This window comes from Myxine glutinosa, chromosome 7 (genome assembly GCF_964187855.1).
Source record: "Myxine glutinosa chromosome 7, kmMyxGlut1.1, whole genome shotgun sequence".
In the NCBI taxonomy this organism is placed as follows: Eukaryota; Metazoa; Chordata; class Myxini; order Myxiniformes; family Myxinidae; genus Myxine; species Myxine glutinosa.
The window spans coordinates 189130614-189274792 of record NC_136267.1 but is presented as its reverse complement, the minus strand read 5'-3'; the positions used below and the strand labels follow the sequence as shown (position 1 = coordinate 189274792).

The window sequence follows — 144179 nt, the reverse complement described above, 5'->3', positions numbered from 1 at the left end:
GACACCAATGACTTCCAGGACAGAAGTTGGTATTTCAAAAAAGTGGAATTGGGGTGAAATTAGCGGGGGTAGAAAAGATCAAGGTTTTGGATGGGGGAAGATAAGAGATGGTGGTGAACAGCTGTTTTAAAGACCTGGAGGGTGGAGTGGGATTGAAGAGAGTGAGGGAGTTTGTTCCAGAGGCGGGAGAAAAGAGGAATGAAGGAGTGAAGGTGAGCAGAGAGTCTTGATTTTGGCAGTTTGACCATAAGATGGTTGCAGGCAGATCTTGTGCGACCTGTAGGAATATTTGCGGGACAGAGCCCAGAGAGAGCTGGGGGGGCAAGGCCAGAGAGGAGTCGGTAGAAGATGGAAAGACCACCAACCTGCCTGCGGTGAGTGAGTGAGAGGCCCTTGGAGTTAGCTTCATCGCGGGAGATTCCAATGATTCTGAATGCTTTGGTTTCAACAGCGTGAAGACGAGCTAGATGTGAGGCAGGAGCACCAGCCCAGAGGGGAGAGCAGTATTCCATTGAGCTGCGGATGAAAGCCTTGTATGTGGTGAGGAGCTCAGGTGTGCCAAGGAAGGACTTCGCACGACGGAGGATGCCCAGTCGGCGACTGGCTTTGGAGGCCAGCTTGGAAATGTGGTTTTCCCAGGGAAGATCATGGCAGATAGTGAGACCCAAAAGCTTGAGTGACAGAACTTCTTGGAGAGGATTATTCAGAAAGTGGATGGGAGGGTTGTCCAGTCGGTCTTTTCGGAGAGACATCGTAAGAGTGTGAGATTTGTCAGGATTGAAAGACAAGTTCCACTTGTTTGCCCAGTCTGTGATTTTGTCCAGGTCTGCAGAGAGTGAGGAGGCAGCAGACTGCCGATCTGAGGGATGAAGAATGGAGCGACAGAGAGTAGAGTCATCAGCAAAGAGATACAGAGGATTTTCAAGAGAGTCAGAGAGATCATTGATGAAGACCAGAAAAAGGACAGGGCCTAGAACACTGCCTTGTGGAACTCCAGCCTGAACAGGAAGAGGAGATGAGAGAAACCCATTTAGGGCCACACGTTGACTACGACTAGAGAGGAATTCCGCCAGCCATGCGTGGAGATTTCCATGGATACCAAAAGAGGAGAGTTTGGTGAGCAGAGCGGGGTGCCAGACCGTATCGAAGGCACGTGATATGTCAAGGGAGACTGCTCTAATTTCCTGTTTGGCATTGAGGACCTCCATCCATTGTTGAGAAAGCAGAAGCAGCATGTCCAGAGTAGAGTGTCCAGGTCTGAAACCAAATTGATGATCAGAGATCAAGCCATTGGAGAAGAGGAAAGATTTCATATCTGAAGCAATGATGGATTCCATGACTTTGCTGATAATTGGGAGAAGGCTGATTGGTCTGTAGTTGCTGGGATCTGTTTTTGCACCTTGTTTGTGCAAAGCGGTGATGTTGGCAGATTTCCAAGCAGATGGAAGATGACCTTGGGCAAAAGAGAGGGTGAAGAGAACAGAGAGAGGGAGTGAAAGAGCGGAAGAACAGGATTTTAGGACCCGTGGGCTGATGCCGTCAGGTCCAGTTGCAGAATCCGAGTCGAGTCGAGGGTTTTAAAGGTGCGGATGGGACTTTCTGATTAGGTTTTCCCACCAGCTGGCAAGGGTGGCAAGATTTGCAGAACTCTGCCACATCACGTCGCAATCCTGGCCAGAAAAAATGTACTAATATTCTGTCACATGTCTTGTTCACTCCAAGGTGCCCAGCCAAAGGTGTCTCATGCGCCAAACTCAATATCTCCTTCCGGTACGGCGGTGGCACCACAATTTGGTAATGAACTTTCCACTCATCATTTGCTGGCACCTCCGGTGGTCTCCATTTTCTCATGAGTATTTCCCCTTTCATGAAGTAACCAACAGGTATCTTCATAGCCTCTTCTTCTGTAACGGCTTTATCAATCAAACTCCGGATCTCCGAATCTCCATGTTGTTCTTCAACAAGTCTCTTTCGGACCAGCGCCGTTTGTTCAGCCTCATTCCCAGATGTCTCCGACGGACATTCCTTTTCCTCTTTTGGTCCAGATGCCACCTTTTCCTGAGGTTCCTTGATGTCACTCCCTTTCCTATTATCTCTTCCAGACTTTTCCTCCAATACCTCTAAGGAACACAAATCCACATCACCTTCCTTCTCCTTCTCTTCAGAGCGCTTCCTACCCATAGCACGAGTCACTGCACAGGATGGAAAGATACCCGGAATCTCCTGCTCTAACTGTGCTGTGTTATTTTCCATACTGGGCTTTTCAACCAACATCGGATTACCAGAGACTCGACCACCGGCGAAATCATTCCCGATAATAAAAGAGATTCCCTCTACAGGAAGAGTGGGTTGTAAACCTATGGTGACTGGTCCTGACACCAAATCAGACTTCAAATGGATGACATGAAGAGGAGCTTTAACATAGCCACCAACCCCCTGTAAAAGAACACTAACACCAGTTGCCATCTTCTCTGACAATGGCAAAATGCCCTCAAGCATTAAAGATTGATGTGCTCCTGTGTCCCTCAATACCCTAACAGGTCTCTGGTTCGTTAAGTCTCCATCCAGTGACACAAACCCCTCTGAAATAAAAGGTTTGTAACCATCTAGGACAAGGTCGTTCTGTGATGCTGTAACTTTGGCATGGGAACCTTCACAAGGCACTGTCCTCCGAGGACGATTTCTCGCATTGGCCAATGCATTCGGAGTTGCACTAGCCTGACTCCGCTCCTGATTTGTCCTTTTCAGGGCATAACATTGGGACATTAAATGCCCAGGTTTCTTGCAAAAAGCGCAAGTAGGCCCGGAGGAAAAACTCGTGGTCTGCCTCGGGTCCCCCGGAAGATAAGTCTGTCTTGGAACTGTAGTCTTCTGATCCCTAAAAGTCACGGTATCATATTTGTCCCCATAGGCCACTCTAGGCCGCCTCCATGAAAATCTGTTCTCCGAACCTGATTTACCATAACTCCCCTGGCTAACTCTAGGCGAGAAGTTAGGTTTGTGGAACCCCATCCGGTGTGTCAAGGCATAGTCATCTGCCACTGTTGCTGCCTCATAAAACTCTGGTACTTTCTTCTCATCCAGATGTACTTTAATGTTCACGTGGACACACTGTTTGAATTCCTCCACCAAAATCAATTGTCGTAACAGTTTGAAGTCTTTACCAATCTCCTTCGAGTCACACCACCTATCAAACATGGTTTCCTTCATTCTGGCAAACTCCACATGGGTCTCACTCTCCCTCTTCCTGGCATTCCTGAATTTTTGCCGGTAAGCTTCAGGGAGCAATTCTTCGGCTTTGAGAATGGCTTTCTTCACTATCTCATAATCTGCACATTGGTCAATCGGTAAAGCCGAATATATATCTTGAGCTATACCCACCAGAACACTTTGCACTAACATAGTCCAGGACCCCACAGGCCATTTTAGCGTTTGAGCCACTTTCTCAAAATGTAAAAAAAACTTGGATACCTCCTTTTCATTGAAGGGTGGAACCAGCCTCACATGCCTACCAACATCCCAAGTGTTCTGACTAGTTGTCGAACTAGCCGGCATGGATACTACTTCTCTCCGTTCTCCCAGTAATTCCAGCTCCTTGAGTTTAAGTTCCTTCTGATACTCGATGTCCCGTTCCTTTAACTCCCTTTCGGCTCTCCTTTCTTCTGCTCTTTCCTCTGCTCTTCTTTCTTCTTCAGCTCTCCTTTCCTCTGCTCATCTCTCCTCGCGTTCCTTTTCAGCTCTCCTTTCCTCTGCTCTTTCCTCTGCTCTTCTTTCTTCTTCAGCTCTCCTTTCCTCTGATCTTCTCTCCTCGAGTTCCTTTTCAGCTCTCCTTTCTTCTGCTCTTTCCTCTGCTCTTCTTTCTTCTTCAGCTCTCCTTTCCTCTGATCTTCTCTCCTCGAGTTCCTTTTCAGCTCTCCTTTCCTCTGCTCTTTCCTCTGCTCTTCTTTCCTCGAGTTCTCATTCTGGTTCTGCTCTTTCCTTTGCTCTTCTTTCCTCGGCTTTCATTTCCAACTCTTTTAACCTTTCCTGGCTCTGCAGTTGCATCTCCATTTTCCAGAGCTCCACATTTCCTTTCTCCTCGGGTAACCAATCCAAGGCTACGTCTTCCCATGTTCCTTATCCCACTAGAGACTCCACTACCAATGTCTGAATCTCAGCTTTCTTCATACTAACTCATTAAAATATTTGGCCAATATCATGAGTTCCGATCTTTTTAATGCCTGGAACTGTGCCTCATTAGGGGACGCCACAAACTTTTCTGTGTCAAACACCATGGTGACTATCAGTTAGCACCTGTTAACCTTCACACAAAAAAATTCCAATTTTTTGAAAAATTGGGGAATGTTAGAAAATTCCAAATTTGGGAATTTTGGGAATGTTAGGGAATTCTATCCCAGACGAGGCCCCCAATTTCTGTTACGTGCTCCTCCCCAAACCCCGGTCATGGTGTACCTCCGAGCCCCGAGAGGAGTCACGGCAGAAAGATGTGTTATTCTGTATGTCAAAGATCAATGGTGAAACCACACCAATTGTTACCAACAAACAAGTATTGTATTAAGGTCACACAAGAATAACAGCACAATAACAATATTAATCAATTATTTGATCAAGTTTTGTATCAAGCAATTAAGTATTTGATCAATCAAGTACAACCAATATATCATTCCTATGATGGTACCATCAGTTTCGTACAATATAACTCACTGTGCTCCAAGTGAGCGAAAATAACATTCCCAATGTCTCTGTCCTGGCTTCAAGCCAAAGTTGGTTCTGGCTTCAAGCCAAAGTCGATCCACTCCAGTGATCGTCAGAACGATGTTGTATCGAGTACAGAATCCCGTTAGGTTGACAGTCACACTGCCAAAGATAGGCAAAAGTGTCCTCAAGAGGCAGCTGGGAAATCACACCTTCGGGTATGGATGTTCAACGGCTCCCAATCGGCAAACCGCAAATTCACACTCAAAATCCACGTTACACACACACACCAGGATCTGCATGCGGTGAAATGGTTGAAGCGAGGTGAAAAACCTGGAGTGATGTGAAAATCCAGCGTGAGACAAAATGGCCAACGGTCCGTTCTCGAGACGTAACGGCACTTCAAAGATTCTTTCCGGAATCGACCGCAAAACCTGCCACGCAGGTTTATCTGTCACAGCGATAACAACTCTGTCGCAGGAATCCCTTTCCCAGGAAACCCCAAAGTTTGCTGGTGACACCCGTTCGCCAGCGTTTGCTCCAGACCTCCAAGTAGCTCGGCTCCTTCTCCGACCTTACTCGCTCCACCTCCTCTTCCTCTTTTCTTCCTCCTCTTCGTCCGGTTCCCGATCCGGTTTCCGGTTTCTTTTAAGACACTAACTTTTTTTACCTTTTGAAAACAGTAATCTCTATTTCACTTAAATGATAACAATGATAGTACATGCAACCAAAAATGTTTACAGTGGATGAGAACCACAACAATGGAAGTGACGAATCCGTAACAGTTGTTATGCAAAATAGAATGGCATGAGACATATTGCTTGCTGAAAAAGGCGGAACATGCGCAGTTATTGGTTCCGAGTGCTGTATCGAAATTCCTGATAACTCTAAACATTTTTCTGACTTGACTAAGAAAATCAAAGACGGAGAAAAGTTCCATAATTACTTCAAAGATGAATTGGGAATATCATCATGGTTGGCCAGCATTTTTGGAGGCTGGGGTGCTGCCATTTTGAAATTTATTTGCACTGTCCTCCTGAAAATACTAATTGTGTTGTGCCTTATCAAATGTATTCTGGCACTATTTACCAAATGCTTCACGAAAAGTAGTCCCACAGTGATGGTACAACGTAAGGAGACTTTCCGAGAATTGTGCAGGATTGATATGCATTGAACTAATTCGATTTCCACTTTCCCCACAATTTAAAAAGGTGTGTCTACCTGCAATCTAATAATGTGGACATGCTGCTGTTGTGAATAAAGGGAGTTGTCAGGTGTGGACTTATGCCAGGTGTGGACGATTTGTGGAAACAATTTTTAATTGAAGAAACGTAATTGTTCAAACAGGAGTTTAATTGATTTTGAGTTGTTCTGGTTTTGAGTTGTTCTGGTTTTGAGTTGTTTTGGTTTTGAGTTGTTTTGGTTTTGAATTGTTCTGGTTTTGAGTTGTTTTGGTTTTGAGTTGTTTTGGTGTTGAATTGTTCTGGTTTTGAGTTGTTCTGGTTTTGAGTTGTTCTGGTTTTAAGTTGTTGGAAAATGCCACAGGAGGTTACATTTTAAAAAGCCACTTGCCTTGCTCGGAGCAGGAAATGCCAAGCAGCCTAAAGCCTTCTGTATTAAATCTCTGTATTAAACTCGATGATTTAAACTCTGTATTAAATCATATGAAGATAATTAAGTACGTATAACCATTATAATTCAGGACTTATATTCTTTATAAGCTTAGGTTACATGTGTAGGCTAAAGGTAACAGTATGAAATGAAATAATGAAGAAGAGACAGAGTCTGGGAGTAGAGACAAAATAATGATGTTTGATCTTGGAACAAGAACACTCCTACACTAAGCTAGCCGCCATGTGTGTTGACACGCGTTTAATAGACCTTCACCCTAGTGGATGATTTGTGCAGGAATTCAAGAGAAAGACAAAATAAATCAAGGTTGGCCATGATTTCTGACAAGTAACTCATGCCCTACATCCCCCCTTCCTTGCACCTGCATTTCCGCATCCCTTCCCATTGTGTTGGAATCCTATAAAATCTGAAACTAAAGTGTAATACTTCGGACATTTTGAAATTGATCTGTTGTGTTGGTTATTGTATTCTTGTGTTTCTCTTATAATTGCTGCTGGTTTCCTTGTAATTGCTTTGATTTCTGAGTCTCCCCAATTAAACACATCGACTCAACCCAGGAGTGGACATTGATTTTGTCCGCTATACGTCACTACTTTTTGTCCGCTATACGTCACAAATTTTAGTCAGAAGGTTGGCGATAACTCGCTTACTCTTGACAAATAATACGGTACCAGATGAGATCTAACCATCAGCTGGGAGTCTTGACAAAGACTTCCACATCACCACCACCTCTTATCTTCCCCGATCCAAAACCTTTGATATTTTTCGGCGCATCCAGGTCACTTCGTTTCTGCTTGGAAACCATCAGATGAACACTCGTCATGACGTCATGACGTATCTCGTGTGAACAAATCAAAATCTTTCTTTTCAAAATGAAACAAGTGGTGTTATTAACTGATGTTTACTAACACAAGAACCATAGGGATAGGTCCGGACTGAAGCAAAGTGGTTCTAAAAAGCAATTGATTTTATTAAACGGTGTCTACTGTACTAGTATTATAGTGGGTGGGGGTAATATGGACCCCAGGGGAATATGGACCCCACTGAATTTCCCATGATGCACTGAATTTCCCATGGCCGACCAGCAAGTGAACAACTGCAGTTGATTCAAACTCTTTAATGACGGTAAGTGCAAACTTCCAAAAGTTTTCATCTCAAATTTTACAATTCATAAGCATGCAGTACTGTGTATGTACATGTAGTCACTAGCTTGTTTGATGAGTGGTGTCCCTGGCTGAGTACACGTGAGAGCTGTCGACAGCACCACTGTGTGTAGAAAACTCCATCCCAGCCCATATGTACTGGGCATGCTGACATGATCGAGAGGCATGGTGTGGGGAATATGGACCCTTTGGTCGTGTCTAATATGGACCCATGTCCATATTCCCCGTGGTCGATGTCCATATTCCCCACACAGGAAGCTAATAGAATAAGTCCACAAAACAGCATGTTCACTGTCAAAATTTGAATCAAATCAATTTTTCTGCACCGAAATATGTGACTAAGAAAAACTAGGCATGGTCCAAGTAGTCGTCAAGTATCGGCTGTTCGTTAACAGCCGATAACATGTACACTTGATTCTGTATAGAAATCCGACGGTGCAACTCGCCCTGAAAAAGTGTAATCCACACAATTTCAACGTAATTCCACTATAAACAAATCTGACCTTTATTGTTTAATATGCCTAATTCTTTTGAATAAAATTTGTAATTGGTCACTGTATGGGGCAGGTAGAAGCAAGTAAAGGCTGTGTTTTTCTGTGTACGTGAAGGTGTGTGATATCGGCTGTTGACAAACACCTGATACTTGACGGCGAGGTCCAAGGTGTTTTTGTGGTCTGACAAGACTAAGAAGATGTGTTGTGATTTGGCTTTCAGATGGTGCGAACATACAAAAAGAAAGGTGTACGTGGTTTGTGGGCAGAGGATATGCAGCGGGCAGTCGATGCAGTCAGACAAGGTCAACCTCTGAAGACTGTCGCATGAGAATATCATGTTCCACGTAATACGCCACGACGTCGTGCAGGAAAAGATGCACCAGTGATGGTGACTAAGAGACTCGGTAGAAAGCCAGTTTTGGGTGAGGCACTATAGTCCATTCTTCATGATATAATTCTGGACTTCGAGAAATCACTGTACGGGTTGACCCGCTCTGACGTACAGGATTTGGTATTTCAATTTTGCTGCAGAAATAGTATACCAAACCCTTTTCAAGGCATGGGAAAAGCTGGCCGTGAATGGTTTAATGGTTTTCTACAAAGACACCCTGACATCAGCGTTAGAAAACCTGAAAATGTCTCGATTGGTCGTGCCTATGGTTTTTCCTGTCACAGAGTCCACGACTTTTTCGCAAAATATCTTAAGGTCATCGATGACGAGAACGGGAACCGTGTCATCCCAAACAGCAACATATAGTATAACGCTGACGAATCTGGATTCACTATAGTGCACCGCCCAGAAAAGTACTCGGCTAAAGAGGAAAGCGCACCATCGGTATTCTGACCAGTGCAGAGAAGGGAAAAACCATCACATTCCTTCCAGCTGTGAGTGGAATTGGACATTACGTCGCTCCTCTCTTTGTGTCCCAAGGAAACGAATGAAGTTGGAACTGCTAGAAAACGCTCCTCGTGGTTCCATTGGTGCTGCTAATCCCACAGGATGGATCAACACTGAAATATTTGAGCAATGGTTCCACCATTTCCTCAATGTAGTGCAGCCGAAGACACGACCTCAGCCTACGCTGCTGATATTTGATGGGCAAAAGGCTCACACGAAAAACATCAGCCTAATTGATGAAGCCAGGACCAACAAGCATTACGCCTAGGGCCCCCGTCGGTGAAGTGATGCGAGTTGACAAAGTGGAGGACGCAAGGCGGCCATCTTGGATTTTGACGTGGCGACCCAATTTTCAATAGCGTTCTCCCTTATGCATAGATACACCCATAAACACCAGATTAGAAGTTGGTACTTCGCTTATTAGTCCCCTACCGGTGTACACCGGAGGGGACTATAGGTTTGCACGCCGTCCCTCCGTCTGTCAGTCCGTCAGTCCGTCACGCAAAGAACAGTTTTCCACACTTTTTTTCTAAACGCTTAATGCTAATGATTTCAGACTTGGCACATCGTTTCCTCATGATAAGTTACAGGTAAAGTTCCAACTTCACGACGTTTCGATCATTTTTAACAAAGTTATGGCACTTTGAAGTTTGGTAATTCTGATAATTCTGATGATCCTTAACTCAGTGCCATTTTAAGTTTAAATTTCCTTTAAAAACCAATTTCTCTGCAATAATAAGACCGATTGAGATCAAATTTTCACCATATGATGGATTCGGTCTGCAGAATATTTTAATCATAATTATGACGTCATATGCACGTGGTTCAGCCGCCATATTGTTTTTCGTGAAAACACGAAAATCCCTTTTTCTCTGCAACGGTTGAACAGATCGAGGCCAAACTTTGCAGGCAGAATCGCATACCCATGACGAACAAAAAAGTCAGCGAGCATGATGTCATCCATCACATGGTTTCAGAGTTATAACGTTTTTAAGCATGAACCTTTAAAACCGAGCTCCTCCCTAATTTTTGATCCAATCGAGGGGAAACTTCACAGATCTGTTCAGCACTAAAATGTCCTTTTGGAATTTGTGATAGGGCACGTGGTTTGGCAGATATCGTTAATTAAACGAATTTTTTTTTTTTAATGGATATCTCTTGTTTATTCTCGAGTTCTCCTCAAGCCGCACAGCGCGTCCTCAGCCTCGTCTCGCGAATGTCAACAGCGCGAAACAGCGCGTGCTTTCCGGAGGGGCACGATGTCATCAAGGGACATTGTCATCAATGTTATCAAGGGACCTACAGGTAGCTCTTGCCATTGTTGATGTCAAAGTGCACGAGTCTACCATTAGAAAGAGGCTGCACAAATTTGATCTACCTAGGAGGTGTGCCGCCAAGCCGAGCAACATATATACAGTCACGTGAAAAAGTAAGTACACCCCATGTAAAGTTTTGACTTTTTCAACATATTTCAACATACAGTTATTTGATCTTCATTTCAACAATATTGATAGATAAAGGTGATATAATATAACAAATATCATTAAACATTTACATTTTGTAGTCCATTGTATAATTTAAATAAACATAAATGCAAATTTCGCATGTGAAAAACGTAAGTACACCCCTACATTTATCACTACTTCAAATACCTAAAATTAGAATCAGGTGCACCAGCTCAGGTGAAAATGATTAGAACATCGTTAGAGAGGATCTTGGAGGAACCTGTCTTATTTAAACCTCAGATATTTAGTTTGGTTTGCTCTTTGTTGTTGAAGTGTGTGGCGTCACCATACCGAGATCAAAAGAGCTCTCTGAGGCCTTCAGAAAGAAGGTTATAGATGCCTATGAGTCTGGGAAGGGATTTAAAAAGACCTCCAAACAATTTTAAATCAATCATTCGACTGTCCAGAAGATCATCTACAAGTGGAGAAGATTCCAAACAACTGCCAACTTGTTCAGGCCAGGCCGCCCAGCAAGTTCAGCCCGAGAGCAGACCGCAAGATGCTGAAAGAAGTCTCTAAGAACCCCAGAATGTCATCAAGGGACCTACAGGTAGCTCTTGCCACTGTTGATGTCAAAGTGCACGAGTCTACCATTAGAAAGAGGCTGCACAAATTTGATCTACATGGGAGGTGTGCCAGGAGGAAACCTTTGCTGTCCAGAAAGAACATCAGGGCAAGACTAAAGTTTGCCAATGAACACCAAGGCAAAGACCAACACTTCTGGAACAATGTGCTCTGGACAGATGAGTCAAAGGTAGAGCTATTTGGCCACAGTACCAGAAGACATGTTTGGCGAAAACCAAAGACAGCATTTGACCACAAGAACCTGACACCAATTGTAAAGCATGGTGGTGGAAATATTATGGTTTGGTGCAGCTTTGCTGCATCAGGGCCTGGGCAGGTCACCATCATAGAATTCACTATGAATTCTTCATTTTACCAGAGGGTGCTTGAGGATAATGTGAGGCCATCTGTCGGAAAGTTGAATCTCAACCAAAGGTGTACCTTCCAACATGACAATGACCCTAAACATAACAGTAAATCCACCAAGGAATGGCTGAAAAGAAAGAAATGGAGGGTTCTGGAATGGCCAAGTCAAAGCCCGGATCTAAATCCCATCGAGATGTTGTGGGGGGATTTGAAACGAGCTGCACATGCAAGAAACCCCTCAAACATCGCACAGCTGAAAGAATTCTGCATAGAGTGGGCAAAAATTTCTCCCAGTCGATGTCAGAGACTAGTAGACAGTTATAAGAAACGCCTACTTGAGGTTGTTTCTGCCAATCGGGCAATACCACCGATTTGAGCCAAAGGTGTACTTACTTTTTCCACATGCGCAATTTGCATTTATGTTTATTTAAATTATACAATGGACTACAAAATGTAAATGTTTCATGATATTTGTTATATTATATCACCTTTATCTATCAATATTGTTGAAATAAAGATCAAATAGCTGTATGTTGAAATATGTTGAAAAAGTCAAAACTTTACATGGGGTGTACTTACTTTTTCACATGACTGTATACACATCGATCATTGATCGTGACCCGGAAAATATAATAAATTACTGATGGTTTCAGAGTTATGACGTTTTTAAGCATGAACCTTTAAAACCGAGCCCCTCCCTCATTTTTGATCCAATCGAGGGGAAACTTCACAGATCTGTTCAGCACTAAAATGTCCTTTTAAAATTTGCGATAGGGCACGTGGTTTGGCAGATATCGTTAATTAAACGAAAATATTTTTTAAAATGCATATCTCTTGTTTATTCTCGAGTTCTCCTCAAGCCGCACCGCGCATCCTCAGCTTCGTCTCGCGAACGTCAACAGCGCGACACAGCGCGCGCTTTCGGGAGGGGCGGAGCCAAGCCGAGCAACATATATATACACATCGATCATTTATCGGAACCGAAAAATATAATAAATTACTGATGGTTTCAGAGTTATGACGTTTTTAAGCATGAACCTTTAAAACCGAGCCACTCCCTCATTTTTGATCCAATCGAGTGGAAACTTCACAAATCTGTTCAGCATGTCAGTGTACTAAAATGTCCTTTTGGGATTTGCGATAGGGCACGTGGTTTGGCAGATATCGTTAATTAAACGAAAATATGTTTTAAAAATAGATATCTCTTGAATCGCTAGTACCTCAGACCGTGAGTTGGTAATAATTTATATAATTCACACAGTGCAATACGTGCAGGCCACTCCACGGAGCGACCTTGCGGGCTTATCAATGAGGCGAGGCGTGACACACATGTGTCTCAGCATACCTCAGATCAAGTGTGAAACCAGCATCAACCGTGCATAAATTTGCATATTCGATCATTTTTGACAAAGTTATGGCACTTTGAACTTTGGTAGCGGACATGTATTGGTTCGGTTGCGAGAGGACGCTGGCGTTGCATATTCGCCGCTTCTCCGACTGGATGGATGTACAGGGTCTGCTTCTACCTTTCTGACCTGACATCTCACACCTGTCCTGCCTTTTCACACCCGCACGTGCCGCGTGTTCTCCGGCTGGATAACGGAATCTGCTTTTGATGGTACGGAATACGGAATTCGAAAGGCCCGCTCCCGTTGATTGTGGCCGTGGCCTTGTTTGCCGGTGGCCTTGTGGCCTTGTTTGCCGCTGTGGTCTTGATTAGCGGCTGCAGTCGTTTGCCGCTGCGTTTGCCGCTGCGTTTGCCGCTTTGCCTCCTCGACCTTGGCCTCGTACTCGTCCCTTCGCTCCTGCCTGGCATGTCTCTGAAGTACTCCGCCGCAAGGCTTCTTCTGCTCAATACCCGCTCCACCCCATCATGCATCTCTGCCATCAAATCAAATGGACTCCTCCGACGACCCAGGTACATTCACCGTGGCTCCGGTCGCAAGTTTGTTTATTTGCAATCAGGTCACTCCATCCCCGTCCTCTGGTCGGCTCAGCGCACTCTCACTCTTCGTCCCAGCGCACCTGGTCACAGCAACCCACACGATCGCACCTCTTGCCTACGAACCCTGGCTAAATCACCTGAATTCATCCCTGCTGTTCAAAACAACATCAAGCTCACCCTGTTCAACACCCGGTCCCTCAACAATAAATGCCTCATCCTGAACGAATACATCCTGGATAACAAACTGGACTTTCTCTGTCTCACCGAAACCTGGCAACAACCTCTGGACTACTACACACTCAACCTCACCACACCCAATGGATATTCCTACGTCAATAAACCACGCTCGGAGGGCCGAGGTGGTGGAATTGCCGTTATCCACCGTCAAGACATCAAGACCAACCTCATCTCCATCTCATCTGCTCCATCATTTGAACACCTGGCTTTAAAACTCTCTGGTCACACGCAGTCAGTCATGGCTGTCGTCTACCGCCCTCCCAAACCACACCCATCATTCCTGTCTGACTTCTCCTACTTTCTGACCCAGCTATGTTCCCTCTCCCCCTCAATCCTCCTCCTTGGTGATTTCAATATCCACATGGACTCCACTGACTCCACAATAACCACTGACTTCACTGATTTACTCACCTGCTTTAACCTCACTCAACATGTCGACTTTCCTACCCATATCCGTGGTCACATTTTGGACCTTGTCTGCTCCACTGGATTAAATTTGCACCATCTCTATGGCTCCGACCTCACCCTCTCTGACCACTTAGCCATCACTCTGACCATCAACATCCCCGCCCCAACACCAAGGCATTATCGCACAATCAACTTCCGTAAGCTAAACGCTCTTTCACCTACCTCATTCTCATCCACCCTCTCTGAAAAAATGTCCACTTCTAGACTAGGCTAAATTTCTGATTTTTTTTTGGCAGAGGCATTTCTGAGTAAAAGTTGGTATCCGGGCGTTTTAGGTGGATATGAGGGTGCTGATCACGAAAAAAACGGATACCAAGCTGAAATGTGCATATTTAGGGCCTAAATCAGCAAAAAACAAAATGGCCGCCAAAAAAGTTTATGCGATATTTGTTTTTTTTCTTCAGAAAAGTGGAATGTCGTAGTAATACTTGGTATCCATGCTTATTAGCTGTATATGAGGGTGCTGATCACGATAAAAAATAATACCAAGCTGAATATTACATATTTAGGGCTTAAATCAGCCAAAAAACAAAATGGCCGTCAAAAAAAGTATACGCGATATTGACATTTCTAATTTTCTTTTTAAAATAGGAATGTCATAGTAGCACTTGGTATCTATGCTTATTAGCTGTATGTGAGCGTGCTGACCACGAAAAGATAGGATACCAAGCTGAATTGCAGGCTTTCAATGGAAGATGTTTCATACACCATATTGGCTTTTATTGCCGTTTTACCTTGATTGGCATTACATTGCTTTCAGATCACTGTCAACTGTATTTTCTAGTTAAGGTTGTTATCATGTCTAGTTAAGGACGGTTTATTTACCGGGACGGTGACATGCAACCTCTCTTTCTTTTATTTTCAGACTAAATCAAGATGGATCCTGTTGCTACTCTGAAACGACCATCATCGATTGACTTCGCCTTATGCATTTTATGCCAAACAGATGGGGATTTGCGATCTGGCCAGCAATCAAGGTCTAGCCACACTCGCTAAGGCTTACGAAACCAGAAAGAAATTACGCGACCCAAAAAACCGCAATATAATTGAGCGTCTGGATCTGGCGTTGGGTTCGAATACCACCTCAATCGTATGGCACAAAAACTGTTATGTCCAATTCACCGATAAAAATAAACTTCTTCGCCTAGAAAGACTGGAAGATCATCATCAGGACCGAGAAAATGTACCAACATGCAGCTCAGTTGTTGGGTCTACCCAAGGAGGACCATCCGCAGACGTGAAGTGGGACAGCATGGTTCTTTCTAAAGACCGAATGCTGCATGTCCCAGAGGTCATGGACACCTTAAATGCTGCAACTATGCCTGCCGTCAGGGCCGAACCATCTTTCAGTGGCCAAGTGGAAAAAACTTGGTATCATCAACCGTCCAAGGACACTGATTGTGCAGCAAGGGCCCAATCGGTGGATTTAGCGTTCAATTTCATGCGACTCAACTCAACAACGGAAACCAGTTGGACAGTATTCAATGAGTCCCTGACACAAAATGATCCTCCACAAACTACAGTTGGCTATATGCCCATAATCCTGGCACCAGCGCACGAGTTTGATACACTCAAAACAGTCGTGGAGCGATGTTTGGAAGTTTCATCTCGCTTCAGACAAGAATACACGGTACTGAGTGTGGATCAAGCACTTTATTGCAAGCTCATGGAGTTGAAGTGGTGCAATCCGGAGTACAAAAAGAGACTCATTCCACGTCTAGGAGGGCTACACATTTCAATGAACTTTTTAAAAGTTATTGGAGAACACATGCACGGATCTGGATTGGCAGAGGCCTGGGTTGAAGCTGGTCTAATGGGACAGAACACCATTGAAGCAGCATTGGCTGGCAAAAAGTTCAACAAAGCCATGCGAGCACACAAAATTACATGCCAGGCCCTATGGCGACTATTAGGACCCAATCTACTAGACTATGTGAAAGAAGCCGACGAGCAACTGCATATTCAAATATCCAAGGCTGCATCCGACCTGGCAGCTGTTGAGATCCTTGTCACCTTGCTGACAAACCCAACGTTTTCATCATTGATGTCAGATTTCCTGGAACGCAGAAAGGAGGACAATGTCAACTTCTCTTTCTGGTGGGGATACCTGGAAATGGTAGCAATTCTACTTATGTTCACAAGAGCCCAACGAGATGGACTTTGGGACCTTCACATCCATTCATTCACCTGCATGCTACCTTTCTTTCTCAGGTATGACCATGTAAACTATGGACGCTGGGGTCCTGTCTACTTGGCTGAAATGAGAAACCTACCAGAGTCAGTTCTCGAAGAATTCAAAAAAGGAAATTTTGTGGTCAAACGGTCGGCGCGTAAGTTCAATCAGGTTGATCCCGACCAGGCACAAGAGTGGTTGAATGGAACTGGTAAAAGGGCCGGAGGAATCGTTGGTATCACCAAAACCAATACAGCCTTGAACAGATGGGCATTGTCTTATAACCTGAGAGCACATATTGCAGCAGATACGCGTGAAATGTTGCAGATATATCCAAAAGACTTGCTCAGCCATAACGAATCGAAACCAGCAAGACAACAACGTGACAATGCAGACGAGAACATTCTGCTCAGCATATTGGAACGCTTCCATGTGTTTGCACCTGATACGCATCACGCTGCGCTGCAAAACATTGCAACAAAAGACGTTGCTAGCGAAGAAATCCAAACATCGCTACTGAACGCACGAGTCATGGGTCAGAAACAACTGGATGAATTTGTGGAGGATAGACTTGTTGGAGACGCAGAAACCTCAGTGCCTCAGCACTCATTGTATGACACCATCAAGAAGAACAATGCTCCAACATTCGACGATCTTTATAAGGTAGTACAACACAGTGCCGAAAAGAACAAACGCACTGTTCTGAAAGCTGATCAAAACTTCCTCCAACGTTTGGTAACGGCATATGCATCTGGCCGCACGATCAACTTGGACAACGTGTTGAACCACGAACTTCTTCGAGTACCAGTCTCGCTGGCAGAGCTCAATGGCAATTTAAGGACAGGAAACAAATCGTTGCTGGCTGATATGTTGACAGCAGATGTTCCATGTCCTGCTACGCTCGATCTGCACGGGAAATCAGCTTGTCTTGTTATAGATGGACAGGCTCGAGTCGTGGCCATTGGGAAACCGGTTGCTGCCAAGACATTTGGAGACTTGGCAGACGTTTTCACAAGATCAATCTTCCAGTCAGGAATGCAATATCTTCGCATAGACGTTGTATTTGACAGATACCGAGATGAGTCGATCAAAGCAGGAACAAGAACCAAACGAACAAAGACAAGTCGTCCAATACGTCGTATTGTAGAAGGACGGGAGGTGCCACTGCCTAACTCCTGGATAAACTTCATTGCCCTTCCAGAAAACAAGGCAGCCCTTGCTCGCTTCCTCTCGGAAGAACTTCTGGCACATGCTCCTGGTGATACAGAGATTGTGGTTGCAGGGGGGTTTGACGATGAGCGTGAAATCAGGTCATCACGTGGCAATACTGACCTCACTCCACTAAAAGCAACACACGAAGAAGCGGACACACGCATAATTCTACATGTCATAGATAGTCGGCTGGACACTGTAGTTGTATGTGCGAGAGACACTGATGTCATGCTGTTGTTGGTGGCACATTTTCCGCGTGTCAGTTGCAGAAATCTATGGATGATGGCTGGTACTGCCCAGAAGAGAAAGTACATACCCATAGGTCCATTATATCACAACTTGCCATCAAATTCAGTCCAATCACTTCTGCCATTTCACGCTCTTACGGGATCGGACACGACATCGCACATCTGTGGACACACGAAACGTTCAGCATGGAAAGTCTTCCTTGAGTATCACCACCTTCTTGTGGGTTTGGGAGTAGGGAATTTGACCCCTGAAGTGTCAAAATCGACAGAAATATTTGTCTGCAAAATCTACGGGATGAACAATCTGGAGACAACAGATAGCGTTCGTCGGGTCATGTTTGAGAAGGCCTGCAAACCAGAAGCGATGCCACCCACGAGCGATGCTCTCAAATTCCACATCCAGCGTGTGCATTACCAATCTCTGATATGGAAGGAGGCACACTGCCCACTTCCGAACCTGCCGAATGTCACGGAGTTGGGATGGAAAAGGGTCGCTACCAATTTGCAACCAGTGCTGATGACACTCCATCCAATTCCTGAGTCGTGTCTTGAACTTGTTTCTTGCAGTTGCAGGTCACGGTGTCGTACCATGCGCTGTAGCTGCCGTAAAGCAAAACTTGGCTGCACAGCTGCATGTGTATGTCGGCAAGAAACTGACCAGGACGGTTGCTTTAATGACAATGTGTAATGTGTTAACGACATTATTCAACTTACCGTCGAGCCTGCATATCGTAAAAGACGTCATGACTGTGCTACCTGTATATAGTTAAACGTTCATATGTGATTGTTCACTGCATGTAATCGTATTAATCAATGAAGATCAAAAGTAAAGTTGTATTGCCTTGTAATCGTGTTGTTTATTATATGAGCTGTGTGGCACAAGGGTCCATGTGTAAGTGTCTGTAGATATCATTTTAGCTGCAGTTAGCCGATATTTAGAGCTATTTTGTGAGCAACCACCTTGAATGTGTCCTGTTTCAGTATATAGCTTTGGTCCAACACTAATAATAGTGCGCTCATATGCTTCCTTGACCTCGATAACCTGGGGCTAGACATCAAAATAATGATTCTATGTTCACTAGAACTGGAGATATCGTCAATATAAGATTTGATGGCGGCCATCTTGGAAAATGGCCGAAACATCGATTTCTGCTAAAATAGTATATACAAATTTGATTGCCCGGAAATATTCATCTTGTTTCACGTAAAGTGTACTTGTTGAAATGTCTTCCTGTGTGATTCTGAGTTCAGCGGCTAAAAGTTAAATATTTTGGCGGCCATTTAGTTTTTTCCAGATTTGAGCATCAAATACCAAAAATTCAGCTTGGTATCCTATTTTTTCATGATCAGCACCCCCAAAATAGGTTAAAAACACTTGTTACCAACTTTTACTCAGAAATGCCCCTATAACTTGTATTAGATGCATTTCTGGAAATTTAGCCTAGTCTATTCTCCCTTCATTGACCTCCACACCCCTTCCGACCTCACTGACTACTACAACCACACTCTCTCCTCCTGCCTTGACCAGCTTGCGCCTGTAAAAACCAAAACAGTTTCTTTCACCCATTCTGCTCCCTGGTTTACCCCTGAACTCCACCTGATGAAAACTCGTGCTCGCCAACTTGAAAGACTCCGCAATAAAACGGGTCTCACAGTTCACTCCCAAGCCTACAAGGACCACATACAACACTACAAAGATGCCCTCTCCCGCGCCCGCTCTGCCTACTACTCTCAAATTATCCACTCTGGCTCCGGAAACCCAAAAGCACTCTTCTCGACAATAAACAAACTCCTCCGCCCCCTGAACACCACCACCCAGTCATTCACAGTAGACAACTGCATCTCCTTCCTCTCTTTCTTCCAACGCAAAATTGACAACATCTACAACAGCTTGACCACCGCCGCACCCGCTCCCCCTCCAACCACCTGCCCCCCCTTGTCCTGCCATCCCCTGTCTCGGTTCTCCCCAATCTCTCCTACTGACCTCTCTGAACTCCTCATAGGAATGAAAACTGCCACCTGCACTCTTGACCCCATCCCCTCCAGCTTTGTCAAAGCCTCCCTCCCTGCTCTCTCTCCACTTATCATTGCAACAATAAACTCCTCCCTGTCTACAGGCATCGTCCCACCTTCCCTCAAAATTGCTGCTGTTACCCCCATTCTAAAAAAACCTGGTCTAAACCCTGACACCCTAAACAACTTCAGACCCATCTCCAACCTACCCTTTCTGTCAAAAGTTTTGGAACGCGCTGTAGCCACTCAACTCAAACATCATCTCTCTGCCAATAACTTGTATGAAACATTCCAATCCGGATTCCGCTCCAACCACAGTACTGAAACTGCTCTCCTCAAAATCACCAACGACCTTCTCCTCTCCTCTGACGCTGGCAACCTCAACATTCTCGTCCTCCTCGACCTCAGCGCTGCCTTTGACACCATCGATCACACTATCCTCCTCACCCGACTTGAATCCACCTTTAACGTCACCGGCACTGCCCTCTCTTGGATTAAATCATACCTCTCTGACAGATGCCAGTTCATCTCCATCAATAACTGCAAATCCCCCACTGCTCCCCTCCCCCAAGGTGTCCCCCAAGGTTCAGTTCTTGGCCCCCTCCTCTTCATCCTTTACCTGTCCCCGCTCGGTCACTTAATCCGCCGTCATGGTCTCCAATTCCACTGCTTCGCCGATGACATCCAGCTTTTCATCTCCACCAAGTCCGTCTCCACCGACACCCACTCTATCCTGACAAACTGCATCACTGAAATAAAATCCTGGCTTCAAATCAACTTCCTCAAGCTTAACTGTGATAAATCTGAAATAATCATCATTGGCCCAAAAACGCTCACAAAATCCACCCATAACTTTGCCCTCAACATCGACGGTATCCCAGTATCCACCTCCCCTCACATCCGGAATCTTGGCGTCATCTTTGACCAAACCCTTTCCTTCGACAAATACACTAAACAGATCACAAAGTCAGCCTTCTTTCACCTGAAAAACATTGCCCGTCTCCGCTCATCCCTCTCCTCCACGGCTGCAGAAACCCTCATCCACGCCTTCATCACCTCCCGTCTGGACTACTGCAATAGCCTCCTCTATGGTTCACCCTCAAAAATCACCAATAAACTCCAATACATTCAGAACTCCGCTGCCCGTCTACTCACTCATTCCCGGACCCGTGACCACATCACCCCCGTCCTTTACAAGCTTCACTGGCTCCCCATCCCCCAGAGAATCCAGTACAAAATCCTCCTCTTGACATACAAAGCCCTCCATAACCTGGCCCCATCCTACCTGGCTGACCTCCTCTCCAGACACACTCCCACCCGCAACCTCCGCTCTGCTGGTACCAACCTCCTGACCCCCTCCATCCGGACCAAATTCAGATCCTGGGGGGACAGGGCCTTCTCCATCGCTGCTCCCACCCTCTGGAACTCACTACCTCACACCATCAGAGACTCCTCCTCACTCACCACATTCAAAACATCACTAAAGACCCACCTGTTCAACGCTGCATTCAACATTCAACCCACAGCATTTAACCCCTGACTATCTCTTCTCCTTCTCCCTCCTTTTGCTTTAAATATTTCCCTATTGATTCTTGTCTTGTCTTTTTGATTCTTGTCTTATATATATGCCGTATATCGCTGCTGTTTGTTTTCTTGATTCTTGTCTTTTTGCAATTGTTGTTTTCATGTATTGTTATGCATTATGTTTTCCACTCTGTCAAAGCGCCTTTGGGCTTCTGGAAAAGCGCTATACAAAATAAATGAATTATTATTATTATTATTATTATTGCAGCACAATACTCAGAATGCTTGTTTTTCAAGATATTCCACTCACAAGGTTCAGACATACATGGCGGTGGCCATCTTGGATTTTGACGTGGCGACCCAATTTTCAATAGCGTTCTTCCTTATGCGTAGATACACCCACATACCAGATTAGACGTTAGTAGTTCGTTTATTTTTCAAGATATTTCACTCACAAGGTTCAGACATACATGGCGGCGGCCATTTGGATTTTGACATGGCGACCCAATTTTCAATAGCGTTCTTCCTTATGCGTAGATACACCCACACACCAGATTAGACGTTGGTACTTCGCTTATTTTTCAAGATATTCCGCTCACAAGGTTCAGACATACATGGCGGGGGCCATTTGGATTTTGACATGGCGACCCAATTTTCAATAGCGTTCTTCCTTATGCGTAGATACACCCACACACCAGATTAGACGTTAGTAGTTCGTTTATTTTTCAAGATATTTCACTCACAAGGTTCAGACATACATGGCGGTGGCCATCTTGGATTTTGACGTGGCGACCCCATTTTTCAATAGCGTTCTTCCTTATGCGTAGATACACCCACATACCAGATTAGACGTTAGTAGTTCGCTTATTTTTCAAGATATTCATCTCACAAGGTTCAGACATACATGGCGGCGGCCATCTTGGATTTTGACATGGCGACCCAATTTTCAATAGCGTTCTTCCTTATGCCTAGATACAACCACACACCAGATTAGAAGTTGGTACTCCGCTTATTTTTCAAGATATTCCGCTCACAAGGTTCAGACATACATGGCGGCGGCCATTTGGAATTGACGTGGCGACCCAATTTTCAATAGCGTTCTCCCTTATGCCGAGATACACCCACACACCAGATTAGAAGTTGGTACTTCGCTTATTTTTCAAGATATTCCGCTCACAATGTTCAGACATACATGGCGGCGGCCATCTTGGATTTTGACGTGGGTTACACCCACACACCAAATTCGAATGCGGTCCTTCACTTATGCATGCACGCACGTTCGCACGCACGCACGCCCGTACGCACGGACGGACGGACACACGGACGGAGGGGAAAACAATAGTCTGAAGCACGCGGTACTACGCGCGTGACTTGCTACTGCCGGGGAAGTGGTGTGAGACTCAAGACTCCAATGATGTCACAGGTTTACGAAAGATCACACCTTTATTAACTGGTAGTTCACTTCATTCCAATACCAAATAATACCGTTTAACTCAATGGACCAGGTAACTCTATCCGCATAGTCCCTCTTTCGTGGCTGCAGCGCCGTACTCCTGGTACGCGTTCATTCCGTCGGGCAGGGCTTCTGAGGATGAGTGCTGCCCTGACTCAAAGTCTCTTCTGTTTATATGGGCAAACTTCAGTTAATCCTCTGTGCGCTGAAATCGTAATCCCTTCTCCGCTGCTTCTAATCCGTTCTCCGCAAACGTTACTCGGTCACCTCACTGGCACCAGCTCGCTCCCCTCCTGCTGCGAGTTCCATTTACCAAACAATAGGGGGGTGCTCCAGCCTAGGGCTGTGACCAGGTGGACAAGAGATTACCATGTTCGTGCACATTCCTGACATTCATTTACGAAATCGTCTATCTGCTTCGTTACCAGTCCCAATCAATGAGTTACCAGTCCCAATCAATGAGTTACATTTCCACAATTCCCTCATCTTTTTGTTTTTGTTTATATTAACCATTAATCTAAACATTAGTATAAGTAAATAATCAATCACTGCAAGTAAACATCATTACAAGTATAAGTAAATAATCAATATCTACAAGTAAATATCAATACAAGTATTCAAACCATAACTTTGGTAATCAAATTCCCTTAGGCATACACCGTCATCCTGCAAGAATCACAAAACATTTCGTTGGTCATTGACTCCTTCCATATTGTTCAATCTATTGCATTTGCATCACAAATATCTTTTCAAAACAACACTTCACCATCACCAAGATACAACAATTTCACTTCATTTTCAAGTTTTGTAAAGCATCTGCACCATCTGGCAAAAACGTTTGCCTCCACACAAATGTTGACTTTGTTTGAAAGGAAGGGCTGATCACTTGTGTTTGAATCCAGGTATGAAACATTTTCTCCTAATGTCTTCATAGCACCTGCACTACTTTGTGTAGGATTTCGCTGTTGTGGTAACATTGCGGAGTCATAGACTGACCCTGCTCTCCATGTAGCATTCTTGCCACTTTTGCTGTAAACCATAGTAATTCCTGAACAAGGCCTTCACCCAGTTGTAGTCGACTTGCCTCCTCCCTCATTGTGAGTGGGCAGCAAGTATTGGTGTGACGTTGATTGGCCAGCAAGATGTGGAACAGGGATGCCGGATGCATCCACAATGATGTTGGGACCATGGTGTTCAGGTCATCCATGGTCCATACCAGGAGTGGCCCGCAGAATCGTGCACAGCTGTTGTGAAAAGGCACAGCCATTGGTTTGCAGCTCCATGCTGGCTCCCCGGAAGTTGGTGAAGTAATAACATATGTCCCCGCATTTCACAGAGGTTGCAGGTAAGGTGTCGTTGTCCTGCAACTTCTGATGTGATGAATGTTCCAAGCCTTCGAACAAGAGTAAGTGATCGCCTTTCTTTCATATGTTGCAGTGTGATCCAGGTAAATGGTCACATAAATTTCCTTGGTGAAGGTAAGCATCCATCTCCAAGTTACACGGGAGAATGTCTTCATCATTCTTTGAGAAAGAGGGTGTATGCCACGATTAACTTCATTTTTTTAGCCACAAATTTTCTTTCTCGAACTTCTTCCCAATTCCGTTAGCAATCCCTCCAAAATGTGATCTCGTCTTATCTTTATGCTCAGTCACATCTGAATCTGCTTTCCGCACACACTGGATCAGCTAGGGTGCATCTTACCATGAAATCAGCATAATCATGTATATCTTCCGACAGTTTCACATTCAACAATTTGTTGTTTTTTCTTAACACAAAAAGTTATATTCATTTATATGCGTCACACAAATAATATTCAATCTGGTATGTATTTCACTACTAAACTAAGAATAGCATCCACAATTGCTTTCAGGTTAATATAGTTCAAAAATTAACTCATGCAGGTATTTTAGCACTACTCTAAGAAAATAAATTGTATATGATTACAATCACAAACGGGAATATCTAATTCCCAACAACAATTTTCCCAAACCAACAAATTAAGCATAATGTATTGTTACGGACACGGCTTAAGATGTTGCTTGACCGAGCAGAATGGCCACCGTGTTCGCACAGTTTACCCGATTACCCCCAACTCACCCGATTCCACTCGAACGTTGGCCAAATCGCGCTACGCTAAATCAATGATGGAAAGGACACAACGACTGGGATAAATGAAACGACGCAAGGGGTACAGTTCTCAAGACCTCCGGAGGAGGATATAATTAGTGGTGGAGAAAAGGGGTAGATTACAAGGTAATGAGGTAAAGACACAGAAGAGATAGGCACTTAGACACAATCTTATCTATCCCAGACAGACCACAGACAAACGGAACAAGACTGACTTACACAGGGATTGATGGCAGGGAAGGACAGGCAGTCGATAGCACAAGGTGCACCTTGGCTCAGGGACAGGATAAAGCACGGTCCAGTCCAGAGATGCGGGGAGGTGTCACAGCGCTCGGAGGTGGCGTCCTTCTCTCTCCAAGCTCAGCGCGCATCTGACGTCACCTCCCTCTTTCTGCGCATGCTCAGCGGGGAGTCACACGCCCTCGGCTCGTTGGCTCCGCCCCAGATGGGACCGGTCCGCCGCTTCTATTGGGTGCGGGGGTTACCGGGCTCCGCCCTTGACGAGGAGCTGACAGCGAGCCCCTACTTGGTAACCCCGTCGAGCACATGCTCGATGGCGGCTCGTTGGAAAGGCCTGGTGCACTCCCAACACCCCCCCACCAACCAAGCCGGAGTGAGGACGCGCACTCCCCGCGCCGCCGCCGTTGTTGTTGTTGTTGTTGTTGCCGAACCGTGAGGAAGAGCTGCGGGGAGGTATTGGGAGGTCCTAAACTTCCTAACGGTGCCATACAATCACATTCTGGTGCAACGAAGAGTCAGAATCAATGGAAACGAGTCCTTAACTGACATAGACTAAGAATAACTAGCAAGATGTCCTATAGTTGTCTACGTGAGATGCGGTGGACCTGGATGCGACATTTAATGGGGGAAATAGGGGGAGGTCGGGTCTACGGAGTGTTGTTTACAGAAAATGGGACTAGGGAATGGGGGATTGGGGATAGTTGGGAAGTATGGAGGAAATAGGGGAATATTTACAAGCGGATATGGATGGATGTAAATCCCATATCCGCAACATTGCACCCTTCTCTACCTCGGGGCGTCCCGACCCGATAAATTTTTACCTACTTTAGTGTGGCACTCAGATGTAGTTCCCTCTACTATTAACTCAACCCTGAGTGCGACAGTTTTACAGATGTTCACAAATGAGTAAATATGTCCCCCTGCGACATTGCACCCTTCTCCTAACAGAAACACACCCACAGGATAACCGAATCGCGGAAAGCATCCTCAAACTAAACATACAGCCGGTAGGGAGCATTATTTACACAAGACTGATATTTACACTATGATCCAGGACCTGTTCTTTGAGGAACACATGCAGATGTTATGCATAGAGAGAGCACGCATGCCAGCATCGATACACCAACCCACGAGTGCCCTGTGGCCCTACGGCCTTTAATAATGTGCAGAGCACCCCATCCAAGCACCAAAAGCACCACCCCATACGCACAGTCAGCACCATCCGGTGCACCAATAAAGTGTTCATAAAAATGCACAATTAAGTGTCCATGGTCACCGGTGGTGTCGCAGCCGGCCGATGTTCTGCCGCTGGTCTTGCCTTCATGGAGTGCACTTGGCCTTCTGGCTTCTTTAAAAATAAAGAAAGGCGCCAACCGCATCCATTTCTAAATTGTGGCCGTCAGGGGGCCAACTAAAAGTGGTTCACCTGTATGGCATAGGTGCCACGTTGACCCAGAGGTCCATCAACGGGTGGTGCTTGCCCGCAAAAGAACTGCGGTCCATTGTGGGCAGCCACAAAAACTGCGGTCCATATGGTGTATCGATCCAGGCAGCAAGCAGCGAAAGTACAGGCCCACAACTGCGGAGCCAGCACCTCTCTCTCCTCTCTCTCTGCCCCAAAGCCAGATCCTCGGAGGTGGGAGACAAAATAAGACAAGTGAGCAAGGTGGTAAGGGCGCAAAAGTGCACGCAATACAAGGTAATGCACACTGGGGGCACATGGGAACCAGGTGAGACAGGTACGTTCCTACCGTACGCCCCCCCCCCCCCAACCAGGTAACCTACATTGCCCCTCCCTTACCCCTTACTGTATCCACAAAACACAACACTACCCATAAACATCTACTTTACACATCAACAAACGTCCCTACTGTCTTCCCCGTTCCTCCCATAAACCAAATTCGTCTTCTCTCCCTCCTAACCAATCAAATTTGCCATTTCCAACTCTCATCAAAATTTGCCATCTCCAACTCAACATCAAAATTTGCCATCACCAATTCATCATCAGTCCCTCCTCAGGAGGGAGAGATGGAATCACCCCAATGTCTCATCCACGTCGTGATGCGTCTCACAAATCCACACAGCAATTCTCCTTTCCTGCAACACAGAACAAAGGAACACAGGTGTGGAGTCATCATCATCACCTCAGGTAAGTGGCTGCGTATGGTGCAACAGGTTCATCAATCCTAACTATCTATCTATAATTCCAGTAATCTCTGTGTGTATGTTTGTATGTTTGTATGTTTGTATGTTTGTATGTTTGTATGTTTGTATGTCTGTGACCGCTGTTTCTCGACAACCACGGGTCCGATATACTTTAAACTTGCCAGGTATATTGCTGGGGACCCGAGGATGTGCCTTTTCAAGGTTTCATATTAATCGGACAAGTAGTTACCGAGCTATGTCCAAAAAACGATTCAACCAATCAGAGAGCAGCGAGCTATCACGTGTGCCGAACGTGGCGAACAGACTCTGCCTCGGACGGCACATTTGAGAGCGTATTCATTTATTTCACGTTGGAAAACTATGTTGCCGTTAAACTATGTTTTAAAACTAATTAAAACTACTATCTATAATTCCACGGGTCCGATAAAAAACACCGTACTCGCAAGCCGTTCGCTTTGGACCAAACCATTTCATGTAAATAGAGGGGGGGGATATAATTTTAGATATATATATAGTACGGGCATGCCCTAGTTTCCTAAATGACTTTAACAACTTTACATTACCCGGGGTCTTTCCCTGCCAATCCATTGGCCAACTTACACTATGGGTTCTAAAAACCAATTCCCATTGACCAAATGGTGCTTCTCAAGTTGGGGTCTCACTCCCCCGATTCATCACTCGGTGCCCCCGCACAATTTCGGTGGCTGGGTCGTGTGATGCTCCCAGCTGGTCCGCCCACCTGCACACCTCCACCACTGTTGTTGCCTACCGAGCTCACCTGCTCCTCACCCTAACCTAACTAACTGGGGAAGGCCCTCTCGCACTCTCACCCCCTCAGTGCCCTATCTGGCACGGCCTGCCCGATCCACACCCGGGATCCTCAGGCACCCACTGACACTAACGGCTCCCAGAGCCCACCTGCGGCCTCACCTGGCCGACATCTAACAGTGGCGGAGTGCCCAACCATTCACACTCATACTAACAGGCCACACGACCAGCCAATTTCACCACACCAATGCACCCATCCACAATACCATTCTGCATCCGCACCACAAATGCCAATATCCAACCACAATTTACCTATACCTTCTAACTATTCTTTAAACTACCCTCCCCGGGTACTCGTGAAAAGGGGTCCACTCTTCCCCCATCCACACCTTCGCACCATGCACACCACTCCGTACCACTTACTCCATCTCTCTCCACACCACTCATTCCAATACTCCATGTATTCCACACACCTGTACTTGCACACCTGTGCTCTCATACTTGGTGCCGCCTGCACCCTTCTCTCCCCCAAGCGCATTCGCGCTGATCCACAACACTCACTACTCATACACTGCTCCACACACCTGTCCAGTTCTCACACAGCATCATCTCATCTAACTACTCCCCTCCGAAACTTGCGCTTCCCAGTCGTCCCTTTAAACTATTGCGCTCCCTCGTCATTATCATCCACTCTAATCTACCTGCGTCCCCACTACAGGTATCAGTCACTATCTAAACCTTAACGTTACCTGATGTCATCTTCGCTAGATCCCTACACACAATATCCTAACCCACCCGGGCTAGTTTTCACTGCCATACACCCCCTAATCTATTGCGCATTTGCCTCACTTTTTTGTGAGGGATGACAGAGTTGCCATCCCACTACATCGGGCATCTCCCACTACCAATTTTGCACATCAAATTTCAACAAATCAAAAATTTGCCAATCACTACCCATCATCTGCCAATCATTACTGCCAATCCTTTGCCAATCATCAAATTTTGTTTTTCTAATTTCGGGGCCAAAACACTATCCTCGTCATTACAGTCTACTTACTAATGCCTCTCGGTGCGCCAATTTACTTCTAAAGCTCGGCTTCGTAAAGCCAAGCAATGAATGCGGGTTGTTTTGTGCCAGCGGCTGGATACGTCCCGCATTCGGGGCAGGGAAGGAGGTTTACCCGGGCCAAGGTCCCACGCACCATCTCGGCACGGAGCCATCCCATGGCCCGATCTCGACCTGCCGGAATGCCTCAACAACAAGTGGTCGCCATGACGACCCTTCTATCGGGCTGCCCGCTCCGCCTAGTGGAGCACGGACGCGGCCGCTCAAAGCGAGGCCCAGCGTGGATCGCGTACGGCGGTCCTTTCGAACCCGCCGTGGCTCGGATCCCCGCTGGTTCTCGCGGCACGCGAAGCCCGGCACGCACCGAGGGCCCGATTCGGCTAAAAGTCGCTCTAACCGCTAACCCGGTTGCCGTCGATGCCTCACCTGCATGCTTACACGCATACGCTACCCCTTTCTTGCTCATACCTCCAGCTGTTCCCATGCTCCTCGTACCTTTCCTTACACACCTCGGTACACTCATTCCACTCACAGCCTTGGTCACACACCTGACCACCGAACACTTTGGCACACATTCGTTGGTCGCACACCTCACCAACACACCTCTTCGCGCCCCTTCCTCGGTCACCTCCTCTGTGACAATCACAGGTGTGCGTTCACTCGCACACCCAACCACGTGCCTCACGACCAACTCAAGTGTGCATTCCCACACACGCTCTACCATTCCAGGTGTGCATCCTTCCATTCCAGGTGTACATCCTCGCTCACCTGTCACAACCAACTCACGCTCCGTGTCACTCTTACTACTCTCACCTCCACTCTTGACAGCGCACTCACCCTTACTCTCGACAGCGCACTCTTTCCTCATGCACCCGTCCGTTACACACCTTTCTCGCGCACACTCTCCCGTTACACCCTCTGTAACACTCACCACAGGTGTACACTCTTCCTTACTTTTGACAGCGCACTCTTTCCCCATGCACCTGTCCGTCACACATCTTTCTCGCACACCCTCTCCCGTTACATCCTCTGTAATACTCACCACAGGCGTGCATTTTCCCTTTACACCCTCCGTAACACTCCTCACTATGCGCTTCCATGTGCTCCCTCGCACACGCGCTACGACCGACTCACTCTCGACAGCACCCTCACTCCTTGGCACGCACTTTTTCATCACACACCCCAGAGTCGGACTTTCTCGCACACCTCCTTTTTCGCACACCAGACCTGTCGCACACTTCACCAACGGCCTCTCACGAACACCCAGGTCCATCTCGACCCCCAAGCTTCTTAAATCACCTGGCGCATCATACGCACGACCATATTGGTCACCACTTACACCGAGTCCTCTTCCTCTTCGCTTCTCCTCCATCACCTGCGAATCCCTCATCCGGTTAATGAGCACATCATCACGATCCGAACACAGACTTTGGACCAATTCTTTTACTTCCTCCTTTATCTCTTTCTTATCCCCTCTCCGTCCCTTCTTAATTTCGCTCACCCCTTCTTCCACTTCTTCTAATTTCTGCTTCACCTCTTTTATTTCCCGGTGCGTCTCCTCAAGTTCGTCCTCTAAGGCTATCTTGACCGTTTCCATGTGCATCCTCACCTGCCGGTCCTTCGTCTCCATTACCTCTGTCACCTCGTCCAACCTCGTTGTCAGTCCCTCACGTACCATCTGACATTGCCTCTGTGTCGCTATCAAGTCATTTTTTATGTCGTTTTGTGTCGCTTTTAACCCTCCTAGTACCGCAGTGTTCCTTTGAACCTGCTCCGTTAGTTCTTTTTGTCCCTCCGTCAGCTGTTCCACTTCCAGCGTCAACTCCTCTATACCACCTTGCAATTTTACAGTCCCCTTTCTCACCTCCTTCTCCATGCGCTCCTTACAGTGCCTCACCTCCTCGCGCACTCCTCCGACCTCCTCACTCACACCTCTTCTGATCTCCTCTCCCATCACTTGCATCTCCTGCCCAGATGCCACCCTCATCTGCTCCATTTCCTCCCTGTGAGCATCCAATTTAGTTTCTACCCCCATTCTGACCCCCTCTATCTGCTGCCCCATTTGTTTAACTTCCCTTTCCGCTTGGTTCCTCATGTCCCTCAATTTGCCTTCCATACTGTTTTCTAACCCCTCTAACCCCTTTTGCATCCCTTCCATTTGATTCTCTTGAGCGGCCATTCTGTTTTCTACCCCCATTAACCCATGTTTCACCCCTTCTATCCCATTGTCTAACCCCTCTAATTTCTTGTCTAATCCCTCACCGGTACCCCTCGCTTCGTCCCTCATTACCCGCAATTGCTCACTCTGAGCCCTCATCTCGTCCTTCTGCAGGTTGAGGGACGCCTGCATTTGTACCATAAATTGCTCCATGAGGGCCTGCATTTGGGCCATCCCTCCCACTTGTGCAGCGGGTGCAGCCGCCGTAGCCATGTGCGAGGCGCCATTTTGCGCGCCCGCAACCTCGTGCGCGAGGACGCCATTTTGCAAACCTGCCGCCCTCACTGCTTCGCTCTCCTCTTGTCCCTCAATTTGGTCCTGGATCGACCCTGCCTCACTCTCCTCTACTGGAACCCAGCCGTCTTGATCTGCCATAGCGCGACTTTCAAAATTCGGGTTTTTATTTTAAAACAAAACAAATATCACCGTTAATAATTTCGAGTGCGTGAAGCGCGCTTCGGGTCCAATCCCACTTCCCGACACCAATTGTTACGGCCACGGCTTAAGATGTTGCTTGACCGAGCGGAATGGCCGCCGTGTTCGCACAGTTTACCCGATTACCCCCAACTCACCCGATTCCACTCGAACGTTGGCCAAATCGCGCTACGCTAAATCAATGATGGAAAGGACACAACGACTGGGATAAATGAAATGACGCAAGGGGTACAGTTCTCAAGACCTCCGGAGGAGGATATAATTAGTGGTGGAGAAAAGGGGTAGATTACAAGGTAATGAGGTAAAGACACAGAAGAGATAGGCACTTAGACACAATCTTATCTATCCCAGACAGACCACAGACAAACGGAACAAGACTGACTTACACAGGGATTGATGGCAGGGAAGGACAGGCAGTCGATAGCACAAGGTGCACCTTGGCTCAGGGACAGGATAAAGCACGGTCCAGTCCAGAGATGCGGGGAGGTGTCACAGCGCTCGGAGGTGGCGTCCTTCTCTCTCCAAGCTCAGCGCGCATCTGACGTCACCTCCCTCTTTCTGCGCATGCTCAGCGGGGAGTCACACGCCCTCGGCTCGTTGGCTCCGCCCCAGATGGGACCGGTCCGCCGCTTCTATTGGGTGCGGGGGTTACCGGGCTCCGCCCTTGACGAGGAGCTGACAGCGAGCCCCTACTTGGTAACCCCGTCGAGCACATGCTCGATGGCGGCTCGTTGGAAAGGCCTGGTGCACTCCCAACACCCCCCACCAACCAAGCCGGAGTGAGGACGCGCACTCCCCGCGCCGCCGCCGTTGTTGTTGTTGTTGTTGTTGCTGAACCGTGAGGAAGAGCTGCGGGGAGGTATTGGGAGGTCCTAAACTTCCTAATGGTGCCATACAATCACATTCTGGTGCAACGAAGAGTCAGAATCAATGGAAACGAGTCCTTAACTGACATAGACTAAGAATAACTAGCAAGATGTCCTATAGTTGTCTACGTGAGATGCGGTGGACCTGGATGCGACATTTAATGGGGGAAATAGGGGGAGGTCGGGTCTACAGAGTGTTGTTTACAGAAAATGGGACTAGGGAATGGGGGATTGGGGATAGTTGGGAAGTATGGAGGAAATAGGGGTATATTTACAAGCGGATATGGATGGATGTAAATCCCATATCCGCAACAGTATTATTACCATAATTCCTCTCCACTTTTTCTTTTCCCTTTTTTTTTTTTTCCCTAACAGTGTGTCACTCGTGGTGATATGAGTTCACTGATATTGTAATTGACACAACTCATAACATTGTCGTTATGCCATTATCTTAATTCTACTGTATTCATTTGCAACATCACTTGATTTAATCTTTTAATCTCAGTATTTATGTCGCCATAAAAGTCTTCCTTTTCTGGTTCCACATTTCTTTCCTCATTTGTCACTTCATGCGTTATCATCGTGTTGTTGGTTACCTTATTCAAACACACCGTCACTAAGGCTTTCAAGCAAGCCACCACTAAAACAATTGCCAATATAACTACTAAACCAACAAACAAATATTGGAGTATCTTAGCTACCACCCCTCCAAATGTGTTTCCCAACCATGCAAAGGCACCCCCTTTTATATAATCGTGGTATCTTGCTCCCTCTTGTCCCACCTGTAGCCATCTGTAAAACATGTGAGCTACCCCTTGTATATGTTCATACCTATAACATAATTATATGTCAATGACATTCAACATTGTATACCAAACTAACAAGCTTCCTAAAAGGTAAATAAAGAAAATCCCTTAATATGTAACATAAATCAGATTATTTGTCTTACCCTGATCCCCCTATCTCCCGGGGTCGAACTAAATCCCCTAATCATGAGTGTAGTTGTGATACATTATCCCTCATGTTGCGCTAATATCAGTAGATAATGGTATGTCATGTAGGCAAATAAATGTCACTATCCCAAGTAGGAATATCACATGTTGAAAATGTAATGTTTATCAATGCAAGGGGTGTTAAAATGTAATTCAAATGAATGTATATCACGACTATCATTTATCCGCCACTGAATGTTCTGCTGGGCTGCTAGGTGCAGCCTCATTTTCTGTGGGATCGTCCACCTTAGCCCCATGTGCTTGCTTGCAATGAGAGGCATGAATCCAACTTTCTATTTTGGGTCCATATTTGTTTCTATTCTTATCAATCTCCTATGGTTTATCAATTCGTTCCAAGATACCGCAACCAAAGGTTTTAACCAAAGCTCTACCAAACTATTTCCAATGTGAACAAAAATGCCAGTGAAACAATGATTCGAGGAATTAACTTCAAGGGGTCAATAAATTTATTCTATAACCAGATCTAATTTTCCCATCCAATAGTTTGCCTTGCCACATGTCATATTATAACACTTTAATAAACCTTCGAAAAATGTTTCCCATCTCAACAAATTTCCTTTTTTACAAATAGCCATGTGTAACTTACGTATTTAACTACAATTTCCTCTCAATTTGTTTGGCCTAACTGGCCGCAAAAGTGGCTGCCAGCATGCAGTACCGTTTTTTATCTACCAAGGAAGTGCTCGTCCACACAAGACCTCTACCAAAATGTTGTTTGTAAAAACAAATCTGGGATTTCTGATTACATGGATGCACACTCTCAGGACATTTTCAGGCTGCTGTTAACAATCCACTACGATAAATTAATTCCTTTACCCACAATCAAATAATTAGTACAAGTTGAGGATATTATCCCTATCACATTCTTTTATAGATTCATTATGTTGGATCTAATTTTTCCCAATAATTTTCCACTGCTGTAAGGAAGAACAATAGCTCTCATAAGTCTTAGTAATATCGTACTTAATTTGCCCAGCATCGAATAATTTATTTACTATCCTTTCTCATCTGTTAACCAGTGACTTTGTTTGAACTCCAGAACTGAAAACCCACAATAGTTCAAACCAGCAAAATTTCTTTACTATTTTCCCATATCATCTATGCCTAAAACACATCCATACATACAGCACAATTTATATGCTGATAAAATTCAAGTTTATATATATAAAAATCCATGAGCAGAGTACTCTGGGAAGTCAGTGTAAGACCTCTCCAAAATTTGGCTAATTTTGTACTCCCACATTTTTATGAAGCTCATATCCATAAATAGCTTTGATTCTCATATAAATTCGATCACAATGGAATCCCAAGATTACTCCCAATTTTTACTATTAATGAATAGCTGCTCATAACTCAGCAAATCAAATCTTTATTCTCCATCTCCCTTGACAAAAGTGATAATTTTCATAATCAAATTATATTTCTATTTTTTTTATTTTACGAATTCTCTCGATATGCGATCCCATCCCCATGGAACTATCTATTTTCCAGACAAGGCACACTGTCGGTGTCAACAATCTTGTAAGATTGATACACAAAAACACTAACATTGACACACAAAATACCCACACACACATGCATTATGCGTATTTGTTTGCGTTGGAACCCTGATTTACAGATCCGGATGGGTGTCAACTTTATTTCAATTTCTCAAAATTTGTCCTTCAATTTTATAAGCGCTAATACACAAATGGACCAAAAAGTTTATTCTTAGAAAACCCCTATGACGTCACATTGACATTACCCTTTCAGTTCCCACAATAATTTATCCAAATTTGACTACCCACCCATTTGTATGTCAGTCGACCACTGACCTATCAATCGTGTGGAACAATAGTCCGAAATTCCCACCTGATCATGATGTGACTCTTGTCACTTGGTTTGCCAAAAAAATTGCAAAGCAATTTTTTTTTTTTTTTTTTTTTTTTTTTTTTTTTGTATACAAGGTCGAGGCTCGTGAAAGAGCGAACATTAATCACACAGAAAGACAAACCGACACATAAAACATATAACATAGGGAGCGGTAGACAAGATGGGGAGAGAGGGGGAAGGACACAAACACAACATTTGAGAGCAGGGACCGAGAGACATGGAGACATCGAGAGATCTGAGAGAGGGCGAGGGCTTTGGGGGGGGGCGTGGGAAGAGGGCGGTGGGAGAGGTATAAAACATATGGACACTGCCAGGACTTCCAGGAAAGAAGTTGGAATTTCAAACAAGGTGGATCTGGGGTGAATTAGCGGGGGTAGAAAAGATCAAGGTTTTGGATGGGGGAAGATAAGAGATGGTGGTGAACAGCTGTTTTAAAGACCTGGAGGGAGGAGTGGGATTGAAGGGAGTGAGGGAGTTTGTTCCAGAGGCGGGAGAAAAGAGGAATGAAAGAGTGAAGGTGAGCAGAGAGCCGAGATTTCGGCAGTTTAACCATCAGAGGGTTGCTGGCAGATCTTGTGCGACCTGTAGGAATATTTGGGGGACAGAGCACAGAGAGAGCTGGGGGTGCAAGGCCGGAGAGGAGTCGGTAGAAGACAGAAAGACCACCTACCTGCCTGCGGTGAGTGAGTGAAAGGCCCTCAGAGATAGCTTCATCGCGGGAGATTCCAATAAGTCTGAAAGCTTTGGTTTCAACAGCGTGAAGCCGAGCTAGGTGTGAGGCAGGAGCACCGGCCCATAGGGGAGAACAGTATTCCATTGAGCTGCGGATGAAAGCCTTGTATGTGGTGAGGAGCTCAGGTGTGCTCAATTGTTCCAAACTTTGTAAATTTAAAATTTTGTGCCCAACATAAAAGATCCAATTTCGGCATTTGATCAATTAATTATCAATTTGCTTATAAGCAAAAGAAAAATGAATAATTCTTGCTCCGAAAACTTTTCAGACCCAAGAATCATCGACAGTTATTCATGTTTGTCCAGTAATCTAATTTGTTGAGGCAAATCGTCATTTGGGATTTGTCGCAATGAAGGCCTAATCATTGTCTGAGGTATCGGTCAGCACTGGTACCCTTGATCTTGGTTTACCCTATGAACTTGTCTTCCTTTTGGTATACGGACATCCTCTTTTCCAATGTCCCATCCGTCCACACTTGAAACACCGGTTTCTGTCGTTGCCTGGTCTGTGCACCTGTGCACTTGTATTGCTGGGCTGCATCTCTACATCCCTGAGTTGCCACTGCAATCTCTCGTTATCTCCTGAAACACGAAAAAATTCTCTGTACCGTCCTTTTTGGGGAGACAACTGGAAATCAGATGGGACAACTGTCACTTTCATTCCTAATTTCGAGGGCAGTTGTGCATTTGTCTCCTCCACTGTATCCTGTATCCTTTTTATTTTGAGTTCTAGATCCGTTATCCGTTCTTGCTGTTCCCGTTGTCTGGATTCACCATCCCAAAGATGGAATGCAAGCCAGTCTACCGTTGGATTCTGTCTCTTCCTGGCTTTCAATCTTTGTTCCAATCTTTCCAATCGACTTCGCTCAAATGTACCATCTCTTGGAAACTCCTCATCATGTCCCTTTGTCCACAAATACCAATTCTCGACCTGCCTTATAGCTTCGGCACCATAACGGTCGTACATATGATGTGTACAAGTACCTTTTTGTGGAATCTCTGGTTGTCCTTGTGTATTCTTGCAGGCTCCATTTCCCATTTTGCCTTTTATCAAAGTAGCGTTGGATGTGTTGTAGTTTGTTCCTCTAAAGCTTCTCTCGTACCTCCAGGAAGGATCTCTCCACCTGTTCAAACGGTGATTTCCAGAGAATCTCTCTCACCTGTGGCTTTTGCACAATCCAATCTCACAGATCAGTATTTGCAGATGAGCCAGAGGGTCAGTATGAAATGGGTGAATCCTCAGGTGTCCGCTCTGTTGAAGGGGAAATCACACAATGGTAACCGCACATATATATCTATATATAACTCACCACCTTGCTCAATTTTCCAAGGTTGCCTTCACATTGATAATATCTCACAAAGATATCAAAGCTTCTTTCTTGAGACCGCATTTTCATCAATCAAACAATCAATATATTCAATTCAATTTATTCAGTTCAATTTATTCAGTTAAATTTATTCAATTAAATTCAATTATTCAATTTCAATTAATTTATCAATATTCATCAATAAATCAAATTAATCATTTTGGATGACTCCTTGCATAAGCCCTTTCCCCAATGATGTCAGGACAGGTCCATCCATTGACTGAGATCGAAGCTCATCGGTCGTCACCTCTGGTTCATACCTCATGTCAATTGATGAATCACCGTTCTGTCCTAGGGTCATATCTGACATATTTCCCCATTTTGCCTGGTCTCCACAAATTTTATTTGCAACCACCAAAGGCAACTCATCCTTCATTCGTGAGACCGCCAAAATGGATGGCAGATATTAAAGTTCTTTGGGAAAAATATCTCATCATTTTTCTTTAATAGTACCCAAATCTCTTGGCAATATAAATTTCGTAAAACTCCTGAAATAAGACTGTAAAATTCCTTCAATCATGCTAAATTTTGAAACTCCATCGCTTGTAACACCCAATTTATCCCATAGGGCTTGAAAGTTCTTTCCCAAGTTCATGCAATCATTCTGCATTTGAACCCTATGATATCATTCATAATAATCATCATGATTTTATAGTCATGGTCCTATCATAATCATCTATTTAAAACGAACATTTCCTTTATCACCACAGCTATGTGGTATAATCAACAATAGAATAAAACTGTACATAGCAACAGGCTACCTCATGGCCACTTAGTATACCTATTGACAATAAGTCATAACAATATCGAATAATCATTGAGCAATTAAAAAATCGCTTCCACTGCTCCAGCCGCAGCATTCGTCATTTTGTCTGCTCATCCGCGTGACCAAAACGAAATAAAGGGAGCTCAACCATTACACAGCGCTTTTAATGGCGCATGCCATAGGAACTCAACGCAATTTCGACTCGGCCAGAAAACGAGCAAATTTTGCAGGATGTTAACTGGAATTAGTCGTGAAAATATATCCAAAATACACAAAAATACACACCCACAAAAATAAACAACAAAACCCAAACAAACCCAAGGTCGACCATATTACACAATTAAATTACACATTAAATTACTCATTAAATTACTCATTAAATTACTCATTAAATTACTCATTAAATTACTCATTAAATTACTCCATTTCAGCATCGTATTGATTGCTGAACTGTTCATGGGTTTAAACACACCTTAAAAGAGGTATGCTTTGTGGTGTTGCCCACCTACCACGTTTAATTAAATTACATCATTTCAGCATCGTATTGATTGCTGAAATATTCATGGGTTTAAACACACCTTAAAAGAGGTATGCTTTGTGGTGTTGCCCACCTACCACGTTTAATTAAATTACATCATTTCAGCATCGTATTGATTGCTGAAATGTTCATGGGTTTAAACACACCTTAAAAGAGGTATGCTTTGTGGTGTTGCCCACCTACCACGTTGAATTAAATTACATCATTTCAATTAAAAAAAACATCGCTTCTACTGCTCCAGCCGCAGCATTCGTCACTTTGTCTGCTCATCCGCATGACCAAAACGAAATAAAGGGAGCTCAACCATTACACAGCGCTTTTAATGGCGCATGCCATAGGAACTCAACGCAATTTCGACTCGGCCAGAAAACGAGCAAATTTTGCAGGATGTTAACTGGAATTAGTCGTGAAAATATATCCAAAATACACAAAAATACACACCCACACAAATAAACAACATTTATTCCGTTCAACAGAACAAACATTTCCTATATCATGACATGCATGTCTTCAAAATTATATGACCAAGAGAAAAAGTAAAACTAATTAAAACTGCGGGCAGTGATGATCCGGGGACCATACCGCTCCATCCTGATTGGACGGGTGCATGCTAGAGTCGTTAACAACGACAGTCCAGATCCGATTGTTCAAAATTTCAACTCAATCGATCGAAAAATGAACGCAGGGATGCATTTTAAAGGTGCAGTGGCACTAACTGAGTTGCCACGAATATGGCCACGAAATTGCCAATATGGCCATCACAAAATATTTTCCTTAATCAATTGGCTCATAGCATAACCAATCTGCAAGTATCTCATCCGAAGATGTATCTCTGAGGAATTTTAATTAAATAAGTCATTTATAAATCAACGAGTTAATTTATTAAATGATTAATCAATAAATCAAAATTTTCCTTGACAGCCACATCACTTGGTCAGTGTCATGTCCAAATATCAGCTTCCTTACTCAAAAGGTGCCTGAGTTTATGTAATGTAATTACTGTAATAAGATTACTGCAATTACTGTAATGATTACTGTAATTACTGTAATTACCGGAACTGTAATTACTGTAATTACCTCAGGTAATTACTGTAATGTAATTACTGTAATGTAATAAGAAATGTAATTAATTAAATAAGTACTTCATTAATCGCTAATAATTAAATAACTCGTGAATTCTTATCCGATTTACTTAACATTTGAGTGTCCCCAAAACGTTGGAGCAAAACGTTGCAACAACGAAAGTGAAACGTTGTAGCGACGTTGTGGAAACGTCAGCAAAACCCAACATTTGAATGTTCCCAAAACGTTGGAACAAAACGTTGCAACAACGAAAGTGAAACGTTGTAGCGACGTTGTGGAAACGTCAGCAAAACCCAACATTTGAATGTTCCCAAAACGTTGGAGCAAAACGTTGCAACAACGAAAGTGAAACGTTGTAGCGACATTGTGGAAACGTTTTACAACAACATTATTTCAATGTTGCAGGAAAGTAATGTGAAAAAACGTTGAAACAACGTTGTGGAAACGTCAGCAAAACCCAACATTTGAATGTTCCCAAAACGTTCCCAAAATGTTCTCTCTCTGTCTGTCTATCTTTCTGTCTGTCTATGTCTCTCTCTGTCTGTCTCTCTCTCTGTCTATCTCTCTCTCTTTCTGTCTGTCTCTCGCTCTGTCTGTCTCTCTCTGTCTGTCTCTCTCTCACTTTCTGTCTCTCTCTGTCTATCTATCTCTCTCTCCCTCTGTCTGTCTGTGGTTCTCTCTGTCTGTCTCTCTTTCTGTTTGTCTATGTCTCTCTCTGTCTGTCTCTCTCTGTCTATCTCTCTCTGTCTGTCTCTCTCTCACTTTCTGTCTCTCTCTGTCTATCTCTCTCTGTCTGTCTCTCTCTCACTTTCTGTCTCTCTCTGTCTATCTCTCTCTGTCTGTCTGTTTGTCTCTCTCTGTCTGTCTCTCTCTCTGTCTGTCTCTCTCTGTCTGTCTATCTCTCTCTCTGTCTGGTTGTCTCTCTCTGTCTCTCTGTCTGTCTCTCTCTCACTTTCTGTCTCTCTCTGTCTATCTCTCTCTGTCTGTCTGTCTGTCTCTCTCTATCTGTCTGAATATTATCTTTATCTCTGTCTGTCTCTATGTCTCTCTCTATCTGTCTCTCTCTCTGTCTGTCTCTCTCTGTCTGTCTATCTATCTCTCTCTCTCTGTCTGTGGTTCTCTCTGTCTGTCTCTCTTTCTGTCTGTCTATGTCTCTCTCTGTCTGTCTCTCTCTCTCTATCTCTCTCTGTCTGTCTCTCTCTCACTTTCTGTCTCTCTCTGTCTATCTCTCTCTGTCTGTCTGTCTGTCTGTCCCTCTCTATCTGTCTGAATATCATCTTTATCTCTGTCTGTCTCTATGTCTCTCTCTCTTTCTTTCTGTCTCTCTCTCTGTCTCTCTGTCTGTTCGTCTCTCTCTGTCTATCTCTCTCTGTCTGTCTCTCTCTCACTTTCTGTCTCTCTCTGTCTATCTCTCTCTGTCTGTCTGTTTGTCTCTCTCTGTCTGTCTCTCTCTCTGTCTGTCTCTCTCTGTCTGTCTATCTCTCTCTCTGTCTGGTTGTCTCTCTCTGTCTCTCTGTCTGTCTCTCTCTCACTTTCTGTCTCTCTCTGTCTATCTCTCTCTGTCTGTCTGTTTGTCTCTCTCTGTCTGTCTCTCTCTCTGTCTGTCTCTCTCTGTCTGTCCATCTCTCTCTGTCTGGTTGTCTCTCTCTGTCTCTCTGTCTGTCTCTCTCTCACTTTCTGTCTCTCTGTGTCTATCTCTCTCTGTCTGTCTGTTTGTCTCTCTCTGTCTGTCTCTCTCTCTGTCTGTCTCTCTCTGTCTGTCTGTCTGTCTCTCTCTATCTGTCTGAATATCTTTATCTCTGTCTGTCTCTATGTCTCTCTCTCTCTCTCTGTCTCTCTCTCTGTCTGTCTCTCTCTGTCTGTCTATCTCTCTCTCTCTGTCTGTGGTTCTCTCTGTCTGTCTCTCTTTCTGTCTGTCTATGTCTCTCTCTGTCTGTCTCTCTCTGTCTCTCTCTGTCTATCTCTCTCTGTCTGTCTCTCTCTCACTTTCTGTCTCTCTCTGTCTATCTCTCTCTGTCTGTCTGTTTGTCTCTCTCTGTCTGTCTCTCTCTCTGTCTGTCTCTCTCTGTCTGTCTATCTCTCTCTCTCTGTCTGGTTGTCTCTCTCTGTCTCTCTGTCTGTCTCTCTCTCACTTTCTGTCTCTCTCTGTCTATCTCTCTCTGTCTGTCTGGTTGTCTCTCTCTGTCTCTCTGTCTTAATTTGTTCAACACTGCAAGTTACATGCATTCTCAAATCCATGATCGTGCTGAAAATATCGTGTACGACATTGGGTGGTTTACCATTGCCTTCCCCAAAGCGCTTAATTATTGTCTTTCATTTAACCATTAGATCCATTTCACATATCTGTTCATGAAATTTCACCAATGATCACAAGTAGTTATCACATTGCAATAATCTCTAAACATTCCTAAACCATTCCACTTGTTTAAAGGACGTTCATTTCGCAAGAAGGAGTGGGGGCAAGAGACAGGTAGCCGAAATGGAAATGAGGGACAATGAGGGACAGTGAGGGAGTGTCGGTATGCAATTTTCATCCAATCGCCATCTTTCACAATAATTCTGGACCGGCATGAGATGGCGTTGTCTGTCATTAATATATCCGTTGAATCAAACGAGTTTTAGACATGGCGGGAAAACTGAAAAAAATTATTTATTTATTAATTTAAAACGGGTGTACACGATTGTACACGTGTACGGACCTTACCGAACCGGCAAACAAATCGCCTCATGGTGCACTTCATGAGCCGATTTGCCTGCAGACCAGAGTAAGGCTCTTAACACCCAGCGTATAACGTACGTATCCTCGCAAGCACACAAATAATAGAATCATTTAAAACGTTCCATCCGTGACTTTTACCTTGGACGGTCATGACAAAAATACGTTTACACTCCTTGGATTACCTATATCGCGGCAAGCCCCTGTGGAAGTGTAACTCAGTGTAACTTATTAATTGGCACTGGTAACTTATTAATTAACCTGGTAACAAAGCAGATACATTTTACATGCAAACTCTGTGAAAGACGAGTTTGTAAATGAGTCAGGAATGCGCCCGAACATGATAATCTCTTGTCCACCTGGTCACAGCCCCTGGCTGAAGCACCCCCCTATCGTTTGGTAAACGGAACTCACAACAGGAGGGGAGCGAGCTGATACCAGGACTTGGTACATGCATGACCTCGGGGCATTAGCGGAGAGGGGATTAAGTCCAGTTTGTCCATATAAACGAGAGCAAACGTGGAGTCGACAGAAGCTGCTACCAGAAGCTCTGACCAATGGGAGTGGCAGAGGAACATCAGCCGAACGAGAAGGACCATGCGAAAAGAGTTAACCTGATCCATTATATTATGCGGTATTATTTGGTAAATGGAATGAAGTGAATAACCAGTTAATAAACCAGACCTTTTGTAAACCTGTGTCCGGTCATTGGAGTCCTGTGAGTCTCTCAGCTACAAATTCTCCAACAATCTGGAGGCACCGCTGGAATTTCGAGTGGACGTCGTCAAGGGTCAAGGTGAGCATGACCTCTTGGAGATCTGTCCATTATGAAATATGAATTCTGAAGATGGAGGATTTGGTGTGTGGGACTGGCGATTGTCCATAGGAAATACAAGGATGAAACGTGTTAAACGACTGTAGCAATTTATTCGTGTTTTTTTTTCTCTAAATGATTTCTGTAAATACGTATTTTTGCGCTGGTCATTAAGGGTCTTACTGTGACCTGGGAGCAAACGGAGCAAGCGTGCACCTTGCGACCATTTGCTTCCAGGACGTGTAAGGCCGGTACACTCGTTTACCCACCCGTACACGTATAAAGTACTTCTTTTTTTTTGCACTTGTTCAAAGCACTCGACTTGCTCGACGAGCGAGTGACTTGCTCGGCGCTCGGCGAGCGACAGGGAACCGGGAAAGGGAATTATATTTATATATATATATATTTTTACCTCATTCCAATTTATGGTATTGCGACAAAAAGGCTTATATCTTTGGAAACGACTGGTCGGATTTAGACAAATTAAAACTCGTTCGATCAACAAATAAATTCATGACAGACAATCCCACCTCATGCCGGTCCAGAATTACTGTGAAAGATGGCGATTGGATAAAAATTGCATACCAACACTCCCTCACTGTCCCTCATTGTCCCTCATGTCCATTCCGGCACCCTGTCTCTTCCTCCCGCTCCTTTTCCCTCCCTTTACTTCCCATTGGCGGACGTTTTGCGAGAAGCAAAGCGTTTTGCAGGACGCTTCCAGGAAATAAAACCAGTGCTGTTGTTTTTTTTGACGAAATTTGCCAGATAAATAGCATGGGTGACACGACGAAATGATCGAATGTAAAGTGAATCGAATGAAAATGAAGGATTTTTCAAATTGTTGTGGACTTTGGCCTATGTTGAATAAAATGTAGTGATTGAATAAAATAGTTGACGGATATATAAATCCCATTCGAATGTAAAGTGAATCGAATGAAAATTAAGGATTTTTCAAATTGTTGTGGACTTTGGCCTATGTTGAATAAAATGTAGTGATTGAATAAAATAGTTGACGGATATATAAATCCCATTCGAATGTAAAGTGAATCGAATGAAAATTAAGGATTTTTCAAATTGTTGTGGACTTTGGCCTATGTTGAATAAAATGTAGTGATTGAATAAAATAGTTGACGGATATATAAATCCCATTCGAATGTAAAGCGAATCGAATGAAAATGAAGGATTTTTCAAATTGTTGTGGACTTTGGCCTATGTTGAATAAAATGTAGTGATTGAATAAAATAGTTGACGGATATATAAATCCCATTCGAATGTAAAGTGAATCGAATGAAAATTAAGGATTTTTCAAATTGTTGTGGACTTTGGCCTATGTTGAATAAAATGTAGTGATTGAATAAAATAGTTGACGGATATATAAATCCCATTCGAATGTAAAGTGAATCGAATGAAAATGAAGGATTTTTCAAATTGTTGTGGACTTTGGCCTATGTTGAATAAAATGTAGTGATTGAATAAAATAGTTGACGGATATATAAATCCCATTCGAATGTAAAGTGAATCGAATGAAAATGAAGGATTTTTCAAATTGTTGTGGACTTTGGCCTATGTTGAATAAAATGTAGTGATTGAATAAAATAGTTGACGGATATATAAATCCCATTTGAATGTAAAGTGAATCGAATGAAAATTAAGGATTTTTCAAATTGTTGTGGACTTTGGCCTATGTTGAATAAAATGTAGTGATTGAATAAAATAGTTGACGGATATATAAATCCCATTTGAATGTAAAGTGAATCGAATGAAAATTAAGGATTTTTCAAATTGTTGTGGACTTTGGCCTATGTTGAATAAAATGTAGTGATTGAATAAAATAGTTGACGGATATATAAATCCCATTCGAATGTAAAGTGAATCGAATGAAAATGAAGGATTTTTCAAATTGTTGTGGACTTTGGCCTATGTTGAATAAAATGTAGTGATTGAATAAAATAGTTGACGGATATATAAATCCCATTCGAATGTAAAGTGAATCGAATGAAAATGAAGGATTTTTCAAATTGTTGTGGACTTTGGCCTATGTTGAATAAAATGTAGTGATTGAATAAAATAGTTGACGGATATATAAATCCCATTCGAATGTAAAGTGAATCGAATGAAAATTAAGGATTTTTCAAATTGTTGTGGACTTTGGCCTATGTTGAATAAAATGTAGTGATTGAATAAAATAGTTGACGGATATATAAATCCCATTCGAATGTAAAGTGAATCGAATGAAAATTAAGGATTTTTCAAATTGTTGTGGACTTTGGCCTATGTTGAATAAAATGTAGTGATTGAATAAAATAGTTGACGGATATATAAATCCCATTCGAATGTAAAGTGAATCGAATGAAAATGAAGGATTTTTCAAATTGTTGTGGACTTTGGCCTATGTTGAATAAAATGTAGTGATTGAATAAAATAGTTGACGGATATATAAATCCCATTCGAATGTAAAGTGAATCGAATGAAAATTAAGGATTTTTCAAATTGTTGTGGACTTTGGCCTATGTTGAATAAAATGTAGTGATTGAATAAAATAGTTGACGGATATATAAATCCCATTCGAATGTCAAGTGAATCGAATGAAAATTAAGGAATTATTTCATTATGAGCGATTAATGAAGTACTCATTTAATTAATTACATTTCTTATTAAATTACAGTAATTACATTACAGTAATTACCTGAGGTAATTACAGTAATTACAGTTCCGGTAATTACAGTAATTACAGTAATCATTACAGTAATTGCAGTAATCTTATTACAGTAATTACATTACATTAACTCAGGCACCTTTTGAGTAAGGAAGCTGATATTTGGACATGACACTGACCAAGTGATGTGGCTGTCAAGGAAAATATTGATTTATTGATTAATCATTTAATAAATTAACTCGTTGATTTATAAATGACTTATTTAATTAAAAGTCCTCAGAGATACATCTTCGGATGAAATACTTACAGATTGGTTATGCTATGAGCCAATTGATTAAGGAAAATATTTTGTCATATTGGCCATATTGGCAATTTCGTGGCCATATTCGTGGCAACTCAGTTAGTGCCACTGCACCTTTAAAATGCATCCCTGCGTTCATTTTTCGATCGATTGAGTTGAAATTTTGAACAATCGGATCTGGACTGTCGTTGTTAACGACTCTAGCACGCACTCGTCCAATCAGGATGGAGCGGTATGGTCCCCGGATCATCACTGCCCGCAGTTTTTAAATAATTTTACTTTTCTCTTGGTCATATAATTTTGAAGACATGCATGTCATGATAGAGGAAATGTTTGTTCTGTTGAACGGAATAAATGTTGTTTATTTGTGTGGGTGTGTATTTTTGTGTATTTTTGATATATTTTCACGACTAATTCCAGTTAACATCCTGCAAAATTTGCTCGTTTGCTGGCCGAGTCGAAATTGCGTTGAGCTTCTATGGCATGCGCCATTAAAAGCGCTGTGTAATGGTTGAGCTCCCTTTATTTCGTTTTGGTCATGCGGATGAGCAAACAAAGTGACAAATGCTGCGGCTGGAGCAGTAGAAGCGATGTTTTTTTAAATGGAAACGTTGTAATGAGTAATTAAAAGTGGGAGGGGGCAACACCACGCATACCTCTTTTAAGGTGTGTATAAACCCTGGAATAAACGTGGGAGGGGGCAACACCACGCATACCTCTTTTAAGGTGTGTATAAACCCTGGAATATTTCAGCAATCAATACAATGCTGAAACTATGTAAGTTAAGTTAATGAGTAATTTAATGAGTAATTTAATGAGTAATTTAATGAGTAACTTAATGAGTAATTTAATGAGTAATTTAATGAGTAATTTAATGAGTAACTTAATGAGTAATTTCATGAGTAACTTAATGAGCAATTTAATAAGTAACTTAATGAGCAATTTAATAAGTAACTTAATGAGCAATTTAATAAGTAATTTAATGAGTAATTTAATGAGTAATTTAATAAGGAATTTAATGAGGAATTTAATGAGGAATTAAAAGTGGGAGGGGGCAACACCACGCATACCTCTTTTAAGGTGTGTATAAACCCTGGAATATGTCAGCAATCAATACGATGCTGAAATGATGTAATTTACTGTGTAAGATGGTCGACCTTAGGTTTTGTTTGGGTTTTGTTGTTTATTTTTGTGGGTGTGTATTTTTGTGTATTTTTGATATATTTTCACGACTAATTCCAGTTAACATCCTGCAAATTTGCTCGTTTTCTGGCCGAGTCGAAATTGCGTTGAGGTCCTATGGCATGCGCCATTAAAAGCGCTGTGTAATGGTTGAGCTCCCTTTATTTCGTTTTGGTCATGCGGACGAGCAGACAAAATGACGAATGCTGCGGCTGGAGCAGTGAAAGCGATTTTTGAATTGTTCAATGATTATTCGATATTGTTATGACTTATTGTCAATAGGTATACTAAGTGGCCATGAGGTAGCCTGTTGCTATGTACAGTTTTATTCTATTGTTGATTATACCACATAGCTGTGGTGATAAAGGAAATGTTCGTTTTAAATAGATGATTATGATAGGACCATGACTATAAAATCATGATGATTATTATGAATGATATCATAGGGTTCAAATGCAGAATGATTGCATGAACTTGGGAAAGAACTTTCAAGCCCTATGGGATAAATTGGGTGGTACAAGCGATGGAGTTTCAAAATTTAGCATGATTGAAGGAATTTTACAGTCTTATTTCAGGAGTTTTACGAAATTTATATTGCCAAGAGATTTTGGATACTATTAAAAGAAAAAATGATGAGATATTTTTCCCAATGAACTTTAATATCTGCCATCCATTTTGGCTGTCTCACGAATGAAGGATGAGTTGCCTTTAGTGGTTGCAAAGAAAATTTGTGGAGACCAGGCAAAATGGGGAAATATGTCAGATATGACCCTAGGACAGGACGGTGATTCATCAATTGACATGAGGTACGAACCCGAGGTGACGACCGATGAAATTCGATCTCAGTCAATGGATGGACCTGTCCTGACATCATTGGGGAAAGGGCTTATGCAAGGAGACATCCAAAATGATTAATTTGATTTATTGATGAATATTGATGAATTAATTGAAATTGAATAATTGATTGAATTGTTGATTGATTGAATCTAATTGATTGAATTTAATTGAATAAATTTAACTGAATAAATTGAACTGAAAAAATTGAATTGAATATATTGATTGTTTGATTGATGAAAATGCGGTCTCAAGAAAGAAGCTTTGATATCTTTGCGAGATATTATCAATGTGGAGACAACCTGGGAAAATTGAGCAAGGTGGTGAGTTTATATACAGATATATATGTGCGGTTACCATTGTGTGATTTCCCCGTCAACAGAGCGGACACCTGAGGATTCACCCATTTCACACTGACCCTCCGGCTCATCTGCAAATACTGATCTGTGAGATTGGATTGTGCAAAAGCCACAGCTGAGGGAGATTCTCTGGAAATCACCGTGTGAACAGGTGGAGAGATCCTTCCTGGAGGTACGAGTGAAGCTTTAGAGGAACCTGGAACAAGCTACAACACATCCAACGCTACTTTGATAAAAGGCAGAATGGGAAATGGAGCCTGCAAGAATACACAGGGACAACCAGAAATTCCACAAAAAGGTACTTGTACACATCATATGTACGACCGTTATGGTGCCGAAGCTATAAGGCAGGTCGAGAATTGGTATTTGTGGACAAAGGGACATGATGAGGAGTTTCCAAGAGATGGTACATTTGAGCGAAGTCGATTGGAAAGATTGGAACAAAGATTGAAAGCCAGGAAGAGACAGAATCTAACGGTAGACTGGCTTGCATTCCATCTTTGGGATGGTGAATCCAGACAACGGGAACAGCAAGAACGGATAACGGATCTAGAACTTAAAATAAAAAGGATACAGGATACAGTGGAGGAGACAAATGCACAACTGCCCTCGAAATTAGGAATGAAAGGGACAGTTGTCCCATCTGATTTCCAGTTGTCTCCCCAAAAAGGACGATACAGAGAATTTTTTCGTGTTTCGGGAGATAACGAGAGATTGCAGTGGCAACTCAGGGATGTAGAGATGCAGCCCAGCAATACAAGTGCACAGGTGCGCAGACCAGGCAACGACAGAAACCGGTGTTTCAAGTGTGGACGGATGGGACATTGGAAAAGAGGATGTCCGTATACCAAAAGGAAGACAAGTTCATAGGGTAAACTAAGATCAAGGGTACCAGTGCTGACCGATACCTCAGACAATGATTAGGCCTTCATTGCGACAAATCCCAAATGACGATTGGCCTCAACAAATTAGATTACTGGACAAACATGAATAACTGTCGATGATTCTTGGGTCTGAAAAGTTTTCGGAGCAAGAATTATTCATTTTTTCTTTTGCTTGTAAGCAAATTAGTAATTAATTGATCACATGCCGAAATTGGATCTTTTATGTTGGGCACACAATTTTAAATTTACAAAGTTGGAACAATTGCTTTGCAAATTTTTGAAACTAAGTGACAAGGGTCACATGATGATCAGGTGAGAATTTCGGACTAGTGTTCCGCATGATTGATAAGTCAGTGGTCGACTGACATGTAAATGGGTGTGTAGTCAAATTTGGATAAATTATTGTGGGAACTGAAAGGGTAATTTCAATGTGACATCATAGGGGTTTTCTAAGAATAAACTTTTTGGTCCATTTGTGTATTAGCATTTCTAAAAAATTGAAGGACAAATTTTATGAAATTGAAATAAAATTGACACCCATCTTGATCTGTAAATAATAGTTCCAACGCAAACAAATACGCATAATGCATGTGTGTGTATTTTTTGTGTGTCAATGTTAGTGTTTTTATTGTTTTGTGTATCAATCTTACAAGATTGTTGACACCGACAGTGTGCCTGTCTGGAAATGGATAGTTTTATGTGGATGGGATTGAATATGCAGAGAATCCGTAAAATAAAATAGAAATAAAATTTGATTATGAACATTATCTCTTTTGTCAAGGGAGATGGAATATAAAGATATGATGTGCTGGGTTATGAGCAGCCATTAATTAAATAGTAAAATTGTGAGTAACTTGGGGATTCCATTTTTGATAGAATTTATATGAGAATAACAGCTATTTATGGATATGAGCTTCATAAAAAGAAATGAGGGAGTACAAAATTATCCAAATTTGGGAGAGGTCTTACACTGACTTCCCAGAATACTCTGCTCATGGATTTATATATATATATATAAACTTTTTTTTAAAGTTTTAAAACGGAATGCATTGTGCATCTTAAACCAAGGGGCAGCCATGAACGCGCTGTTACGTTATTTATACTCAGAACGCGCTGTTACGTGTACCTGCAACATATTTGTTAATCTCGCACACCTATATTGGCATACTGGTGTCAGTAGTACTCACTGGGTGCATAGAAATGGATGAGCAACAGTTAAGGGGGTGTAAAAAAAAAACACTTACTTGGATATTTTCTACAAAAGTAGGGGTTTCAATAAGTGGTACCATACACATGGGATTCATCAAATTAAGTTTTGGAGTTCAAACAAAGTCACTGGTTAACAGATGGGAATGGATAGTAAATAAATTCTTCGATGCTGGGTAAATGAAGTGAGATATTACAAAGACTTATTAGAGCTATTGTTCTTCCTTGCAGCAGTGGGAGAAAATTTAGATCCAACATAATGAATCTATAAATGAATGTGATAGGGATAATATCCTCAATTTGTACTAATTATTTGATTGTGGGTAAAGGAATTAATTAATCATAGCGGATTGTTAACAAGCAGCCTGAAATGTCCTGAGAGTGTGCATCCATGTAATCAGAAATCCCAGATTTGTTTTTACAAACAACATTTTGGTAGAGATCTTATGTGGACGAATACTTGCTTGGTAGATAAAACGGTACTGCATGTTGGCAGCCACTTCAGTGGCCATTTAGGCCGAACAAATAGGGAAAAACTGTAATTGAATATGTAATTTACAGATGAGTATTTGGGAAGTAAAAAGGGAATTTATTGATTTGGGAGACATTTTTCGAAGGTTTATTAAAGTGTTGCAATATGACATTTGGCAAGGAAAATCATTGGATGGGAAAATTAGATCTGTTTATAAAATGAGTTTGTTGACCCATTGAAGTTAATTCTTTGAATTGTTGTTTAATTAGCATTTTGAGTTCAAATTGGAAATAGTTTGGTAGAGCTTTGGTTAAAACCTTTGGTTGCAGTGTTTTGGAACAAATTGATAAACCGTAGGAGGTTGATAAGAATATAAACAAATATGGACCTAAAATAGAAAGATTGTTATGATGATATGAATAAATACTGAGATTAAAAGATTAAATCAAGTGATGTTGCAAATGAAACAGTAGAATTAAGATAATGGCATAACGACAATGTTATGAGTTGTGTCAATTACAATATCAGTGAACTCATATCACCACGAGTGACACACTGTTAGGAAAAAAAGGGAAAAGAAAAAGTGGAGAGGAATTATGGTAATAATACATTATGTTTAATTTGTTGGTTTGGGAAAATTGTTGTTGGGAATTAGGTATTCCCGTTTGTGATTGTAATCATATACAATGCTATTCTTAGTTTAGTAATAAAATACATACCTGATTGAATATTATTTGTGTGACGCATATAAATGAATATAACTTTTGTGTTAAGGAAAAACAACAAATTGTTGAATGTGAAACTGTCGGAAGATATACATGATTATGCTGATTTCATGGTAAGATGTACCCTATCTGATCCAGTGTGTGCGGAAAGCAGATTCAGATGTGACTGAGCATAAGGATAAGACGAGATCACATTTTGGAGGGATTGCTAACGGAATTGGGAAGAAGTTCGAGAAAGAAAATTTGTGGCTAAAAAAATGAAGTTAATCGTGGCATACACCCTCTTTCTCAAAGAATGATGAAGACATTCTCCCGTGTAACTTGGAGATGAATGCTTACCTTCACCAAGGAAATTTATGTGACCATTTGCCTGGATCACACTGCAACATATGAAAGAAAGGCGATCACTTACTCTTGTTCGAAGGCTTGGAACATTCATCACATCAGAAGTTGCAGGACAACGACACCTTACCTGCAACCTCTGTGAAATGCGGGGACATATGTTATTACTTCACCAACTTCCGGGGAGCCAGCATGGAGCTGCAAACCAATGGCTGTGCCTTTTCACAACAGCTGTGCACGATTCTGCGGGCCACTCCTGGTATGGACCATGGATGACCTGAACACCATGGTCCCAACATCATTGTGGATGCATCCGGCATCCCTGTTCCACATCTTGCTGGCCAATCAACGTCACACCAATACTTGCTGCCCACTCACAATGAGGGAGGAGGCAAGTCGACTACAACTGGGTGAAGGCCTTGTTCAGGAATTACTATGGTTTACAGCAAAAAGTGGCAAGAATGCTACAAGGAGAGCAGGGTCAGTCTATGACTCCGAAATGTTACCACAACAGCGAAATCCTACACGAAGTAGTGCAGGAGCTATGAAGACATTAGGAGAAAATGTTTCATACCAGGATTCAAACACAAGTGATCAGCCCTTCCTTTCAAACAAAGTCAACATTTGTGTGGAGGCAAACGTTTTTTGCCAGATGGTGCAGATGCTTTATAAAACTTGAAAATGAAGTGAAATTGTTGTATCTTGGTGATGGTGAAGTGTTGTTTTGAAAATATATTTGTGATGCAAATGCAATAGATTGAACGATATGGAAGGAGTAAATGACCAACGAAATGTTTTGTGATTCTTGCAGGATGACGGTGTATGCCCAAGGGAATTTGATTACCAAAGTGATTGATTATTTACTTATACTTGTAATGATGTTTACTTGTAGTGATTGATTATTTACTTATACTTGTAATGATGTTTACTTGTAGTGATTGATTGTTTACTTATATTGATGTTTAGATTAATGGTTAATATAAACAAAAAACAAAAAGATGAGGGAATTGTGGAAGTGTAACTCAGTGTAACTTATTAATTGGCACTGGTAACTTATTAATTAACCTGGTAACAAAGCAGATACATTTTACATGCAAACTCTGTGAAAGACGAGTTTGTAAATGAGTCAGGAATGCGCCCGAACATGATAATCTCTTGTCCACCTGGTCACAGCCCCTGGCTGAAGCACCCCCCTATCGTTTGGTAAACGGAACTCACAACAGGAGGGGAGCGAGCTGATACCAGGACTTGGTACATGCATGACCTCGGGGCATTAGCGGAGAGGGGATTAAGTCCAGTTTGTCCATATAAACGAGAGCAAACGTGGAGTCGACAGAAGCTGCTACCAGAAGCTCTGACCAACGGGAGTGGCAGAGGAACATCAGCCGAACGAGAAGGACCATGCGAAAAGAGTTAACCTGATCCATTATATTATGCGGTATTATTTGGTAAATGGAATGAAGTGAATAACCAGTTAATAAACCAGACCTTTTGTAAACCTGTGTCCGGTCATTGGAGTCCTGTGAGTCTCTCAGCTACAAATTCTCCAACACCCCACACACACATCCTCCACCATGTTCAGAATTAAACACAGGTTCGTATTTCATAATGGACCATCCCCAAGACGCCATGCTTACCTTGGCGACATCCACTCGAAATCCCAGCGGTGCCTCCAGATTGTCGGGGAAGTGGTGTGAGACTCAAGACTCCAATGATGTCACAGGTTTACGAAAGATCACACCTTTATTAACTGGTAGTTCACTTCATTCCAATACCAAATAATACCGTTTAACTCAATGGACCAGGTAACTCTATCCGCATAGTCCCTCTTTCGTGGCTGCAGCGCCGTACTCCTGGTACGCGTTCATTCCGTCGGGCAGGGCTTCTGAGGATGAGTGCTGCCCTGACTCAAAGTCTCTTCTGTTTATATGGGCAAACTTCAGTTAATCCTCTGTGCGCTGAAATCGTAATCCCTTCTCCGCTGCTTCTAATCCGTTCTCCGCAAACGTTACTCGGTCGCCTCACTGGCACCAGCTCACTCCCCTCCTGCTGCGAGTTCCATTTACCAAACAATAGGGGGGGTGCTCCAGCCTGGGGCTGTGACCAGGTGGACAAGAGATTACCATGTTCGTGCACATTCCTGACATTCATTTACGAAATCGTCTATCTGCTTCGTTACCAGTCCCAATCAATGAGTTACCAGTCCCAATCAATGAGTTACATTTCCACACTACCAAGGAGGAAGCGGACAACGCAGTGAGTTTATAGTTCCTTATTCCAAAGAGGTCACTGTAGCACTGGCGCGCTCCGGGCTGCGCACCCGGTGTATATCCTGAGGCCACGCCTACCCCTCGGGCGTGGCCGCCGCCCACTTGGTGCGCGGAATGATGTCACCATGCCAGTGGGCTTTCGTGTCCGCCACACGCGCCCCCCCAGAATTCCCGCGCACCTGGAGGGCCAGTTTGCAGGGCAAACGGATGACCCGGCCGAAGCGCCCTCTGGTGACCGGCGGCGTCCGGGGTGCAGGGATGCCAGGTGGGATGCCCCCGGCTGTACCCGGGATGGGTGCCAGACCGGGGGGCGGCGTGCCTGCGGGGCTGGGCGGTGCCGGGGGTCCGCCCGCAGGGGGGCGGCCCCGACGCGGGGGCCGAGCCACCGGCGGTGGGTGGTCCACGTCGAGGTGGGCCGGCTTGAGGCGGTCTATGGAGACCCGGTCAGGAGTGCCGCCGATGTCCAGGGTGAAATGTTTCACCCAGTTCTCCAGCACGTGGAAAGGCCCGTCGTACGGGGGCCGCAGTGGTGTCCGGTGGGCGTCGTGCCGGACAAAGACGTACTCCGCGGTGCGAAGCTCCGGGGCGACGTGTGTAGGAGGGTGCCCGTGGTGCGCCGTCGGCACCGGGGCGAACCTCCGGGCGGTCTCCTGCAGCGCAGAACGCTCCTGCGCCGCGGACCAAGGTGCTGTGGGGTCAGGGAGGAACTCGCCCGGCACCCGCAGCGGTTGTCCAAAGACCAACTCCGCCATGGATGCGCGCAGGTCCTCCTTGGGCGCCGTCCGGAGGCCCAGCAGGACCCAGGGGAGCCTGTCGACCCTACCGCCGTCGCAGAGGGTGGCCCGGAGCGCGGCCTTCAACGAGCGGTGGAATCGCTCGCACAGGCCGTTGGCCTGGGAGTGGTAGGCCATGGTTCGGTGCAGCTGGACCCCGAGCCCCCGCGCGACCGCGGCCCAGAGCTCCGAGGTGAACTGGGGGCCGCGGTCGGACGAGATGTCCGAGGGGGCGCCGAACCGGGCGTCCCAGGTGGCGATGAACGCCTGCGCGACGTCTGCCACCGTCGTCGCCGCCAAAGGCACGGCCTCCGGCCACCGGGTGGTGCGGTCCACCATGGTGAGGACATGGGCGAAACCCCGCGAGGGGGGCAGAGGTCCCACCAGGTCCACGTGAACGTGGTCGAACCGACGTTCCGGCACCGTAAACGGGGCCAAGGGGGCCTGGGTGTGTCGGTGCACCTTTGCGCGCTGGCACGTGAGGCACGTCCTGGCCCAGCCACGGATGGCCTTCCGGAGGCCATGCCAGACAAACTTGTCGGCGACCAACCGCTGGGAGGCCCTCGTGCCCGGGTGGGACAGGCCGTGGATGGCGTCAAAAACCTGGCGCTGCCAGCCTGCGGGCACGATGGGGCGAGGCCGCCCGAGGGAGACGTCGCAAACGAGGGCCGTGCCCGCGCCGTCGAAGGGCACCTCGGTGATGCGGAGGCCTGTGATGGCGGTCCACAGGGCCTGGACCCCGGGGTCGGCGGCCTGGTCCGCTGCCATCCGGGCATAGTCGATGCCAAGGTGGACTGCGTGGGCGACGGCCCGGGAAAGGCAATCGGCCACCGGGTTGTCCTTTCCCGCGACGTGCCGGATGTCTGTCGTGTACTCGGACACGGCCGCGAGGTGACGTTGTTGCCGGGCCGACCACGGCTCGGCGACCTTGCCCATCGTGAAAACCAGCGGTTTGTAGTCGACGAAGGCCGTGAACGCACGGCCCTCGAGCAGATGGCGGAAGTGCCTGACCGCCATGTGAAGCCCAAGCAACTCGCGGTCGAAGGTGCTGTAATGGCGTTCGGGCGGGCGAAGCTGCCGGCTGAAGAACGCCAGCGGTTGCCAAGCTCCATGCACCCATTGCTCGTACACCGCGCCCACCGCGTAGTCCGAGGCGTCGGAGGTGAGGGCGATCGGTGCATCGGGCGCCGGGTGCGCGAGCATGGTGGCGTTGGCCAAGGTGAGCTTCGCGCCCGAGAACGCCGCGTCCATCTGCCCGGTCCAGGTAACGTCACCTTTGCCCGGCTTCCCTCAAAGGGCCTCATGTAAGGGGCGCAGGGGCTGGGCGATGCGGGGCAGGAACCGATGGTAAAAGTTTACCATGCCCAGTAACTCCTGGAGCCCCTTGACCATGCGGGGGCGCGGAAACCCCTTCACCACCTCCACCTTGGCCGGTAGGGGGACGGCCCCGTGCCTGGTGACGCGGTGCCCCAAAAAGTCGATTTCAGCGACACCGAACCGGCACTTGGCGGGGTTCACAATCAGGCCGTGGTGGCCCAGACGTTCGAAGAGCATGCGGAGGTGACGAAGGTGCTCTTCGCGGGACGCTCTAGCGACGAGGATGACGTCTAGGTAGACGTACAAAAAATCCAAGCCACGCAAGACGCTGTCCATGAGGCACTGGAACGCCTGAGCCGCATTTTTCAAACCGAAGGGCATCTGAAGAAATTCGAAAAGCCCGAATGGCATGATGACAGCCGTCTTCGGGATGTCCTCCGGCCTGACAGGGACCTGATGGTAGCCGCGCACGAGGTCCACCTTTGAAAAGAAGGACATATTCGCCAAGCGGGCGGAAAAGTCCTGAATGTGGGGGACGGGGTAGCGGTCGGGGGTGGTGGCGTCGTTTAGGCGCCGGTAGTCCCCGCACAGTCGCCATCCCCCGCCGGGCTTGGGCACGATGTGCAGCGGGGATGCCCACGTGCTCTCGGAGCGCCGCACGATGCCGAGCCGCTCCAGCGTAGCGAACTTCGCTTTCGCTACCGCGAGCTTCGTCGGCTCGAGGCGGCGTGCCCGGGTGTAGACCGGTGGCCCGGTGGTGGGGATGTGGTGTTCCACCCCATGCTTGACGGTCCCCGCCGAGAAGGTCGGCCGCGTGAGGGCCGGAAAACCCGCGAGGAGGCGGGCGAATTCGTCTGCTGCCGGAAGCGTACAGATGAACCTGGCCGGAACGGAACCGCTCAGCAAGCCGCTCGGCGAGCCGCTCGATGAGCCACTCTGTGAGCTGCCCAACGAGCCGGGCAGCGCACACGCGAGCAAGCTGAACGTCTCAGCCTGGACAAGCCTTCTGCGCTTTACATCGACCAGTAATCCATTAGCACATAAGAAGTCCGCGCCGAGCAGTGCCATGGGCACGTCGGCCAAAACGAACGACCAACGGAAAACCTGACCTCCGAACCGCAGGGAGAGACAGCGTTTTCCGTACGTGCGTATAGACGTACCATTGGCCGCAAGCAGAGCGGGGCCCCGGCCCGCGGTGTGCTTGTCGGACGTACCGGCAGGAACGACACTCACCTGCGCTCCCGTATCGCACAGGTAACGGTGCCCGGACAAGGTGTCCGTTATGTACAGCAGGCTGTTGGAATTGCCGACGCTCACCGTTGCCACCGAGCGCCGGCTCGCCCGTTTCCCGACCTGCCGAATGAGCACGGCGGGCGACACTGCCGAGCCTCGTGGCCGAACTTGGTGTGGAAGGAACACCAGGCGGGCAGCTGCGGCGTCGGAGGCCGCGGTTTTCTTTGCGGCGGCGGCGGTGGTGGTGGTGGTGGTGGGAGGGGCGTGACGGCGGACACGAGGTGCGGTGCATCGGAGAAAGCTTCTGGAGCCTCGGGAGCGGCAACCGCGCCAAGACTCGCCTGCGTGTCCAAAACCGCGTAGTATTTGTCGGCCTCAGCAACGAGCGCACGGGGTTCCATTAACGCGGAACCAGCCAAAGCGAGGCGGACTTGTGCTGGCAGCTGGCATCGAAACAACGCCCGGAATAGAGCGTTCGGGGTTTCGTCGCCCATGAGCGCCAGCATATGGTCCATACGGACTGACGGTCGCGTGTCCCCGATCTCGGGGAGGTCCAAGAGGCGATCGGCCCGTGCGTCCACCGTAAGGCTGAATGTGGCGAGGAGGAGATGCTTGACCACCTCGTACTTGCCGTCGGCAGGTGGATTCCTTAGGACCGATACGACGTGGGTGGCCGTGCCGGGCCCGAGGGCGGCGACCACGTGGCAGTACATGGTCTCGTCCACCGTGATGCCTCGAAGTCGGAACTGGGCTTCCGCCTGCAGGAACCAAACTTCGGGTTGTGATTCCCAGAATTCGGGGAGCTAGATGGAGACCGCATTGGTAGCCATTGTTGCGGCGGTTTCGGGGAGTCAGCGACGGCTGACTCGAATGTCGGAGGTCACCAATGAAGCACGCGGTACTACGCGCGTGACTTGCTACCAAGGAGGAAGCGGACAACGCGGTGAGTTTATAGTTCTTTATTCCAAAGAGGTCACTGTAGCACTGGCGCGCTCCGGGCTGCGCGCCCAGTGTATAACCTGAGGCCACGCCTAACCCTAGGGCGTGGCCGCCACCCACTTGGTGCACGGAATGATGTCACCATGCCAGTGGGTTTTCGTGTCCGCCACAAGTCCCCCTTTCACTCTGCGGGGCGACGGGGGACAACAGCGTGATCCTGCTTTCTCTTCCGCCCCACTGCGTGGGGAATATGGACACTGATAGCATATTTTTATTCGTCTCCTCAATCATATGTCTGATTTTATTCAACCCAAACTGCACGGGGATGTAGTCTGTCTGTTTGTCTAAATAAACCATTATTTGGAAATTTACCTTGTCTATTTGTATAGCCTCTATCAGGAGTTTGGCTGAGGGGGTCCTTATTACCCCCACCTACCCTATATTTTGTAAAATAGACTAGAACGGTTTAGAATTACGGTTAGAGAAAATGCTAAAATAAGTTATGTAAATTAAAGATAAATTCAGGGTCATCCATTGGGTGGCTTCTCAGGAAACATTTTTGTCCCCCGTCGCACCGCGGAGCGAAAGGGGGACTATGGTTTTCCCCTCCATCCGTGTGTGCGTGCGTGCGTCCGTGCATGTGTGCGTGCGTGCGTAAGCGATGGGCCAAATTCTAATTTGGTGTGTGGGTGCAACCCACGTCAAAATCCAAGATGGCTGCCGCCATGTATGTCTGACACCACGTATGTCTGAACCTTGTGAGCGGATTATCTTGAAAAATAAGCGAAGTACCAACTTCTAATGTGGTGTGTGGATGTACCAAGGCATAAGGAAGAACCCTATTGAAAATTGGGTCGCCACGTCAAAATCCAAGATGGCCGCCTTCCGTCTTCCACTTTGCCAACTCACATCACTTCACCGACGGGGGGCCTAGGCGTAACGCTTATTGATTCACTTTTGAAACTTTGTACATATCAAACAGAGCAGGTAACTTGTAATGAAAAGTAAGAGAAACAATTTGGGTGTTGAGATTACAAGTGAAGAGGAAATAAAGAGAACAGAGATCTATACATATACACATTGGGAAATTAAAGGAAGGGGAGAAATTTAATGGAAAAAAGCAACATACGGTACGGTAAGTGAGAAAGGAGAATGTAAAAAGGAGGACCTATTGGTATAAAAACAAAGCCGGTGGTGTACAAAGGAGGACCCAGTGGTGTAGAAAGGAGGGCCCGGTGGTGTAGAAAGGAGGACACAGTGGTGTAGAAAGGACACAGTGGTGAGGAAAGGAGGGCCCGGTGGTGCACAAAGGAGGACCCAGTGGTGAAGAAAGGAGGGCCCGGTGGTGTACAAAGGAGGACCCAGTGGTGAAGAAAGGAGGGCCCGGTGGTGCAGAAAGGTGGGCCCGGTGGTGAGGAAAGGAGGGCCGGTGGTGTAGAAAGGTGGGCCCGGTGGTGTAGAAAGGTGGGCCCGGTGGTGTAGAAAGGTGGGCCCGGTGGTGTAGAAAGGAGGGCCCAGTGGTGAGGAAAGGAGGGCCCGGTGGTGTCGAAAGGAGAACCAGTGGTGAGGAAAGGAAGACCCGGTGGTGTACAAAGGAGGACCCAGTGGTGAAGAAAGGAGGGCTCGGTTGTGTAGAAAGGTGGGCCCGGTGGTGAGGAAAGGAGGGCTGGTGGTGTACAAAGGAGGACCCAGTGGTGAAGAAAGGAGGGCCTGGTGGTGTAGAAAGGAGGACCCAGTGGTGAGGAAAGGAGGGCCCGGTGGTGTAGAAAGGAGGACCCAGTGGTGAAGAAAGGAGGGCCTGGTGGTGTAGAAAGGTGGGCCCAGTGGTGAGGAAAGGAGGGCCCGGTGGTGTATAAATGTGGGACCGGTGGTGAGGAAAGGAGGGCCCGGTGGTGTAGAAAGGTGGGCCCGGTGGTGTAGAAAGGAGGACCCAGTGGTGAGGAAAGGAGGACCTGGTGGTGTAGAAAGGTGGGCCCGGTGGTGAGGTAAGGAGGGCTCGGTTGTGTAGAAAGGTGGGCCCGGTGGTGTAGAAAGGTGGGCCCGGTGGTGTAGAAAGGAGGACCCAGTGGTGAGAAAAGGAGGACCCAGTGGTGAGGAAAGGAGTGCCCGGTGGTGTAGAAAGGTGGGCCCGGTGGTGAGGAGAAAGGTGGGCCCGGTGGTGCAGAAAGGAGGACCCAGTGGTGAGGAAAGGAGGCCCTGATGGTGTCGAAAGGTGGGCCTGGTGGTGTAGAAAGGAGGGCCCGGTGGTGCATAAAGGTGGGCCCGGTGGTGTAGAAAGGTGGGCCCGGTGGTGCAGAAAGGAGGACCTGGTGGTGTAGAAATGTGGGCCCGGTGGTGTAGAAAGGTGGGCCCAGTGGTTCAGAAAGGAGGACCTTGGTGGTGTAGAAAGGTGGGCCCGGTGGTGCAGAAAGGAGGGACCGGTGGAGAGGAAAGGAGGGCCCGGTGGTATAGAAAGGAGGACCCAGTGGTGAGGAAAGTAGGGCCCGGTGGTGTAGAAAGGTGGGCCCGGTGGTTCAGAAAGGAGGACCTTGGTGGTGTAGAAAGGTGGGCCCGGTGGTGCAGAAAGGAGGGATCGGTGGTGTAGAAAGGAGGGACCGGTGGTGTAGAAAGGAGGGACCGGTGGTGTAGAAAGGAGGGACTGGTGGTGTAGAAAGGAGGACCCCGTGTTGGTGGTGTATAAAGGTTAAGAGTAGAGGGAAGAGAACAATTTGAAAGGCAGGAGGTTGGTGTGAATACTCCCATCATGTTGTGATCTTCATTAGTTACACTTCCATGATTAGGAAAAAATCAGTATTTCAAAAGAATCCAGGTGAAAGTGAAAATACCACTAAAAACAATCCAAGGTAAATCACGAGTTCTCTTGCAGTTTGTATGTTTTATTGTAATTGAAAACTCTCGATGACATAAAATGACGTCATGACTGTATATATGTGATTGATAGGCAGTCTGAGACCACAGCTCATATGGAAAGGCAGAATAGTTTGTTATAAATGTTATAAAGTGAAGCAAATATTACAAGTTCAAAAGAATAAAAAAGGCCTCCATGTTGGGTTAAACGTTCGGGTATGGATTGCTTGATTGTGCCAATATGTCCAATTTAACAACAAATCTGAGGGAAATGCAGGGGAAACGGGTTCATTGGGGCATCCGTTGGCCAATGCTAGTAGTTGGCACCTGACACATCAGTACTCAACATCATCAGCCAATAGTAGCTGCTAGATTGGCACCTGACACATCAGCATTCAACATCATCAGCCAATAGTAGCTGCTAGATTGGCACCTGACACATCAGCATTCAACATCATCAGCCAATAGTAGCTGCTAGATTGGCACCTGACACATCAGCACTCAACATCATCAGCCAATAGTAGCTGCTAGATTGGCACCTGACACATCAGCACTCAACATCATCAGCCAATAGTAGCTGCTAGATTGGCACCTGACACATCAGCATTCAACATCATCAGCCAATAGTAGCTGCTAGATTGGCACCTGACACATCAGCACTCAACATCATCAGCCAATAGTAGCTGCTAGATTGGCACCTGACACATCAGCACTCAACATCATCAGCCAATAGTAGCTGTTCGAGTGGATGTGCTTATACACCGCATTCCCTTCTACCTTGTGTGTACTTCCACCCACACACTGAAATCCTCAAAACTTTTCCAGTATTCAAGGCCCAAACTACCAATTGTAATTTCTCTTTCATTGCAAAAACAGGTAGGATGACCTAATCTCGTGGTAACCTGAAAATATATTGCATCAGCCACTGACCAACAACCATTTTTGAAGAGACCGTGGCTTCGGTGGGACACAAAATATTCTGAAGGTCCAGGTGGAGGTGCTTTCAGGTAGTCATGTACAGCATGTACTCCAGCAGGTAGGCCTTGAACCATTGATCATTGACCCTGTGCCATTTTCCCTTTTGCAGTGAAGTGTTTCCATGGACTTGTTATTCCTGGTTTATTTTACTGGTTTATTTTTATTTTTTTTCTGGTTTTTTATTTATTTAATTTTTTTATTATTATTTATTTATTTCTTTATTTTATTTTTATATTTTTTATTTTATTTATTTATTTTTATTGGTTTTATTTTTTATTTGCTGGTTTTATTCTGGTTTTATATTTTATTTTAGTTTATTCCTGGTTTATTTTTATTTTATTCTGGATTGTTTTCACCAATTAGCGCACACAGCATCGTCCTCCTGGACCGTGTTTACCTTCTATTTTCATTTTGGGATCAAGTGGGAAGAGGCAAGGACAAGAAGGGGAACCCGGAAACCCCCAATTTACCAGAGAAGTGTGTTACATATTTATGTGAATGTATGTGAATTACCATTCAGGTCTTTGCTTATCAATGTGTAGTAGATTAAGGGTTGTTGTGGTTGGAGGGTCAGGAGCCCTTCTGAAAAAGAGACCGGAAACGGAAGAGGAAAAGACACGAGGAAGAAAAGCGACGAGGATTCTTCTTCCTCGCCCCGCTCCGACAAAAGGTGGGATCGATCTTGCGCCGCGTGGAAAAGCGGCGTTCCCAAGCCCGTCTGGCGAGAGGAGTTACCGGGACGTGTACCTACCCAGTGGAGACGTCAAGTTGCCGTGGGGCCGTGCATCGACCCCGCGTCTGGCACCGTTCGCGGCACCGTCTGCAAAGACGCGTACGGGTCGCACGTTGGGGCCTAACACGCGTGGCAAGCGGCGTGTGGCTTTGGCTTGCTTTACAGTACCCGCTTCGCGTGGCCACGAGGGGGCTGTAGCCGTGGTTCACGGTGCGATACATGCCCGGTGGAAACATGTCCACCCGGGGTTCGTTCAACCACCCGAGTGCGGCGAAGCCGACCATCATCTTGGTCAGGAGGGGCCCAGAGACATTGTGAGGGACAGAGACCAAAAGGGGGTCGTGAGTACAAAAGGGGACACACATATATAAGATGGCCATCTTAATCATCTAGGGAATTGATTGTGGAGTGTGAATTGTTGATGGTTGTCTATTGTTGATTGCTCGGGGAAAATATCCTTGATTGTAGCATTGAAATTGTATGGTATCATTACCCTTGAAATATATCATTGAAACTCAGTTTCTCTTGTGGGGAATTCATATGGATTGCGTGGCGAAAGCGCATATGTGATAGAACTTTCTGGCGAAGTTCCTCTCACGGTCCGGGGGTCACCGAGACCAGGTAGTCACCGAGGGGACCACGTAACAGAATTGGGGGCTCGTCCAAATTACGATTTGCGGATTCGCAATTGGGTCTACGTCCGGGATCTAAAAGTGTATTTGTATAAAATAATAAAATAATATTTTTATTAATTAAAATTTATTAATTAAGTATTAATTGGTAAATTTTTTGGGGGAAATTGGGGTAAAGTCTTGGGTGAAGGTTAACAGGTGTTAACGATAGTCACCATGGCGTTTGTGGCACAGAACTTTGCGGTAACACCGAGTGAGGCACAGTTCCGAGCGTTACTAAAGTCGGACCTCTTGAAATTGGCCAAACATTTTAACTTGGAGGTCCGAACTAATTTGAGGAAGGCAGAGTTGCAGGCCACGGTGATACAATCTATGGTGGGATTAGGAACATGGGACGAGTTAGCCTGGGAGTGGCTACCCGAAGAACCAGAAGACGTTGAGCTCCGGAAACTGGAGTTGCAATTACGGAGCCAGGAACGGATCAAAGAAGAAGAAAGGAAAGCAGAAAAGGAAAGAGCAGAAGAAGAAAGGAAAGCAGAAAAGGAAAGAGCAGAAGAAGAAAGGAAAGCAGAAAAGGAAAGAGCAGAAGAAGAAAGGAAAGCAGAAAAGGAAAGATCAGAAGACGAAAGGAAAGCAGAAGAGAGGAGAGAAGAGAAGCAAGCAGAGGAAAGGAGAGTGGAACGAGAACTCCAGGAAAGGTTAAAAGAAGAAGAAAGGAAAGCAGAAGCGAGGAGAGAAGAGAAACAAGCAGAGGAAAGGAGAGTGGAACGAGAACTCCAGGAAAGGTTAAAAGAAGAAGAAAGGAAAGCAGAAGAGAGGAGAGAAGAGAAACAAGCAGAAGAGAGGAAAGCTGCAAGGGAACTCGAAGCAGAGGAGAGAAAAGCAGAAAGGGAATTAAAGGAACGTGACATGGAGCTTCGGCAGGAAATTAAATTCAAGGAGCTGGAGTTAATGAGAGAACGGGGAGAGGCACCACCCTTGCTGACGGGGTCGACACCTAACCAGAAAACCTGGGATGTGGGCAGACATGTGAGGCTGGTTCCACCGTTCAGTGAAAAGGAAGTCGCGAAATTTTTTCCACACTTTGAGAAAGTGGCTCGACAATTAAACTGGCCGGAGGAGGCCTGGACCATACTAGTGCAAAGTGTGCTGGTGGGAAAAGCTCAAGAGATTTATTCGGCGCTACCAATGGACCAATGTGCAGATTATGAGGTACTGAAGAAGCACATCCTCAAAGCCTATGAGTTGGTTCCGGAAGCTTACAGGCAAAAATTCAGGAATGCCAGGAAGAGGGAGAGTGAGACCCATGTGGAGTTTGCCAGAGTGAAAGAAAACATGTTTGATCGGTGGTGTGAGTCAAAAGGAGTCGGGAAAGACTTCGAAACATTGCGTGACTTGATCTTGGTGGAGGAATTCCAGCAGTGTGTCCACGAGGACATCAAAGTGTACCTGCAGGAAAAGAAAGTACCAAAGTTGTGGGACGCAGCCACCATGGCAGATTATTATGCCTTAACCCACCGAATAGGGGTCCACGAACCTAACTCCTCGCCTAGATCTCCGCAGGGGAGGTGGGGAACAGCAGGTGCGGAGAACGACAATACATGGCGGCGGCATCGAGAGGATTATGGGGACAACGCGGATACCCCACCTGTTCGAAATCAGAGGGATGCGGGCCCAAGACAAACTTATATTTCGGGGGGCCCGAGGCAGACCACGAGTTTTTCCTCCGGGCCTACTTGCGCTTTTTGCAAGAAACCTGGACACTTGATGTCCAGTTGTTACCGCATGAAAAGGGAAGACCCAGAGCGGAGTCCGACTATTACGACTCCAAATGCAATGGCCATTGTGAGAAATCGCCATCAAAAGGGTTACCAACCATTTATTTCAGAGGGGTTTGTGTCACTGGATGGAGCCTCGACTAACCGGAGACCGGTTAGGATATTGAGGGACACAGGAGCACATCAATCTTTAATGCTTGAAGGCATTTTGCCATGGTCCGAGGAGACGGCAACGGGGGATAGTGTTCGTTTACAGGGGATCGGGGGCGGTGTTAGTGCTCCACTTCATGTCATCCATGTGGAGTCCGATTTGGTGTCAGGACTGGTCACCGTCGGTTTACAAGCCACGCTTCCTGTAGAGGGTGTATCTGTGGTTATCGGGAATGATTTGGCCGGGGGTCAAGTTTATGGTAACCTGAGGGTTGGTAAAGAGCCCAGCAGGAAAAATAACACCACACCAGCTCGGGATGGCGACAAAAGTACCAAGTTATTTGTAGGGGGACTGAACTTCAAAACAGAGGAAGAAGTTCTGACCTCTGTCTTCAACAGATATGGGCCGCTGGTGGAAGTGCGGTTGGTAAGAGACAGGGAAACGCAACAGGCAAGAGGGTTCGGCTTTGTCACGTTTGCAAGCACAAAAGACGCCAGAGAGGCAGAGAAGAATTGGAATGGCAAGGATTTGGAGGGTCGGACCATAACAGTAGGGAAGGCATTTCGTAGGCGTCGAGAGGTCTACAGGAGAGGACAACTGGGCGGTAGTTTTGGTGGTGGCCGCAATCAATATTATTATGGAGGCTCCCTGAGTTACGGCAGCTCCCGAAGGAAGGATTGTCAAAGTAGTGGCCGAGAAGGAGACCGCTATTCATGGGACTACAGTGACAAGCGGTCCCACCATAATTATTAGGGAAGTTCTGAAAAGCTGAAGCACTGAATGCGGCGGAGCCGCCGAGCCAAGATTCCTACACGGATTAACCGTGAACGCCACGTTCCTAAAGGCGTCCAGGTAGTGAACTTTCATGCACGGACTAACCGTGAACTCCACGTTCCTCAAGGCGCCCAGGTAGAGAACTTTCCTGCACGGACTAACCGTGAACTCCACGTTCCTAAAGGCATCCATGTAGTGAATACTCGGCTTGGCCTCCCGAAAAAAGTGCTATCGAGTTGCTTAACTTTGGATCTTTGATCAACCCCTTAACCTTCATTCACAAGAAACTGACAGTCAAAGTCAGAGGGTCAGGAGATGGAGTTTGGCTTGGCAGGAGTCCAATGGGAAATTGAACATGTAAAGGGCAGGGACAATGTCGTGGCTGGTGCTTTGTCCAGAGTGAATTACCTTTGAAAATCTCTGGGGGTTGTGTGAAATTTTGTTGCTTTATTTTTAAGTGATAACTGTGCCCGGGGGGAACTGATAATGTGGGGGGGGTTGAGTTATCTGGTTTGTTTCTCCAAATTGGCCGGCAAAGAAAGTTTTCGCTGGGTTCAAACTTTCTTTCTTGAAGGGGGGGAGTGTTACATATTTATGTGAATGTATGTGAATTACCATTCAGGTCTTTGCTTATCAATGTGTAGTAGATTAAGGGTTGTTGTGGTTGGAGGGTCAGGAGCCCTTCTGAAAAAGAGACCGGAAACGGAAGAGGAAAAGACACGAGGAAGAAAAGCGACGAGGATTCTTCTTCCTCGCCCCGCTCCGATAAAAGGTGGGATCGATCTTGCGCCGCGTGGAAAAGCGGCGTTCCCAAGCCCGTCTGGCGAGAGGAGTTACCGGGACGTGTACCTACCCAGTGGAGATGTCAAGTTGCCGTGGGGCCGTGCATCGACCCCGCGTCTGGCACCGTTCGCGGCACCGTCTGCAAAGACGCGTACGGGTCGCACGTTGGGGCCTAACACGCGTGGCAAGCGGCGTGTGGCTTTGGCTTGCTTTACAGTACCCGCTTCGCGTGGCCACGAGGGGGCTGTAGCTGTGGTTCACGGTGTGATACATGCCCGGTGGAAACACGTCCACCCGGGGTTCGTTCAACCGCCCGAGTGCGGCGAAGCCGACCATCATCTTGGTCAGGAGGGGCCCAGAGACATTGTGAGGGACAGAGACCAAAAGGGGGTCGTGAGTACAAAAGGGGACACACATATATAAGATGGCCATCTTAATCATCTAGGGAATTGATTGTGGAGTGTGAATTGTTGATGGTTGTCTATTGTTGATTGCTCGGGGAAAATATCCTTGATTGTAGCATTGAAATTGTATGGTATCATTACCCTTGAAATATATCATTGAAACTCAGTTTCTCTTGTGGGGAATTCATATGGATTGCGTGGCGAAAGCGCATATGTGATAGAACTTTCTGGCGAAGTTCCTCTCACGGTCCGGGGGTCACCGAGACCAGGTAGTCACCGAGGGGACCACGTAACAAGTGGTAAATATTGCAGCAATGCTTCCCACAATATGCAAAGGTGTGCGAAGAGGGCCCAGGTGTCTGCACAACAGTTCCTCCTCATTCATGTCCTGGTGAATGAAACTGTTTTTGGAGAGCGATACACGAATGAATCATGAGAAAAAAGCAATTCATTTGGTGTATTTTAAAATGTTATTCCAAAGTGTTATTTAAATTGTAGAAAATTTGGTAACAGGTGTATTTGAATTCATCATCATTCATGTACAATTGTGTTAAGAATCGGAGATTACCGCAATCACCTGGGATTTGCACAGAGGAATCCTCTCAAGTTATGGCTGGGTAATTAATTAATCATTTACCTGATATGTATTTTGTTCACCTTGAAATACCGTTACCATGTGTCCCTGTTCTTCTTCTCTTCTCTTTCATACCGTCAATTTCAAAATACTCAGAAATCGATCAATCCAGACTGAGAAATGTTTAAATTTTCACTGAACGATTCAATCATATCCGGAGAGTTCATTCTTCAAACAACTTACAGAATGAATTTGGGGGTAAAGGGGGTTCAGCTTTGTCATCCCCCACAACCCCAAGGTCCATGACACTCTTCTGGAGACTAAGAATGATGGAGTGCTCATCGGAATGGCTCTCTACTCCGTTCTTGGCAATGAAGGAAGTTTTTATTAAAACGCGATATTCCTTTGATATTGTGCGACTTGTATTCCAACAGATAATGCGAGTTTAGAAATTAGAACTTGTGTCACAAAACCTTTGATTCGCCTTGTCGGAGGATTGGGGTTTTTGTTTTAACATTTTCATTGAAGGCGAATGAGCCCGGATGCTGCATGTGCGGACATGCAAACGTTGGGGTAAAAACATAGTGCAACATTCTTTAAAGCTAACCACAGTATTGTTTTCTCTCAAACTTCATACAAAACATCAACAACATGACGACAAAAGCTCCAACCCTAAAACACGAGCACGACCTGCTACACCCCCGGCTCTTCTGCTTGGGAACTCCTGGGGCCGAGGATCATTTTTCTTTTTCGTTCTTTTGAAGATTCTCTCTTCCTTCCTCGTTTCCGCTTCCTGCCTCGACCATTTCTCCTTCGTTGCAGCCTTTGATCCCAGCGCTGAAAAAAACCACAATGGAATGTCGCAAATGTTGAAACAAATATTCGGCTAAACAACTACACTGAAATATGGAGTTCATAAAACACCTTGCCCCATTGGGCCTTTGGGCTCTTTAAGGGTCTTCAGGGTCTTCGGGGTCTTTGGGGTTGATAAGGGTCTTTGGAATATTTTCAGTCTTTGGGGTATTTTAGGTCTTTGGGGTCTTCATGGTCTTTTGGATCCATTCGGTGTTCTCAATCTTTTAGGTCTTCAGGGTCTTTTAGGTCCATTGGGTCCTCGGGTATTTTGAGTCTTCTGGGTCTTGGCGGTCTTGTAGGTCCTCCGGGTGTTGAGGGAGAGGGGGTGGGTGATGGTCTTTTGGGTCCTCTGGGTACTTTAGGTTAAATATTTCAGGTTACATTTGTGGGTGGAGTCAGGTCAGCTGTCCAACCAATGGGTGAAGAGTGGACAGACATACATACATACATACATTACAAACACTTGCTCCATTATATATAGACTAGGTGTGCTATCACCAGCACCTTGATTAGAGCCCTCTTTAAAATTACATTGGAATGTGTGGTTACCTATCCGTACGGTGTACCCTTTCCAGAAGTCACGTGGATTGCGATCCATTATGCACAATGCTCACCTTCACCTTCCGTCGCAAACGTTCTTCCCAATCCTCAGCCACGCAGCCATCGAAGAGAAACAATCTGGAGAGATGGTCCACATTCCCAATGACAGCGCCTAGTACCGTGTACCTAAACTTGACTTTTTATGTTAATGAGGCTCAATTCATTCATTCATTCATTCAATAATTCTCTCCATGAAATCCAGTGTTGAAAGTATCAGGGAGGCCTGAAGTAAAATAAACACACCTTGAAAGGCCATGATCTTCATAACCCATGATGAGGTATTCCTTGTTAACCACGACCTTTGGACAAAGGCAACTCGAATTGGTGTAGATCTGCACCTCTCCCTGGGAAATGTTCAACACCGAGGACTTCAGCACCTCTTTCACCTGCACCGTGGTTTGAATCTCCTCACAATCCACCTGTTGTGTCTGTTTGACCCCAACCCGAATTACTGGATGAAACACACACCCAATCCATTATCTGACGAGCGTGGAATTGTGTATTGCACAGTTGATGTCACCTTTAATCCATCCAGAAAAATCTCATTCGTCTTTATATTCAGTTTTTTTAAAGTCCTCTAACTTGTATACAATATCTTGTTACTTAACTACAAACCCATCAAATATGAAAACTTATATGGTTGCATTTACCTAACACAATAGAAGCACAACAATGTTGTGAGGGATAAGAGAGAGGGGGAATGTACACCATGGATTTCACAATGTGCCACCCTGACTTTGAGGAAGGAGACCGTGAGGCAGTAAGGAGACCGTGAGGGAGTAAGGAGACCGGAAGGGAGTAAGGAGACCGGAAGGGAGTAAGGAGACCGGGAGGGAGTAAGGAGACCGGGAGGGAGTAAGGAGACCGGGAGGGAGTAAGGAGACCGGGAGGGAGTAAGGAGACCGGGAGGGAGTAAGGAGACCGGGAGGGAGTAAGGAGACCGGAAGGGGGTAAGGAGACCGGGAGGGAGTAAGGAGACCGGTGACGGAGTAAGGAGACCGGGATGCAGTAAGGAGACCAGGAGGGCGTAAGGAGACTAAAGGGTAAAGAGACTGGGAATGAGACGAGCAGGAGAGGAAAGGAGACCAGGGACGCTTTCCCATGTTCTTTGACAACAACATGGTCAGAGGAGCAAAATTATGTTAGAAACAACCGTAGTCATATTTGTGCAAAAATTTCAGCTTTATGTGACTGCATTGCAGAAATCCTACACATGCAGGTAGTTTTGGTGTCTGGTGCATTGTGCAACTTGTACTTATTATCGCATACAACATAATAAAACTGAGAGAAATTGTACTTTCTTATAAAATAAAATCACATTATTTCAGCTCTTATGACATTTGGACTGAAAGGAGGGCCTAGAGATATGCACACTCACATCTAAGTTGTCTAGCGTGGGTTTGAATCCCGACAGCTATAAACTGTCATCCCCGTGTTTGACAGACAGGTGATTCATCAATGTGTGTACCGTCAAACTAGGTGTTCCATCTTCCAGCATTAGTCGGTGGACGTCAACGACCCTACGGTGTCCTTCGCCAAGAGTAGTCGAGCTATCGCCGGCACCATGAAGACATTGCATGTTGCTGCCCTAACTACTTAATCGAGCGTCAAACATGGCCAGCCAGTTCGTGAAAGACTTGGGCAAAAAACGTCAGCTGAGCAACTCCACAAGAACGTGGGCATAATTGTTGCCATTAAAGAAGAAGAAGAATCTGTTATTAGATTCTCAAATTACAAATTACAAACAGATAATGTAATTACAAGAACGGGCAGTAGTGTATATATGTTGCTTCTGGGACACTCTCATTTTCCATTGACTTACATGTTAATTTTCCTCTTCACCTCATTGCCCATTAACACCTCTATTTCTCCCACCCTCATCTTTATGAACCTTTTGTCTATAGTACCTATCCTTAATGTTGTTCATTAGACCACTCAAACACTACAAATATTTGTTTTCCCTTATAGACCTATAATCCTTCTTCTACATATCATCTGGCAGATTATCTTTGACCCACTCAAACATCGACCCATTCACTTACATGTTAATTTTCCTCTCACCTCTTTACAAACCTTTTAGCCTTTTGACACTCAAACAATGATTCCCCCTTGGTCTTATGGTACTCTTACTATCAATGATCCCGAGTAGACCACTCAAACATCGATCCTACAAATATTTGTTTGTGCGTGGGAAATCATTTAATTCTCCTACAACTCTCTTCACCATCTAATATATTATTAAAGAAGAGGTTTGAGTTTGGTTCTTTTTCAAGATATTTTAACTGAGCTGAGATAAAATGATAAACCTCCCTCAATGTTCTTGTCTGAGCGCCTCCAGTGCCGCCCACTTTTTGGTAAGCTCCGCCCACTTTTCGGTAAGCTCCACCCACTTTTTACTAAGCTCTGCCCAGTTTTTGGTAAGCTCCGCCCCCTTTTGGTAAGCTCCACCCACTTTTTTACTAAACCCCGCCCACTTTTTACTAAGCCCCGCCCACTTTTTGTTAACCCCACCCACTTTATAAACTCTGCCATTGTATCATTTTCAGTTAAGACATGACATCATTTTCAGGGAATTTCCATCACATCATTTCCAGTTAAGACATGCCCAGGAAATTTCCACAGGAAATGACACACCCAGTCCTTATAAAAGGCACCGACCACACAGGCTTTTTCAAACACGCTTTCTGCTTCACTTGAGAATGGACTACTATGCCGAAATGGAATGGGATAACTTTGCTATTCCTTGGAGTCCTACTACCTGTGTAGAACTCAACCTTCAGATTGATGAACTGGACTCGAACCTCTTATCAATGGAGGTAAGTTTGTTTGTTTATTTATTTATTTATTTATTTATTTATTTATTTATTTATTTATTTGATTAATTATTTATTTAATTTTTTTTTTTTTGTTAGATGAGACTCGTGTAAGAGTTAACAAAGTTTATTTTAATATTCATAGAGCTTGATTTATACAAATAAAAATATTGTATTAAATTAATACATTGTTATTTTCTTTCACAGGAAATTGTATCTGAGATATGAAATGAAAATTCTGCTTTTAACACAACTTGGGATGAAGTTATTTTTTTGTTTGAAGACATTTTGAACAACCAAGACCCCCAGAACGAGTTCTACCTTGATGACCCAGCCAAAGAGTTATACCTTGGAGATCCACAAAATCCTGAAAAAGAGTTTTACCATGATGATACTTGTTGTGAGTTATCAAAACAAAACCCACTGAACAAGTTCTACCTTGATGAGCCAGAATACAAGTCATACATTGGAGACCCACAAATTTCTGAAAATTGGGAAAGGGGAGTTCTCCCTGATGGTCCGCAGTTATACTATGTGAGACACATCATAGAAACCCTAAAAAATTGTGAAACGGGAATTCTCCCTGATGGTCCGCAGTTATACTATGTGAGACACATCACAGAAACCCTAAAAAATTGGGCAAGGAGAGTTCTCCCTGATGGTCCGCAGTTATACTATGTGAGACAACATCATAGAAACCCCAAAAAATTGTGAAACGGGAATTCTCCCTGATGGTCTGCAGTTATACTATGTGAGACACATCATAGAAACCCTAAAAAATTGGGCAAGGAGAGCTCTCCCTGATGGTCCGCAGTTATACTATGTGAGACACATCATAGAAACCCTAAAAAATTGGGAAACGGGAATTCTCCCTGATGGTCCGCAGTTATACTATGTGAGACACATCATAGAAACCCTAAAAAATTGGGCAAGGAGAGTTCTCCCTGATGGTCCGCAGTTATACAATGTGAGACACATCATAGAAACCCTAAAAAATTGGGAAAGGGAAGTTTTCCCTGATGGTCTGCAGTTATACTATATGAGACTTATCACGGAAACCCCCAATATTTCTGAAAATTGTGGTTCTACCTTGGAGACTTGGAAAGATGGTTATATTTTTGGAGACTCGGAATGGGGGTTTTGTTTTGATGACTCGGAATGTGATACCTATCTTGGAGGCTCAACAGGAATGTGGTTATACCTTGGGAACTTGGAAAGTTGGTTTTATTTTGGAGACTCTACCTGTGGGGTCCATTTTGGAGACTCTTTGGATTCTAAAGCAATGAACAATGTTCTTTGTTTAATGACGCTTGATTTAAGCAATATCAAGAAAGTTCGAGGAAGAAAATGCTGGAAAATTCTTTCTTCCCATTTCTACTTCTTTAAACTTGAAAGCCTTGAAAGACAGAATTGGTAGAAGAGGAAAAAAAAAAAATGAAATACGTATTTAAAAAAAAGAAGAAAAAAAAGATTATGTTAGGGTTAGGGTGGGATTTTGAATGTGAGGGTTAGGGATGGGGTTGGGTTAGGTGTTGGGATTTTGAATGTGAGGGTTAGGGTTGGGGTTGGGTTAGGGATGGGATTGGGTTAGGGTTGGGATTTTGAATGTGAGGGTTAGGGATGGGTTGGGTTAGGGATGGGGTTGGGTTAGGGAGGGGGTTGGGTTAGGGATGGGGTTGGGTTAGGGATGGGGTTGGGTTAGGGTTTGTATATTATTATGACTCATTCACACATACACACACACAAAAGTTAAGCCCCAACTGAAAAGTTGAGGGATTCTGTGTTTGGGGTTCACAGATCTCAAGAACGTATCCCCAATGTACACACAAAAGTTAAGCCCCAACTGAAAAGTTGAGGGATTCTGTGTTTGGGGTTCAGAGATCTCAAGAACATATCCCCATTGTACACACAAAAGTTAAGCCCCAACTAAAAAGTTGTGGGATTCTGTGTTTGGGGTTCACAGATTTAAAAACGTATCCCCATTATACACACACAAAAGTTAAGCCCCAACTAAAAAGTTGTGGGATTCTGTGTTTGGGGTTCACAGATTTAAAAACATATCCCCATTACATTTTATTTATTTATTTATTATTTTCAAGGGTATTATCTGCTTACTTGTGTTTTCTGTAATTCTTGCGAGTAAAATGAACCCAAGATTTCTTCTCCATTTAAATCATATAATTTGTAGGTCCAAGGGACTGTATCCATTACATCAATGATTTTAAATAATTCACGAGTCCATTTTTGTGTATAACATTTCTCAAAATGGCTTTTCAATTTGTATATTCTTACAATATCACCAACTTTAAACTTGGGCTTTCTCAAATTAATCTCCTTTTCATATTCTAATTTTGTAAATGTTTCCGATGGTTTTGAATTTGGTGATGAATGAACTGTATTATTGTAATTATCTACAATATCCTGAATTAAATACACCCATTTTTGAGAACCGAGTTGTGTGAATTTTTTATATAGTCTCTCTTTCAAAGTACGATTAAAACGCTCAATAACAACTGCTTTTCCTTCATTAAAGGTGCTGTATAATGTAATACCCTCCCCCTTAAGAAATTTCATAAATATTTTGTTATAGAACTCTGTACCCTCATCAGTCCATAACTTCTTTGGTTTCCTTTTATTCCTATCAAATATTAGCTTAAAGGCTAACATTAAAGTATTACCTCTCTTGTTTTTCAAAGGAACAACCCAGGCAAATCTACTCCTCAAATCAATAACGGTTAAAGCATACCTGTATCCCTCATCATTATTTAGTTCGATTAAATCAGCGGACCATATGTGGTTGGTGTATTTAGAATAAACTTTCCTTCTTTTAAACTTTGTGATTATAGGTTTATGTAATTCTTTAGCCAAAAGCTCCTCAGTCTTGATGACATCATTAGAGCCTAATAGTTTTTTGAGGAATAACCAAGACCAAGTTTCAATTTAGCACTTATCATTTTTTTTACAATAAACCTATCAACTTTCTCTCTCAACGTAGGATTTTGTATCAAAGACAAATTATACAACATTTCTCTGTCTGCTTCATGTTTTTCATCCAATGTAGTGGTATTCCCATAAGCAATATCATGCTTCATACACACTCATCAACCTTATTTTTTGGTTTCGACCAAGGTTTAGCATTGTTAGCCTCATCTAATCTTTTATCCAAGTTTGTTCCGGGACCACAGAAAGAATACCCTGGAAGGTGTAATTCCCCCGGAATTCCAGTTGTTGTAAATTTACTTCCTGACAGAAACTTTTGTATGTCTCCTCCACTTTTAGGAGAGATGAATTGGCACTTTTTAGAGCCACACACTTGACATATTCCTTTTTGATAAACTCTATTATTTTTAGCTTTAACATAAGAGATATTTTTAGATTTAGTTTTATTTTTACATTTGAGACAATAACTCATATTTATTTATCAGAAAAAGTCCGACAGAGTATCAAAACCTTTTTGGTTTTCAACATATACATTTCTACCTTAATTTTTAAAACATAAAGAATCCTTAGGAATGCCTTCACTCTCTCCTCCATTTATTTACAAATAAAAACCAACTAAAGTCAAAGGCATCATCAACCACATATCTTTGTCTTCTTCATGTAAATCTCCTCGCTGAACTCATCTCAACCATTTTTAAAATCATTATCTTAGTAAGAGTCGTTAATTCTTTATTTTCCTCTTCGGTGCGTTGAGATTGATTTATTTGCTGTAATACACTCAATCTTTTACGAATCTCACTGATTTCCATCTTTTTATATTTTTCCTCCCTCTCTCTTTGCTCCCTTTTCTCCCTCTCCTCCTTCTCCTTTTTCTCCCTCTCCTCCTTCTCCTTTTTCTCCCTCTCTTCCTTCTCTCTTTTCTCCCTTTCCTCCCTCTCCTTTTTCTCCCTCTCCTCCTTCTCCTTTTTCTTCCTTTCCTCCTTCTCCTTTTTCTCCCTTTCCTCCTTCTCCTTTTTCTCCCTTTCCTCCTGCTCCTTTTTCTCTCTTTCCTCCTTCTCATTTTTCTCCCTCTCCTCCTTCTCCTTTTTCTCCCTTTCCTCCTTCTCCTCCTTCTCTCTTTCCTCCTTCTCTTCTTCAACTCCTTCCTCATCCCTTGCTACCCTTGAGCTTGAGCCCCAAAGAATATTATACATATACTCATCTGGATTTTGAGATATTCTTGTATCTATAATTATTTTTCTCATAATAGGATACCAATAAGATTTGTTGACGATTTCTAAAAGAGTTTTATATTTCATAACTTTGAGAAGTTCATTTTTATTTAATATTTTAAACAAGTCTCTATTTGTGGGTTTAGCAATATCAGTATAAGGTCAGTTTTTAATGACAAAATTTCCATATATATGCTCCAAATCATAAGGTATGTAATACCGAGCACCCTTTTCTTGTAGGTATCCCTGAATACAAAAATTATAATTCTCTTGTAGTCTTTTTCCTGCCATTTATGTATCAGAAATATATGTGAGATTAATATTATGACAGGTAATACCACCCCATCTTCCCACTACCAAATCGGTTTGTATTCCTCGGCTTTCTATCCTTATCTCATTACCTTCCTTCTTTGTCATGCTAACCATCGCTATACTATCATATATTTTTCTTTTGTTAAAATCATGTATTTGTTGTTTACTAATTGTACTTCCACATAAATCCTTATCCTCGCCAAGCGAATAATATTCTTCTTTACGAGACTGATTCAAATCATGTAGGTCTTCTAAGTTTATTGAAAAATACCAATTATACCCTAAATCAGGCATATCATACCCCCATTTATTAATTCGCATATTAACTATATGTCCTTCTTTATAAAATTCAATTGTAAGCAGGTAGTTAAATTCAATGAGGAAAGGTGTATGGTCAGTATAACCAGGTGTTGTGGTTGTAAATTTTACTTGTTCAACAAAACGTGCTGTTTTCTTTAAAAATATATATTGTGATAAATCACTGAATCTAATTAAGTCATTCGCATCTGTAGGGTTTGGATAATTGATTAATTTATAAGTATTCTTCATATTAATATTTTTACTTATACTATATTTTTGTCGTTCAGCCTGTGCCTTTGTATAATAATTTGATAAATCAATATCCTGAGAGGATTTTCCAAAGATAGAACCATCTTTTCCAACATAAGTCATTTATATTAGATTAAAAATGATATCATAAAAATTTTCATTATTGTTGAGTTGAAATAATACATATAAACATAATTGACCACAACATTTATAATTAATTTCTTGAACTTGAAATGTTTGATAAACACCATTCTGTAAGAATTGTATTACTTCAACAGGTGGTGGCATACCATAACTATCAAAATAATATTTATCCTGACTATTATGAATACAAACCCAATGAGAACCATTCTGTGTGTCTAAATTCATAATAATATTCTTTGTATTCTTATTTATATGTATTAATTCATCTCTCATACAAATAACCACATTATCAATTTTTTGAGTTTTACAATACTGAGCTAGTTCTATATTTGAGGTTATATTCTTTCCAAATTGTTTAAACCATTTATCCATTTATTTATGAGAAAGATACAATCCATTACCCCATTTAGTTAGTTTAACACCCGCTTGAGCGATAGAGGAAAGCATATCTCCAACCAACAATCTAGCTTTATCAGGTAGACTTTCAAGTTTTTGAGCAAAATCTACAATTACACCACTTCCACTAATTTGTTTCTCCAACTCCTTGTTATGTCTTTCCAATTCTTTTTGAGCTTTTAGTTGTGCCTTCCTTTCGTTAGCAGTTTTTACCGCTGCTGAAATACCACCAGTCAATGCTCCCGCCGCACTTAAACCAGCAAATAAAGGAATTAGAAACGGGAGAAATCCTCCTCTTGACTCGTCTATTGAATATTTCTTTACCATAGGTTTTGTCATTTTAATTTTAAGTGAACCAGTATCATTTAGTGTTTTTACTTGTGTGTGTGTGAGTAAAACATCAATTCTTACAGCTCCTTTTCTTTGAATTGTATTAACATTAATAATACAAGGCTTTTGATTTTGAATACAAGATGTTAATTTATTAAGATTGATTTGATTAACATATACCCCTACCATTTATTTATGAGAAAAAACCTATGTGATATTAATCATAACACCATTATCTGTATTAATCTGTAATTCTGTTTCCTCCAAAAGCAAACAATAAGCATCAACTTCTTCATTCTCTCCTCTTTCAATGTATAGAGAAGTATCCACTCTATTAGACTTTATAGTTTCCTTTTGAGAACTCAGGTCAATTGTGTAGATTGTATAAAGTTTTTGAAACGCAACCATATCCAAAATAGGGTTATTATTACCATTACTTTCACACACCTTTTGGTAAGACTTGTAGGCTTCCGCATAATTCATTTTTTTCCCAATCAATTTCCAATCTATCTCGTGGATAAAATGTTCCATCAAGAGAAACCCGAAGTTGTTTCACCTTAGCATTATCACACAGCGCATTATTCTTATTAGTACCGTCCTCTCCATCTGGTTATTAAAAAATGAGCCAGAGGTATCGTGGCTTTCCTTGAAAAACACCTAAATTCCAAGTGTAGGTAGTGTGTTCCAGTTTAACGTGTTGACATCTTCTTTTAAGGTATGATACATTTAGCGGGGTCTGTGAGTTAAGTCTTTTATTTAACATCTCTTCCGTTTTAAGATTAGCAGTATATTCACTGATATACCAACACAAATCATTAATAACAAATTTATTATTGTCGCCAAAAGCATTTTCAGCCCCAAAAAGCAACCTATTTACATTATCATTCCTTTGTAGTTGAAATCTAATTTTAAGCCGATACAAAACTTTATCATAATCACAAAATCCAAATATACCTTTCAGAGGTACCGCTATGGTAAAACTATTCTCTGCTTTTGTTTCGTCATTATACATTGCCTTCCTTTGAATATAACCAGGGTCAGCATTTGTTCCCGTTGACATATCAGGAATAAAACCTTCAACAGCTCCTAGTGCTGTTAGCTAGATTCAAAATCCCGTCTCGGAACCGTCTCGATTAATTTTCAATTTTCATAACGGGATCTCGGCTCGGCTCGGTTCCTGACAAAGTAATACATAAAAATAAAAATAAAAATAAGGCTTCAAAAATAATGGAATTTCATTACAATATATAAACAACAATGAAAAAAATTCATTTCTGATGTTGAGTACTTAAATTCCGACTTAGCTTCCATTTACCGGGATGAAATAAAATACACCACCTCCATGCAGATGATCGGCCACCGATGGGACCGGGTTATCTCATTACAGTTTGTATTGTCGTGTAATTTCTTGCTCGGAATGTCAGAGAGAGAGGGAGAAAATGTTTCTGCCCAGGCATATTCGAGTCCCGGTTGGAGTTTCATTATCATTTTGTGAGTTGTGATCGGGCATGTCAAGCGTTCTCGTAGCTCGCGCGCGTACACGTACGACCGTTCGATATTCATGATAGTTCAATAGTTGTCGCGTCCTGCTGCTGCGCACATGTGCATGTTACTTTTTTTTTAATAGTTCCGTTAAGCGGGCTATAATGACGCAGCGTTGCGTGCCTCAACTCAAATCGGAATGTACAATTTTTTGTTCAACCCGTTGATAGCCGTTCGGTGGACGGATCGAATATACCGACCCCTTATTCCAGAAATTGAAACTAATAACGCTAAATAACGCCTTTCATCGAATGTTCACGTGTTTTAACAATTGTCGACTGATAAGGCACCCAAGTTATCCAAGCCCATGCTTTGATCAACCCGACTGCGTTACCTGAATTCCTGGGAAGCCCCACCAGGACGACGGCAGACATTTTCAGAAGTTCCTGCCACACAACGAAATATTTTTTATTCATATTTACCTCACCGCATTTCAGCGCACGGAATCCACGGCATCAGAGCAGGTGGGCGCTGATTCGCTCAGAGCGATCACGTGATGATGCTATGACGCTATGAAAAAAAAAATCGCTCGCTTTGCCAAGGGGCTCGCTCCCCCCCCCCCCCCCCCCCGTTCCCCTCCCCTCCCCTCCCCCGCCCGGCAATGCCGGGTACTTCTGCTAGTAAATTATAAAGCAGGCGGTGTAGTGATCACCCCCCCCCCCCCCTCCTTATTTTGACTCTGTGACTAAAGTAAACGTAATCAACTTATCAGGCCTAAAGTGGAGATAAGATAACCAAAATACTTTCACATTCAAACCGTCAAACCAAACCCCGAGGGATTCTTACAATTTATAGATTTAGCGTTGCAATTAAACATAAACGTTCATCAAAAACTCATTTCATAAAACTACATAATGTATTGTACTTGTATTAATACATTGTGTGTAGGATAATCCGTTATAAACGTGTTTTTAATCTAAATGAACATCGTCCCTCCATTCACGGGGCCTCGAGCGAGTCCCTCGATATTAATGTGCAAAAGACCATAGCAACCACATTCCGTAACTCGTCTCCAAGGACGGACACGTGACCGCAGCGGGGCGGGGCGAGGCGGAGTGATACAGCGGAAGGATTCAACGGTTTAAATAAAGCCGCGATGCGGGGGATTTTCATTGGGACCTTTATCCTGATTTCGTTACCTCCGCCACCAAAGGTCGATGGAGGTTATGTTTTCACTCCTGTCTGTTTGTCCGTTTGTTTGTGAACACAATATCTCAAAAAGTTGTGGACGGATTCGGACGAAATTTTGTGGAGATGCAGCGTGTGTGACAAGGACGAGCTGATTAGATGTTGGTGAAGATCCGGATTCGGAATTCGGATTCGTTTGCAGTGCATTGTTTGTTGACAAGGGGAAAATCCTGGAACAGTGAGTTTACTTTATCTATCATTGTTTGTGTCAGTTCAGCTGCACTTGCGAAAAATGATGCTTGTGCAGAAGCAGAGTAATGAAAGCTAGGCTCAATAAATGCCTCTATTATGGAAAATATCTGCAAGAAGTTGGAATTTTAACCGGGATTTTTTTTACCGAGAAATTGCGTCAGTCAATTTATCTCGGGACCGTCCCGAGACCGTCTCGAAAGCCGAAACCGCCGGGATTTCGTCCCGGTCTCGGATCGGCTGACAGCCCTAACAGCTCCCTTACCCATTCTATCACTAAACGAATATAGTGTAAATTTCATCATTTCAGATGTAGCAGAGACATAATCAACCGCTTAAACCTCTTGTGTTCCAATACACAGGCGAACACTATCAAACATTTTCCAGGAGAAATCATTTACGAGTGTAGCATTAGTATTATTCGCAGCCTTAGTGAATTTAAATTTACACAGCAAGAAACTATCAGCTATATTCAAGTAAGTTTGTTGATTATTTATTTCAAAACTTTTTGTTCCGTTTGAATTCCAGTCTGTTCCTGTTATAGCATTTACCTTAAAATAGTCTTCCTTTTTAGTGGAGTTTGAAATGATAATCGTATCATCCAAATCATAGATACTATCAATCGCTTCCATACTTGTATTTATATAGCATTAAAATTGTTGAAACCCTGACCCAAGTATTTTAATTATTTTTTGTCGTTCTTGTGAAGATCGTTGAGTTTTACCTTTTTTTATTTCTTTGATTGCTTGTAATTTATGAGACTCCTTTTGAGCATCTTTTATACTCTTTATAGCACCCGCAACTGAGCCCACGGCAGAAGCAGTTGAACCAATTAGGTCTTTATGTTTAAGAATGGTTGAACCAATATCCATTAGAGTATCAATTATCCCATCTCCTTTATTTCTAAATTGATGACCCACACCCCATTGTCTCTTTGGTTTATAGTATCCTCGACCAAGAAACATACCTTCACCCTTATAGTATGGTGAAAGGAACATCCCATCCCCTGTAATTACTTTATATTTTCCCAACTCGTGTTTTCTCACAATAACCATTATTTATTTATTGAAAAACTTCACGTAGGTGAATTCTGATGGATATAATTTCTTCATTAAAGGAGATCATACGATTATCTTGATCGGTTATCCTAAAATTTACTCTGTATATGGTTTTTCCTGACACAGGTAAATAGACAAGATTTTTTGGTTCCATATTGAATTTATAACCAATCGGTGTTGAGTATGCGCTGAATGAAAATATTGTATTTGTTCTTATTCCATCGTTATAAGCACCATCAATCAAATCACAATGAATTAATACTGAATTTATACCGGAGGATATTTGAATGACATTATCACTGAAAGACGTCCCGTTAGTTTCAATCTTTTTTGAAGAGAAACCCAATAGCTCTCTGAACGAATTTTCAATCGTGAAATCAACGTTATAATTATTTTTAAGTTTAATCGTTGATTTTGAAGTGTGTTTTTGAATATCTATTACCATATTTTTTGGTTCATCACCTTTTTCTTTCATAAGGCGAGAGACTTCTGAAGATATTTGAGAAATCTCGTAAGCTCCGGGTGAAACGGTTATAGTTTTATATCCACTTCCTGGATTATAACTAAACTTGTTGTTTTTCTCTGTGATATTAAACAAGGTATTATAAGTTTCCATCGACAATAAAGATGCCTCATATTATTTTGTGGGGTCAAGTTGTAGTGGGTAAGGGAATGATGCTGTGTAATCACTCGTTGTAAAATTAAAACTAAGAATTGTGCTTCTCATCTTATTTAATATCTAATAAAATATCTTTGTATTGACATTTATTAATTATTTTCATATTCATCAACTGGTCGAAAATGGTGGATGTTTCATTAAAACAATTGTTGTTTCCAGCCTTCTTACTACCTAACAACAATAATAGCCTATTAACTAATTGTGATGGGTCATTTGGAAGAAAGCTAACACCCGAACCAAGCTTACTTAAAGCATCAATAATATGTTTTTCCTTCTCATTCTTCTTACTTTTACCAGCAACAGAAACTCTATAATCAAGTGCGTTTAGTAAATCAATATATACCCTATCTTCCTCTCTTTCCATATCAAGTGGTTCCTCAAAATATTTTGAACCGCTGAATCCGGAGTTTGTTAGAAGAAACATTAATCTTGGAGTTACTTCAACATTTGGTTGAGCAGAACTTAAGAACACCAATTTATCATTAAATATCAATAACTTTTCTTTCACAAGATGGAACTGTGCTGGTTCTTCTGTTGGAATGAGACCTGCTCTGGTTTTTGAACCCGCCGAATACTCATTGTTTTGAAGAGCTTCCACAACATAATTAGGGGGTTGATTTACCTCCTCAAGTTTCCGAAATAATCCCTCGTCATCATATTCTAATTCACCAAGTTCTTGCTCTGTCATTTGACTAAAATCTTTGATCATTTGAAGTTTTTTTGGAGTAAATTCTACCGTGGGGACTGTAGGTGAGTGTTGAGTTTTCAAAAGTGGTTGAAAGAATTTCTCTTGTTTTCTTTCAAAGACTTCTTCGCCAGTCAGTTTTTGTCTCCGTTTCTTCTTTATCCCTTCCTGTTGTTTAACAACTTTTGAAACTAATTGTTGATGTTCCTTAAACTTTCTTGCTCTTTCTTCGGCATTCATTTAGTATTGAAAAATATCATTTAATGAATTGTAAAGGTCAATGGGAAAATTTTACTTTTCTTCATCATTATAGTAAATGTGTTGAAATAAATCCTTTTCTTTAAATATTTCATCAAATTCTTTATTGGTATTAATACACGTTGTTATTTCTTCTTCACTAATACTTGTATCTCTGCTTTTCATACGTTTGCGTTGAGTCTCCTCATCGATATCAAAACCGAATGATAAAATCTTAACTCCATCACCACACAATTGTTTAATAATTTGTCTAATTCCTTCAGGATTAGTTTCTAAAATCCCAAGACCATTAGATTTTACTTTATTTAACTCACTCTTACAATGTGAATATTTTGTAGAACCAAGAGACCTCCTCAAATATTTGACCTTCGTTCCTCAATCGCATATGTTCCTCCATTGAAATGTAGTAATAATCTTTCCCTTCTACTTCTCCTGGTCGCTTTTCTCTGGTTGTAGTACTCACAAAACGAATCATAGGGTGTTTTAAAAAAAAACTTACAATCTTTTCATTTTTACTATTCAAGAGTTTAGATTTATGAAAGTTCTTTCCTGAAGCAGATTTACCCACAAGATTAATAATAATAGTTATCATTTATATATGTAATTACGTTTAAAATAAAAATACATCCTTTAATATCTCATCTTGTTTCACAACAATATATTTATATTTTCCAATCGTGTTTCATATAATTTTCAAATTCTTTTTTACTACATAACGTAGAGCAATTATCTCTCCAAAAATTATTTACATCTATTGAATTTAACTTAAATAAAATAAAAGTATTGGCATTGTTTCTTATTGAGCGTCGAGGGAGTTGAAAATATGACTGACTAAGATAAATACAATTACAAGAAGAATGTCTCCCTCTTGTATAGTAGCTGTCCATTACTGTTTGGTTTCTCTCATTAACACAATCATCAAAGATGACGAGGTTCTTTTTTGATTTATCTAAATATTGAGGTGAAGGTATATCATCCGTATTATCACTGAGAATACAAGTTATGGGTTTTGGTTTCGATTTTGATTTCAGTGTATCACAAAATAATTGTATTATATCTTCAATATTATCATCATTTATTTATTTTTTTTATTTATTTTTTTGTATACAAGATCGAGGCTCGTGAAAGAGCTAACATTAATCACACAAAAAGACAAACCGACACACAAAACACAAAAAACAAGGGGAGCGGTAGACAAGATGGGGAGAGAGGGGGAAGGACACAAAGAGAGGGGGAAGGACACAAACACAACATTTGAGAGCAGGGACATCGGGAGGACTTGGGGGGAGGTGGGAGAGGATTAAAACATATGAACACTGCAAGGACTCTGGGGTGAATTACCGGGGGTAGAAAAGATCAAGGTTTTCGATGGGGGAAGATAAGAGATGGTGGTGAACAGCTGTTTTAAAGACCTGGAGGGAGGAGTGGGATTGAAGGGAGTGGGGGAGTTTGTTCCAGAGGCGGGAGAAAAGGGGAATGAAAGAGTGAAGGTGAGCAGAGAGCCTAGACTTTGGCAGTTTAACCAGAAGAGGGTTGCAGGCAGATCTTGTGCGACCTGAAGGAATATTGGGGGGACAGAGCACAGAGAGAGCTGGGGGAGCAAGGCCGGAGAGGAGTCGGTAGAAGGTAGATAAAAATAGGAGTTTTATCTTTAGTTTTATTTAGTTTGTTTTGAAGTTTAAATAAACCGATAATGTCTTCCTTTTTGCATTAAAACCTGCATTAAAACCCTGTGAGAGTAGTTGATACTCAGGTTGAAAACTTGACTTTGTAAAAATTATTAAATTATCATAATCTAAAAAATTAGGACCAAGGAGCATCTTTAAAAGCAAACAGGTTTTTCCACATCCGCTTGAACCAACTATTAGACATCTCAATGAATTTGGAATGTTTTTATGGTTATTAAATTTTATCTTATTTTCCCAAACGGGTAAAAAATCATTCATTTATATATTTGGAAAACAAGTCATCTAACTTTTTTTGAGCTATTTTAGAAACTCTATATTTTATCCTGAGTTCAGGTTTAATTTCAAAATAATTCATTATTTTATTTATATAGTATCTTGTATTAACATTTCCATTAAAATTATTTTGAATAATAAATATCATTAAACCCTTATACATTTCCTCAATACAAATAGTCTCTTCCCTTGTAAGAAATGGTGCATTATCACCATAATACTTAACATTCATCTCTCTTATTAATCTTGTAAAGTAATTCATTTTTGGTTCTAATTTAAAAGAGTTATATATTTTTTTATATTTTTTATTATCATTAATTAAAATTAAATTCCAGAAAATACATTGTTTATATGAACCCTCATTATTAAGCCCTATTCTATCACAAGCCGGACAATTCTCTAATTTATCATATGGAGAGTCTGGAAATTCTAAATATCCTTCAGAACTTATCATATTTATATGGTAAATTTTTACTTCAACTAAACGCAAGTTTATTCATTAATAAATACAATGTTTCAAAGCACAAAAGACAAATTTCAATCAATCTCTACTTCGGTGAAAGATATAGAAAAATATGTCAAAATGTTAAATTGAACAAAGATCAATATGAAAATTTTTGGGTAAAACCAGTTATGGAAAATAACATGAGCCCCTCTATTTCATTTAAAGGAAGAGCTCTAACTATACCTGGAAAGACATCCATTAAAGTAAATCTAACAAAAGTTTCTCCTCTACTCCTGGCAAGTTATTCAAAGCTTGAAAAAGTGATCGATCGTGATACTTTGAAAAATTATTTCATATTTGTGAGCAGAAAATTGGTAAAGGTCTAAAGGTTAGAGACCATTGTCATCTCACTGGTAAATATAGAGGTCCGGCTCATCAAAGTTGTAATATTAATTATCAACTCCCCTCTTTCATTCCTGTTTTTCTTCATAACAACGCTCATTATGATACACATCTATTTATCAAGGAACTCTCAAAGACTTCTGGAAGTATCTCGGCAATTCCAAACACAGATCAGAATTACATTTCATTCACCAAAACAATTCACACATCTCCTATTACTCATATCAGATTTCTTGATACATTTAAATTCATGGCAAGTCCATTGGCTAACTTGGTTCAAAATCTAAAAGAGTTTCCATGTCTTTCAGAGTATTTTTCAGATAAAGATTTTCTAACACAAAAGGGAATTTACCCCTATGACTATATGGACTCATTTGAGAGATTCAATGAAACACAACTTCCTTCAAAAGAAAATTTCTATAACAAATTAAATAATAGTCATATATCTGATAAAGATTATGTACATGCACAAAATGTTTGGAAAAAATATAACATTAAGAATCTTGGCGAGTATCACGATTTGTACCTCAAAACTGATGTGCTTTTGTTGGCTGATGTGTTTGAGGCTTTCAGAACAATCTGTCATTCTGGATATGGATTGGATCCTGCTCACTATTACACTGCTCCTGGATTGGCTTGGAGCGCGATGTTGAAAATGACAAAACAAGCTTTGGATTTGATAACCGATGTTGATATGCTTTTGATGATTGAAAAGGCAAAGAGAGGAGGAATTTCACAAGTCTGTTCAAAGAGATATGCTAAAGCAAATCACAAGTACATTCCAAATTATGATCCATCGGTAGAGAGCTCCTACTTGATGTATTATGATGCAAACAACCTGTATGGCTGGGCAATGTCTCAGGCTCTTCCTTATGGAAAACTTAGATGGGTAAAGGAAAAAGATTACAAAAAGGTTTTACAAGATGTATGTATCTCTACACAAAAAGAATTGGATGAAGAAAAAGTTGGTTATTATTTTGAGGTCGATTTGAAATATCCAGAGGAACTTCATAACCTACACAAAGATCTCCCATTTGCTTGTGAGAAAGAAAGTCCAAAGAAAGAATGGTTGAGTGATTATCAACGATCGTTTGATATAGGTGAATCAACAGAAAAATTACTTACTACATTATATAACAAGAAAAATTATGTTCTACACCAAAGAAATTTGTGACAATATTTATCAAAAGGTCTAAGAGTAGAGAAGATCCATAGGGTTCTAAAGTTCAATCAAAGTCATTGGTTAAAGGGGTACATTGATTTTAATACACAAAGAAGAACAGAGTCAAAAACAGATTTTGAGAAAGACTTTTATAAATTGATGAATAATGTGGTCTTTGGTAAGACCATGGAAAATGTGAGAAAAAGACAAAATATCAGACTATCAACATCTTGGAAACAAGCATCAAAATTAATTAATAGACCGAATTTTACTAGAGCTGAGGTCTTTACTGAGAACTTTTGTGTGATCCATTTGATTAAAGAGAGTATTGAAATGGACAAACCTATTTATATTGGAACATCAATTCTTGATTTATCAAAGTCATTAATGTATGATTACTTTTATAATAACTTGAGGAAGAAATATCAAAATGATGTTCATCTACTTTATATGGATACAGATAGTTTTATTTTGCAAATTAATACTGATGTTTATTCAGACATGAAAAGAGACATTAATATCTATGACACGAGTAATTACAGTCCAGAGAGTGAGTTGTTCTCTTCTAAAAATAAAAAGGTGATTGGAAAGTGTAAGGATGAATTAGGAGGAAATGTCATGAGTGAATTTGTGGGATTGAGGTCTAAGGCTTATGCTTATAAATACATTGTGAATAACGTTGAAAAGACTGATAAGAAGTTAAAAGGTGTAAAGAAAAATGTTATGAAAGAAACAATAAACTTTAAGGATTATTATAACTGTTTAACAACAAAGAAAGAAGAGTTTAGAAAGATTAATGGAATAAGAAGTTATAAACATAAATTACATTCAGAAGAGGTGAATAAGAAAGCATTGGGGGCTTTTGATGATAAGAGGTTTATTTTAGAAAATTGGAATTGATAGTCTCCCTTGTGGTTATATAAGTATATAAGTGATAAGTTAAAAAGGGGGGTTAGGGATTTTAACGGGCTACCGCCGCCTTTTTACTATTATATAAATGATAGAACCAAGTACCAACCAGACTAAAGAGTGGAGGTGTAATCAACCTTGGTATATAAATGGTATACATAACGAATGTGAAAAATATCAAATAGGTATAATTGAAAAGACAACTGGTAAAAAAAATTACAAAACAAATAAGAGAATTAATTTAAATACCGGTGAATTGGGTAAAAAAGATGGAAATATTTTTGAGTGGACGGAAAACTTTGATGGTTGTCAGGAAAATATATACTTTAATTTAAAAATGGTATGTGGCACTGGAGGCACTCAAACAAGAACATTGAGGGAGGTTTACCATTTTATCTTAGCTCAGTTAAAATATCTTAATAAAGAACCAAACTCAAACATCTTTTTTGTTAATATATTAGATGGTGAAGGGAGTGGCAAGAGAATTAAATTATTTCCCACGCATAAACATATATTTGTAGGATCGATGTTTGAGTGGTCTACTCGGGATCATTGATAGTAAGAGTACCATAAGACCAAGGGGGAATCATTGTTTGAGTGTCAAAAGGCTAAAAGGTTCGTAAAGAGGTGAGAGGAAAATTAACATGTAAGTCAATGGGTCGATGTTTGAGTGGGTCAAAGATAATCTGCCAGATGATATGTAGAAGAAGGATTATAGGTCTATAAGGGAAAACAAATATTTGTAGTGTTTGAGTGGTCTAATGAACAACATTAAGGATAGGTACTATAGACACAAGGTTCATAAAGATGAGGGTGGGAGAAATAGAGGTGTTAATGGGCAATGAGGTTAAGAGGAAAATTAACATGTAAATCAATGGGAAAATGAGAGTGTCCCAGAAGCAACATATATACACTACTACGGGCTTACTGTTCATTTACTCATAAAAGTTTCAGATTGCAGGTATAATTATCCAGAATGTTCACATCACTAAAACAGCAAAATGGGTAGTACTAAATAAATAATTCAATAACTGGATGATTTATTTTTAACTATTTCCTGAACAAAATCAATTTGAAAAGTTTGATTCCATACCATAGTGGAACTTTTTGGCAGCATACATTCTCTGATTCATTTTGAAAGTCTTGCATTTGCAGGAATCTGCAACAGAAAACATGATAAAGATTCTAATTTATCACAAACAACTATTGTATATTCACCATAGTGGTGTCATAGAGTTACACTAGCACTCATAACATGTACGAACAAAGCTGAGTGTGCTCAATGAAAACCTGACAGGCCTTCTCTTTGTCCCATCCTCGTCGCCAAATGTAGTGGTGTGAGTGGTTGGAAGTTGCTCCTGTGCCACTATTGGTCAATAAGTCCAAATCCTGGTGGCGTCTCCTATCCTGTCCTCCAAATCCTGGTGGCGTCTGGTCAAATCCGTTTCTGGTGTTTGTTCCCCCTCCATTCCCTCCCTTACCTCAAACGGCTACACAGTTGACACCGCACGTGACAAAGCCGAATGCCTCAACTCTGTGTTTGCCTCAAAATCTTGTGTCCCAAACACATCTCTCTCTGTTCCCACCTTTCCCAGTCGAACCCAACTGCTCCTGGACTCTGTGTCCTTCTCTCCTGACAAGGTGGAGAAGTTTTTTTCAAACCTCGACTCTGATTCTGCAACTGCACCAGATGGCATCAGCCCACGGGTCCTAAAATCCTGCTCTTCCACTCTATCTCACCCTCTCTCTGTTCTTTTCACCCTCTCTTTTGCTCAAGGTCATCTGCCAGCATCTTGGAAATCAGCAAACATTACCGCTTTACACATAAAAGGTGCAAAAACAGATCCTTGCAACTACAGACCAATCAGCCTGCTCCCAATTATCAGCAAAGTCATGGAATCCATCATTGCTTCAGATATCAAATCCTTCCTCTTCTCCAATGGCTTGATCTCCGATCATCAGTTTGGATTCAGACCAGGTCATTCTACTCTGGACATGTTGCTTCTGCTGTCTCAACAATGGATGGAGGTCCTCAATGCCAAACAGGAAATCAGAGCTGTCTCACTTGACATATCACGTGCCTTCGATACGGTCTGGCACCCAGCTCTGCTCACCAAACTCTCCTCCTATGGTATCCATGGAAATCTCCACTCATGGCTTGCGGACTTCCTCTCTGGTCGTAGGCAAGGTGTGGCCCTGAATGGATTTCTCTCATCTCCCCTTCCTGTTCTGGCTGGAGTTCGCCAGAGTAGTGTTCTGGGCCCTGTGCTATTTCTGGTCTTCATCAATGATCTCTCCGACTCTCTGAAAAATCCTCTCTATCTCTTTGCTGATGACTCCAACATCTGCCGCTCCATTCCTCATCCATCAGATCGGCAGTCTGCAGCCTCCTCACTCTCTGAAGACCTGGACAAAATCACAGACTGGTCAAACAAGTGGAACATGTCTTTCAATCCTGACAAATCTCACACTCTTACTATGTCTCTCCGAAAAGACCGCCTGGAAAACCCTCCCATCTACTTTCTCAACAATCCTCTCCAAGAAGTTCTGTCGCTCAAGCTTTTGGGTCTCACTATCGGGCATGATCTTTCTTGGGAAAACCACATTTCCAAGCTGGCCTCCAAAGCCAGTCGCCGACTGGGCATCCTCCGTCGTGCGAAGTCCTTCCTTGGCACACCTGAGCTCCTCACCACATACAAGGCTTTCATCCGCAGCTCAATGGAATACTGTTCCCCCCTCTGGGCTGGTGCTCCTGCCTCGCACCTAGCTCGGCTTCACGCTGTTGAGGCCAAAGCTTTCAGAATCATTGGAATCTCCTGCGATGAAGTTAACTCCGAGGGCCTTTCACTCACTCACCGCAGGCAGGTTGGTGGTCTTTCTGTCTTCTACCGACTCCTCTCTGGCCTTGCTCCCCCAGCTCCCTCTGTGCTCTGTCCCCCCAATATTCCTTCAGGTCGCACAAGATCTGCCTGCAACCCTCTTATGGTTAAACTGCCAAAATCTAGGCTCTCTGCTCACCTTCACTCTTTCATTCCCCTTTTCTCCCGCCTCTGGAACAAACTCCCTCACTCGCTTAAATCCCACTCCACCCTCCAGGTCTTTAAAACAGCTGTTCACCACCATCTCTTATCTTCCCCCATCCAAAACCTTGATCTTTTCTACTCCCGTTAATTCACCCCAGAGTCCTTGCAGTGTTCATATGTTTTATACCTCTCCTACCTCCCCTCAAGACCTCCCGATGTCCCTGCTCTCAAATGTTGTTTTTGTGTCCTTCCCCCTCTCTCCCCATTTTGTCTGCCGCTCCCCTTGTTTTTCCTGTTTTGTGTGTCGGTTTGAGTTTTTGTGTGATTAATGTTAGCTCTTTCACGAGCCTCGATCTTGTATACAAAAAAAAAAGAAAAAAAAGTCTGTGCTATGGGAAAGTTGCTCCTGTGCCACTATTGGTCAACAAGGTCTATGCTATGGGAAAGTTGCTCCTGTGCCACTATTGGTCAATAAGTCTGTGCTATTGGAAAGCTCCTCCTGTTCCACTATTGGTCAATTAGTCTGTGCTATTGGAAAGTTGCTCCTGTGCCACTATTGGTCAACAAGGTCTATGCTATGGGAAAGTTGCTCCTGTGCCACTATTGGTCAACAAGGTCTATGCCATGGGAAAGTTGCTCCTGTGCCACTATTGGTCAATTAGTCGATGCTATGGGAAAGTTGTTCCTGTGCCACTATTGGTGAATAAGTCTGTGCTATTGGAAAGCTCCTCCTGTTCCACTATTGTTCAATTAGTCTGTGCTATTGGAAAGTTGCTCCTGTGCCACTATTGGTCAATAAGTCTGTGCTATTGGAAAGTTGCTCCTGTGCCACTATTGGTCAACAAGGTCAATGCTATGGGAAAGTTGCTCCTGTGCCACTATTGGTCAATTCGTCTGTGCTTTTGGAAAGTTGCTCCTGTGCCACTATTAGTCAACAAGGTCTATGCTATGGGAAAGTTGCTCCTGTGCCACTATTGGTCAATAAGTCTGTGCTATTGGAAAGTTGCTCCTGTGCCATTATTGGTCAATAAGTCTGTGCTATTGGAAAGTTCCTCCTGTTCCACTCTTGGTCAATTAGTCTGTGCTATTGGAAAGTTGCTCCTGTGCCACTATTGGTCAATTAATCTGTGCTATTGCAAAGTTGCTCCTGTGCCACTATTGGTCAACAAGGTCTATGCTATGGGAAAGTTGCTCCTGTGCCACGATTGGTCAATACGTCAGTGCTTTTGGAAAGTTGCTCCTGTGCCACTATTGGTCAACAAGTCTGTGCTATTGGAAAGCTCCTCCTGTTCCACTATTGGTCAATTAGTCTGTGCTATTGGAAAGTTGCTCCTGTGCCACTATTGGTCAATAAGTCTGTGCTATGGGAAAGTTGCTCCTGTGCCACTATTGGTCAATAAGTCTGTGCTATTGGAAAGTTGCTTCTGTGCCATTATTGGTCAATAAGTCTGTGCTATGGGAAAGTTGCTCCAGTGCCACTATTGGTCAATAAGTCTGTGCTATGGGAAAGTTTCTCCTGTGCCACTATTGGTCAATAAGTCTGTGCTATGGGAAAGTTTCTCCTGTGCCACTATTGGTCAATAAGTCTGTGCTATGGGAAAGTTTCTCCTGTGCCACTATTGGTCAATAAGTCTGTGCTATTGGAAAGTTGCTTCTGTGCCACTATTGGTCAATAAGTCTGTGCTATGGGAAAGTTTCTCCTGTGCCACTATTGGTCAATAAGTCTGCTATGGGAAAGTTTCTCCTGTGCCACTATTGGTCAATAAGTCTGTGCTATGGGAAAATTGCTCCTGTTCCACTATTGGTCAATAAGTCTGTGCTATGGGAAAATTGCTCCTGTGCCACGATTGGTCAATAAGTCCCTGAATGGGTTTCTCTCATCTCCTCTTCCTGTTCAGGCTGGAGTTCCCCAAGGTAGTGTTCTGGGCCCTGTGCTTTTTCTGGTCTTCATCAATGATCTCTCTGACTCTCTTGAAAATCCTCTCTATCTCTTTGCTGACGACTCTACTCTCTGTCGCTCCATTCCTCATTCCTCAGATCGGCAGTCTGCAGCCTCCTCACTCTCTGCAGACCTGGACAAAATCACAGACTGGTCAAACAAGTGGAACATGTCTTTCAATCCTGACAAATCTCACACTCTTACAATGTCTCTCCGAAAGGACCGACTGGACAACCCTCCCATCTACTTTCTCAACAATCCTCTCCAAGAAGTTCTGTCACTCAAGCTTTTGGGTCTCACTATCTGCCATGATCTTTCTTGGGAAAACCACATTTCCAAGCTGGCCTCCAAAGCCAGTCGCCGACTGGGCATCCTCCGTCGTGCGAAGTCCTTCCTTGGCACACCTGAGCTCCTCACCACATACAAGGCTTTCATCCGCAGCTCAATGGAATACTGTTCCCCCCTCTGGGCTGGTGCTCCTGCCTCACACCTTGCTCGGCTTCACGCTGTTGAGGCCAAAGCTTTCAGAATCATTGGAATCTCCTGCGATGTAGTCAACGCCGAGGGCCTTTCACTCACTCACCGCAGGCAGGTTGGTGGTCTTTCTGTCTTCTACCGACTCCTCTCCGGCCTTGCTCCCCCAGCTCTCTCTGTGCTCTGTCCCCCCAATATTCCTTCAGGTCGCACAAGATCTGCCTGCAACCCTCTTATGGTTAAACTGCCAAAGTCTAGGCTCTCTGCTCACCTTCACTCTTTCATTCCAATTTTCTCCCGCCTCTGGAACAAACTCCCCCACTCCCTTCAATCCCACTCCTCCCTCCAGGTCTTTAAAACAGCTGTTCACCACCATCTCTTATCTTCCCCCATCGAAAACCTTGATCTTTTCTACCCCCGGTAATTCACCCCAGAGTCCTTGCAGTGTTCATATGTTTTAATCCTCTCCCACCTCCCCCCAAGTCCTCCCGATGTCCCTGCTCTCAAATGTTGTGTTTGTGTCCTTCCCGTTCTTCCCCCTCTCTTTTGTGTCCTCCCCCCTCTCTCCCCATCTTGTCTGCCGCTCCCCTTGTTTTTTGTGTTTTGTGTGTCGGTTTGTCTTTTTGTGTGATTAATGTTTGCTCTTTCACGAGCCTCGATCTTGTATACAAAAAAAAAACAAAAAAAAAATAATCTGTGCTTTGGGAAAGTTTCTCCAGTGCCACTATTGGTCAATAGGTCTGTGCTATTGGAAAGTTGCTCCTGTGCCACTATTGGTCAATAAGTCTGTGGTATGGGAAAGTTGCTCCTGTGCCACTATTGGTCAATAAGTCTGTGCTATTGGAAAGTTGCTCCTGTGCCACTATTGGTCAATACGTCTGTGCTATTGGAAAGTTGCTCCTGTGCCACTATTGGTCAATTCGTCTGTGCTATTGGAAAGTTGCTCCTGTGACACTATCGCTCAATAAGTCTGTGCTATTGGAAAGTTGCTCCTGTGCCACTATTGGTCAATAGGTCTGTGCTATGGGAAAGTTTCTCCTGTGCCACTATTGGTCAATAAGTCTGTGCTATTGGAAAGTTTCTCCTGTGCCACTATTGGTCAATAAGTCTGTGCTATGGGAAAGTTGCTCCTGTGCCACTATTGGTCAATAAGTCTGTGCTACGGGAAAGTTGCTCCTGTGCCACTATTGGTCAATAAGTCTGTGCTATTGGAAAGTTGCTCCTGTGCCACTATTGGTCAATAAGTCTGTGCTATTGGAAAGTTGCTCCTGTGCCACTATTGGTCAATAAGTCTGTGCTATTGGAAAGTTGCTCCTGTGGCACTATTGGTCAATAAGTCTGTGCTCTTGGAAAGTTGCTCCTGTGCCACTATTGGTCAACAAGTCTGTGCTATTGGAAAGTTTCTCCTGTGCCACTATTGGTCAATAAGTCTGTGCAATTGGAAAGTTGCTCCTGTGCCACTATTGGTCAATTAGTCTGTGCTATTGGAAAGTTTCTCCTGTGCCACTATTGGTCAATAAGTCTGTGCTATTGGAAAGTTGCTCCTGTGCCTCTATCACTCAATAAGTCTGTGCTTTGGGAAAGTTGCTCCTGTGCCACTATTGGTCAAAAAGTCTGTGCTTTGGGAAAGTTGCTCCTGCGCCACTATTGGTCAATAAGTCTGTGCTTTGGGAAAGTTGCTCCTGTGCCACTATTGGTCAATACGTCTGTGCTATTGGAAAGTTGCTCCTGTGCCACTATTGGTCAAAAAGTCTGTGCTTTGGGAAAGTTGCTCCTGTGCCACTATTGGTCAACAAGGTCTGTGCTATGGGAAAGTTGCTCCTGTGCCACTATTGGTCAAAAAGTCTGTGCTTTGGGAAAGTTGCTCCTGTGCCACTATTGGTCAATAAGTCTGTGCTTTGGGAAAGTTGCTCCTGTGCCACTATTGGTCAAAACGTCTGTGCTCTTGGAAAGTTGCTCCTGTGCCACTATCGGTCAACAAGTCTGTGCTATTGGAAAGTTGCTCCTGTGTCACTATCGCTCAAAAAGTCTGTGCTCTTGGAAAGTTGCTCCTGTGCCACTATTGGTCAAAAAGTCTGTGCTATTGGAAAGTTGCTCCTGTGCCACTATTGGTCAACAAGTCTGTGCTATGGGAAAGTTGCTCCTGTGCCACTATTGGTCAACAAGTCTGTGCTATGGGAAAGTTGCTAGAAACCATCAGATATGTAAGCCATCATTCTTTATCTTCACGAAGGACACCCTGAGGTCTATAACGTCCACCAATGAATGCTGGCAGACGGGCCGCCCGTTTATTGTCCATCCGAGGCCTGGCACATATTCTGCCTGTGAAACACCGGGATGCCAGTTTCTATCTTTTGGGGGTTATTTGTTGGTATTTTAATGTCATTCCTTTTTTTTGGAATATCAACAGAAGTGATTTATTTTGGGTATTTCTTTTTTACAATTTCATTTAGCTGAGAATTTTAATCGATTATCTCCAGCACCGAGTTTCTCAACAGCAGGTGAGTCTTGGCAAGGTGTAACTTTCCAATACCTTTGTCATGAGCTCGACCCCTGCATAGGTGGTCATTATGATGATGGGTATTCATAAAAACGATGCCACTCTCCCCTTGCGTGTCCTCATCTACAGAAATCAAAACATAGCAACATTTCAAAGGCAATGTGAGTCAATGATTGCAAATGCAGATGGTAATAAAAGTCAAAAGTTCTTCATTTGCCAGTTTTCTCCTCTCAAACTCAGACATTTAGCACAGCATTACTTCAGCTGCAATCGACCTTCGACTCTTCCTCTAAAACAGCAATTAAATATCCCAAAGGTATTCATCACAAGCAAAAGAACACCTTGAGGTTCCCTAAATGACGTGTCTGTCTCCAATGGAAGATCAAATCACAAGTGTACTAAATAAACTGACAAAGCAGTCACAAAAGAAACCTCATTACAGATCGATCAAAATCTATAAAGTATGCACAACACCAGTCGAAGAACACATCCTTGTGTGAGCAGCAAGGTCAATAAGCTGATCAGTTTTTCTTCTTATTGATATATCAAAACTGCTCATGATCTGCACCAAGACTCATCTCGATTTTAAAATGATCAAACTGTGTTTTTTGTGCAACAACCTGGAATTTCGTGATTTTATTCAAAGTGCACTAATTCTTCCTTCATTCGAGCTGTATTTAGAATGAGACCTTACCTTCATTCTCCCCTTGTGTCTCTCTACAAAACGGTCTCCTAGTTGGTTGCCCTTCCTCCATCTGCTATGGTCGACAACTCATCTACTCGTGAAAAGTAATTCACATCCTCTTTCTGTATTCAACCGCAATGGCAGACGAGACATCACATCCACATTACTATGATCCACTGATAGCCTGCACTCAATAACCCAGGTACACGCTGACAAAAACAAGTCAAGTGAATCCACTTGGATTCCGCCCAGGTTGGCACATGGAAATTATGATGTAGCATAATTATCATCTCGGGTCAAGATTTGAAATTATGCCATGGTTTTTGTAAAATTGCTACTAGTATTCACATTATGTACTTTCACCAAAACATACATCATCATAGAAACATACATAGAATTTGGGTCCTCTGGGTCATTTGGGTCCTCTGGGTCATTTGGGTCCTCTGGGTCATTTGGGTCCTCTGGGTCATTTGGGTCCTCTGGGTCATTTGGGTCCTCTGGGTCATTTGGGTCCTCTGGGTCATTTGGGTCATTTGGGTCCTCTGGGTCATTTGGGTCCTCTGGGTCATTTGGGTCCTCTGGGTCATTTGGGTCCTCTGGGTCATTTGGGTCATTTGGGTCATTTGGGTCCTCTGGGTCCTCTGGGTCATTTGGGTCCTCTGGGTCCTCTGGGTCCTCTGGGTCATTTGGGTCCTCTGGGTCCTCTGGGTCATTTGGGTCCTCTGGGTCATTTGGGTCCTCTGGGTCATTTGGGTCCTCTGGGTCATTTGGGTCCTCTGGGTCATTTGGGTCCTCTGGGTCATTTGGGTCCTCTGGGTCATTTGGGTCCTCTGGGTCATTTGGGTCCTCTGGGTCATTTGGGTCCTCTGGGTCATTTGGGTCCTCTGGGTCATTTGGGTCCTCTGGGTCATTTGGGTCCTCTGGGTCATTTGGGTCCTCTGGGTCATTTGGGTCCTCTGGGTCATTTGGGTCCTCTGGGTCATTTGGGTCCTCTGGGTCATTTGGGTCCTCTGGGTCATTTGGGTCCTCTGGGTCATTTGGGTCCTCTGGGTCATTTGGGTCCTCTGGGTCATTTGGGTCCTCTGGGTCCTCTGGGTCCTCTGGGTCATTTGGGTCCTCTGGGTCATTTGGGTCCTCTGGGTCCTCTGGGTCATTTGGGTCCTCTGGGTCCTCTGGGTCCTCTGGGTCATTTGGGTCCTCTGGGTCATTTGGGTCATTTGGGTCATTTGGGTCCTCTGGGTCATTTGGGTCCTCTGGGTCCTCTGGGTCATTTGGGTCCTCTGGGTCATTTGGGTCATTTGGGTCCTCTGGGTCATTTGGGTCCTCTGGGTCATTTGGGTCCTCTGGGTCATTTGGGTCCTCTGGGTCATTTGGGTCCTCTGGGTCCTCTGGGTCATTTGGGTCATTTGGGTCCTCTGGGTCATTTGGGTCCTCTGGGTCATTTGGGTCCTCTGGGTCATTTGGGTCCTCTGGGTCATTTGGGTCCTCTGGGTCATTTGGGTCCTCTGGGTCATTTGGGTCCTCTGGGTCATTTGGGTCCTCTGGGTCATTTGGGTCCTCTGGGTCATTTGGGTCCTCTGGGTCATTTGGGTCCTCTGGGTCATTTGGGTCATTTGGGTCCTCTGGGTCATTTGGGTCCTCTGGGTCATTTGGGTCCTCTGGGTCATTTGGGTCCTCTGGGTCATTTGGGTCCTCTGGGTCATTTGGGTCCTCTGGGTCATTTGGGTCCTCTGGGTCATTTGGGTCCTCTGGGTCATTTGGGTCCTCTGGGTCATTTGGGTCATTTGGGTCCTCTGGGTCATTTGGGTCCTCTGGGTCATTTGGGTCATTTGGGTCCTCTGGGTCCTCTGGGTCATTTGGGTCCTCTGGGTCATTTGGGTCCTCTGGGTCATTTGGGTCCTCTGGGTCATTTGGGTCCTCTGGGTCATTTGGGTCCTCTGGGTCATTTGGGTCCTCTGGGTCATTTGGGTCCTCTGGGTCATTTGGGTCCTCTGGGTCATTTGGGTCATTTGGGTCCTCTGGGTCATTTGGGTCCTCTGGGTCATTTGGGTCCTCTGGGTCATTTGGGTCCTCTGGGTCATTTGGGTCCTATATTCCTATCCTATAACATATATATCTCCTATAACCTATCCTATAAATATAGATTTGATGACGTCATGTTTACACATCTGAGCGACAGAAATGAGCGACAGAAATGAGCGACAGAAATGGGTGACAGAAACTAGCTTCACTTTTGAGCGCCCGAAATTCCCAGGCAAACGCTATAACGCACCAGGTTTACAACCTGTGCGTTAATAAAGACCACCTTTGCACATGGGCTGCTGCTGATGTCGGAACAGGGGACTCGGAGCTAAGAATACCTGTAAGGCGTGTATGGTCTGTCACAATAGGGTAAACTTGCACCCATAAAAGTATTTGTGAAACTCCTTTACCCCTAAAATTAGGGTCAATGCCTCTAATTTAGTCTCGGCATACTTTTGTTCCGGAACGGGGACAGTGCGTAATGCGAACATCATAATGTACAAGCATCGAACCAAGGAACATCTTTCCTCAACAGATCACCCAGTGAATGGAGCATTGTGGCTGCGTTTGTAATGGATTTCATATAGGAATTCAAGAGGCCCAAACAGGATCTCAGTTCTGAAATGTTCTGAGGACTGGCCTCATTCTGGATTAGATCACCCTTTCCTGGATTGCATCACCTTTTCCTGGATAACATCAACTTTTCCTGGATCGCATTACCTTTTCGTGGATTGCATCACCTTCTCCTGGGTTGCAACATCTCTTCCTGGATTGCATCACCTTTTCCTGGATTGCATCAGCTTTTCCTGGGTTGCATCACCTTTTCCTTGATTGCAACATCTTTTCCTGGATTGCATCACCTTTTCCTATATCGCATCACCTTTTCCTGGATTGCATCACCTTCACCTAGATTGCATCACCTTCACCTCGATTGCATCGCCTTTTCCTGTGTTGCATCATCTCTTCCTGGATTGCAACATCTTTTCCTGGATTGCATCACCTTTTCCTGGATCGCATCACCTTTTCCTGGATTTTGCATCACCTTCACCTGGATCACATCACCTTTTCCTGGATTGCATCACCTTCTCCTGGATTGCATCACCTTCTCTTGGGTTGCATCACCTTTTCCAGGATTGCAACATCTTTTCTTGAATTGCATCACCTTTTCCTGGCTTGCATCACCTTTTCCTGGCTTGCATCACCTTTTCCTGGCTTGCATCACCTTTTCCTGGATTGCATCACCTTTTCCTTCATATGATGTAGACTGTAGACTATCCTTGTCTACTCTATGACCCCAAAACTGCTGAGTTTTACACCATTTCACATTTGATTGCTTTCATTCGTACTCTATCCTTCTCAAAACGTTGAACACCCTGCACCTCATCATGAATCAAATGCCTGTTGGGGATTTAAATGAGAAAATGATTATCTCAGTAACAGACGAGCCCATCCATTGCTTGTACAATTTAGTTCATTATAACTCTCTTCCTCACCCTCCTTGCACTACCCTCTCTCCACCCCACCCCAATGAGAACCTCTGGCTATGGCTTCCCCTACGCTCCCACCTTTTGTTCCCATGTGTTCTGTACCGTCCTCCAAACAGTGATGACTCCATCTACATCTCGCTGTCTGATGACATGGACCAACTTCTACCGACTCATCCCAACTCCCTCTTCCTCATATGTGGTGATTTCAATTGTCACCATAAAAGCTGGCTGGGTGTGGGGTACCTCTCTCACCAGCCATGGCTCCTCAGCAAAGGACTTCTGTGACTCATTGGGACTGACACAATCTGTCAATTTCCTGACCCGGATCTCAGTCAACGGAGCATCGTCTCTTCTAGACCTGGTTATGACAAACTTCTCTGCAAATGTCTGCTGCTCTTCTGCTCCAATCGGTTCTTCTGATCATGTGCTTGTTAAAGTGGACATCTCTCTGACCATTCTCAGAGAGCCTCCTCAGCGTCAACGAGTCTGGCATTTCACTCAGGCCGACTGGCACGGTCTTCAAGCAGCCATAAATCATCTGGACTGGTCTCCCATCTCTACCGCCTTTGACATCAACTCATCATGGGAATTCTTCCAAAGTAAATTGCTCTCTCTCATGCACAGATTTATCCCATCTCACCTTCAGTTGTCATACCCTTCCTCCAGCCCATGGTACACGGAATCTTGTGGTGAGGCAGTTGCCCTGAAACAACTTGCCTTCGCCTCCTGGAAAGCAAATCCAACGGAAGGAAATCTCATTTCCTTTCACAAAGACCGGAACAAGTGTGTGTCCACCCTCATGAGAGCCAGGAAACAATATCTCTCCGTTCTCAAGACCGAACTCTCTTATCTGTCTCCCTCTTCCAAATCCTGGTGGCGTCTGGTCAAATCTGTTTCTGGTGTTTGTTCCCCCTCCATCCCCTCCCTCACCTCAAACGGCTACACAGCTGACTCCACAGGTGAAAATGCTGAATGCCTCAACTCTGTGTTTGCCTCAAAATCTTGTGTCCCAAACCCGTCCCTCTCTGTACCCACCGTACCCAGTCATACCCAGCTGCTCCTGGACTCTGTGTCCTTCTCTCCTGACAAGGTGGAGAGGTTTCTGTCAATCCTCGACTCTGATTCTGCAACTGGACCAGACGGCATCAGCCCACGAGTCCTAAAATCCTGCTCTGCCACTCTCTGCCCACCTTCACTCTTTCATTCCTCTTTTCTCCTGCCTCTGGAACAAACTCCCACACTCTCTTCAATCCCACTCCTCCCTCCAGGTCTTTAAAACAGCTGTTCACCACCATCTCTTATCTTCCCCCATCCATAACCTTGATCTCTTCTACCCCCGTTAATTCACCCCAGATCTACCTCTTTTTTTTTGGTAAAATACCGACTTTTTTTCCTGGAAGTTGTAGCAGTGTCCATGTGTTATATACCTCTCACCCCCCACCCCCACCTTCCCATGCCTCCTCCCCCCAAGCCCTCTCCCTCCCACAGATCTTCCAATGTCCCTGTTCTCTGCTGTTGTATTTGCATGCTTCCGTCTCTCTCCCCATCTTGTCTGATGTGCATCTTGGCCTCATCTTGTCTTCCATCTTGTCTCCCGCTCCCTTTATTGTAAGTTTTATGTGTCCGTTTTTTTTTTGTGATTGTTGTTAGCTCTTACACGAGCCTCGATCTTGTATACAAAAAATAAAAATAATAATAATAAGAAAAATAACTAGAACTGCCACTTTACAACTGATGGCAGTGATGACCGGTTTCCTCTGCCTTCCCGCTGTCATACAACCCAACTTTTGATACAACCCCACTTTCATTGCACATGCTTTGACACAACCCCCTTGGATACAACCTCAATACACACACACACACACACACACACACACACACACACACACACACACACACACACATCCCCCCCCCCACCCCCCACCCACACATATCCACACACATGCACATTCCCCCCCCACCCAACACACGCATCCCCACATGCACACGCACACACACATCCGCCCTACCCTACCTCCACCCACACACACACACACACACACACACACACACACACACACACACACACACACACACACACACACACACCCCCCACCCCACACACACACATATCCACACACGCACCCCCACCCCCCCAACACACACACATAGTCACACACACACACATCCCCCCCTACCCCCACACACAAACACAACCCCTCTCCCCCACACACACACACCCCACACACACACGCACACATATGCACACCCCCACACACACCCATTCCCCAACCTCCCCCCCCCCCACCGCCCTCCCCCCACACACACACATATATCCACACACACCCACACACACATCCCCACAAACACACACACAAACATCCCCACACACATACACCCACACAGACAAACAGACACACACAAACACACACACACACACAAACACACACACACACACACACACACACACACACACACACACACACATCACCCCTCCCCCACAACACACACACACACACACACACACACACACACACACACACACACACACACACACACACACACACATACACACACACACACACACACACATACACACACTTTACAACAACCCCGCTTTCACATTATTATTATTATTTTTCTACATCAATTTATCCCATACACACAACCAACACACGCATCCAGACAACCAACACACGCATCCAATTTATCCCATACACACAACCAACACACGTCATCCAGACGTGAGATGATGCTCAAGAAATTTCATCCTGTTCGGAAGAAGTTTTGTACTTGTCGAAAATATGACGTCATAATGGAGGCACCTATGACATCATTTTCTTTCTCCACTAATTTATCCCTAGATGATGCTCAAAAAATTTCATCCTCATCGGATGAAGTTTTGTACTTGTCGAATTATGACGTCATAATGGAGGCACATATGACATCATCATTCACAAGGCTTATTCTCCATGGATAGTTCTTTACAATGAAATATGTCTCAATCTTTTCTACGCAGCGCTTTTGGAGATATCGAGATGTAAAAAATTTCGGTTTTTCCAAGGTGGCGACCGTACCACGTGACCTGTGACGTCATAATTAACCTTAAAAGATTATTCATGCCCAGGCGCACCTGTGGTGAAAATTTCCTGTCAATCCGTGCAATGACTGCAGAAAAAGCGATTTTTATAGAAAATAAACCTGAAGATCGCAGAGACAGAATGATTGATGTGGCCTGGGAAGGCCGAGCGAGTGTTTCATCTTCTGCACCCAATGACACCTTGTGTCTTCTCTGTGTGGAACGTGATTGGGTCAAAAATCGTCGGAATTTTGCAAAATCTGTTTTCGTCATTTGTTAATCTACCTCAGCCATTGACAAATGTGAAATTAGAATTTTATTTGAGGTTCAAATTACCCCGTGAGATCGTTTTGTTCGTTGCCTGACCATCTGTACATGTAATAATTAATTATTTGCCCACGCTAGAGACTCTTCTTCTTCAAGCAATAACAACTTCTAACTTCCAGACCATTTGCACACTTGTTAGTCCTCATGACTTCTACTATATTATGAAGTTTCACGTTGATCAATGAAGCGGGTCAAGAAATATCATTTTAAAAATATTTTTGTTTAATTAACGATATCTGCCAAACCACGTGACTATCGCAAATTCCAAAAGGACATCATAGTAGACTGATATGCTGAACTCATCTGTGAAGTTTCTCCTCGATATGATCAAAAATGAGGGAGGAGCTAGGTTTTAAAGGTTTATGATTTTAAACGTCATAACTCCGAAACCATGTGTCGCATGACATCATGCTCGCTGACTTTTTTGTTCGTCATGGGTATCCGTTTCTGCTTGCAAAGTTTGGCCTCGATCTGTCCAGGCGTTTTGGAGAAAATGGGATTTTAGTGATATTTTCAGGCTTTTCACTCAAAACAATATGGCGGCTGAACCACGTGACCTGTGACGTCATAATTACCATTGAAATATTCTACAGACCGAGTCCCTCCTGTGGTGAAAATTTGCTCTCAATCGGTCCAATTATTGGAGAGAAAATGGCTTTTAAAGAAATAAGTCATTAAAATGGCAGTAGCACATTGAGTCACATGGCCTGGTAAGAAAATATGTTGCATTTCTTCTTCTTTCAACAACAAAGACTTCCAGCTTCGAGACCGTACAACCAATCATGTTGAAATTGTACACACTTGTTCCACTTGATGAGATCTACAATGCATTAAAAATTCAAGTCTATCAATGCAGTGGTTCAAGAGTTAGAGGCTTTTTAGGATTTCCCCTTCAATTACTTATTGTGGCCAAACCATGCGACTTATCAAAACTTCTCAAGTATTACTTAAACTTCCCCCCATGGGGAACATTTGTGTAAAGTTTCCACTCGATATCTTCACAAATAATGGAGGAGATAGCATTTTTAGTTTATGTTTAAAAACGTCATAACTCCGAAACCATGTGTCGCATGACATCATGCTCGCTGACTTTTTTGTTCGTCATGGGTATCCGTTTCTGCTTGCAAAGTTTGGCCTCGATCTGTCCAGGCGTTTTGGAGAAAATGGGATTTTAGTGATATTTTCAGGCTTTTCACTCAAAACAATATGGCGGCTGAACCACGTGACCTGTGACGTCATAATTACCATTGAAATATTCTACAGACCGAGTCCCTCCTGTGGTGAAAATTTGCTCTCAATCGGTCCAATTATTGGAGAGAAAATGGCTTTTAAAGAAATAAGTCATTAAAATGGCAGTAGCACATTGAGTCACATGGCCTGGTAAGAAAATATGTTGCATTTCTTCTTCTTTCAACAACAAAGACTTCCAGCTTCGAGACCGTACAACCAATCATGTTGAAATTGTACACACTTGTTCCACTTGATGAGATCTACAATGCATTAAAAATTCAAGTCTATCAATGCAGTGGTTCAAGAGTTAGAGGCTTTTTAGGATTTCCCCTTCAATTACTTATTGTGGCCAAACCATGTGACTTATCAAAACTTCTCAAGTATTACTTAAACTTCCCCCCATGGGGAACATTTGTGTAAAGTTTCCACTCGATATCTTCACAAATAATGGAGGAGATAGCATTTTTAGTTTATGTTTAAAAACGTCATAACTCCGAAACCAACTGACGCATGACGTCATGATCGCTGAACTTTTTGTTCGTCATGGGTATGCGATTATGCTTGCCAAGTTTGGGCTGGATCTATTCAGCCATTGCGGAGAAGAAGCGGTTTTCGTGTTTTTCAAGAAAAACAATATGGCAGCCAAACCATGTGATGTATGACTTCGAAATTTTTTGAATTCTGAGTTTTTTTAACTAAGGATCTGGGGGAAAAAATATCATTTTCGTGAGAGCAAAGATGTGTTTGACGAATTCTAACCTCTTAACATTAGCATTTTTAATATACTAAATAAACATGTTTTTTGGTCCCATTGCAGTTCTTTAGAATGAGCCATTACGCAAATTTTTCCATTGAGCCATTTCGGAGATATAGAGGGGCAAAGTTAAAGGTGTTTTCCAAGATGGCGCCCATACCACATGCCCTACGACGTCATAATTAGCATTAAAAAATTAAACATGCCTATCCGATCATTTGACGAAAATTTCCTGTCAATCCGACCTGCGGTTGCTGAGAATCTTAATTTTAAAGTTTTCGGAGATGCAAAATAGGGTGGAAGAATAATAAGAAAAACTTTGGGAATAATAATAGGTTACTCTCTATTTCATCCATGAGAGTAAACCTAACTCCATTTCATGGAGAGTAAACCTAATAATAAGTTACCCCTTTCAAAAATTCCAGGGACAGAAAGCAATGTATTAAACTGAAATCGATGCTTGTATGTATTTACTATCAAATATGACCTTGACTCAACATCTAGCTACAGTTACATGTCGCCATTGTTTTTCCAACTAACTTTGAAAAGATCTGGCCTCCTGTCAGAGTGGTGAATAGATCTTCCTTATTTGGCAAAGCATTGGGTGGGTTACCTCGGAACACCTTGTTTACAGTTACTTTATAATCACCACAAACAAGAACTTGCCCATCTGATTTTGGTACTATGACAATTGAAGTGGTGTAACTACTTTAATCTATGTTACTGATAATGTATCTCACCCTAACCTTCATGGGAATAGGGCACTGGCTTCCAGTAGATTAGATAGCCATGGATTAGATAGCCTACTTAGATGGCCTTTGATTAGATAGCTTTGGATTAGATAGCCTACTTAGATAGCCTACTTAGATAACCTTGGATTACATAGCCCACTTAGATAGCCTTGGATTAGATAGCCGACTTAGATAGCCTTGGATTAGATAGCCTACTTAGATAGCCTTGGATTAGATAGCCTACTTAGATAGCCTACTTCGATAGCCTTGGATTAGATAGCCTACTTAGATAGCCTACTTAGATAGCCTTGGATTAGATAGCCTACTTAGATAGCCTACTTAGATAACCTTGGATTACATAGCCCACTTAGATAGCCTTGGATTAGATAGCCGACTTAGATAGCCTTGGATTAGATAGCCTACTTAGATAGCCTACTTAGATAGCCTACTTAGATAGCCTACTTAGATAGCCTTGGATAGCCTTGGATTAGATAGCCTCCTTAGATAGCCTACTTAGATAGCCTACTTAGATAGCCTACTTAGATTGCCTACTTAGATAGCCTTGGATTATATAGCCTACTTAGATAGCCTACTTAGATAGACTTGGATTAGATAGCCTCCTTAAATAGCCTACTTAGATAGCCGACTTAGATAGCCTTGGATAGCCTTGGATTAGATAGCCTCCTTAGATAGCCTACCTAGATAGCCTACTTAGATTGCCTACTTAGATAGCCTTGGATTAGATAGCCTCCTTAGATAGCCTACTTAGATAGCCTACTTAGATTGCCTACTTAGATAGCCTTGGATTATATAGCCTACTTAGATAGCCTTGGATCAGATAGCCAACTTAGATTGCCTACTTAGATAGCCTACTTAGATTGCCTACTTAGATAGCCTTGGATTATATAGCCTACTTAGATAGCCTTGGATCAGATAGCCTACTTAGATAGCCTTGGATTATATAGCCTACTTAGATAGCCTTGGATTAGATAGCCTCCATAGATAGCCTTGGATTAGATAGCCTACTTAGATAGCCTTAAATTAAATAGCCTACTTAGATAGCCTAAGATTAGACAGCCTTGGATTAGATAGCCAACTTAGATAGCCTTAGATTAGATAGCCTTGGATTAGATAGCCTACTTAGATAGCCTTGGATTAGATAGCCTACTGAGATAGCCTAATTAGATAGCCTTGGCATTGTCTCGTGGCACTTGTGTTGAACCCACTTATTGGTTTATGTCTCGCTAAATACTAACCAAGGCCACCAAAGTAAGGCAAGCTAACCAAGGCTACCTAAGTAAGGCTAGCTAAACAAGGCTACCTAACCAAGGCTACCTAAGTAAGGTTACCTAACTAAGGTAAACAAACCAAGGATACCTAAGTAATGTTAACTATGTAAGGATACCTAACCAAGGCTACCTAAGTATTGCTACCAAAGTAAGGCTACATAAGTAAGGCTACCTAACCAACGCTACCTAAGTAAGGTTACCTAACTAAGGTAAACAAACCAAGGATACCTAAGTAATGTTACCTATGTAAGGATACCTAACCAAGGCTACCTAAGTATTGCTACCGAAGTAAGGCTACATAAGTAAGGCTACCTAACCAACGCTACCTAAGTAAGGCTATCTAACCAAGACTAGCTAACCAAGGCTACCTAAGTAAGGCTACATAAGTAAGGCTATGTAACCAAGCCTACCTAAGTAAGGCTACCTAACCAAGGCTACCTAACTAAGGCTACCTAAGTAAGGCTGCCTAAGTAAGGCTACCTAAGGCTACCTAACCAAGGCTTCCTAACCATGGCTACCTGTGTAAGGCTTCCTAACCAAGGTTATCTAAGTAAGGCTACCTAACCAAGGCTACCGAAGTAAGGCTATCTAATGAAGGCTAGCTAACCAAGGCTACCTAGCTAAAGCTACCTAAGTAAGGCTAGCTAACCAAGGCTACCTTGGTAAGGCTACCTAACCAAGGCCACCTAAGTATGGCTATCTAATGAAGGCTAGCTAACCAAGGCTACCTAGGTAAGGCTACCTAAGTAAGGCTACCTAAGTAAGGCTAGATAACCAAGGCTACCTTTGTAAGGCTACCTAACCAAGGCTACCTAAGTAAGGCTACCTAAGTAAGGCTACCTAAGTAAGGCTATCTTCATCCGCAGCTCAATGGAATACTGCTCTCCCCTCTGGGCTGGTGCACCTGCCTCACACCTAGCTCGTCTTCACGCTGTTGAAACCAAAGTATTCAGAATCATTGGAATCTCCCGCGATGAAGCTAACTCCAAGGGCCTCTCACTCACTCACCGCAGGCAGGTTGGTGGTCTTTCCGTCTTCTACCGACTCCTCTCTGGCCTTGCCCCCCCCCCCCCCAGCTCTCTCTGGGCTCTGTCCCCAAAATATTCCTACAGGTCGCACAAGATCTGCCTGCAACCCTCTTATGGTTAAACTGCCAAAATCAAGACTCTCTGCTCACCTTCACTCCTTCATTCCTCTTTTCTCACGCCTCTGGAACAAACTCCCTCACTCTCTTCAATCCCACTCCACCCTCCAGGTCTTTAAAACAGCTGTTCACCACCATCTCTTATCTTCCCCCATCCAAAACCTTGATCTTTTCTACCCCCGCTAATTTCACCCCAATTCCACTTTTTTGAAATACCAACTTCTGTCCTGGAAGTCCTTGGTGTCCTTGTGTTTTATACTTCTGCCACTCCCCTCCCCCCAAGCCCTCTCCCTCCCACACATCTCCCTGCTCTTAAATGTTGTGTGCCCTCAAGTGTTTGTGTGCTTCCCTTCTCTTGTCTTCCGCTCCCTCTTTTTATATATTTTGTTTGTCTGGTTGATTTGTTTGTGAAATAAATGTCAGCTCTTTCACGAGCCTCGATTCAGTATACAAAAAAAAAAAAAATAAAGCCTACCGAAGTAAGGCTACCTAGCCAAGGCTGCCTAACCAAGGCTAACTAAGTAAGGCTACCTCGAAAGGCTATCTAGGTAAGGCTACCAAGGTTACCTAAATAAGGCTATCTAACCAAGGCTACCCAAGTAAGGCTACCGAACCAAGGCTACCTAAGTAAGGCTACCTAAGTAAGGCTACCTAGCCAAGGCTGCCTAACCAAGGCTAACTAAATAAGGCTACCTCGAAAGGCTACCTAGGTAAGGCTACCAAGGTTACCTAAATAAGGCTATCTAACCAAGGCTACCCAAGTAAGGCTACCGAACCAAGGCTACCTAAGTAAGGCTACCGAACCAAGGCTACCGAACCAAGGCTACCTAACCACGGCTACCTTACCAAGGCTACCTAACCAAGGCTACCTAACCAACGCTACCTAACCAAGGCTACCTGTGTAAGGCTTCCTAACCAAGGTTATCTAAGCAAGGCTACCTAAGTAAGGCTACCTAACCAAGGCTACCTAAGTAAGGCTACCTAACCAAGGCTACCTAAGTAAGGCTACCTAACCAAGGCTACCTAAGTAAGGCTACCTAACCAAGGTTATCTAAGTAAGGCTAACCAAGGTTATCTAGGTACGGCAACCTAACCAAGGTTATCTAAGTAAGGCTACCTAACCAAGGTTATATAATTAAGGCTACCTAACCAAGGTTATCTAAGTAAGGCTTCCTAACCAAGGTTATCTAGGTAAGGCTACCTAACCAAGGTTATCTAAGTAAGGCTTCCTAACCAAGGTTATCTAGGTAAAGCTTCCTAACCAAGGTTATCTCGGTAAAGCTTCCTAACCAAGGTTATCTAGGTAAGGCTACCTAACCAAGGTTATCTAAGCAAGGCTACCTAACCAAGGTTATCTAGGTAAGGCTTCCTAACCAAGGTTATCTAGGTAAGGCTTCCTAACCAAGGTTATCTAAGTAAGGCTACCGAACCAAGCTTTTCTCGGTTAGGCTTCCTAACCAAGGTTATCTAGGTAAGGCTTCCTAACCAAGGTTATCTAGGTAAGGCTTCCTAACCAAGGTTATCTAGGTAAGGCTTCCTAACCAAGGTTATCTAGGTAAGGCTTCCTAACCAAGGTTATCTAGGTAAGGCTTCCTAACCAAGGTTGTCTAGGTAAGGCTTCCTAACCAAGGTTATCTTGGTAAGGCTTCCTAACCAAGGTTGTCTAGGTAAGGCTTCCTAACCAAGGTTATCTTGGTAAGGCTTCCTAACCAAGGTTATCTAGGTAAGGCTTCCTAACCAAGGTTATCTAAGTAAGGCTACCGAACCAAGCTTTTCTCGGTTAGGCTTCCTAACCAAGGTTATCTAGGTAAGGCTTCCTAACCAAGGTTATCTAGGTAAGGCTTCCTAACCAAGGTTATCTAGGTAAGGCTTCCTAACCAAGGTTATCTAGGTAAGGCTTCCTAACCAAGGTTATCTAAGTAAGGCTTCCTAACCAAGGTTATCTAGGTAAGGCTTCCTAACCAAGGTTATCTAGGTAAGGCTTCCTAACCAAGGTTATCTAGGTAAGGCTTCCTAACCAAGGTTATCTAAGTAAGGCTACCGAACCAAGCTTTTCTCGGTTAGGCTTCCTAACCAAGGTTATCTAGGTAAGGCTTCCTAACCAAGATTTTCTCGGTAAGGCTACCTCACCAAGGTTATCTCGGTAAGGCTACCTAACCAAGGTTATCTAAGTAAGGCTTCCTAACCAAGGTTATCTAAGTAAGGCTTCCTAACCAAGGTTATCTAAGTAAGGCTTCCTAACCAAGCTTATCTAGGTAAGGCGTCCTAACCAAGCTTATCTGGGTAAGGTTTCCTAACCAAGGTTGTCTAGGTAAGGCTTCCTAACCAAGGTTATCTTGGTAAGGCTTCCTAACCAAGGTTGTCTAGGTAAGGCTTCCTAACCAAGGTTATCTTGGTAAGGCTACCTAACCAAGGCTACCTAAGTAAGGCTACCCATGTAAGGCTACCTAACGAAGGCTACCTAAGTAAGGCTACCCATGTAAGGCTATCTAAGGCTACCTATTAACGAAGGCTACCTAAGTAAGGCTACCCATGTAAGGCTACCTAAGGCTACCTAACGAAGGCTACCTAAGTAAGGAGGTTGCGAGATTGATGTCGCATTCGGGAATTCCTTAATTACCTGCGTCGAGGACATCTTGTATTAACGGGTTTTACAATTATATTCCGAGTTATATCGAATAACGAGGTTCACACTCATGTCGAGTCGAATGTAAACAAGTGGATCTTTCTTATCGAGAGAGAATCAAGATATCAAAAGAACAACAACCTGGGACGAACCGTCGGGCATGTGTGTGACGATGGCTTCAGGTGAGATGCACACTCCTCTCTCGTACACGGGCAGCTCCTCGCACGCCATGCTCTCCGGCCATCGGTAGTCGTAGCGTCGCATGACCGGCTCGCACGAAGCCCGCGCCGCCTCGCACAGCGCCCGGCACGGCTTCACGGGTTCCTGCTGGAAGCTGATGGTGCAGATCGGTGCGTACAGAGCGCACAGGAAGAACGCGAGCACGGGGCTGCAGCGCATGGCCAGGAGCTCCTGGAACTGCTCGATGGACAGGATGGCGTTCTCCTGCGTGCTGTGGTGCAGGTGGTTGGGCATCCGCGTCATGTTCCACAACATGCTCCGGCACATGGGGATGCGGATGGGCTCGCAATCCATGGCGGCGAAGGAGGCCGGAGGTGAGCACAGGGCAGGGAGGACGACGAGGGCGAGCACCAAGGTACCGAGCGAGGTGGGGTCCCGCCGATGCCTCTGGGGGACGATGCGCTGCATTCCGCGACCTGGCGAGCCCGAGTCTCGATGCCCGAGTCTGGATGCCCGAGTCTGGATGCCCGAGTCTGGATGCCCCAGTCTCGATGCCCGAGTCTGGATGCCCGAGTCTCGATGCCCGAGTCTGGATGCCCGAGTCTGGATGCCCCCCTAACCCTAAGTGATGGTGACGACCTTTCCGGGCAGAGCGCACATCACGGTGCACATCCCAACATGTCACCGACTCCCTCGGTACACGCTTCGTTCTCTAGCTCGGAGCCCCCGTGCGCCTCGTACTCGAGCTACCCGCTACATGGGCTACCCCTACCCGCGACATGACGTGGATAATGTGGCCCAACCCAGGCCTCGAGACAATTCCCTCCTCACGCCCTCATGGCCCTCAGAACCTCCCCCACCCTGTGCTTGCCTGGTCACTCATGCGAGCCGGGCATCCACCTTTTGGGAGCATAAACGTAGAACGTTGGGAAGGGGATCATTGGTAAGATTGTGAAAGGATCAAGGAAAGGGGCTAGTAGGGAGAAGGAGGTGCAAGGAAAGGGATGTGGGTAAAAAGGGGTTTGGGGTGAAGGAGGTGAAAAGGAAGAGGGTGGGTGAAGGAGGTGAAAAGAAAGAGGGTGGGTGAAGGAGGTCAAAATAAAGAGGGTGGGTGAAGGAGGTGAAAAGAAAGAGGGTGGGTGAAGGAGGTGAAAAGAAAGAGGGTGGGTGAAGGAGGTGAACAAGAAGAGGGTGGGTGAAGGAGGTCAAAAGAAAGAGGGTGGGTGAAGGAGGTGAAAAGAAAGAGGGTGGGTGAAGGAGGTGAAAAGGAAGAGGGTGGGTGAAGGAGGTCAAAAGGAAGAGGGTGGGTGAAGGAGGTCAAAAGAAAGAGGGTGGGTGAAGGTGAAAAGAAAGAGGGTGGGTGAAGGAGGTGAAAAGAAAGAGGGTGGGTAAAGGAGGTGAAAACAAAGAGGGTGGGTGAAGCAGGTCAAAAGAAAGAGGGTGGGTGAAGCAGGTCAAAAGAAAGAGGGTGGGTGAAGGAGGTCAAAAGAAAGAGGATGGGTGAAGAAGGTCAAAAGAAAGAGGGTGGGTGAAGGAGGTAAAAAGAAAGAGGGTGGGTGAAGGAGGGAAAAGAAAGAGGGTGGGTGAAGGTGAAAAGAAAGAGGGTGGGTGAAGGAGGTGAAAAGAAAGAGGGTGGGTGAAGGAGGTGAAAAGAAAGAGGGTGGGTAAAGGAGGTGAAAAGAAAGAGGGTGGGTGAAGTAGGTCAAAAGAAAGAGGGTGGGTGAAGCAGGTCAAAAGAAAGAGGGTGGGTGAAGGAGGTGAAAAGAAAGAGGATGGGTAAAGGAGGTGAAAAGAAAGAGGGTGGGTGAAGGAGGTGATAAGAAAGAGGGTGGGTAAAGGAGGTCAAAAGAAAGAGGGTGGGTGAAGGAGGTGAAAAGAAAGAGGGTGGGTGAAGGAGGTGAAAATAAAGAGGGTGGGTGAAGGAGGTGATAAGAAAGAGGGTGGGTAAAGGAGGTGAAAAGAAAGAGGGTGGGTGAAGCAGGTCAAAAGAAAGAGGGTGGGTGAAGCAGGTCAAAAGAAAGAGGGTGGGTGAAGGAGGTGAAAATAAAGAGGGTGGGTAAAGGAGGTGAAAAGAAAGAGGGTGGGTGAAGGAGGTGAAAAGAAAGAGGGTGGGTGAAGGAGGTGAAAAGAAAGAGGGTGGGTGAAGGAGGTCAAAAGAAAGAGGGTGGGTGAAGGAGGTGAAAAGAAAGAGGGTGGGTGAAGGAGGTGAAAAGAAAGAGGGTGGGTGAAGGAGGTGAAAAGGAAGAGGGTGGGTGAAGGAGGTCAAAAGAAAGAGGGTGGGTGAAGGTGAAAAGAAAGAGGGTGGGTGAAGGAGGTGAAAAGAAAGAGGGTGGGTGAAGCAGGTCAAAAGAAAGAGGGTGGGTGAAGCAGGTCAAAAGAAAGAGGGTGGGTGAAGGAGGTCAAAAGAAAGAGGGTGGGTGAAGGAGGTAAAAAGAAAGAGGGTGGGTGAAGGAGGTGAAAAGAAAGAGGGTGGGTGAAGGAGGTGAAAAGAAAGAGGGTGGGTAAAGGAGGTGAAAATAAAGAGGGTGGGTAAAGGAGGTGAAAAGAAAGAGGGTGGGTGAAGGAGGTGAAAATAAAGAGGGTGGGTGAAGGAGGTGATAAGAAAGAGGGTGGGTAAAGGAGGTCAAAAGAAAGAGGGTGGGTAAAGGAGGTGAAAAGAAAGAGGGTGGGTGAAGCAGGTCGAAAGAAAGAGGGTGGGTGAAGGAGGTGAAAATAAAGAGGGTGGGTAAAGGAGGTGAAAAGAAAGAGGGTGGGTGAAGGAGGTGAAAAGAAAGAGGGTGGGTGAAGGAGGTGAAAAGAAAGAGGGTGGGTGAAGGAGGTGAAAAGAAAGAGGGTGGGTAAAGGAGATGAAAAGAAAGAGGATGGGTGAAGGAGCTGAAAAGAAAGAGGGTGGGTGAAGGAGGTCAAAAGAAAGAGGGTGGGTGACGGAGGTCAAAAGAAAGAGGATGGGTGAAGGAGGTGAAAAGAAAGAGGGTGGGTAAAGGAGGTCAAAATAAAGAGGGTGGGTGAAGGAGGTGAAAAGAAAGAGGGTGGGTGAAGGAGGTCAAAAGAAAGAGGGTGGGTGAATGAGGTGAAAAGAAAGAGGGTGGGTGAAGGAGGTGAAAAGAAAGAGGATGGGTGAAGGAGGTGAAAAGAAAGAGGGTGGGTAAAGGAGGTCAAAAGAAAGAGGATGGGTGAAGGAGGTGAAAAGAAAGAGGGTGGGTAAAGGAGGTCAAAAGAAAGAGGGTGGGTGAAGGAGGTGAAAAAAAAGAGGATGGGTGAAGGATGTCAAAAGAAAGAGGGTAGGGTGAAGGAGGTGAAAATAAGGAGGGTCGGGTGAAGGAGGTGAAAAGAAAGAGGGTGGGTGAAGGAGGTGAAAAGAAAGAGGGTGGGTGAAGGAGGTCAAAAGAAAGAGGGTGGGTGAAGGAGGTCAAAAGAAAGAGGGTGGGTGAAGGAGGTCAAAAGAAAGTGGATGGGTGAAGGAGGTCAAAAGAAGGAGGGTAGGGTGAAGGAGGTGAAAATAAAGGGGTTGTGTGAAGGAGGTAAAAAGAAGGAGGATGGGTGAAGGAGGTGAAAAGAAAGAGGGTGGGTGAAGGAGGTCAATATAAAGAGGGTAGGGTGAAGGAGTGTTGGGTGAAGGAGCGTGTTGGCATCAAGTGTGTGTGGTGTGTGTGTTGACATCTAGTGTATGTGATGTGCGTGTTGGCATCACGTTTGTGTGGTGTGCGTGTTGGCATCACGTTTGTGTGGTGTGCGTGCTGGCATCACGTTTGTGTGTGTGTTGGCATCACATTTGTGTTGTGTGCATGTTGGCATCACGTTTGTGTGTGTGTTGGCATCACGTTTGTGTGCGTGTTGGCATTACGTTTGTGTGGTGTGCATGTTGGCATCATGTTTGTGTGTGTTGACATCACGTTTGTGTGCGTGTTGTCATCACGTTTGTGTGTGTGTGTTGGCATCACGTTTGTGTGCGTGTTGGCATCACGTTTGTGTGCATGTTGGCATCACGTTTGTGTGCGTGTTGGCATCACGTTTGTGTGCATGTTGGCATCACGTTTGTGTGCGTGTTGGCATCACGTTTGTGTGTGTGTTGGCATCACGTATGTGTGCATGTTGGCATCACATTTGCGTGCATGTTGGCATCAAGTTTGTGTGGTGTGCATGTTGGCATCATGTTTGTGTGGTGTGCGTGTTGGCATCATGTTTGTGTGGTGTGCGTGTTGGCTTCACGTTTGTGTGCGTGTTGGCATCACGCTTGTGTGTGTGTTGGCATCACGTATGTGTGCATGTTGGCATGACATCTGCATGCATGTTGGCATTAAGTTTGTGTGGTGTGCATGTTGGCATCATGTTTGTGTGGTGTGCGTGTTTGCATCACGTTTGTGGGCGTGTTGGCATCACGTTTGTGTGTGTGTGTTGGCATCGCGTATGTGTGCATGTTGGCATCACATTTGCGTGCATGTTGGCATCACGTTTGTGTGGTGTGCATGTTGGCATCACGTTTGTGTGCGTGTTGGCATCATGTTTCTGTGCGTGTTGGCATCAGGTTTGTGTAGTGCGCATGTCGGCATCATGTTTTTGTGGTGTGCGTGTTGGCATCACGTTTGTGTGTGTGTTGGCATCACATTTGTGTGGGTGTTGGCATCACGTTGGTGTGCGTGTTGGCGTCACGTTTCTGTGCGTGTTGGTGTCATATTTGTGTGCGTGTTGGCATCACGTTTGTGTGCGTGTTGGCATCACGTTTGTGTGCGTGTTGGCATCACGTTTGTGTGCGTGTTGGCGTCACGTTTATGTGCGTGTTGGCATCACGTTTGTGTGCGTGTTGGCATCACGTTTGTGTGTGTGTTGGCATCACGTATGTGTGCATGTTGGCATCACATTTGCATGCATGTTGGCATCAAGTTTGTGTGGTGTGCATGTTGGCATCATGTTTGTGTGGTGTGCGTGTTGGCATCACGTTTGTGTGGTGTGCATGTTGGCATCACGTTTGTGTGGTGTGCATGTTGGCATCACATTTGTGTGTGTTGGCATCACGTTTGTGTGCGTGTTGGCATCATGTTTGTGTTGTGTGCGTGTTGGCATCACGTTTGCGTGGTGTGCGTGTTGGCATCACGTTTGTGTGTGTGTTGGAATCATGTTTGTGTTGTCTGTGCGTTGTCATCACGTTTGTGTGGTGTGCGTGTTGGCATCACGTTTGTGTGGTGTGCGTGTTGGCATCATGTTTGTGTGTGTGTTGGAATCATGTTTGTGTGGTGTGCGCATTGGCATCACGTTTGTGTGCGTGTTGGCATCACGTTTTTGTGGTGTGCATGTTGGCATCAGGTTTGTGTTGTGTATGTGTGTTGGCATCATGTTTGTGTTGTGTACGCATTGGCATCACGTTTGTGTGCATGTTGGCATTACGTTTGTGTGCGTGTTGGCATCAATATATGACAAGACCTCGGAGCGCTGCAGGTGAATGGCATCATATTTTTAACAGCCACTTTGATGGTTTCAATATTATATTTTTGCAAATCAAGAAAATTAAATAAGAGCGAAAGCCTAAAAATAAAAATAACTAGAACGCCACTCAGTAGAGCGCATACTCCCGCCGTGGGTCAAGTTGGAATAGTACGATTTCACAAAAGTTTGAGGGAGTTGTTCAGTGACAACACAAGACAAGACAACACAAGACAGACACTGCACAGATATATATTTAGAATATATAGAAGATAATGTTTAAAAAAAACAAGGCAATTTCACTTACATTTTCGGATTCAGCATACAATTATACATAAGTGAGTGTATTTTGAGACATGTGTGACTTCAAATAAAATTGTAAGCCAGAAAAACGTTCGTTTCATTCCTGAGGGATACAACATGTAAAACTGGCCCAAACGTGAAAACAAAACTCGCTCATTTTAAGTCGTACAAGCTAATGCGACCACTCATTCTTCTGGGAAGAATCCCGTGCACATGCTTGTCACACTTATAACTCACCTAAGCCTTTATAAGTTCATCAAATACTGACACCGCGATTGACATTCGCTGAGGTAAATGTTGATATCTGTTCTGAGGTTAGAAAAAAAAAAAAAAAAAAAAACTTTTAAAGCATTATACTGTTGCGGATCTTGCCGCCGGCCTTCTCCTCTTACCAAGGGGGGATTAGTCCCCTTGTCTTTGACTGGGCGACGGGACCCGGGACCTATGACGTCCTTCCCGGACAGCGCGAAATAGGGTCGTAGGACTAGAATCACTATTACCTAATTACTTGCGCTGCCCAGAAACGAGGAAATAAGCCCCGCATGAATCACGCATGTTGAGACGCCAAGCGGTGCATACACACGATCCGTGCCATGTAGTTGGTGACCCCGGTTCTAGCGATCTCGTTCGTACCACGCTTAGCCAATGGATAAATCACAAAGGCGATCGAATTGGGAAGAAAGGAATAGGATTCCAGAAAAAGGGGACACAGTGCAGCCTTATACAGTCTTAACTTACTACCCAGGACAAACGGGCCCGTCTCACACACAGACACACTCACACGGGGCTTCTAGCTGCGGGATGATGTTCTCCACGTCCAGGGATGGCTCTCGTGCAGCTCCCTCCAGCCTCCGGCTCGTCCCGTGCAGATGGTAAGTAGAGGGGCAGGAGCTCTCCGCGTGTCGTTTGGCGCACAAGGGTTAATACGGGGCAAACGGTAGGGACTGGGCTCTGGCGGTTATCACTGGTGGCTATTGCCGCGTTCACTCGCATGGCTGAGGTAAGCGCTATTCGCCACCGGCACGTCTGGCTGCCTTTCCTCCTGCGCGTACGTTATACTCGATATAGTGCAATGCCTCCAACGCGAGCGATGCGCATCAAGTTCTTCAAAGGCCTCTCGCGTGCGCTCTCCCCTTGCGAGTCCTCTCGTGCAAATCCGTCCTGCCGTCCTCTGCGAGTCAGACCTTTCAAGGGCTTTGTGCCGCTGGTGAGCCCTCCTCATAATTCCACTGTCCAGTGACTTTTATAGGCACGCCCCGCGAACCTTCTAGCACTTCCCAGACGCGCCTTACCACGCCCTGTCACGCCATGCCGTTAGAGCCCTGGTTGGCTGGTGGCCCTTACTGTCATCGCCTCTGACGCACTGCCTTGACGCCGCCCCACCCCGACCCCGCGCTCCTCCTCCTTCTCAGGCCTACCTCGTGTTACTCGACTAGTGAGCGAACAAAGGGCAGCGAATGCTGCTGGCAGCCAAAGCGTAACAAATGCTGCTGGCAGCCAAAGCGTAACAAATGCTGTGGGCAGCCAAATGGGGCGCGGGATCAATTATGCCCATAGAGGTGGAACTTGGAGGGTGGACGCAAAATGAAGGGGACCGAAACTCATGTCTTTACACAACGCAGATATTACTAGGGGAAATGGCCTATACTTACACATACTATGACATAACTAATACTACAGGTGGCCTGCGTGTTGCTCGTGGACTAACTATGGGGGGCAACCCTTTAACCTTTAATGATCAATATGTGCCAATCTCAAAACCTAAGCAATACGTTTCAAACAATACATTTTATGAAACAGGGAAACCTAATACACACTTTGGTGGTTTTAAAATGACAGAATATGTCTTTATTAGAAAGAAAAAAAAAGAACCTTGAAGACGACGCTGCTAACAAAATACACCGCTCTAACGCATAACCACGAATTTAAACTACATTTACAACAAATATGAAAACTATTTTCATATCACAATGTTAAATATAGAATATATAAAAGATAATGTTAAAAAAAAATGAGCCCTATCTTCCAATGGTAAACAATCCTTCAAAAAATTCCTGGATCCGGAATAATATCCTGAGCTTCACCAAAAACTAATCAATTCTTCCTTATCCCTAGGGCAATCATCCCACCAACTTTCATCCAAATCCGTTCAGAACTTTTCCAGATATCTTGTTCACAAACACGCAAACACTCACACGCACACACAGACACGATCGAATGCACTACTCCCTGGCGGGAGTAAAAATAAAGAAAAAGTAAGATGTCTGGGCAGGAAGAATCCAAAAACGAGAAGAGGGAAATGTCGGCCAGCGAGTCATTTTACTGGCCGTCACGTGACGTCAGCTCTCTTCCCCTCCAACCAGTGCATCACTTCTTGCACGTCTTTCGCGCCCACCTCTCTGATTGGCCGAGTGCTTCATACCTTTGGTGTCACGTCATCGGTCGGTGGCCAATCAGTGTGTCGCTCCTTCCACCAATCACGGGGAAGCTTTCTGCCCCTCCCCTGACCAATCACACGTCCTTCCCTACTCTGCCAAATGGCGACCTGCTTCTTTATTCGCCCCTCCCCCCTGTCAATCACGAGTCCTTCTGGGCGTGGCCATTGCCTGCCTGCGCGATGTTTGCTTGCCATGGTGTAATAATGCGCGGCCGCTTCCGGTCTGTTCTTCCGTAAGTTATTGTGGTGGAGGGGGGATTTAATTAGTGTGGTGCGCTATTGGGCCTAACTAATGTATATGAGTGCATTGCCATACAGGAGAAATGGAATGATAACCAGGTCTGACACAGGGGAACTGGCATAATCCCAACTCTACCTATCACACGATCATCCTTTTATGATCACAGATAGACACTTAATCCGACAAACCGCCTAAACAAACTTATTACAGGTGAAGATTCCCTATCCCAACAGCCAGAGCATAATACCTACGCAGATCTACCTGGATCTATATACGCCCTACTCAAAAAAATTCATGACAATATGTTAGTTCTTACACGAGCCTCACATCTGTATCGAAAAAAAAAAAAAAGACCCAGAAGACCCCAAAGATCCAAAATAGCCAAAAGTCCCAAAAGGCCCTTAAAGACCCAAAATACCCCAAAGACCCAAAATACCCAAAGTATCCCAAAGGTATCAAAGACCCAAAATACACTGAAGACCCTTAAAGACCCAGAAGACCCAAAAGTCCCTGAAGACGCATAAGACCCTTTAGACCACTTTTACCTGGACCCTTTCAATACTTTAGACACCTTTAGATCCCTTTACCCTTCCAATCTTTTATACCCTGTAAACCTTTACACCCTTTAAGTACCTTCGACCCCTTCAACCTCAACACTATTTAGACCCCTTACACCCTTCAGACCGATTAGACAGCTTTGACCCTTGATCATTTCGAGCTTTACACCACTTGGACCTTTTTTTATTGCAAATAAATTAGAAATAAATAATATCACTAATATTACAAATAAATAATATCAGCAATATTACAAATACATTTATACAAAATAAATGTTTGTATTATGATTGGTGTAAATCATGACAATACAGCAACTCAAGTTCAGTCAGGTCATTATCCTCAGTTTGAACAAGCCTGTGCGTCTGTGGTGACGACGTTTGTTGGGGTGAGCGTAGCGAGCCGATACATGCTAGTATGTATATACTATATATAATATAAATATGTATCAGAAAAGAATGGATCACGCTTGGTTGAGCGAATAACAAAGCATTTATTTTTTATTTCTTTTGCACAAAAGCCTGAAAAAGAATGTTGCTTTTCATAAAACCATGAATTAAAATAAAATCATATAGAGTTAGATGACAGACACCCTGGACGCACTCTGAAACACTTGAAAAATACATATATTTAGTGAATAAAATGTTAAAGTGTAACAAAGGAAAACAGATCAATACTACTGGATGGAAAATGTCCATTAATATAATATTTGTTAGCCATTAAGTTTCAATATATACAGTCACGTGAAAAAGTAAGTACACCCCATGTAAAGTTTTGAATTTTTCAACATATTTCAACATACAGCTATTTGATCTTCATTTCAACAATATTGATAGATAAAGGTGATATAATATAACAAATATCATGAAACATTTACATTTTGTAGTCCATTGTATAATTTAAATAAACATAAATGCAAATTTCGCATGTGGAAAAAGTAAGTACACCCTTGGCTCTAATAGGTGGTATTGCCCCCTTTGGCAGAAACAACCTCAAGTCGGCGTTTCTTATAACTGTCTACCAGTCTCTGACATCGACTGGGAGAAATTTTTGCCCACTCCTCCATGCAGAATTCTTTCAGCTGTGCGATGTTTGAGGGGTTTCTTTCATGCACAGCTCGTTTCAAATCCCCCCACAACATCTCGATGGGATTTAGATCCGGGCTTTGACTTGGCCATTCCAGAACCCTCCATTTCTTTCTTTCCAGCCATTCCTTTGTGGATTTACTGGTATGTTGAGGGTCATTGTCATGTTGCAAGGTCCACCTTCGGTTGAGCTTCAACTCTCCGACAGATGGCCTCGCATTATCCTCAAGCACCCTATGGTACAATGAAGAATTAATAGTGGATTCTATGATGGTGAGCTGCCCAGGCCCTGATGCAGCAAAGCTGCCCCAAACCATAATATTTCCACCACCATGCTTTACAGTTGGTATCAGGTTCTTGTGGTCAAATGCTGTCTTTGGTTTTCACCAAACATGTCTTCTGGTACTGTGGAAAAATAGCTCTACCTTTGACTCATCTGTCCAGAGCACATTGTTCCAGAAGTGCTGGTCTTTGCCTCGGTGTTCATTGGCAAACTTTAGTCTTGCCCTGATGATCTTTCTGGACAGCAAACGTTTCCTCCTGGCACACCTCCCATGTAGATCAAATTTGTGCATCCTCTTTCTAATGGTAGACTCGTGCACTTTAACATCAACAGTGGCAAGAGCTACCTGTAGGTCCCATGATGACATTCTGGGGTCCTTGGAGACTTCTTTCAGCATCTTGCGGTCTGCTCTCGGGCTGAACTTGCTGGGGCGGCCTGGCCTGAACCAGTTCGCAGTTGTTTGGAATCTTCTCCACTTGTAGGTGATCTTCCGGACATTCGAATGATTGATTTCAAATTGTTTGGAGATCTTTTGAAATCCCTTCCCAGACTCGTAGGCATCTATAACCTTCTTTCTGAAGGCCTCAGAGAGCTCTTTTGATCTCGGCATGGTGACGCCGCACACTTCAACAACAAAGAGCAAACCAAACTAAATGTCTGAGGTTTAAATAAGACAGGTTCCTCCAAGATCCTCTCTAACGATGTTCTAATCATTTGCACCTGAGCTGGTGCACCTGATTCTAATTTTAGGTATTTGAAGTAGTGATAAATGTAGGGGTGTACTTACTTTTTCCATATGCGAAATTTGCATTTATGTTTATTTAAATTATACAATGGACTACAAAATGTAAATGTTTCATGATATTTGTTATATTATATCACCTTTATCTATCAATATTGTTGAAATGAAGATCAAATAGCTGTATGTTGAAATATGTTGAAAAAGTCAAAACTTTACATGGGGTGTACTTACTTTTTCACATGACTGTATATATGTATCTATGCCTAGTTATAAAGAAGAAGAACATAATGGTGTTAAAGCAATGTGGATATATCATTTCTACAATAATTTGTAGACTATTTTTCATGAAATGGAATATACTTTTGAAATACAAAAATACAAGTTTATTTTGTAAGTATTTGGTGCAAGATATTCTTTCTGATTGTCCCTTTTTCTAGTAACATTAAGCAAGCCAGTGGCTTTACTTTCATCAAGTAATGCTCAACTACTGGCAACTTGGCTATTAAAGAGCGAAGTCAAAAAAGCTTCTTCTTTCTCTTTATAGTCAGAAATATCATGGAGTGTAATTCAACCAAGGAGGTCATTCATTGCATACAAATATTGCATCTCGTTTCATACTTGCACTATCTCCCAATTTTAGAAATAAACTTGATGTTGTGAACTTGAGACACTAAAAATGTTTTGAAATCTTTACTGCTAATTTGGTCTTTCATTTCAGGATTAAGCATGGCACAGTACGACTGAAAGTGATCACAAGTCGAAAAAGTAAACAAAAGAAAAGGAAGAAAACAGATGTGCCAAAAACGTTTCGGAGGCCTTTGGCAACAAAGTATAAGAATGAGCAATCATGATCGAAAAGAATCCAGGAGTCCATCAACAGTATACGAACAGCACTATCTCAGCAGAACGTTTTATACGCGTGTACTTCGTAAGACAACGGCTTCAGGAAGCATCCCTAACAGTGCACGACAAAGCAGCCAAATGCACACACTGTCCGTGGGTGTGATGGCTTGTCGCTTTTGTTTACATCCGCCATTCCTAATATTTCCAGTCGAGCTATCTGTGCACAAACCACAATAATCTGAAACTAATAGTTCTATAAGCACCAGCTGAATCTGTGCACCAGATGAATCTGTGCAACTATTTATTTTAAAATGTCAACTTGCCAAAGCTAAGTTGCTGACTGCATGTAAAAACTGACCAGGAATAACAATCTACAAAAGAGGTTACAATTCCATTAATTTTCTAATGGTAAAATGATGATACGTACTTTACAGTTAGTGCTAAGTATCAATTTGAAAGTTATGGTATGATTGGACACTTGCCCTGTATATAAGTATTGCCTTCACATGCCCGCAACCTTGTTCGGTCTCATCGAAATATATTTTTGCAATCCCACACAAGCCAAGAGGATGTTCCACTTTGGCACAGTAATCGAAATATTACTACATCTTCGCAATAAACTTGAGCTTCTTCCACGAGGCTCATCTCTAAAAATGGTGAATGCATACAGGGAACTTTGATGCTGCTATGTATGGCCTTGCATAATCACAGAACCCTCAGAAGTGCACATCCCAAACTAACCGTGAGCATAAAAGTATAACCAACTCGTAGTAGATGTGCAGCAAATATTTGTCCAAAAGCAAAACATAAAACATATTTGTCCAAAAGCAGCACCGAATGCAAGTCAGCAAATGTTTCAAGTTAAGAAATATACAAATATTATTCTTTCATTTCTGCCAAAGACATTGCCAAATGCCAAATTACACATGGTACGCCACTATTCCTGGCAAGAAACAAACTGAGAAACCATGGCATTGTTTGTTGCATGCAGTCATGTGCTTTATACAACTCCCCCAACTCTCCTCCATGTAAGAAATTTTATCCAAAGTGTTCCAGAGTTGATGATGAGATCCTTAAGTGCATAACACGGTGCCCTGCTTGTACACAGCATGATACGCATTACGAAGTAGTGCGTAAGGAAAACACGATTCCAGGAGATCCATGGTGAGAAACGGTGACTCTTGGACAATCTGCAATGAAGCGATTAAAAAAGGGAAATTAAGATGAGAAAGGATCACCATTTTAGGCACAACAACTATTTTAATCACTGGCACCCCTGTGCCAAACATTTCATGGGACAGATATATATTTCCCATCTCTCTCAATTGTGGTACATATTAGTTAATTGTGGGAAACAACAATTTGATTTTCAAATGTCATGTTAGATTTTTCCAAAACTTGATTTCACAAGCAAATGTCATTCAAGTAACATCCATATTTGGGCCTGTTTCTTAAGCACTGCCAGATGAGTAAATGCCTCCTGACGCTGGGAATGAAAGCTCATATCCCACTGATATAATAATATGTAGTTGTCATGCAAACGTGCACGTCTAATAAAGTCTTTGTCCAGCAGAGATTTATGTACAAGCTCCACAAGAAATCTTAGATACAGTCACGTGAAAAATGAAGTACACCCCATGTAAAGTTTTGACTATTTCAACGTATTTCAACATACAGCTATTTGATCGTCATTTCAACGACATTGATAGATAAAGGTGATATAATATAACAAATATCATGAAATACAGCTCCAAAGCTTTCAAAATCATTGGAATCTCCCGCGATGAAGCTATCTCTGAGGGCCTTTCACTCACTCACCGCAGGCAGGTAGGTGGTCTTTCTGTCTTCTACCGACTCCTCTCCGGCCTTGCTCCCCCAGCTCTCTCTGTGCTCTGTCCCCCAAATATTCCTACAGGTCGCACAAGATCTGCCAGCAACCCTCTTATGGTTAAACTGCCGAAATCTCGGCTCTCTGCTCACCTTCACTCTTTCATTCCTCTTTTCTCCCGCCTGTGGAACAAACTCCCACACTCCCTTCAATCCCTCTCCTCCCTCCAGGTCTTTAAAACAGCTGTTCACCACCATCTCTTATCTTCCCCCATCCATAACCTTGATCTTTTCTACCCCCACTAATTCACCCCAGATCCACCTTGTTTGAAATTCCAACTTATTTCCTGGAAATCCTGGCAGTGTCCATATGTTTATACCTCTCCCACCCCCCCCCCCCCCCTTCACATGCCTCCCCCCCTTCACATGCCTCCCCCCCAAAGCCCTCTCCCTCCCACAGATCTCTCGATGTCTCCATGTCTCTCGGTCCCTGCTCTCAAATGTTGTGTTTGTGTCCTTCCCCCTCTCTCCCCATCTTGTCTACCGCTCCCGATGTTATTTGTTTTATGTGTCTGTTTGTCTTTCTGTGTGATTAATGTTCGCTCTTTCACGAGCCTCGATCTTGTATACAAAAAAAAAAAAAAAAAACATTTACATTTTGTAGTCCATTGCATAATTTAAATAAACATAAATGCAAATTTCGAATGTGGAAAAAGTAAGTACACCCTTGGCTCTAATAGGTGGTATTGCCCCCTTTGGCAGAAACAACCTCAAGTAGGCGTTTCTTATAACTGTCTATCAGTCTCTGACATCGACTGGGAGAAATTTTTGCCCACTCCTCCATGCAGAATTATTTCAGCTGTGCGATGTTTGAGGGGTTTCTTGCATGCACAGCTCGTTTCAAATCCCCCCACAACATCTCGATGGGATTTAGATCCGGGCTTTGACTTGGCCATTCCAGAACCCTCCATTTCTTTCTTTTCAGCCATTCCTTGGTGGATTTACTGGTATGTTTAGGGTCATTGTCATGTTGCAAGGTCCACATTCGGTTGAGCTTCAACTTTCCGACAGATGGCCTCACATTATCCTCAAGCACCCTCTGGTATAATGAAGAATTCATAGTGGATTCTATGATGGTGAGCTGCCCAGGCCCTGATGCAGCAAAGCTGCCCCAAACCATAATATTTCCACCACCATGCTTTACAGTTGGTATCAGGTTCTTGTGGTCAAATGCTGTCTTTGGTTTTCGCCAAACATGTCTTCTGGTACTGTGGCCAAATAGCTCTACCTGTGACTCATCTGTCCAGAGCACATTGTTCCAGAAGTGCTGGTCTTTGCCTAGGCATTCATTGGCAAACTTTAGTCTTGCCCTGATGTTCTTTCTGGACAGCAAAGGTTTCCTCCTGGCACACCTTTTTTTTTTCTTTTTTTCTTTTTTTTGTATACATAATCGAGGCTCGTGAAAGAGCTAACATTTATCACACAAACAAATCAAACAGACAAACAAACAAAGTGTGTAAAAAGGGGAGCGGAAGACAAGATGGGGAGAGAAGGGGAAGCACATAAACACAACATTTGTGAGGGACATCGGGAATGTGTGGAAAGGAGAGGGCTTTGGGGGGAGGCGGCGTGAGAAGGGGGGGGGGGGGGGGTGAGAAGTATAAACACAAGGACACCAAGGACATCCAGGAAAGAAGTTGGTATTTCAAAAAACAGGATTTGGGGTGAAATTAGAGGGGGTAGAACAGATCAAGGTTTTGGATGGGGGAAGATAAGAGATGGTGGTGAACAGCTGTTTTAAAGACCTGGAGGGGGGAGTGGGATTGAAGGGAGTGGGGGAGTTTGTTCCAGAGGCGGGAGAAAAGAGCAATGAAAGAGTGAAGGTGAGCAGAGAGTCTTCATTTTGGCAGTTTAACCATGAGAGGGTTGCAGGCAGATCTTGTGCGACCTTTAGGAATATTTGGGGGACAGAGCCCAGAGAGAGCTGGAGGAGCAAGGCGGGAGAGGAGTCGGTAGAAGACAGAAAGACCACCAACCTGCCTGCGGTGAGTAAGTGAAAGGCCCTCGGAGGTAGCTTCATCACGGGAGATTCCAATGATTCTGAACGCTTTGGTTTCAACAGCGTGAAGGCGAGCTAGGTGTGAGGCAGGAGTACCAGCCCAGAGGGGAGAGCAGTATTCCATTGAGCTGCGGATGAAAGCCCTGTTTGTGGTGAGGAGCTCAGGTGTGCCAAGGAAGGACTTCGCACGATGGAGGATGCCCAGTCGGCGACTTGCTTTGGAGGCCAGATTTGAAATGTGGTTTTCCCAAGAAAGATCATAGCAGATAGTGAGACCCAAAAGCTTGAGTGACAGAACTTCTTGGAGAGGATTATTCAGAAAGTGGATGGGAGGGTTGTCCAGTCGGTCTTTTTGGAGAGACATCGTAAGAGAGTGAGATTTGTCAGGATTGAAAGACATGTTCCACTTGTTTGCCCAGTCAGTGATTTTGTCCAGGTCTGCAGAGAGTGAGGAGGCTGCAGACTGCCGATCTGAGGGATGAGGAATGGAGCGGCAGAGAGTGGAGTCATCAGCAAAGAGATAGAGAGGATTTTCAAGAGAGTCGGAGAGATCATTGATGAAGACCAGAAAAAGCACAGGGCCAAGAACACTGCCTTGGGGAACTCCAGCCTGAACAGGAAGAGGAGATGAGAGAAACCCATTCAGGGCCACACGTTGACTCCGACTAGAAAGGAAGTCCGCCAGCCATGCGTGGGGATTTCCATGGATACCAAAGGAAGAGAGTTTACTGAGCAGAGCGGGGTGCCAGACCGCATCGAAGGCACGTGATATATCGAGGGAGACGGCTCTAATTTCCTGTTTGGCATTGAGGACCTCCATCCATTGTTGAGACAGCAGAAGCAGCATGTCCAGAGTAGAGTGACCTGGTCTGAAACCAAATTGATGATCAGAGATCAAGCCATTGGAGTAGAGGAAAGATTTCATATCCGAAGCAATGATGGATTCCATGACTTTGCTGATAATTGGGAGAAGGCTGATTGATCTGTAGTTACTAGGATCTGTTTTTGCACCTTTTTTGTGTAAAGCGGTGATGTTGGCTGATTTCCAAGCAGATGGCAGTTGACCTTGAGCAAAAGAGAGGGTGAAGAGAACAGAGAGAGGGAGTGAAAGAGCGGAAGAACAGGATTTTAGGACCCGTGGGCTGATGCCGTCAGGTCCAGTTGCAGAATCAGAGTCGAGGGTTGACAGAAACTTTTCCACCTTGTCAGTAGGAAAGGACACAGAGTCCAGGAGCAGCTGGGTATGACTGGGTACGGTGGGTACAGAGAGGGATGGGTTTGGGACACAAGATTTAGAGGCAAACACAGAGTTGAGGCATTCAGCTTTTTCATGTGCAGAGTCAGCTGTGTAGCCGTTTGAGGTAAGGGAGGGGATGGAGTGGGAACAAACACCAGAAACAGATTTGACCAGACGCCACCAGGATTTGGAAGAGGGAGACAGATAAGAGAGTTCGGTCTTGAGAACGGAGAGATATTGTTTCCTGGCTCTCCTGAGGGTGGACACACACTTGTTTCGGGCTTTGTGAAAGGAAATGAGATTTCGTTCCGTTGGATTTGCTTTCCAGGAGACGAAGGCAAGTTGTTTCTGGGCAACAGCCTCACCACAAGATTCCATGTACCATGGACGGGAGGAGGGGTATGACAACTGAAGACGAGATGGGATAAATCTGTGCACCAGAGAGAGCAATTTATGTTGGAAGAATTCCCAGGATGAGTTGATGTCAGAGGTGGTAGAGATAGGAGACCAGTCCAGATGATTGATGGCTGCTTGAAGACCGAGCCAGTCGGCCTGAGTGAAATGCCAGACTCATCGACGCTGAGGACGCTCCCTGAGAATGGTCAGAGAGATGTACACTTTAACAAGCACATGATCAGATGATCCGATTGGAGCAGAAGAAGAGCAGCACACTTCATTTTCAGGGTAGTTAGTCATAACCAAGTCCAGAAGAGAAGATGCTCCGTTGACTGAGATCCGGACCGGGAAATTGACAGATTGTGTCAGTCCCAGTGAGTCGCAGAAGTCCTTTGCTGAGGAGCCATGGCTGGTGAGAGAAGTACCCACACCCAGCCAACTGGCATGGTGACAATTGAAATCACCACATATGATGAAGAGAGAGTTGGGATGAGTAGATAGAAGTTGGTCCATATTATCAGACAGCGAGATGTAGATGGAGTCATCACTGTTTGGTGGACGGTACAACACACATATGAACAAGAGGTGGGAGCGAAGGGGAAGCCGTAGCCAAAGGTATTCCTGGGAGTGAGGTGGAGAGAGGGCAGTGCAGGGCAAGTGAGAAAGAGAGTTTTTGATAAAGATAGCAACCCCACCTCCAGGACGAGGCTCAGGTCTATAATACCGGAGGAGGGAGTAACCCGGGAGAGATACTAAGGAATCAGAGACATCATGAAGGAGGAAAGTTTCTGTTAAGCAGTTCACGTCTGGTTTGTCAGAAGCAACCTGTATGGAGAGATCAGTTAAGTTTGAACGAAGGCCCCGGATGTTTGAGGTCCATACCGTTAATGAAGAGGAAGGGGGGGCATCGGATACAGAATGGGGGGGGGGGGGGGAGGGGTAGGGTAAGATGTAGAAGAGGAAGGGAGAGCTGTTGGAGGTGTGTCAGAGATTTCAGAATAGCTCGGAGAAAGGGAAGGATGGGGCGGACAAAAGGTTTGATGGTGATTGGGTGAGGCACAGTGAGGTGTTATTTGAGGAGGGGGAAGAGCGAGGCAGAAGGTTGGGGGAGATGGAGGTGAGAGTTGGAAGGGGGAAGAAGCGGGGAGGACGCTTTGAGGAGGAGGGGTGAGAGGGGGGAAATGGAGAAGAAATGAGGGTGGGGAGATTTGAAGGGGAGGGGCGAGGGGGGAGTTTATGAGGGGAGGGGTTAGGAGGAGTCTTGGAGGGGAAGTGTGTGGGGGGAGTTTAGGAGGGAAGGGGCAAGGGGGGGGGGAGATTTGAAAGAGATGGGTGATGGGGAGGATTTGGAGGGGAGGGGCAAGGGGGAAGATTTGAAAGGGATGGGTGATGGGGAAGATTTGGAGGGGAGGGGTGATGGGTAAGATTTGGAGGGGAGGGGTGATGGGGAGGATCTGGCGGGGAGGAGTGAGATTGTATTTTGGAAAGTGTACGATTAATGGGAAACGAACATTTATTGCAAAATGAGTTTAAACTCCCATGTAGATGAAATTTGTGCAGCCTCTTTCGAATGGTAGACTCGTGCACTTTGACATCAACAGTGGCAAGAGCTACCTGTAGGTCCCGTGATGACATTCTGGGGTTCTTGGAGACTTCTTTCAGCATCTTGCGGTCTGATCTCGGGCTGAACCTGCTGGGGCAGCCTGGCCTGAACAAGTTGGCAGTTGTTTGGAATCTTCTCCACTTGTCGGTGATCTTCCGGACAGTCGAATGATTGATTTCAAATTGTTTGGAGATATTTTTAAATCCCTTCCCAGACTCGTAGGCATCGAATAACCTTCTTTCTGAAGGCCTCAGAGAGCTCTTGATCGAGGCATGGTGACGCCACACAATTCAACAACAAAGAGCAAACCAAACTAAATGTCTGTGGTTTAAATAAGACAGGTTCCTCCAAGATCCTCTCCAACGATGTTCTAATCATTTGCACCTGAGCTGGAGCACCTGATTATAATTTTAGGTATTTGAAGTAGTGATAAATGTAGGGGTGGACTTACTTTTTCCACATGCGAAATTTGCATTGATGTTTATTTAAATTATACAATGGACTACAAAATGTAAATGTTTCATGATATTTGTAATATTATATCACCTTTATCTTTCAATATTGTTGAAATGAAGATCAAATAGCTGTATGTTGAAATATGTTGAATAAGTCAAAACTTTACATGGGGTGTACTTACTTTTTCATGTGACTGTACATGTTTAAACAATAAAGCAACACGGATGCTAAAATTAAAAAAAGAAAATAGCTTGGTTAATCTCCTTTGGATGTCGTCGTTAGATTTATTTCGGTTATTTCACATTAAAAAATGCCTCGAGTTGTTTCAGTGTTCAGGTTTATCAGACACGTCCAAACAGCTACCAAAACGGTCCGTTTCTTTGCTTGCACTAACTGTAGTCATTATACCATTGTTTAGATTGAGACGTGTTCCTGGAGAAGAGAGCACGAATCAAAAATGTGCTAAAAAGGGTCATTATACCATTGTTTGCATGGAGATGTGTTCCTGGATAAGAGAGCACGAATCAAAAATGTGCTAAAGGGGGGTCCATATACTGTTGTTTACATGGAGATATGTTCCTGGATAAGAGAGCGCAAATCAAAAATGTGCAAAAAGGGGTCATTATACCATTGTTTACATGGAGGTATGTTCCTAAATAAGAGAGCGCCAATCAAAAATGTGCTAAAAGGGGTCATTTTACCATTGACCATGGAGATGTGTTCCTGGATAAGAGAGCACGAATCAAAAATGTGCTAAAAGCGGTCATTATACCATGGTTTACATGGAGATATGTTCCTAAATAAGACAGCGCTCATCAAAAATATGCTAAAAGGGGTCATTATACCATTGTTTACATGGAGATATATTCCTTGATAAGAGAGTGCTAAACAAAAATGTGCTAAAAGGGGTCATTATACCATTGTTTAAATGGAGATGTGTTCCTGGATAAGAGAGTGCAAATCAAAAATGTGCTAAAAGGGGTCATTATGCCATTGTTTACATGGAGATATGTTCCTGGATAAGAGAGCACAAATCAAAAATGTGCTAAAAGGGGTCATTATACCATTGTTTACATGGAGATTGGAGATGTGTTCCTGGATAAGAGAGTGCAAATCAAAAATGTGCTAAAAGAGGTCATTATACCATTGTTTAGATTGAGACGTGTTCCTGGAGAAGAGAGCACGAATCAAAAATGTGAAAAGGGGTCATTATACCATTGTTTACATGGAGATATGTTCCTGGATAAGAGAGCACGAATCAAAAATGTGCTAAAGGGGGTCCATATACTGTTGTTTACATGGAGATATGTTCCTGGATAAGAGAGCGCCAATCAAAAATGTGAAAAGGGGTCATTATACCATTGTTTACATGGAGATATATTCCTGGATAAGAGAGCACGAATCAAAAATGTGCTAAAGGGGGTCCATATACTGTTGTTTACATGGAGATATGTTCCTGGATAAGAGAGCGCAAATCAAAAATGTGCTAAAAGGTGTCATTATACCATTGTTTACATGGAGGTATGTTCCTAAATAAGAGAGCGCCAATCAAAAATGTGCTAAAAGGAGTCATTATAACCATTGTTTACATGGAGATATGTTTCCAAATTAGAGAGTGCGAATCAAAAATGTGCTAAAAGGGGTCATTATAACCATTGTTTACATGGAGATGTGTTCCTGGATAAGAGAGCGCTAATCAAAAATGTGCTAAAAGGGGTCATTATACCATTGTTTACATGGAGATGTGTTCCTTGAAAAGAGAGCGCAAATAAAAAATGTGCTAAAAGAGGTCATTATACCATTGTTTAAATGGAGATGTGTTCCTGGATAAGAGAGCGCAAATAAAAAATGTTCTAAAAGGGGTCATTATACCATTGTTTAAATGGAGATGTGTTCCTGGATAAGAGAGCGCAAATAAAAAATGTGCTAAAAGGGGTCATTATACAATTGTTTACATGGAGGTATGTTACTAAATAAGAGAGTGCTTATCAAAAATGTGCTAAAAGGGGTCATTATAACCATTGTTTACATGGAGATATATTCCTGGATAAGAGAGCAACAATCAAAAATGTGCTAAAGGGGGTCCATATACTGTTGTTTACATGGAGATATGTTCCTGGATAAGAGAGCGCAAATCAAAAATGTGCTAAAAGGGGTCATTATACCATTGTTTACATGGAGGTATGTTCCTAAATAAGAGAGCGCCAATCAAAAATGTGCTAAAAGGGGTCATTATAACCATTGTTTACATGGAGATATGTTTCCAAATTAGAGAGTGCGAATCAAAAATGTGCTAAAAGGGGTCATTATAACCATTGTTTACATGGAGATGTGTTCCTGGATAAGAGAGCGATAATCAAAAATGTGCTAAAAGGGGTCATTATACCATTGTTTACATGGAGATGTGTTCCTTGAAAAGAGAGCGCAAATAAAAAATGTGCTAAAAGAGGTCATTATATCATTGTTTAAATGGAGATGTGTTCCTGGATAAGAGAGCGCAAATAAAAAATGTTCTAAAAGGGGTCATTATACCATTGTTTAAATGGAGATGTGTTCCTGGATAAGAGAGCGCAAATAAAAAATGTGCTAAAAGGGGTCATTATACAATTGTTTACATGTAGGTATGTTACTAAATAAGAGAGTGCTTATCAAAAATGTGCTAAAAGGGGTCATTATAACCATTGTTGACATGGAGATGTGTTCCTGGATAAGAGAGTGCTAAACAAAAATGTGCTAAAAGGGGTCATTATACCGTTGTTTACATGGACATGTGTTCCTTGATAAGAGAGTGCTAAACAAAAATGTGCTAAAAGGGGTCATTATACCGTTGTTTACATGGAGATATGTTCCTTGATGAAAGTGCTAAACAAAAATGTGCTAAAAGAGGTCATTATACCATCGTTTACATGGAGATATGTTCCTTGATAAGAGAGTGCAAAACAAAAATGTGCTAAAAGGGGTCATTATACCATTGTTTACATGGAGATGTGTTCCTGGATAAAACAGCGCTAATCAAAAATGTGCTAAAAGGGGTCATTATGCCATTGTTTACATGGAGATATGTTCCTGGATAAGAGAGTGCAAATCAAAAATGTGCTAAAAGGGGTCATTATGCCATTGTTTACATGGAGATATGTTCCTGGATAAGAGATCCCTCATCAAAAATGTGCTAAAAGGGGTCATTATACCATTGTTTACATGGAGATATGTTCCTGGATAAGAGAGCACAAATCAAAAATGTGCTAAAAGGGGTCATTATACCATTGTTTACATGGAGATTGGAGATGTGTTCCTGGATAAGGGAGTGCAAATCAAAAATGTGCTAAAAGGGGTCATTATACCATTGTTTGCAAGGAGATGTGTTCCTGGATAAGAAAGCGCTAATCAGAAATGTGCTAAAAGGGGTCATTATAACCATTGTTTACATGGAGATATGTTCCTGGATAAGAGAGCACTAATCAAAAATGTGCTAAAAGGGGTCATTATACCATTGTTTACCTGGAGATGTGTTCCTGGATAAGAGAGCACTAATCAAAAATGTGCTAAAAGGGGTCATTATACCATTGTTTACATGGAGATTGGAGATGTGTTCCTGGATAAGAGAGCGCAAATCAAAAATGTGGTAAAAGGGGTCATTATACCATTGTTTACAGGGAGATGTGTTCCTGGATAAGAGAGCGCGAATCAAAAATGTGCTAAAAGGGGCATTATACAATTGTTTACATGGAGATGTGTTCCTGGATAAGAGAGCACGAATCAAAAATGTGCTAAAAGGTGTCATTATACCATTGTTTACAGGGAGATGTGTTCCTGGATTAGAGAGCGCCAATCAAAAATGTGCTGAAAGGGGCATTATACAATTGGTTACATGGAGATGTGTTCCTGGATAAGAGAGCACTAATCAAAAATGTGCTAAAAGGTGTCATTACACCATTGTTTACAGGGAGATGTGTTCCTGGATAAGAGAGCGCAAATAAAAAATGTGCTAAAAGGGGTCATTATACCATTGTTTAAATGGAGATGTGTTCCTGGATAAGAGAGCGCAAATAAAAAATGTGCTAAAAGGGGCATTATACCATTGTTTACATGGAGATATGTTCCTGGATAAGAGAGCGCTAATCAAAAATGTGCTAAAAGGTGTCATTATACCATTGTTTACAGGGAGATGTGTTCCTGGATGAGAGAGTGCTCATGAAAAATGTGCTAAAAGGGGTCATTATACCATTGTTTACATGGAGATATGTTCCTGGATAAGAGAGCGTGAATCAAAAATGTGCCAAAAGGGGTCATTATACCATTGTTTACATGGAGGTATGTTCCGAAATAAGAGAGCGCCAATCAAAAATGTGCTAAAAGGGGTCATTATAACCATTGTTTACATGGAGATATGTTTCCAAATTAGAGAGTGCGAATCAAAAATGTGCTAAAAGGGGTCATTATAACCATTGTTTACATGGAGATGTGTTCCTGGATAAGAGAGCGCTAATCAAAAATGTGCTAAAAGGGGTCATTATACCATTGTTTACATGGAGATGTGTTCCTTGAAAATAGAGCGCAAATAAAAAATGTGCTAAAAGAGGTCATTATACCATTGTTTAAATGGAGATGTGTTCCTGGATAAGAGAGCGCAAATAAAAAATGTTCTAAAAGGGGTCATTATACCATTGTTTAAATGGAGATGTGTTCCTGGATCAGAGAGCGCAAATCAAAAATGTGCTAAAAGGAGTCATTATACCATTGTTTACATGGAGGTATGTTCCTAAATAAGAGAGTGCTTATCAAAAATGTGCTAAAAGGTGTCATTATACCATTGTTTACAGGGAGATGTGTTCCTGGATAAAAAAGCGCTAATCAGAAATGTGCTAAAAGGTGTCATTATACCATTGTTTACAGGGAGATGTGTTCCTGGATTAGAGAGCGCCAATCAAAAATGTGCTAAAAGGGGTCATTATAACCATTGTTTACATGGAGATGTGTTCCTGGATAAGAGAGCGCTAATCAAAAATGTGCTAAAAGGGGTCATTATACCATTGTTTACATGGAGATGTGTTCCTTGAAAAGAGAGCGCAAATAAAAAATGTGCTAAAAGAGGTCATTATACCATTGTTTAAATGGAGATGTGTTCCTGGATAAGAGGGCGCAAATAAAATATGTTCTAAAAGGGGTCATTATACCATTGTTTAAATGGAGATGTGTTCCTGGATAAGAGAGCGCAAATAAAAAATGTGCTAAAAGGGGTCATTATACCATTGTTTACATGGAGATGTGTTCATGGATAAGAGAGCGCAAATAAAAAATGTGCTAAAAGAGGTCATTATACCATTGTTTAAATGGAGATGTGTTCCTGGATAAGAGAGCGCAAATAAAATATGTTCTAAAAGGGGTCATTATACCATTGTTTAAATGGAGATGTGTTCCTGGGTAAGAGAGCGCAAATAAAAAATGTGCTAAAAGGGGTCATTATACAATTGTTTACATGGAGGTATGTTACTAAATAAGAGAGTGCTTATCAAAAATGTGCTAAAAGGGGTCATTATAACCATTGTTTACATGGAGATGTGTTCCTGGATAAGAGAGTGCTAAACAAAAATGTGCTAAAAGGGGTCATTATACCGTTGTTTACATGGACATGTGTTCCTTGATAAGAGAGTGCTAAACAAAAATGTGCTAAAAGGGGTCATTATACCGTTGTTTACATGGAGATATGTTCCTTGATAAGAGAGTGCTAAACAAAAATGTGCTAAAAGAGGTCATTATACCATCGTTTACATGGAGATATGTTCCTTGATAAGAGAGTGCAAAACAAAAATGTGCTAAAAGGGGTCATTATACCATTGTTTACATGGAGATGTGTTCCTGGATAAAACAGCGCTAATCAAAAATGTGCTAAAAGGGGTCATTATGCCATTGTTTACATGGAGATATGTTCCTGGATAAGAGAGTGCAAATCAAAAATGTGCTAAAAGGGGTCATTATGCCATTGTTTACATGGAGATATGTTCCTGGATAAGAGATCGCTCATCAAAAATGTGCTAAAAGGGGTCATTATACCATTGTTTACATGGAGATATGTTCCTGGATAAGAGAGCACAAATCAAAAATGTGCTAAAAGGGGTCATTATACCATTGTTTACATGGAGATTGGAGATGTGTTCCTGGATAAGAGAGCGCAAATCAAAAATGTGCTAAAAGGGGTCATTATACCATTGTTTGCAAGGAGATGTGTTCCTGGATAAGAAAGCACTAATCAGAAATGTGCTAAAAGGGGTCATTATAACCATTGTTTACATGGAGATATGTTCCTGGATAAGAGAGCACTAATTAAAAATGTGCTAAAAGGGGTCATTATACCATTGTTTACATGGAGATGTGTTCCTGGATAAGAGAGCACTAATCAAAAATGTGCTAAAAGGGGTCATTATACCATTGTTTACATGGAGATTGGAGATGTGTTCCTGGATAAGAGAGCGCAAATCAAAAATGTGGTAAAAGGGGTCATTATACCATTGTTTACAGGGAGATGTGTTCCTGGATAAGAGAGCGCTAATCAAAAATGTGCTAAAAGGGGCATTATACAATTGTTTACATGGAGATGTGTTCCTGGATAAGAGAGCACGAATCAAAAATGTGCTAAAAGGTGTCATTATACCATTGTTTACAGGGAGATGTGTTCCTGGATAAGAAAGCGCTTATCATTGATGTGCTAAAAGGTGTCATTATACCATTGTTTACAGGGAGATGTGTTCCTGGATTAGAGAGCGCCAATCAAAAATGTGCTGAAAGGGGCATTATACAATTGGTTACACTAGGGCATGCCCGTACTATATATATATCTAAAATTATATCCCCCCCCTCTATTTACATGAAATGGTTTGGTCCATTCGCAACGCCAAAGCGAACGGCGAACGCTTTACATGAAATGGTTTGGTCCATGAAATGTGTTGGTCCATTCGCAACGCCAAAGCGAACGGCGAACGGCTTGCGAGTACAGTGACAATCCCCCCCCCCCCCTCTATTTAGATGAAATGGTTTTTATTAGTTTTAAAACATAGTTTAACGCCAACATAGCGGCAACATAGTTTGCAAACGTGAAATAAATGAATACGCTCTCAAATGTGCCATCCGAGGCAGAGTGTGTTCGCCACGTTCGGCACACGCGATAGCTCGCTGCTCTCTGATTGGTTGAATCGTTTTTTGGACATAGCTCGGTAAGTAATTGTCCGATTAATATGAAACCTTGAAAAGGCACATCCTCGGGTCCCCAGCAATATACCTGGCAAGTTTAAAGTATATCGGACCCGTGGTTGTCGAGAAACAGCGGTCACAGACAAACAAACAAACGTACAAACAAACACACAGAGATTACTGGAATTATAGATAGATGGAGATGTGTTCCTGGATAAGAGAGCACTAATCAAAAATGTGCTAAAAGGTGTCATTACACCATTGTTTACAGGGAGATGTGTTCCTGGATAAGAGAGCGCAAATAAAAAATGTGCTAAAAGGGGTCATTATACCATTGTTTAAATGGAGATGTGTTCCTGGATAAGAGAGCGCAAATAAAAAATGTGCTAAAAGGGGCATTATACCATTGTTTACATGGAGATATGTTCCTGGATAAGAGAGCGCTAATCAAAAATGTGCTAAAAGGTGTCATTATACCATTGTTTACAGGGAGATGTGTTCCTGGATAAGAGAGTGCTCATGAAAAATGTGCTAAAAGGGGTCATTATACCATTGTTTACATGGAGATATGTTCCTGGATAAGAGAGCGTGAATCAAAAATGTGCTAAAAGGGGTCATTATAACCAGTTTACATGGAGATGTGTTCCTGGATAAGAGAGCGCTAATCAAAAATGTGCTAAAAGGGGTCATTATACCATTGTTTACATGGAGATGTGTTCCTTGAAAAGAGAGCGCAAATAAAAAATGTGCTAAAAGAGGTCATTATACCATTGTTTAAATGGAGATGTGTTCCTGGATAAGAGAGCGCAAATAAAAAATGTTCTAAAAGGGGTCATTATACCATTGCTTAAATGGAGATGTGTTCCTGGATAAGAGAGCGCAAATAAAAAATGTGCTAAAAGGGGTCATTATACAATTGTTTACATGGAGGTATGTTACTAAATAAGAGAGTGCTTATCAAAAATGTGCTAAAAGGGGTCATTATAACCATTGTTTACATGGAGATATATTCCTGGATAAGAGAGCACGAATCAAAAATGTGCTAAAGGGGGTCCATATACTGTTGTTTACATGGAGATATGTTCCTGGATAAGAGAGCGCAAATCAAAAATGTGCTAAAAGGGGTCATTATACCATTGTTTACATGGAGGTATGTTCCTAAATAAGAGAGCGCCAATCAAAAATGTGCTAAAAGGGGTCATTATAACCATTGTTTACATGGAGATATGTTTCCAAATTAGAGAGTGCGAATCAAAAATGTGCTAAAAGGGGTCATTATAACCATTGTTTACATGGAGATGTGTTCCTGGATAAGAGAGCGATAATCAAAAATGTGCTAAAAGGGGTCATTATACCATTGTTTACATGGAGATGTGTTCCTTGAAAAGAGAGCGCAAATAAAAAATGTGCTAAAAGAGGTCATTATATCATTGTTTAAATGGAGATGTGTTCCTGGATAAGAGAGCGCAAATAAAAAATGTTCTAAAAGGGGTCATTATACCATTGTTTAAATGGAGATGTGTTCCTGGATAAGAGAGCGCAAATAAAAAATGTGCTAAAAGGGGTCATTATACAATTGTTTACATGTAGGTATGTTACTAAATAAGAGAGTGCTTATCAAAAATGTGCTAAAAGGGGTCATTATAACCATTGTTGACATGGAGATGTGTTCCTGGATAAGAGAGTGCTAAACAAAAATGTGCTAAAAGGGGTCATTATACCGTTGTTTACATGGACATGTGTTCCTTGATAAGAGAGTGCTAAACAAAAATGTGCTAAAAGGGGTCATTATACCGTTGTTTACATGGAGTTATGTTCCTTGATGAAAGTGCTAAACAAAAATGTGCTAAAAGAGGTCATTATACCATCGTTTACATGGAGATATGTTCCTTGATAAGAGAGTGCAAAACAAAAATGTGCTAAAAGGGGTCATTATACCATTGTTTACATGGAGATGTGTTCCTGGATAAAACAGCGCTAATCAAAAATGTGCTAAAAGGGGTCATTATGCCATTGTTTACATGGAGATATGTTCCTGGATAAGAGAGTGCAAATCAAAAATGTGCTAAAAGGGGTCATTATGCCATTGTTTACATGGAGATATGTTCCTGGATAAGAGATCCCTCATCAAAAATGTGCTAAAAGGGGTCATTATACCATTGTTTACATGGAGATATGTTCCTGGATAAGAGAGCACAAATCAAAAATGTGCTAAAAGGGGTCATTATACCATTGTTTACATGGAGATTGGAGATGTGTTCCTGGATAAGAGAGTGCAAATCAAAAATGTGCTAAAAGGGGTCATTATACCATTGTTTGCAAGGAGATGTGTTCCTGGATAAGAAAGCGCTAATCAGAAATGTGCTAAAAGGGGTCATTATAACCATTGTTTACATGGAGATATGTTCCTGGATAAGAGAGCACTAATCAAAAATGTGCTAAAAGGGGTCATTATACCATTGTTTACCTGGAGATGTGTTCCTGGATAAGAGAGCACTAATCAAAAATGTGCTAAAAGGGGTCATTATACCATTGTTTACATGGAGATTGGAGATGTGTTCCTGGATAAGAGAGCGCAAATCAAAAATGTGGTAAAAGGGGTCATTATACCATTGTTTACAGGGAGATGTGTTCCTGGATAAGAGAGCGCGAATCAAAAATGTGCTAAAAGGGGCATTATACAATTGTTTACATGGAGATGTGTTCCTGGATAAGAGAGCACGAATCAAAAATGTGCTAAAAGGTGTCATTATACCATTGTTTACAGGGAGATGTGTTCCTGGATAAGAAAGCGCTTATCATTAATGTGCTAAAAGGTGTCATTATACCATTGTTTACAGGGAGATGTGTTCCTGGATTAGAGAGCGCCAATCAAAAATGTGCTGAAAGGGGCATTATACAATTGGTTACATGGAGATGTGTTCCTGGATAAGAGAGCACTAATCAAAAATGTGCTAAAAGGTGTCATTACACCATTGTTTACAGGGAGATGTGTTCCTGGATAAGAGAGCGCAAATAAAAAATGTGCTAAAAGGGGTCATTATACCATTGTTTAAATGGAGATGTGTTCCTGGATAAGAGAGCGCAAATAAAAAATGTGCTAAAAGGGGCATTATACCATTGTTTACATGGAGATATGTTCCTGGATAAGAGAGCGCTAATCAAAAATGTGCTAAAAGGTGTCATTATACCATTGTTTACAGGGAGATGTGTTCCTGGATGAGAGAGTGCTCATGAAAAATGTGCTAAAAGGGGTCATTATACCATTGTTTACATGGAGATATGTTCCTGGATAAGAGAGCGTGAATCAAAAATGTGCCAAAAGGGGTCATTATACCATTGTTTACATGGAGGTATGTTCTGAAATAAGAGAGCGCCAATCAAAAATGTGCTAAAAGGGGTCATTATAACCATTGTTTACATGGAGATATGTTTCCAAATTAGAGAGTGCGAATCAAAAATGTGCTAAAAGGGGTCATTATAACCATTGTTTACATGGAGATGTGTTCCTGGATAAGAGAGCGCTAATCAAAAATGTGCTAAAAGGGGTCATTATACCATTGTTTACATGGAGATGTGTTCCTTGAAAAGAGAGCGCAAATAAAAAATGTGCTAAAAGAGGTCATTATACCATTGTTTAAATGGAGATGTGTTCCTGGATAAGAGAGCGCAAATAAAAAATGTTCTAAAAGGGGTCATTATACCATTGTTTAAATGGAGATGTGTTCCTGGATCAGAGAGCGCAAATCAAAAATGTGCTAAAAGGAGTCATTATACCATTGTTTACATGGAGGTATGTTCCTAAATAAGAGAGTGCTTATCAAAAATGTGCTAAAAGGTGTCATTATACCATTGTTTACAGGGAGATGTGTTCCTGGATAAAAAAGCGCTAATCAGAAATGTGCTAAAAGGTGTCATTATACCATTGTTTAAATGGAGATGTGTTCCTGGATAAGAGAGTGCAAATAAAAAATGTGCTAAAAGGGGTCATTATACCATTGTTTACATGGAGATGTGTTCATGGATAAGAGAGCGCAAATAAAAAATGTGCTAAAAGAGGTCATTATACCATTGTTTAAATGGAGATGTGTTCCTGGATAAGAGAGCGCAAATAAAATATGTTCTAAAAGGGGTCATTATACCATTGTTTAAATGGAGATGTGTTCCTGGGTAAGAGAGCGCAAATAAAAAATGTGCTAAAAGGGGTCATTATACAATTGTTTACATGGAGGTATGTTACTAAATAAGAGAGTGCTTATCAAAAATGTGCTAAAAGGGGTCATTATAACCATTGTTTACATGGAGATGTGTTCCTGGATAAGAGAGTGCTAAACAAAAATGTGCTAAAAGGGGTCATTATACCGTTGTTTACATGGACATGTGTTCCTTGATAAGAGAGTGCTAAACAAAAATGTGCTAAAAGGGGTCATTATACCGTTGTTTACATGGAGATATGTTCCTTGATAAGAGAGTGCTAAACAAAAATGTGCTAAAAGAGGTCATTATACCATCGTTTACATGGAGATATGTTCCTGGATAAGAGAGCACTAATCAAAAATGTGCTAAAAGGTGTCATTACACCATTGTTTACAGGGAGATGTGTTCCTGGATAAGAGAGCGCAAATAAAAAATGTGCTAAAAGGGGTCATTATACCATTGTTTAAATGGAGATGTGTTCCTGGATAAGAGAGCGCAAATAAAAAATGTGCTAAAAGGGGCATTATACCATTGTTTACATGGAGATATGTTCCTGGATAAGAGAGCGCTAATCAAAAATGTGCTAAAAGGTGTCATTATACCATTGTTTACAGGGAGATGTGTTCCTGGATAAGAGAGTGCTCATGAAAAATGTGCTAAAAGGGGTCATTATACCATTGTTTAC

At 43.4% G+C, this 144179-nt stretch overlaps 2 protein-coding genes across 2 annotated transcripts in view; both read right to left on the bottom strand.

The window, feature by feature from the left end:
- Positions 1-68876: 68876 nt before the first annotated feature.
- FRZB (frizzled related protein) lies at positions 68877-113391 on the bottom strand. The gene is made up of 6 exons (XM_068123739.2): positions 112600-113391; positions 97128-97217; positions 90252-90317; positions 70229-70436; positions 70000-70063; positions 68877-69367 (listed from the first exon to the last, which is right to left on the bottom strand). The coding sequence occupies exons 1-6, from the start codon at positions 113093-113095 to the stop codon at positions 69224-69226; spliced, it is 1068 nt and encodes a 355-aa protein (XP_067979840.1). The 5' UTR covers positions 113096-113391; the 3' UTR covers positions 68877-69223.
- An 8663-nt stretch (positions 113392-122054) lies between these two features.
- LOC137431904 (nck-associated protein 1) overlaps positions 122055-144179 on the bottom strand; it is a 343894-nt gene continuing 321769 nt past the window's right edge. Inside the window, exon 31 of the mRNA XM_068123738.2 lies at positions 122055-125724. Within this exon, the coding sequence (XP_067979839.1) occupies positions 125608-125724 (117 nt within the window). The 3' untranslated portion in view covers positions 122055-125607. The remainder of the gene's footprint in view (positions 125725-144179) is intronic.

Bases quoted from the DNA above. Each gene is read 5' to 3' on its own strand.
- FRZB (XM_068123739.2), bottom strand. From the start codon at position 113,095: ATGCAGCGCATCGTCCCCCAGAGGCATCGGCGGGACCCCACCTCGCTC. The intron at 90,318-97,127 runs GTATTGGAAAGT...TTTCTGTTGCAG, and splicing joins GGGTCGAGCTCATGACAAAG to ATTCCTGCAAATGCAAGACT. The intron at 70,437-90,251 runs GTATGGAATCAA...TGTTTCATCCAG, and splicing joins TGCCAAAAAGTTCCACTATG to TAATTCGGGTTGGGGTCAAA.